This window comes from Molossus molossus, unplaced genomic scaffold, assembly GCF_014108415.1.
Source record: "Molossus molossus isolate mMolMol1 unplaced genomic scaffold, mMolMol1.p scaffold_m16_p_21, whole genome shotgun sequence".
Taxonomy (NCBI): Eukaryota; Metazoa; Chordata; class Mammalia; order Chiroptera; family Molossidae; genus Molossus; species Molossus molossus.
This window is the reverse complement of record NW_023425357.1, coordinates 9271831-9405646: the sequence shown is the minus strand read 5'-3', so window position 1 is coordinate 9405646 and position 133816 is coordinate 9271831. Positions and strand designations below refer to the sequence as shown.

The 133816-nt window shown below is 50.7% G+C and overlaps 5 protein-coding genes and 1 pseudogene across 15 annotated transcripts; 2 read left to right on the top strand and 4 right to left on the bottom strand.

The window, feature by feature from the left end:
• The first annotated feature begins 1964 nt into the window (after positions 1–1964).
• LOC118638390 (vasodilator stimulated phosphoprotein) lies at positions 1965–15757 on the top strand. Of its 8 annotated transcripts, XM_036274156.1 has the most exons (14): positions 5871–5920; positions 6039–8130; positions 9221–9392; positions 9476–9641; positions 11235–11340; positions 11823–11866; positions 11991–12232; positions 12386–12486; positions 13032–13083; positions 13246–13282; positions 13497–13542; positions 13690–13780; positions 14731–14788; positions 14908–15757. In XM_036274156.1, exons 3-14 carry the CDS (start codon positions 9255–9257, stop codon positions 14943–14945), a joined length of 1119 nt encoding a protein of 372 aa, XP_036130049.1. In that variant the 5' UTR covers positions 5871–5920; positions 6039–8130; positions 9221–9254; the 3' UTR covers positions 14946–15757. The 8 variants fall into 8 exon arrangements, with proteins under 8 accessions (XP_036130048.1, XP_036130046.1, XP_036130047.1 ...); XM_036274155.1 differs by lacking the exons at positions 5871–5920; positions 6039–8130 and adding an exon at positions 1965–2371 and having other exon boundaries at positions 11238–11340; positions 12389–12486; positions 13249–13282; XM_036274153.1 differs by lacking the exons at positions 5871–5920; positions 6039–8130 and adding an exon at positions 1968–2371 and having other exon boundaries at positions 11238–11340; positions 12389–12486.
• Positions 15758–17201: 1444 nt separating this feature from the next.
• Positions 17202–17591, bottom strand: LOC118638887 (optic atrophy 3 protein homolog). The gene has a single exon (XM_036275017.1). It carries the CDS (start codon positions 17589–17591, stop codon positions 17202–17204), a length of 390 nt encoding a protein of 129 aa, XP_036130910.1.
• Positions 17592–53612: 36021 nt separating this feature from the next.
• OPA3 (outer mitochondrial membrane lipid metabolism regulator OPA3) lies at positions 53613–94467 on the bottom strand. The gene is made up of 2 exons (XM_036274157.1): positions 94298–94467; positions 53613–55695 (listed from the first exon to the last, which is right to left on the bottom strand). Exons 1-2 carry the CDS (start codon positions 94437–94439, stop codon positions 55271–55273), a joined length of 567 nt encoding a protein of 188 aa, XP_036130050.1. The 5' UTR covers positions 94440–94467; the 3' UTR covers positions 53613–55270.
• LOC118638393 lies at positions 57688–57950 on the top strand (annotated as a pseudogene).
• A 4183-nt stretch (positions 94468–98650) lies between the features above and the next one.
• GPR4 (G protein-coupled receptor 4) lies at positions 98651–99985 on the bottom strand. Its single transcript, XM_036275568.1, has one exon. It carries the CDS (start codon positions 99800–99802, stop codon positions 98711–98713), a length of 1092 nt encoding a protein of 363 aa, XP_036131461.1. The 5' UTR covers positions 99803–99985; the 3' UTR covers positions 98651–98710.
• Positions 99986–112118: 12133 nt separating this feature from the next.
• On the bottom strand, positions 112119–133471 carry EML2 (EMAP like 2). Of its 4 annotated transcripts, XM_036275589.1 has the most exons (21): positions 133266–133471; positions 133046–133169; positions 132768–132872; positions 130581–130609; positions 130251–130380; positions 126963–127112; positions 126389–126458; positions 126193–126303; positions 124037–124132; positions 123037–123171; positions 122067–122166; positions 120511–120665; positions 120266–120391; positions 119298–119429; positions 116672–116739; positions 116316–116404; positions 115986–116083; positions 115390–115477; positions 114855–114950; positions 113807–113937; positions 112120–112515 (listed from the first exon to the last, which is right to left on the bottom strand). In XM_036275589.1, the coding sequence occupies exons 1-21, from the start codon at positions 133456–133458 to the stop codon at positions 112390–112392; spliced, it is 2352 nt and encodes a 783-aa protein (XP_036131482.1). In that variant the 5' UTR covers positions 133459–133471; the 3' UTR covers positions 112120–112389. The 4 variants fall into 4 exon arrangements, with proteins under 4 accessions (XP_036131486.1, XP_036131482.1, XP_036131484.1 ...); XM_036275591.1 differs by lacking the exons at positions 132768–132872; positions 133046–133169; positions 133266–133471 and adding an exon at positions 131121–131176; XM_036275592.1 differs by lacking the exons at positions 112120–112515; positions 113807–113937; positions 115986–116083 and having other exon boundaries at positions 114854–114950; positions 133266–133470.
• Positions 133472–133816: the final 345 nt, after the last annotated feature.

Sequence of the window (133816 nt, the reverse complement as noted above, 5' to 3'; positions counted from 1 at the left end):
ATTTATCATCAGATAGAGTGGGAGGGAGGGAGAGACAGAGAGAGACAGAGACAGAGACAGAGACAGAGAGGGATAGAGAGGAACATTGATGTGATAGAGCCACATCAACTGCTTGCCTCCAGCACCACCAGACTGGAGCTGGGGACGAACCACAATCGAAATACATGCCCTTGACCGGAATCAAACCCGCAACTCATTGGTCGGCAGGCTGACGTTCTAACTGCTGAGCCAAACCAGCCAGGGCTTCTTTATTGGTTTTAGAGAGAGAGGAAGAGAGAGAGAGGGAAAGAGACAGAAACATCGATGAGAGAACATCGACTGTCCGCCTCCTGCATGCTCCCCACTGGGGTTTCAGACCACAACCTGGGCATGTGCCCTGACCAGGAATGGAACTGGTGACCTCTTGGTGCATGGGTTGATGCTCAACCAGTGTCACACTGGCCAGGTGGTTTTTACATTTTAAAGGGCTGTAAAAGAAATATGTGAAAGAGACTATGCCTAAAGTATTTACTAATTGGACCTTTTTAGACAAAGTAGAGCAGGTGGCACAGAGAAGCGCCACTCTTCCCACTTCACAGATGGGAAAGCTGAGCCTCAGGAAGGAGAAAGGACTTGCCCAAGGTCACACAGAACTGGGGTTCTCATTCAGTTGAATACGTGTGTTGAGATGCTGTTCTGAGCCTGGCTGGGTTAGTGAGGCACAGAAATAGATCAAGTCTACACCTGCTCCCAAAGATCTCACAGCCTGAGGAGACACACAGAGAAACAATTATAACCCAGGTGGGTCAGGGTTCAAGTCTCCCAGAGTGAGGTGGAGTAGGGGAGAAGATTACTCAATTTTGCAGAGAAGAATTAGTGTCAGAACATATCCTAAAAGTATGGGCGAGAACAGGACAGCATCCAGGAAAAGGATTCGGCTGGACAAAGGCTGGGAAGGTTGACTTGCTCACCTAGTCAACTGGACCCTGAGAATTGTTTGGTTTACACTCATACCTTGCACCAAAAGCCACTGGAGTTCTGGGGGGTTCAAGCAAGAGGGCTTATAGCCCAGATTGATTCCCTGCCTCTAGGCCTCAGTTTACCCATTTGTAACCGTCAAACTGATTGATTTCCCAGGCTTCGGTCCCTGACTAGGGCACCTTACCCAGCCCAGGTGGCGCTGTACAGGGGAGGCGGAACCACTTGAGTGACGTCTCGTAAGGCGGAGCCGGCGGGACAGGCTGCGGAAGCTTCGGAGGGTGTCGGGGCTCTGACTGCAGCCTGCGCGTGGGGGAAGGGGTTCGCCCGAGCGGGTACTAGGAAGGGTCTCCCGCCTCCGTGCCCTCAGATTGCGGGATGATCCCGCCATTCGCTGCAGGAGAAACTGAGTAACGGCAGGATGTACGTGGGGAGGGAGCCAAGGGCTTTATCCACCCCGGATCCCGGTGTCTCATCCCCACCTAGGTCCAGCGCCGCACCCCCACCCCCTGCGGCTGTGAGTCAGCGGCGGGCCGCGCCCCCTCGGCCCACTTCCTCCTCACCTTCTCCGGCCGGGCGGGGGGCAGTGACAAGGGTGGGGCCCTTCCAGCCATCTCCCTCCTGCGAGGGGAGAGGGTTCCCCTTTATTAACATCTTATAAATTGACAGAGAAGAGAAACGTTGGGGCGTCAGAAGGGAGGATTTAAGGGAGAAAATTGGAGAGAATCCATGCTTAACCAGAGGGTCCTCCTCGCCCCCTCCCCAAATTGAGCAGAATGCAAAGTAATGAAGAAGTCGATGGGGAGGAGGAGAACAAATTGTGCTCCCATTTAGATCTCCCTAAGAATTCCCATTGTGGGGGAGCACTAGGTATCAAGGAAGGATCTCTTTCCCTCCACCAGGCTTTCCCTCTAATGTGAAAGTGCCCCTCGGCTTGCATCCCCACTCAGTAACGTTGGGGAAGAGGGAAATAGCGGGTCTAGTGTGTCGCGTTGCCCTTTTAAGCGTCCTCCACCCCACCCCCCCGCCTTGATTTGTTGGCGGCCCCTTTAAGGCGCAGGGAATTGTGGGTACGGGGAGTGGAATTTTGGAACGAAATGTAGCGAAGAGAAGTACAGTAGTAAGAGTAACATTGTAGCAGCCGCTGGCCAAGGGGGCGCGCCGTGAGGGGACGCCGCACCCCATTTCTGCCGCAGGGACCCCGATCTAACAAACCCCCAGAGGGAGGAGGTGCCTGAGGACCCGCCCCGACCCCGTCCACGTTTTCCCCAGGAAGCCGGACTCTATGGGGCGGGACCCTTGGGGAGACTGAGCAGAACCTGGAGCCAGTCCCGAACCCCTGAACCTCGAGCCAGGGGCGCCCCGGGAGCACCCGCTCTGTGGGTGCGCCGCCCGCCCGCGGATCAGCCATGAGGTGAGCCTCCAATGCCTCCAGACCCTTCCCCGCCCGGCGCGGCTCCCCGCCCCGCCTTTGTCCCCTCCCCCCGACTCGCTCCGGGCTGGAATTTGGGGACCGGGCACTGGGAGCCTCGGATTTGAGACCGAACCCCCTTGGATGAGCTCCAAATATTGACCACTTCCCCATGACTCTCAAGGTTCGGGGTGGTGCCGATGAAGTTCTCCTGGGAGCCCTCAGATTTGGGGGCGTTCCGAGGACTCCCGAATTTTTAAGACTTTTTCAGAGGACCTCCAAGTTGGCAGATGCTCCCCGCGAGGAGGCCAGGATTTATGCAGGGTTTAGACGTCCCCTAAATCTCAACTCGGGCTCCGAGAGGGACTTGGGGGCCAGTTTGGGGGTCCCTGGCACCTGGAAGAGAGATTAAAACTTAGACCTTGGTTTGCGGGGTTCCCCTTTACGTGAAGCTGGAAAGCCTTCCCAGGTGGGACCTTGCTCCTTACTTCGAGGATACTTAAGCCCCTAAATTTGGAGGGGCTCTCATCTTTTGGAGGAGGTTGGTGCGGATGGACCCAGACGCAGCCTCGAGGGTCTGATTGGGACTCCCATCCCCCGCGCTCCATACCCACCATCTGCTTAAGACGCCGTGCCTAGGACCGATGGCGCGCTGGGTGCCTAGGGCGGCTCCCCGGCCCCGGGCCAGAAGGGCGGCACCTCTCCCCCACCTGTGCGGCACAGAGAGGGAGGGGGCGCGGCAGCTGGGGGAATGGGGGCCTTTGTCTTCCTGACTCACCTGTCGAGACAGCTGGTGTGTGTGTGGGGGGGGGGCAGGATCGCTGTGGGCCGGCTGCTTTTCCCACCAGGGCGCCTCCCCCTTCTCTCACCACCCTCGCCCTCCAGCCATCGGAACTGTGGGGTTGGAGGAGGGGGCCTGCTGGAAAGCTTCAAGGTCACAGCACTCTCCCCCAGTGACCTAGGCTTCCCAGATTGTTCGAGCTACCTACTCAGGAATTTAATCCTGGGTTGGGGGGCCCAAGGGACTCAGGGGTTTTGTTTTACCCCCTCAAAACTCCTGGGCTCACCTGAGGGCGGGGCCAGTGTGGGCTGGAGGACCCTACTGGATCCCCCCCATTCTCACCTCCCCTTGATTCCCCATAATCTCTCCCTAGTGGCCTGAGGCTGACAATACTATCTCCCTTCCTCCACTCTCTCAGGGACTTCCTGCCCCAAAGACCCCGGCTTGAGGGGGAGGCCTCTGGGGACAGCTGGGGATTAACCCCGCGGTGCCCACATCCTTCCACTTCCCCCACATTCTCCATACTCCTGCTATCTGACATCAGGGTGTCATTCCTTTTTCTGACCATTAAAGAGCCCACCTCCCGCATTTGTTCTTCTGTGTGAAAGGGATGGTTGGAAAATTTGGAACAAGGGGGCACCCGCAGACAGCCTCAAGACTTCCTGCCTACCCTTTCCTCCATTACAGCAACATCCCTTCATGGTCTGCCCCGGAGAGAGGGCAGTTTTGGGGAGCTAGGCTCTCTTCCTTCACCCTCTTCCCCGGGAGAGTCTCCTCTCCCACTGGCCCCAGCCCAGCCCCTTGCCCTTGCTGCCCCCCACCCCCACCCCACCGCGTTTCCGGTCCCAGGCACTGTGCAAGGCGGATGGCGGATGTCCGAGTTAGTGCTGCCTCACTCACTGAGACCGTAAAAGGGCAGGAGCAGTGTCTGGCCGCCCTCCCACCCCCACCCCCACTCCCAAGCTCGGCCCAGAGGCCCCGGTCCTCCCACAGGCCCCCTACTAATGGTTGAGGCCAAACTTCCCACCTTCTGGGGAGGTGGGCAGAAGTTGAGCTGAGGGTGTCCCACCAGGGGTTACTTCCACTTCCTGGGGGGGGGGGGGGTCTTCCCTGTCAATGGCCACACCAGACTTTCTAGGCTGTGCCCCTTCCCCAAAGGAGCTAGAATTCAAATCGACCCATACCCCTTTGTATCCAGCTGGGGAAACTGAGGCTCAGAGAGAGACAAGCCTGGCACAAGATCCATCAGAAATTCCTAAGCAATGTTGAGGGAGAGGAGACTGGGATCCTCTGACTTCTGGCTGGTTTGAATGGGGACAGTCTTGGGGGCAGTTGAAAGAGAGGATGTTAAGATGGAAAATTACAAGATAATAGTTCTTTTTCTCCCAGTTTGACAAATATTTGTTGAGTGTCTAATGTATCTTGGACTCTGAGCTGGGATTCTGGGGAAGCCGGGCAGCTAGACAGAGGTCTGACAATCTCAGGGCAGACAGGACTCTGAATAAGAATTTGGGTCCATTTTTTTCCTCTTCCAATAGTAGTTATTACTGCTATTATTTTTATTTTAAAAATTAATGAGACCATTTGATCACGAATCTAGTTTGTGCAGGCACTATACTAGGTGCCTGATTCCATTTAATCCTTACATCAGTTCTAAGAGAGATATTACTGTGACTGCAGCCGCCCTCCAGTTTACAGGCGGGGAAACTGAGGCACGGGCAAATGAAGCAAATTGCCTAAGAGTTTGGAAGTAGGCCTGAATTTGAACTCAGGACTGACTGTCTCTAGAGTATTATTCTATTAAAGAAAAAGGGAAATAAAACCTTTAGTGACCTTTTCAAAAAATGTAGGTAACATACTTTCGTTGTAGGAACAGTTAAGTTAATGAAGATATGAAAAGAGAAACCCAAGTGGGAATCTTTGCCTTCTTGTTCATTTATGGGAAACAGACTGGTCAGGGAGGAGGGACTAGGGTGAGCCTATGAAATCCACACAGACCCTAGATCTGGTTCCCTGTACAGGTTGTTTCAAAAGATGTGTAGTTTGGAAAGGTTTGTGTGTGTGTGTGTGGGGGGGTGTGGATCATAGGTTTTATGGTTTAAGGAAGCTATAGGGTAAGTCTTGGGTGGGAGTGAGGGTTAAAGGGACCGGCAAGACTCTAACCTGGAAGGTTTGAGTAAATCAGAGCAACTATGCTTGATTGCCTTCATCGATGAGAAGCTTTCTCCCTTATTTTTGCCTCTCAGCTTCCTTGTATGGAGACTGCCAAATTCCAGGTTGTGAGCTTTAGGGCTTTTCTTATCTCTTTGAATCGTTACAACAAACCAGTGAGTTATGGTTTCCGGGGCTGGAAACAGAGGCTCAGAGAGGTGAAGCCACACAGCAAGGGGTTGACTTGAACCCTCTCTCATCCACCACATGCTAGAGTTTTCCAAATGAGGGGACCTATGGAGAGGGCTGGGTCCTGGGTTGGCTGGGGATTAAGGCTCTCTCATGAGAGACGTTAAGGGACCACTGGAATGGGGCAGACCCTGTTTGAACCTCAGTCCCCGCTTCCTGGCTGTGGGACTTTTCCATTACAGGTTTTGCCTGGTTTATAGTTTTATTTTTTGAATTTAAGAAATGAATGATTTTTTTATAGGTAATACCAGCCCACAGTGGAAAAAAAAAAAAAGGAAAAAGAATCAAGCAAGTTATAAAGAGTAAACAGTGTGACATGTCCACTTCCTCCCTCCTCATGTCCCCAGTGCCTGTCCTCGGAGGCAGTCACCGTAAGTCTCCTGAGAAGCAACCTCTGCAAAAATCACCACTGTGTGTGGATGTATTTATAGCCTCCTCACCTTTTTTTAAAACCTCTGATACACACACTTTAGCCCATGGCTTTTTCAGATTTCAGCTTAGCTGTTCCCTCACCTTTAAATGAAGTTAAGAACTTGGGTGGACTTGGTTTCAAATGCGAGCCCCTCTGCCGCCTTGTTGTGTGACCCGGGACAAGTGTCTTCACCTCTCTGGGTCCATGGTTCCTCGTCTGTAATAAGGGTAAGGACCAGAGTCCCTCTCACGAGGTCATTGCAAGGTTCTTTGTGGAAAATGGAGCGCAGTACCTAGAACAGTGTCTGGGACACAGGCTAACCAGTAACTCAGCTGCCGTTGCTAAGTTTTTCTTTATCGATGGCAGATTTAACAACTGATGAGCGCCTATGTGCTGGGCACCATTCTGGGTTCTGGGGACACAGCAGTGAACAGTAAGGACACAAATCCCTGCCCTCATGGTCCCGACGTTTTGGTAGGGGAGACGGATTTGCCAGTAGGGGCCGATGCTAGGCCGTGGAGCATGCCATGAGAGAGACGGGAACTTTCCTGGTGGTCAGAGGAAGAGGTGCTGTCTAAGCGGAGGCCTGAGGATCCAGGCTGAGGAAGAACTAGTGCTTTAGGCTGGAGGCAGGAATGTACCTGGCCTGTAGAAGGAGCAGCTTGGAGGCCAGAGGGGCTGAAAGCGAGCTGGGGGGAGGGAAGGGATGAGATCAGAGATCACACAGATCACGAAAGCCACAGAAAGATCTTGGCTTTTTGTTTTTCTGCCCAAGCCAGGGGAGCTTCTGAGAAGAGGAGGGACTCAATCTGATTGGTGTTTTAACAGGATCCTTCTGCTGTAATGGGGGCACTGCAGCCTGGAGAGGGTAGGACCAGCCTGGGTCACTCAGCAGGCGCCCTCAGGCCAGGCCAGAGCCTCAGCAGGGCAGGGCGGGGCAGCTGGGGAGAGCAAAGTGCAGCCAGGGTGGGGTAGCATAGACAACCCCGGGCTCCTGGCCAGAGTCTGCCCTGGTGGTGGGTGGCAGGTGTGGGCGAGACCTTAACCCTGCCCTGCCAGGGGCACTGGGAGCCAGAAACGGCCCCTGAGGCTGAGCTTGTCTGGAAGCAGCACCTGGTGTTTGGGTAGGGCCCACACAGTCCCTGGTGGTTAAGACTGTGGACTCGGGAGGCAGGTGGCCTGGGTTCAAATCCTCATTCTGCTCACTAGACTGGCAGCAAGTCACTCATCCTTTCCGGGCCTCCATTTGCGCTCCCCGCTTGCAAACTGAGGGTGGGACAGTGCCCGTCCCGAAGGAGCAGTGACAATAGAATGGGTGACAAGGAGAGGGCTTAGGGTGCCTGGTCAGCAAAAGTGCCTGTAAGGAGATGCCACAATTATGTACACTTGGGGCTGTCCGGGGCTCAGCCCAGGCCTAGGAACCCAGAGCTGGGTCTGCTGAGGGACTTTCCCTGTCCTGTCTTCACAGCCTGAGTGTCTGCCACACCCCATCCCCCAGCCCTGGTTAAGACAGAGCCATTGCTGGGTATAATTTATCTCCCCGGAAACTGTGGGGTATTATTTCTCTCCCCAGAAACCTCTGACCACCAACTTCTTCTTTTCAGGAAAAATTTTGGTGGGGGTGGGGTGAGGTGGGGACTAGCACTTCCTCTCGTCTATGTGTGACCTTGGGCAAGTCACTTCCTGTCTGGGAACCTGGGTTTCCTCACTGGGGGGAGGGAAGGTTGAACGCCCCGAGAAGGATTGTGGGGGTGTCCTGGGATGATCGGGTACCTGTGAAAGGGGTGCTGACAGTTACTAAGTGCTCAGTACATGCCAGGCACTGTGCCAAGTGCTTCCTTTATGTGCCCAGACTCATTTACTCCTCCCACTGCCCTGGGAGGGGGGGACTGTCATCCCCAGTTTGCAGTTCTCAAGGGGGAGAGTTGCTTGCCTAAGTCACACGGAGTAGGTGGCTCAGCGGGGATTTGAACCTAGGTCTCTGGATATCAGATCCTGAACTCTGAACCAGTTTTGTTTTTTTTATCCCTCCTACCAAGGCTGAGTCAGGTGTCACATGATCCAGAAGTCTTCTGTGATTCCCAGACTGGGGAAGGTGCTCCTGGTCACCCTGGGCTTGGCCCTAGGTTGTCACCAGCCTGGAGACTGGACTGTCTCCTGCATTTGAGGGTAGGGCTAGGGCTGTCTGGGTCACTGCCCAAGATATGGGCCTGTCGGAGTAGGGAGTGTATGCTGAGGGCCCTGGGGAGGCACATGGGGGTGATTTGGGGTAGATGGGTGGGTGGCAGCAGGAAAAAGAAGAGGCTAGGGTGTAGCATTGGTCCCCAACTTGCTGTAGGCCTCACCCTTCCCCTCCCTGGGCCTCAGCTTCCTCCTCTGACTGCAGCAAGGAGTGGGGGTTGGAGGTCCCGGCACCCTGGCAGAGGTAGGGAAACTGAAGCTCCAGAGTGCCAGGCAGGGGCTCGTTCTCAGTGCCCATCCCCACTGCCCTCCTCCTGGGTCCCCTCCAGCTCTCGCTCCACACTTCCCTGCATGTCCCTCTCTGACTGTCCATAGCGCTGTCCTTCTGTCCTTCTCCAGCCATCGCGCTCGCCGCCCTCACCGCTCCTGGTCTGTCTGTGTGTCTCCCCGTTGTCAATTGGACCCTCCCTCTCACCTCCCTGTCTGTGTCAGTCTGTATGTTTGTCCCTTCCGGTCTGCCTGTCTGTCTTCTCCCTGTCTCTTTCTCCCTGCCTGTCTGTCCCTCTCTTTCCTCATCTGTCTCACACCCCCAGTTTGTGTCTTTGCCTCTCCCCAGCGCGTCTTGCTCTGTCCCGCCTGTTTTTCTTTTCTTTTTTTATCCTCACCCGAGGACATTTTTCCTTTTTTTTTTTGGTTCAGATAGAGTGGGAGGGGGAGAGAGAAACATCCACGTGAAAGGGACACATCGAGTGGCTGCCACCCACACGACCCAACCAGGGCCGGGGACAAACTGCAACCGAGGAACCAGCCCTTAGCGGGAACCGAACCCGGGTCTCTCTGGACCACAGGCCGACGCTCTAACCGCTGAGCCAAACCAGCCAGGGCCCGCCTGTTTTTTTCCCTTCCCAGTCACTGTCTGGGTCTCCTCAGGGCCTCTCCATGTGTTTCTCTTCCTCTCACACTGTCTCTGAATCTCCGAGGGGGACCCAGGAGGAGAAGAAGGTGACCGGCCCCAGGGGAAGGGTGCCCGCTGCCCCCGCTAACTGGCCTCGCACCCTTCCCCCCGATTTCCTGGCAGCGAGACGGTCATCTGCTCCAGCCGGGCCACTGTGATGCTTTATGATGACGGCAACAAACGGTGGCTGCCTGCAGGCACGGGCCCCCAGGTCTTCAGCCGAGTCCAGATCTACCACAACCCCACGGCCAATTCCTTCCGCGTGGTCGGCCGGAAAATGCAGCCCGACCAGCAGGTGACGCCCCGGCCGCGCCCCCCTCCCCGGGCTTCGCCCCGACCCCGGCGCCCCCACCTCACCCACCTTTCCGCTCCTGCCAGGTGGTCATCAACTGTGCCATCATTCGGGGTCTCAAGTATAACCAGGCCACCCCCAACTTCCACCAGTGGCGTGACGCCCGCCAGGTCTGGGGCCTCAACTTCGGCAGCAAGGAGGACGCGGCACAGTTCGCCTCAGGCATGGCCAGTGCCCTAGAGGCCTTGGAAGGTTAGAAACCGGGCGGGCGGACCCCGAGCCCTGCCGGGGCCTGGGGCCACCACGTTAGCACTCCGGTCTCAGTTTGCTCATCTGAAAATGGGGCTGATTCATTGCTACCACGGACAGTTATGTGGAGGACTTTGTGTGGGCTCCTGTGTGCCCCTTGTACACCGGTTCCTAAGGGTGCAGGACACTCCTGTGTGACTGCCTCCCGGGTCAGAATGTAGCTATTTCCCGCTCTTGCCGGGCTCCTTCTGTGCCCTCTGTCCTGGCTCATGTCATCATCAATTAGTTCTCAGACATCTATATTAAAAACATCTCCAGGGGTAGTTTTTTTGTTTTTGTTTTTGTTTTTTTATCCTCATCCTCACTCGAGGACATTTTTGCATTTCAGATAGAGCAGGAAGGAGAGAGAGAGGAAGAGAGAGAGGAGCATCGACGTGAGAGCGACACATGGACTGGTTGCCACCCACACAACCCCCAACCGGGCCGGGGACAAACTGCAACCGAGGTACGTACCCTTAGCAGGAACCGAACCTGAGTCTCTCTGGTCCGTGGGCTGACGCTCTAACCGCTGAGCCAAACTGGCCAGGGCTCCAAGAGTAGTTTGTAAAAAAAAAAAAAAAATTTTTTTTTTAAACTTATTTTAGAGAGATTTGTTGTTCTACTCATTCATGCATTCATTGGTTGATTCCTGTATGCACCCTGACCTAGGATCGAACCCACAACCTTAGCGTATCAGGTCGACACTCTTAACTGAGCTACTGGCCAGGGCCAAGGTGGCACTTCTTAACTTGAACGTACCCACAAATCATCTGGACACCTGGGTGAAACGCAGGTTCCACTTCAGTTGGGCTGAGGTAGGGCCTGAGCCTCTGCATTTCTTTCTTTCTTTTTTTTTGTGGTATGTGCCCCTAGCGGGAACCGAACCTGGGACTCTCTGGTCCGCAGGCCGACGCTCAACCACTGAGCCAAACTGGCCAGGGCCTGAGCCTCTGCATTTCTAATGAGCCGCTCAGTGACCGCCGTGCACCCAGGGTCTGGGAATGTTGCTGGAGAACTTCAGGTCACCAGCTGGCAGAGGTGCTTGCTTTCTGGAGCAGCTTCAGTGCCAGTGGGAAGGGCTTGCTTGTCTGGGGGCACAGAAAAAAATAGAGTGGGTGGTTCGGGCCCATGGGAGCCGGAAGCCTGGGTGGGTAAGGAACAGGCTGTCAGCCTTTCTAGGGTTCTTGGGCTTGGGGGTGTCTGAGCGGCTGAGACACTGATTAAGGGTAGATGTTGGAGTCAGCCTGAATCCGTCTTGTTCCTCCAAATTCTGGCCTGCAAGTGACTGCCCCCTTTGGGCCTTCATTGTCCCCTATCTGTCACGTGGGCATTGTGGCAGCACTCACCACATAGCTCAGTTAATTTGATGCTGAGCCTTCGCCCAGAAGTTTGCCCAGGTGCCCACACCCCAGCCCGGAGTGTCAGGGTTCCTGAGGAAGAAGGAAGCCAGCACCTCTGGCGGGATTCCTGAGAGGCCTGGGAGAGCTGAGGGAAATTGCCAAGAGGCAGGGCAGGGCTCCAGGGATGAGTCATCACCTTTTCTACTCTCCTTTCCAGTAGGTGGACCTCCAGCGCCGCTGCCACCGCCGCAACCGCAGGCAGCACCTTCCACCTGGTCTGTCCAGAACGGTCCCTCCCCAGAGGAGGTGGAACATCAGAAAAGGTGGGGCCAGTCCCTGTGTGGGGAAGCTTACCATTGCCAGAGTTCTAGGATGTTCCACGCCCCCGACTCCTAGAATTCAGAACTCTCCAACTTTCAGTTTCCAAAAATGTTCCAGCTCCCCTGGGACTAGAAATTGACAGCTTTCAGGGAGTCCTGCCTCCTGGGGTTTGAGAAACTCCTGACACCCAGAGTTGCAGAACCGTCTGACCCTTCAAATCCTGGCCCCCCCAGATTCTCAGAGTCCAAAGTTGATGGTTTAAAGGATCTTGGGCATTTTGTAATTCAATTGTTTTTGATATTCTGACGACTAGAATGCTTGCATCTGGGTCTCACCCTGTCCCTGCCGCCCCCCTTTTCCTGGCCCCTGGGAAAGGCAGCCGGTGGGGGTTAGGAGCCAGTCTCACTGGAGACCTCAGAGAGGCCAGGGGTTGCTGACCATCCTCAGGGCCCTGAGTGATGGCGGCTCCCTCCTCCCTCCTCAGGCAGCCAGAGCACGTGGAGCGGGAGCGTCGGGTCTCCAATGCAGGTGACTGCTCACCTGGTCTTGGGAGGGAGTGTTTGGGGGTCCCCAGAGGAGGAGGTGGGCCAGCTGGATAACAGAGAATGAGGCTTCTCTCTCATCGCTGCTCCCTTTTTTGTGTTTGTTTCAGGAGCCCCACCTGCTCCCCCAGCTGGGGGACCACCCCCGCCTCCAGGACCTCCCCCTCCTCCAGGTCCCCCCCCACCCCCTGGTCTGCCCCCCTCAGGGGTCTCAGCTGGAGGGCATGGAGCTGGGGGAGGCCCACCCCCTCCACCCCCTCTCCCCACAGCAGCAGGCCCCAGTGGTGGAGGGACAGGGGCCCCTGGCCTGGCTGCAGCCATTGCTGGAGCCAAACTCAGGAAAGTCAGCAAGGTGAGGGGGCCAGACGTGGCAGGGTGTGGGGAGATTGGGGCCCTGGGGGAATAATGAGGGATGAGGCCAGAGTTGCCTGGGGACATCTTAGGAGGGGCTGTGAGGCCAGGAGGCCTGCCCTAAAGCTCCCCCTCTTCTTTGTAATTTCTCCAGCAGGAGGAGGCCTCAGGGGGGCCCCCAGCCCCCAAAGCTGAGAGCAGTCGAAGCACAGGCGGGGGCCTCATGGAAGAGATGAACGCCATGCTGGCCCGGAGGTGAGCCTGAGCCTGGGGCCCTCCAAGCCCCTGGAAAGCTCTGGGAGCAAACCCCTCAGACCAGCCGTACTCCCGTGGGCCAGTAGGGCCCGGTGGGGGGGGGGGAGGCTGAGGTTCCCACGTTTTTTGTTTGTTTCTTTGGATGAAAATTTCCCCTTTGATAGTGAGGTTTGGGATATAATGCTGGCGATTGCATTCTCCTGAGATGGAGAAGGTTTGCAACCACCTGGTAGCTTCTAGAATGTTCTGAATTCTAGGACCTTAGAAATTCCTGCCTCAGAACCTAGAAACTCGGGTTAGAATCCCAGTATCTAAGGTAGAGCCCTCCACCTCTAGAATTTTGTGATTCCCAAATGTGAGAAGCATAAAACCCCCACCCACTATGATATAGGACTCTCTGTAACTTCTAAAATGAAGTTTTCTTAGCCTTCGCAAATTTCATAACTCTGTACCCTCGAATCCACCTTTCTGAACTCCGGGAAGGGGACTTGTCGAGTGGCAGAAGGAGGGCTGAAGCCATCTGTTTTTGCCTTTCCCTCCTGCAGAAGGAAAGCCACACTAGTTGGGGAGAAACCCCCCAAGGATGAATCTGCCAATGTGAGTTAGGGGCTCTTCCTGCCACATACACCTTAGGCTGTACCATTCGGGTAGGGATATTGGGGAGGTGGTGTGACAGGGATGGGCCGGATTGAACCTGGAAGAGGAAAATGAACAGAGGTGTGGCAGGCACTGGCTCATGACAGTTTTATTTCCCACCAGCAGGAGGAGCCAGAAGCCAGAGTCCCAGCCCACAGTGGTGAGTGGGAGCCCAGTCTAGCCATGGGAACTACAAGTCCCAGGATGCCTTGTCCTCACAGAGAATGCACTCTTGAGAGAGTCTGTGCAGACAGTGCTGGGGATTGTAGTCTGCTGAGATGATCCTTTGAAGAGGGGCTGAGGAGGCTGTGGGAGAAAGATTGAGGTGGGGCAGTCCTGGTCCCTATCTTTCTGATGTGTTGCCTGTCCCCCAGAATCTGTGCGGAGACCCTGGGAGAAGAACAGCACAACCTTGCCAAGGTGGGTCATCAGTACCGGGCCCCGCCTACCCAAAGCAGTTGGGTTTGCCGAATTTGTAGGAGGAACATAATGTTCCTGGAGTGGGAGGCAGGGGAGACAGGCCCTCTCTCACCTCATTTCTGTCCCAAACCCTGCCATCTCTCCCAGGATGAAGTCGTCGTCTTCAGTGACTATTTCCGAGGCCCACCCCTCTACACCCAGCTCTGGTGATGAGTCAGACCTGGAGAGGGTGAAACAGGTAGCTTGGGGAGAAGGCTGAGGGTGAGGTTTGGGAGCTAGAATGGGGCCACAGGAAAAAAAAAGAGGTCTGGGTCTAAACTCTGCAACGGACCTGCCATGTGATTCTAGAAAAGACCTAGAAACGCTGTTGTCTAGTCTGAGAAGTGGAGAGGTTTGATCAGGTCCGGGGTGACATGTCCGTGCCCTTGACGGACCTTACGGATCTATCACTGCACACATTCCTGATGAGTACCCAGAGTCCTTTTCAGCACACTAGCCCCAGATATCCATTACCAAGTGGAGTTGGCAGGAGAATAGAATGTATTTACCGTCCCTGGCACTGAATGTTCTCCAGTACTCTTCTTATGGCTCAAAGGATCCAGAATTCTCCAGTCCCTCTGTGGCCTTGTCAGTGAGGTCATAGTGTATGTGTGTATAGCCCTCAGTCATTATGAAAGGAGAGATTAGTCTGGCCGGTGTGGCTCAGTGGTTGAGTGTCGACCCATGCACCAGGAGGTTGCCAGTTCGATTCCTGGTCAGGGCCCAGGCCCAGGTTGTGGGCCCGATCCCCAGAGGGGGACATGCAGGAGGCGGCCAATTGATGTTCTCTCCCATCATGTTTCTATCTCTTTCTCCCTCTCCTTTCTTCTCTCTCTAAAATCAATAAAGGAAAAAATAGAAAGGAGAGATTAGCCCAGCTGGTGTGGCTCAGTGGATTGAGCATCGTTCCATAGACTGAGGCCCTGGTTTGATTCTGGGTCAGGGCACATGCCCGGACTGGGAGCATGCAGGAGGCAGATGATTGATGTTTCTCTCTCACATTGATGTTTCTATCTCTCCCTTCCTCTCTCTCTAAAAAAAAAAATCAATACAAACATAATTTTTAAAAAACACTTAAAAGAGAAAGAAGAGATTAGTACCTGCAAGTTCAGGCACCTTTCCTGATTGGTTGCACCCCGTTATTTTCAGGAGCTTCTGGAAGAGGTGAGGAAGGAATTGCAGAAAGTGAAAGAGGAAATAATTGAAGGTGAGCTTGTTTCTTAAATATTTATTTTGGAGGTATCCTGTCCCTTGGAAAGAGCCTTGTTTTGGAAGGGAAGGGGGAAGAGGCTCTGCCCTTGACCTCTACCCTTTGTTTCCTTCCAGCCTTTGTCCAGGAGTTGAGGAAGAGGGGTTCCCCCTGACCACAGGGCCCCAGAAGATCCCGTTTCTCCTTTCCACACACCCCGCCTGTCACCCTGCTTTCCCTGCCTCTACTTGACTGGGAATTGGCTGAAGGAATGCGTCTTCCCTACTCCCTATCCCACTTGGAAAATTCCAAGCAGGTGTGGCTTCTGCCATGCCCACGCCCATACTGGCTGCTGATTGGCTGGGGGAGCCCCCACCCTTTGCTCCCTTTGGTCCTTCCCCTCTGCCATCCCCTTGGGGCGGGTTCCTCTGCTGGGATGCACCAATTAACCCCACAGTAAGGGGGAAGGAAGGAGGGAATTTCACATTCCCTTGTTCTAGATTTCACTTTAACGCTTAATGCCTTCGAATTTTTGTTTTTTTAAGGAGAAAAAATATATATATATATATTTAGGTTTTTGGGGGGAAGGGAATTTTTTTTCCTCTTTGATTTTGATAAAATGGGGTGTGGGAGTTTTTAAATATAGCTCCAGGCTTGTCCCATTCCGGGCAGCTTTTTAAGGGGGGGATGTCCCACCAGGCTGGGGGCACCTCCCCTCACCCCAAGGGACATCCCTTCCCTCTGGCTCCTTCCCCTTTTCTATGAGGAATTAAGATGCTGTAACTTTTTAGAACCTCAGTTTTTTGATTTTTTTATTTGGGTAGGTTTGGGGTCCAGGCCATTTTTACCCCCTTAGGGAAAATAAGATGAGGGAGAAAGGAAAGGGGGAGGAAAGCTCCCCTCTCCCTTCACCTTTAGCTTCTTGAAAGTGGGCCCCTGCAGAATAAATCTGCCAGTTTTTATAAATGCTAAGATTTCTGGAGTGATTTGAAGGGCTGCTCTGATGAGGATGGGGTATGTCATCCCCGCTCCAGCAATCGGCCTGCCCCTCATCTTTCTTCCCACCCTGCACCTGTTCTAGTTCCCTGAGGCTCCTTCAGGCAGAGTGGGCTCTGCCCCTTTGGGCCTGTCAACAGACCTCCCTCTCCCCCTCCCCCTCCATGCCCCTTGCGGAGGCAGCTTCCCCACTCCTTTCTTCCCCTCCTCCCCAGTGCCAACCAATCCACCATCCTAGAGAAAGCCAGGGGCTACCCCTCACAGACTGTGTGGCCTGGGGCAAATGCCTTTGCTTCCCCATCTGGAAAGGGCTCATAGGATGACTTTGCCCCCTTCCCATCAGAACCCTCTCAGCTTCTCTCCTAGTTTTAATGACACTTGTACCCATTTTACCGACATACACCATGGTTCTCAGACACATTAAGATGACTCCTTTACCTCAGAACTCTTTTAATTAGAAAACATTTACAGTCTTAAAAAAATAGAATTCAGAAGTCGCAGGGCTCATACACACCCCCAGCAGTGGTTCATTGGGTTGGCAGGGGGTAGGTTAGGTAGGTAACACTACCTGGTGGAATGTTCCCTTTGGATGGGGGTGGGAACTTAAGACTGAGGAGCCAGTGGTCCCATGGAGGAAGCTTTTGCATGGAGAAGGTTGAGGGAGGACAGGGGGACCCAGTCCAAAGGCAAGAAGGATGGGAGAATCCCTGAGTACCCTGAAGAACAGGTTTGGATGGAAGATGGGGGTTATGACAGTTACCCACGTTGCAGGAGAACAGGTGGATCCCTATGAAAGGCCAGAACTACTGGTAAATGGGGCTTTGATGAAAACAATTATTCAGCCCCGGGCAGCACCGATTTTTTTCAGTCCAAAGGGCCATGTCCTGCTGGAACAGATCCCAGAAGGGGGGGATCTGGGAGGACCTTGCACAGCCTTTCCAGTGGGTTGTGCCACAGGTAAGGGTGGTGGTAGTGGTTCTGTTGGAACGATCCACTTAAGGAGGGGAGGACCCCAGTAGAGGTACCAATGGTGGGCTAAAGTCAGGTGCCACAGGGTGACTTATTGGCGCTAAAGCTTTCCAAGATCTATCCTTATATTTCTCACCACCACCATTCAACCCCCACCCCCCACCAAAAGGTGAGGTAGAAGTTGCTGCATTTTCATTACAATGGTCAAAAAAGGGAGTGAAGAGTGTTTCTGTGTAATGGGAAAGGACTACGCCTTAGGTACATGGAGGTGTGACGGTTAGCTAGGTCTCTATATGCTGCTGGCCCATCTAGTGTGGGGAAAAAGCCTAGTTGGATTAGCCCCAGTCTAGGATCCATTCTGCCCCTAAAGGGACCGGGTGGTGTTAGCTAGACCAGTTTAGGAAGGGACAGGGCGGACAGAAGGCCATGTCTGAGGTGTCATGTCCACGACCAGGGCCCTGCGGCCTCAGTCCTCGGACCCGGGCCCTGTGGGGGGCGCGGCCGGCCGGTCCCCGTCCGGGATGCAGAGCTGGGCACGCACCTCTTGTATCTGGGCCTGCAGCTCCTCTAGGGCGCTCAGCTGCGGCATCGCCCGCATCCGCGTCGTCAGCGCCTCCAGCTCCAGCGCCAGGCGGTCCACGTCCTCCCGCATCGCTTCCCAGGCGACCTGCCGCGCTCTCTTCTTGCGGCGCTGCTGCGTCTTCTGGCGCCAGTACTCCAGCACCAGGCAGGTGCCGGCTGCCAGGAAGATGGTGGCCTCGCCCAGCAGCTCGGCGCCCAGCTCGGCGGCCGCCTCCTCGTTCAGCGGCTTGACGGCTTCGGCGTCGAAGCCCAGGAGGCTCATCTTGGCCCGCATCTCCGCCCAGTGGTACACTGTGGGGGAAGAAAGGAGGCAGGGAGCTGGGCTGGGGAGCCCCCTTCCAGTCCCGCCCCTCGACCCTGCTAGTGATTTGGGCTGGGGTGGCCCGGAGGGCATCTTTTGAAAAAACCCATCCTGAAGGTTAGGGCGGGCAACTGAGAATGAGAAATGCGCTGGAGGGGAAGTTCTGAGTAGGTGGTCACAGCCCAGAGCAGGGGCACATTTTGCTTCCTTTCACTTGTGTGTGTACACACACACACACACACACACACACACACATGTGCCCTGCCCCTCAGGGTCAGACAAGGTCCTCATAGCCTCCCCAGATGGTGGAGCTGATGGCCGGCTCTTGAAGTGTGTTCGCTGTGTGGTCTGGGGCATTGGAAGGGGCTTTGGAAGGAGCTCTGGGCTTGATCGGTGCTGCTCTAACCACAACTTCTTTACCTAATCACTCATTCACATGAATGAGGATTATAAGTATTGTCATCTTTTATAAATGTTACATAAACATAGAGTTGATGACTCACTCCAGGAATAATTAATATCCATCCATTCATACATGAACTGCTGCGGAAAATAATAAGCCTCTGGTCTCATTAAGAGATGAGTTCCTGCCCTGGCTGGTTTGGCTCAGCGGTTAGAGCGTTGGCCCGCGGACCAGAGAGACCTGGGTTTGGTTCCCGCTAAGGGCGTGTACCTCCGCTAAGGGCGTGTACCTTGGTTGCAGTTTGTCCGGGCCCGGGTTGGGGTTGTATGGGTGGCAGCCAGTGGATGTGTCTCTCTCATATCGATGTTTCTCTCTTCCTTCCTCCCTTCCTCCCTCCTGCTCTATCTGAAGATGAATGCAAAAATGTCCTCGGGTGAGGATTTAAAAAAATTTTTTTAAAGAGATGAATTCCTGAAAACATTTTATACTTCTCCCTTCCAACTGTCCTCTGCAGCAGCCAGGGTGACCTAATTACCTTTTCTTCCTTTTAGTTAGAAGAATGGCATGCTCTTGGGGAGATTACTTAGACTACATCGAAAGGGGCATATTGAAAACAGAAGTCCGTCTTCCCACCTCTAGTTTTAGTCCTACTCCTCAAAGGTTGACCACTTTTGACCTTTTCTGCATTTATTTCTTCCACATTAACCTAATGATGCCAAATACAAGCGTATACCTCTAATCCTTGGTTAGTAAATTGAATTTTAAAAAATATTATGATTTGACTTTCTACTGCCACCCCCACTTTGTGTGAATTTAACACATATTTTTTTAAAAAATTGATTGATTTTGAGAGAGAGAGAGGGGAAGGGAAAAGAGAGAGAGAGAAACATGTATTTGTTGTTCCACTTATTTGTGCATTCATTGGTTGATTCTTGTAGGTGCCCTGATCAGGATTGGACCCAAAACCTTGGCATATCAGGACGATGCTCTAACCAACTGAGCTACCTGGCTAAGGCCTAACACATTCTATATCCTTTACTTCCTTTCCCAAGTTTTGCAAGCGATTTTTATTTGATTTGTTACTATTTATTGGTAACCTTTGTAATTCTAAAGAATACGCCTATTGCCTCCACTTCCTGACATTCAAGCCTGTAGGTATATTAGCTGCTCCACCCTGCTCTCTATTCCCCCCTGCCCCCTACCTCCTATGGTCTGTCTGCTGTACTGTTATTTTTACATTATCAAGATGTCTTTTTGAGGTTGTAAGTGTTGACTGTTCTTTGTCCACTTTCACACTAGATGAGATAGTTTCTAGGCCCAGAATTACAGGTTCAAAATTCCTCAGCAGTTTGGAGGCCTGGTTCCATTACTTGTCATGGCAGAGGGACTTTCTGTCACCTCTATGGCACTGACATTGCACCAGGATGGGTTTATGAAGAGATTCTCTTGTTTCCACTATTTTATATTTTTCTATCTGAACCTTACTTCTCTCTTTAGCCCTGGGAGCTTTTCTTGTCTGTGCAGTGAAGGATGGACCTTACCCTGTAAATAGGGGTCTGGCCTTTGCCCTTAGGAGAGGAAGTCTTTAAGTCCTTGGAATGTCCTGCCCGATAAGAATGTCTTTGTTTACTTGGGGCCTTGGACCCTGCCAGATAATGTATACTAGCACTATGATTTATGGTGAGGGCTTTGGGCCACGTGGTATCAGCTCAGCCTCTGGAAGGGCTAGAAATTAAGGTCAGCCACATGGTTCATAAACCTAGTCCATGTGGCTCATCCCTGTTAAAAATATTGGAGAACATGGCTTGGGTGAGCTTCCCTGGTTGGTACTATCTCATGCATTTGTCACTCAGTTTTGCTGGGAGAAGTCAGTGCTGTCCCCCAGTTCCGCTGGGACAACTGGAACTCTCCAGGATTCTGCCCCGTGCATCTCTTCCCAGGGCTGATTTCTTTATATGTTTTTAGTGATTTATTATTTTTTTTTAGAGAGAGGGAGAGACAGATAGAAACATCGATGTGAAAGAGAAACATCAATCGGCTGCCTCCCGCACGCTCCCTACTGGGGATCCAGTCCGAAACCTGGACTGGAACCAGACAGGCAACCCCCGGGTGCACAGGAGGGTGCCCAACCAATTGGGCCACACCGGCCAGGGCACGGGTGAGTTTGTTTTCCCCACACCAAGCAACTCTCTCCAATACCAGCTTGGTGTCCTACAATTTAACTGATTCTGACACTAACTGCCATTCGTGAGAACCCCTGAAGTTGAGGGCTCACTTCCACAGGATTGCCCCCCACTTCAGACTCTAACTACAGACAGTAGGTCCCCAGGCCACCCACAACTTCTGTCTGACTTGGCTCCAAACTAGAGGTTCCCATGACATTCTCCTTGGATTCGATCATTTACTAGAACAGCTCACAGATCTCAAGAAAACACTGGGGTTGACCAGTTCACGATATAATGAAGGATATGATCAATATCAGAAAAGGGCAAGGTCTGTGAGGTCTGGGCACAGGCGCTTCTGTCCTGCTGGAGTTGGGTGCACGACCTTCCCGGCACATGGATGTCTCCACCAAGTTCTCTGAACTCGAGACTTACGAAGGCAAAGCTGATTATGAACTCCATGTCCAGACCCTCTCCCCTTTCTGGAAGGTGGGGTGGGCTGAAAGTTTCAAACTTCTCATCAGGGCTTGACCTTTCTGGTGACCAGCACCCATCCTGAAGCCAGCCATAAACCCCACCCAAAGTCACCTGACTTTTGAAACTAAAGACATTCCTATGGCCCAGGAAATTCCAAAGCATTTAGGAGCTCCGTGTGAAAGACCAACTATTACAAGAGGCTCCTAGTGCCCTATCACTTAGACCGTGAGGGTTTCCAGAGCTGTGGCAGATTAGACAGATAGATATGTTTCTATTATTTCACAACCTGCCTGACAGAGGTCTTTGGAAAGTCACTACTTCCCTGTACCAGGAAGCACGAGCAGTGATATTCATTAGACCACCTTCTTCCACAACACACAAGAATAAATGCAAAATGGATTGAAGACTTGAATGTCAGACTCAAAACCATAGCAATCCTAGAAGAAAACATGAGCAGTAAAATCTTGGACATTTCTCAAAGCAATATATTTTTTTTCTGATATATTTCCTTGGGCCAGGAAAACAAAAAATAAACAAATGGGACCACATCAAACGAAAGAGTTTTTGCACAGCAAAAGAAACCATCATTCATTGAAAAGACAACCCGATGATGAGAGAACATATTCACCAATAATACATCTATCCTCACCTGAGAACTTTTTTCCTTTTTTCATTCAGATAGAGTGGGAGAGAAAGAGAAACGTCGATGTGAAAGGGACACATTGAGTGGCTGCCAACCGCATGACCCAACCAGGGCCAGGGACAAACTGCAACCGAGGTACGTGCCCCTAGCGGGAACCGAACCCGGGTCTCTCTGGACCACAGGCTGATGCTCTAACTGCTGAGCCAAACCGGCCAGGGCAATAATACATCTAATAAGGAGTTAATATCCAAAATGTATAGAGAACTTATGAAACAACACCAAATAAACAAACAATCCAATTAAAAAATGGGTAAAGGACCTAAATAGACACTTCTCCACAGAGGACACACAGATGGCCAATAGGCACATGAAAAGATGCTCAATGTCACTAATTATCAGGCAAATGCAAATGAAAACCACCGTGAGATATCACCTCCCAGCTGTCAGAATGGCTAGCATCAAGAAATCAGCAAACAAGTGTTGGCGAAGGTGTGGAGAGAAGGGAGCCCTCGTTCACTGTTGGTGGGAATGCAGACTGGGGCAGCCACTGTGGAGTAACATCAAAAAATTAAAAATGGGCCCTGGCCGGTTTGGCTCAGCATTTAGAGCGTCGGCCCACGGACCAAAGAGTCACAGGTTCAGTTCCGGTCAAGGGCACAAATCTCAGTTTCGATTTGATCCCTAGCCCTGGTTGCGTCGTGTGGGAGACAACCGATAAATGTGTCTCCCTCACATCGATGTTTCTCTCTTTCTCTCTCTCTTCCCTCCCTCCTTGCACTCTCTCTAAAGATCAGTGGGCAAAAAATATCCTTGGGAGAAAATTATCAAAAAAATTATAATAGTAAAATAAAAATAAAAAAGACAGTGTTATGAAGCTGGATAAACCTCTTCCCCTTCCCTCATCTGTCATCATAATTTATTTATCATTATTTATTAGTTCATGGCCATTCTGTTTCCCCTCTCCTCATGTGCACTAGTGGGCTATTTTACTTATAAACCCAACATCACACCAAAAGATGCATAACCTATTCTAGATGCATTTTTCAAACGTAAGGGCTCTCTCACAATACCAATAACTATGAAGTGCTGCGTGAAAAGTGTCAATGAGGTGTGTGAATTCATTTTAGCCTCTGGTGGGAGGGGCCCTCCTGGCAGCTCTGGGAGGGCAGGGTCAAGGTGAAGCCATGGGAACTGGTTTTGTAAGGTTCAACCAATGCTAATATTAAACAGCAGGCAGGGTGTCTTCTTTGACTGTGGCCCGGAGACAAGTCAGACATAGATCCATGTGAATTGGTAATCTGTTAATCCACGCACACAGACAGATACACACACCGCCTTCGAGATTATAATTAGGATTACAGTCGGCCCTCGTTTATCGCCGTTAATCAGTTCCAGACTCTACCTGGATAAATGAATTTCCGTGAAGTAGGATTCTTTATTTATAAATCGAATATTGTCGCAGTCAGAGCATAGAAAATCTGTTTACGACCTTCTAAACACGTTTTTTAACATTATTAGAGCCCTCTAGCCCTGGCCGGTTTGGCTCAGCGGTTAGAGCATCAGCCTGCGGTCCCGAGAGACCCAGGTTCGGTTTCCGCTAAGGGCATGTACCTTGGTTGCAGTTTGTCCCTGGCCCTGGTCGGTCGTGCGGGTGGCAGCCACTCGATGTGTCCCTTTCACATCGATGTTTCTCTCTCTCTCTCTCTCCCTCCCACTGTATCTGAATAAAAAATGTCCTCGGGTGAGGATAAAAACAAAACAAAACAAAACAAAAAACATTATTAGAGCCCTCTAGACATGAGATAACACCCTTTAATCATCATTACACTCGTATCACCCAATATATTAGACAAAATAAGAGAAAATAAGCCATATTAGATGTTATAAATATCATATTGTTATTATTGTGCATTTAATTACACACACACACAGTTCTTACACACAACCACTAACCTATGAAATTAGTGCGACTCGTTCGATGATGAAGCGAGGAAGATGAAGAGATGTCCTGCACAGCAAAGCAGAGCAAGCCTCAGTAGGCTTGCTGAGACGCGGCCGCAGCAGGAGCGTCTTCAGGCGGTGCAGTGTCTTCAGCAGGTGCAGGTGCGTTGTTGTCTTCTGCTGAAGGAGCAGTAGGAGGCGGCAGTGGGTGTCTGGGTGTGGCAGTTGCTGGCGCTGTCTTTTCATATGCTGAGGAGGCTTTTGTAGGGTTCTATGGCCCCATCAAGTGCATTCTGGAACCGCAATGCATGCATCATTGTGGGTCCCATTCGCCAATCATGTCCTGTACTGATGGTTCTCACGACTTGCAAGAGACGCTCAAGTGTAAGGCCAACTTCCTCCTCCTGGCCCCCAGGAACCTCTGGCTGCTCTTCCTCCTCCTCACTCGCAGACTTAGTCATCTCCTCCAGATCCTTGTCAGTTAAGGGATCCGAATGTGTCTCCAACGGCTCATCCACGTCATCGCGGGTCATATTCGTGACACCTTCTCCTCCCAGCATCCGGGCTAGCCTGACTGCCTTATCCACTGCCGAGTTGCTTATATCCTCTGGGGTCGTGGACAGTTTCAGGCCACAACATCTTCCAGCTGGCCTTCACACTCTCTGTCTTTATGTCTTTCAACATGGCCTGGATGTTCTTCAGACAGGTCGTGACAGTATACCCAAGAGAAATAACATACGTCCACACACGTGCACAACTGTCCACAGTGGCATTATTCACCATAACCGAAAGGTGGAAGCTACTGAAATGTCCATCAGTTGGTGAACATATAAACAATCGGTGTATTTATACAGTGGAGTCCTATTAATGCATAACAAGGAGTGAAGCACTGACGTACCACAACATGGATGCATCTTGGAAACATCATGTTAAGTGGTAGAAGCTGGACTCCAAAGGTCTCATGGTGTATGATTCCTTTTTTGTTTGTTTGTTTGTTTTTATCTTTATTAGAGAGGGAGGAAGAGCGAGCGAGAGAGAAACATCGATGTGATAGAGACACATCGAGTAGCTGCCACCCACATGACCCCAACCGGGGCCAGGGACAAACTGCAACCGAGGTACGTGCCCTTAGCAGGAACCGAACCCAGGACTCTGTGGTCTGCAGGTCGATGCTCCAACTGCTGAGCCAAACTGGCCAGGGCTATTTTATTTTTCTTTATTGATATTAGAGACAGAGAAAGAGAGAGAGAGAAACATCAATGAGAGAGAACACTGATTGGGTACCTCCTGCATGCCTTCACTGGGGATCAGGCCCACAACCTGGGCATGTGCTCAGACCAGGAATCGAAACTGCAACCTTTTGGTGTACAAGACACTGTTCCAACCAACCGAGTCACCCAGCCAGGATTCTTTTAGAGTGATGGAAATGTTCTTTTTTTTTTTTTTTGGTCTGTCTTATAACAGATTGTTAGATCCTAGAGATCGGAGACTCCATGCTGTGAAGTATTGGCCAAAATACTGATTTCATTTTCCACCCTTCAGTGAGGCGTGGTCAGGGCACTGAGTACTGGCAAGGCGAGTTGAGCTGAAGTGAATTGGCCACTGCTTTCGGCCCTGATCTGTAGGAACCTGTGCTATGTTCCTTCATGCTCCTGCCCTGCCTCTGGCTGGAGTGGACATGACCCCTGGGTGACCTTGAAGTGCATAAGCTGATGGTGGGGGCTGCACCAGGCTGGGTTCCTGAGCGACTGATCGGTGGTGGGCAGCCCTGCCAAACTGTTCCCCTGCTGGTGCTGAATACCAGCAAGGAGCCAACTCCCATTTCCAGGCACTATTACACATTTTGGGTCTTTTGGTGACATCACTGGTCCTGAACAGCAGACCTGCAAGATTCCTGCTAATTCTCTTGGCCTTGGCCTCCGGTGAGCCATCTGACATCATTCCTATGCCGTATTTCTGTTTCAGGTGGCCCAGGATGGTTTATGTTTCTGTGGCTTCTGTTTGTTTACCCATGATGACGAACAATATTTTGCAACCATTTACATTGCACAAGGACACCTTCCTAGGTGTTTTGAATGCTTCCTAGACTATTGTTTATATTGCTGTCATAACAATCGCACAAAGAAAGTTCTATTATCAGGCACAAAGATTCTAATGGTTCCTCCCAGATCAACCGGCTCACCCAGCTCACCAGGCCCTAGAAAACTCCAGCAAACCCAAGCAGCCTGAGGTGGGTCTAGGCTTGAGGACAGGATTTTGGAGCCCGCTGCCCTCCAGACAGGCGCTCTAAGCTTCGCAAGGACTTCCAAGTGCACGTCTGTTTGCACAGCACTACTCACAAGCGCCAAAGGTGGGAACAAACCCAGATGTCCATCAACTGATGACTGGACAAACTATGTGTACAGTGAAATATTATTCAGTCAGAAAAAGGAATGAAAACGGATCCACTGCACAACATGCATGAACCTTGGAAACACTACGTTGAGTAAAAGAAGCCAGACACGAAGGCCACATATTGTAGGGTTCCATTCATATGAAATGTCCGGAATAGGCAAATCCACAGAGCAGACATCAGATTGGCATTTGCCAGGGGCTAGAGAGGGAGGGTATGAGGAGTGACCACTTAATGGCATTATTAATGGGTACCAAGTTTTATTTTGGGAGTGATAAAAATGCTTTGGTAGAGATAATGATTGGACAATGTTGTGAATACTAAATGCCACTTAATTGTTCACTATAAAATGGTCAATTTGGTGTTATGCAAATTTCACATCAAATAAAAACACACACACAAAAAAAACCTGCAGAGCCACACACAAGACTGCAAGATGGCCTCACATGGGACAGGGGGTTAAGGGTAGGGGCTCTGGAGCCAGGGCAGGGCCAGCCCCTTCCCTGTCCCATGCCTGTCCTGGCTGGCAGGGCACCCTCAGCTGAGGGTTCTCCCCCCACTCCCTGAGCTACACTCACTGCAAGAGACCAAAGAGAAAAGAAGTGTAGAGGAACGAGCCAGCTTCTTCCATGGACCCTGCAACCTGGCACCTGAGAGAGAGCCCCAGGGGTTGCTTGGGGGAGGGGGGAGTGGGGAGGGGCTCAAGGAACTGGGAGAAGGAGGTGTGTCCACTGTCTTCAGTGTGGTGGAAGTGTCATGGGTGCACACAGGTGGCAAAGCACCAGATTATACACTTTCCACACCTACATTGTACTATGTCACTTATACCTCAAGAAAGCGGCTTTGGAGAAAACTGGAGATGAGCATCTTCTTAGAAACAGAGAAAGAGGACTGAAAGTCTGTGACAGGATGAAAACTGCTCCTTTTTGTTTTCAATCCTCACCCGAGGATATCTTCCCATTGATTTTTAGAGAGAGTGGAAGGGAGGGAGGGGGAAGAGAGAAAGAGAAACTCGCCTCCTCCCACAACCACATCAAAATAACAATTAAACTACACAACAAACATCCTTCAGAGCCGCCTGACATTGAGCTGAATGGAAGTCCTACAGCTATGAAATTAAAGAAGAAACCACATGGAGACTGGTCGGAAGGGCAGAGGCGCGGACAGGCTGGTCCCACACGGGGTGGATAAAAGTCAGGAGGGAAGGTCCTCCCTGAGGTGTGAGGGGTCCCCGTCCCACACGAGGCCTCCTCCAGCTCAGGGTTCCAGTGCCAGGAAGAGAATCCCCATCACTTCTGGCTGTAAAACCAGTGGGAACTGAGGCTCAGGGAGGCTGAGGCGGCTGGAGCCCCGGGCAGCTCCTCTTAAAGGGCCCGCGCACGGACTTACTCGGACTGGCTCCCTCTGAGCTCCAGCACGGTGAGGAGGCAGCTCGAAAGGCACCAGAAGCACACGGGGAAGAACTGAGTTGTTTGGCATTGGGGTGAGGGCTGGAGAGGCAGCTCTCTCCAGACAGACGTGCAGGCAGAGGCCGTTGTTCCTTAGGTGAGCCCTTCCCTGGGGCGCCAGACAGTCGTCATATCTAGGATTCCATCAACCTGGCTCACACTGTCTGCCCCGCCCTGCTGACTCCTTGAGGCCCCGCCTCACCCAATTTTTGGGTTCACGCAAGCTGTTCCAGTGGCTTTACCATAGGATTGGCCTGTTTTGGCTCCTGATTCAGATTTTCCTAAACTCTCTCAAACAAGCAGCGCCTGGCCTCAGTGAGCCCCATACCTCTCGCTAAGTGGCCCCAGGCCCAGCACTAGGAGCAACCAGCCTCGGGTCACAGTTGGGCTTTGCCTGGGCACCTCCAAGCCCAGCACAAGAAGCAGCCATCTGCAGATGACTTTGTACCTTATGCCTGGCGGCCCCGGGTAGAACACAGGCAGTGGCTGACCTTGCCCCAGAGCCAGCACACCCAGTGGACAGCTTCAGACCACAATGAAGCACCACCACCCAACCACCTCCACGAGTGACACACTCAAGGAGTGGACTCAGTGGGTACCAGAGCCCTGCTGAAGTAAGTCTTGCTCTGTGTGGTGGCCCCTGCACAGCTGATCATCCAGGGTAGTCAGAGGTCAGCGGGTCAGTGGGCACAGCCAGTCCTTGCAGCTGATCAGCCTGAGTAAATCCCTCCCATTGATGTGCCAACAGCAATCAAGACTCAATTCCAACAGAAGGGTATAAAGTCCACACGAAGGGTGCACCTCGAGGGCCCAGCTGGGAGGGAGGCTGTACCACTGGACCCTACAGGAGACCTACAACAATAAGCCACCCTACGAAGCCTAGGAGACATAGCAACTCTACCTAATACATAGTAACAAACACAGGGAGGCAGACAAAATGAGGAGACAAAGAAACATGTCCCAAATGAAAGAACAGAACAAAACTCCAGGAAAAGAACTAAATGAAATGGAGATAAGCAACCTAACAGAAGCAGAGTTCAAAATACTGCTTATAAGGATGCTCAATGAACTGAGTGAGAACTTCAACACCATAAAAAAAAGACCAGTCAGTCAAACAACAGGTACTGGCAAGGGTGTGGAGAAAAGGGGACTCTAGTGCACTGCTGCTGGGAATGCAGACTGGTGCAGCCACTATGGAAAACAATATGGTGTTACCTCAAAAAATTAAAAATTTAACTTCCATTTGACCCAGTGATCCCACTTCTAGGAATATACCCTAAGAAGCCTGAAACACCAATCAGAAAGAATATATGTACCCCCATGTTCATAGCAGCACTATTTACAATAGCTAAGATCTGGAAACAGCCCAAGTGTCCATCAGTAGACAAATGGATAAAAAAGCTGTGGTACATATACACAATGGAGTACTATGCAGCGGTAAGAAAGAAAGATCTCTTATCCTTTAAGATGACATGGAGGGACCTGGAAAGTATTATCCTAAGTGAAATAAGCCAAGCAGAAAAAGACAAATACTACATGATATCACTTATTTGTGGAATATAATGAACATAACAGTCTGAGGAATAGGGTAGACCCAGAAACATGGAAGTAGGGTACAGTCTCAGAAGAGGGGGTGGTGGGGGAGGGAAGAGATAAACCACAGAACTTATATGCATGTATGCATAACCAATGGACATGGACAACAAAGCTGGGGACGGGGCGGGGGGTGGGGTGGGGAGGAGGGTGTCAATGGGGTAAAAAAACAGAAATATCTGTAACAAAAATTAAAAAAAAAAAAAAGGACCAGTCAGAAATGAAGGATGCACTAACTGAAATAAAGAATAATTTACAGGGAATCAGTAGTAGAGTAGGTGAAGCCAAGAAGCAAACAATCAATTTGGAATATAAGGAAGCAAAAAACACCCAATCAGAACAGCAAAAAGAAGAAAGAACAACAACAAAAAATGAGGACAGTGTAAGGAGCCTCTGGGACAACTTCAAGCGTACCAACATTTGCATCATAGGAGTGCCAGAAGGTGAAGAGAGAGAGCAAGAAATTGAAAACCTATTTGAAAAAATAATGGCCCTGGCCAGTTTGCTCAATGGTTAGAGCGTCAACCGGTGGACCAGAGAGTCCCGGGTTCAGTTCTCGCTAAGGGCACGTACCTCGGTTGCAGTTTGTCCCCGGCCCCAGTTGGGGTCGTGTGGGTGACAAACTACTCCATGTGTCTCTTTCACATTGATGTTTCTCTCCCTCTCTCTCTCTCTTCCTCCCTCTCCATCTGAAGATAAACGCAAAAATGTAAGGAAAAAAAAAATGACAGAAAACTTCCCTAATTTGGTGAAGGAAATAGACACATAAGTCCAGGAAGCACAGAGTCCCAAACAAGATGAACCCAAAGAGGCCCACACCAAGACACATCATCATCAAAATGCAAAAGGTTAAATACAAAGAGAGACTCTTAAAAGCAGCAAAAGAAAGGCTGTTAGCTGATTTCTCAAAAGAAACTTTGCAGGCCAGAAGGGAGCTGCAAGAAATATTTAAAGTGATGAAAAGCAAGGACCTACAACCAAGATTACTCTATCCTGCAAAGCTATCTTTAGAATAGATGGCCATAGACAGTTTCCCAGACAAGAAAAAACAAACCAGTATTATATGAAATGTTGACGGGTCTTCTTGAAGAAGATAAAAAAAGAACAATAAAATGGCAATACATATCTATCAACAATCAAATCTAAAAACAAAATGAGCAAGCAAAACAGAGACAGACTCATAGATACAGAGAACTTTTTGTTGTTGCCAGATGGGAGGGGGCTGGAGGGATGGGTGAAAAAGATGAAGGGATTAGAAGAACAGATTGGTTGTTAAGACTGAAGAACCTCAAAGGGAAGCGGGGAGGTGGGGCAGGAAGAGAGAAACGAAAGAACTTATATACATATATGCATAACCCATAGACACAGACAATAGTGTGGGGAAGGGGGGAGGAAAGGGGCCAAGGGGGAAAAAAGGGGGGCACATCTGTAATACATTCAACAATAAAGATAAGTTTAAAAAGGAAAAAAAAAGCCCTGGCCGGTTTGGCTCAGCGGTTGGAGTGTCAGCCTGCGGTCCAGAGAGACCCGGGTTCGGTCCCCGCTGGAGGCACGTGCCTCGGTTGTGGTTTGCCCCCGGCAACCACTCGATGTGTCCCTTTCTCTCTCTCTCTCTTCCTCTCTCTCCCTCCCACTCTACCTGAACAAAAAGTGGAAAAATGTCCTCGGGTAAGGATTAAAAAAAAAAGAGAGAGAGAGAGATTGATTGGCTGCCTCCCACACGTATCAGACCAGGGTCAGGGATCAAACCTGCAACCCTGGTACATGCCTTTGACCGGGAATCAAACCCAAGACCCTTCAATTTGAGGGCTGATGCACTAACTGCTCAGCTACAGCCAGGACAAGGGAAATAGTACTACTTTTTATTATAAACCTTGTAGAATGGTTTCAATTTTTATTTTTATTATGGTTTTATTTTTATTATGATTATTTTTTCTTTATTCATTTTAGAGAGAAAAGAAGGGAGAGGGAGAGATAGAAACATTGATGAGAGAGAACACCAACTGGCTGCCTTCTGCAAGCCCCCCACTAGGGACCAAGCCCACAACCTGGGCATGTGCCCTGATTGGGAACTGAACCTGTGACCTCTTGGTGCATGGGTCATTGCCCAACCACTGAGCCACACTGGCCATGCTGGTTTCTTCTTTTTTTTTAATCCTCACCCGAGGACATTTTTCCATTTATCCTCAGACAGAGCAGGAGGGAGAGAGGGAGGAAGAGAGAGAGAGAAACATTGATGTGAGAGAGACACATCGACTGGCTGCCACCCCGGGCCGGGGACAAACTGCAACCGAGGTACATGCCCTTAGCGGGAACTGAACCCAGGACTCTCCAGTCCGCGGGCCAATGCTCTAATCGCTGAGCCAAACCGGCCAGGGCTGGTTTCATTTTTTAAACTGAGAATAAAAACACAGTTAACATACTTACACAATATGGTCCTGGAGAGTTTGGCTCAGCGGTAGAGCGCCAATCTGCGGACCAATGAGTCAGGCCAAGAGCATGTACCTTGGTTGCAGTTTGTCCCCAGCCCTGGTCAGGGTCGTGCAGGAGGCAACCAGTCGATGTATCCCTCTCAGGTTGATATTTCTTTCTCTCTCTCCCACTGTATCTGAAGATAAAAAGAAAAATATCCTTGGGTGAGGATTAGAAATAATAATAATAATAATAATTACACAATATGTGTGGAAACTGGGCAGCACCTGGATCCTTGCCTCCTCATCTAATTAGTTACCAGATCTGTAATTGTAATTTTACTGTAATGTCATTACAGTTTAATTACAGGAGATACAGAGAGATCACATGGCTTGAAGAATAACCACAAGAAGATGAAATCTGATTAAGAACAAAAGTACCATTGTCTTCAGAGTAGCTGAAATACACTGTTTATAACATCTATCCATCACAATGTGATAAGTCACAAATTCAAAACATGTCAACCACGCTCTGTTCATTTTTTGGTTTCTGGGCTGGAACTCCGCTGAAAAGGAACAGTAAGCTTTAGGTAGAGGCTAACTGCAGGTAGTTGTTAGGTGATGGCCCTCTATTTTCTGGCGTCGACCCATGCACCAAGAGGTCGCCGGTGGCTGCTAACCACGTGGAGCACCCGTAACACCAAGGGTATCGAGGGAAGGGCTCTTCTCTCAATACTCAGCAGAGAACAAGAACTTCAAGGGTCGGGGAAGGTTGTGTGTTCTGGGGGTCGTCTGTAGAGAGGGCACCCGAGCTGACGGGTTGCAGGGCTCTGGTTGGGAGGCCAGGGGTCTGGGTTTCGGTCCCTCACGTGAAGTCGTTTTGAATCTCTCTGCATTTTGCTGACATTCTGTTCACTAGTTAAAATATAACTAGTGTGGCTCAGTGGTTGAGCGTCGACCCATGCACCAAGAGGTCGCCGGTTGGATGGATTCCCGGTCAGGTTGTGGGTCCGATCCCCAGCAGGGGGCATGCAGGAGGCAGCCAATCGATGTTCTCTCCTCCATGTTCCCACCTCTCTCTCCCTCTCATTTCCTCTCTCTCTCAAATCAATAAAGGGAAAAAAAATTTAAAAACCACACACACAACTTGCTTACAGTTGATGCAAAGTATCAGCCACTTTACCCTACCTTCTCTCCTTTCAGATGAGTTCTTCCTGACTTTTTGGAGTCTTGTGTAATTTGAGCCCCATATTCACTCTTCTCCTCAAAACCAGATCTGGGTGAGGTTTCCCCACTATTGAGAACACCTATGTTTTTGCATCTTGGCTCAAAGACTAATCCCGTTTCCACAAGAAGGTTAATGGGTGGTGGGAGCAGGGCGGGAGGAAGAGTGTGTTTACAACGTTCAGCTCAGGCGCACGGATTTTAGCTTTACTTAGGGCTGAGCTTGAAAGCACTTTGAAAGCACATAGTTAATAGCCACTGGGTTTCTTTCTCTTTTTTTTTTTGGTACTTACCCCTAGTGTGAACCGAACCCAGGACTCTGGTCCGTGGGCTGATGCTCTAACCACTGAGCAAACCGGCCAGGGCGTGGGTTTATTTCTTGACCTCAGTCCATCGATCCCACTGACCAGGTGACATTTAGAGGTGAAATAGGCAAATGAAATGAACACCTCTGCTGTGAATGTTTTAGGGGAAGAAATGAGAAAAATGTGTAACTAAAAGCAAACTGCAATGTTGAATATGGGTTTCAGCTTTATTCTACATTTTTGATTCTTAACATTACTCAGTCAACTTCCACATTAACGAAGGCTGACCATAGTTATTCCTGAATGATAAGAAACCATCTCTGAAAAAGAAGAGAGATGTCTGGCTGGTGTGGCTCAGTGGTTGAACGTCAACCCACGCACCAAGAGGTCACCAGTTCGATTCCTGGTCAGGGCACATTCCCAGGTGTGGGCCCGATCCCCAAGGTGGGGCATGCAGGAGGCGGCCAATCGATGTTATCTCATCAGCGATATTTCTATCTCTCTCTCCCTCTCACTTCCTCTCTCTCTCTAATCAATAAAGGAAAAAAAAATTTTAAAAGAAGAGAGAGAGCCCTGACCGGTTTGGCTCAGCGGTTAGAGCGTCGGTCTGCGGTCCAGAGAGACCCAGGTTCAGTTCCCACTAAGGGCACGTCCCTCAGTTGCAGTTTGTCCCCGGCCCTGGTTGGTCGTGCGGGTGGCAGCCACTCGATGTGTCCCTTTCATGTCGGTGTTTCTCTCTCTCTCTCTCACTCTATCTGAACAAAAAATGGAAAAATGTCCTTGGGTGAGGATAAAAAAAAAAGAAGAGAGAGAGAGAGGGTGAGGCCTAGGAGGGAGCAGAGAGCATCCACTCTTTCCCAGGAAATCAGGGCTGTTTTCTGAGGAAGCAGCCAGAGGGACCTCATCTGCACCTCTGCCCCGAGGGCGGGACGGTGTTGCTCCTACTGACCAAAAGTTCACGTGTGACTGTGATCCCCGACTGTAGCCAGAACCACCATCCAAAATGACCCCTTTTGAAATGTCATGAAATTCAAATGCCTGAAATTTGGTGAAATAGAGAGAAGTCTTTCTTGAAGCCAGAGTTTTACAATATTTCCCTTTTAAAAGTCACAAAAGTCAACTTTTTCTCTAACTGCTTTAAACAGAATATCACGATCCCCACCCCACTCCAAAACCCATTAATAGACTTTTTTTATCCTCACCGGAGGATATGTTTTTCATTAATTCTAGAGAGAGGAAGGGAGAGGGAGACACACACACACACACACACACACACTTATATGAGAGGAACATTGATCAGTTGCCTCGTGTATGTGCGCACTCCAACCCGTGATGCACCTGAAACCTGGGCATGTGTCCTGACTGGAAATCAAACCCGAGACCCTTTGGTGCACAGGGCAATGCTCTAACCAACAGGGCCACCCTGGCCAGGGCAATAGACGTGTTTTCCATTCATTAGTTTTCTCATTTCCCATCTAAGGCTAATACCCAGAGTAGATTGTAGGTTGTAGGTTGTAGTCTATCTGCTTTATTCTCAACTATCCACTAAGTAAAAATACCACATATTAACCGTAGTCAGGTGGCTCAGTTGCTTGGAGTGCTGTCCCATACACCAAAAGTTCGCAGGTTCGATCCCCAGTCGGGGTGTGTATGGGAGGTAAGTGATCGATGAACAAACGCAAGAAATGAACATGGATGCATTATTTTTATTTTTTCTTTATTGATTTTAGAGAGAGAGGAAAGAAGAGGGAGAGAGAGATAGAAACATCAATGAGAGAGAACATCGATTGGCTGCCTCCTGCATGCCCCCCCACTGGGGATTTGGCCCACAACCTGGGCATGTGTCCTGACTGTGAATTGAACCGGTGACCTCTTGGTGCCTAGGTCGATGCTCACCCACTGAGCCACACCGACTAAATGATCATGAACATTCTTACAGCTCATGTAAAATAGAAACAAATGCTCACTGCACAGCCCCCTCGTTTGAAATATTTGATTTGACAATGTTCTCTCTCATCAAGGTTTCTATCTCTCTCTCCCTCTCCTCTCCTCTCTCTCTAAGATCAATTAAAAACATTTTTTTTTAACATTTGATTTGGATCAATTCTACCACCTACGGCTGTAATACCAAACACACCCACCCCACTTTATATTCTGAAAGTTCAAATGTGCCTGCCAATGCATGAGTGACTCAGTTTGTCAAGTACGCACGCAGTGATGACATAAATCATTAGCGGTGTGACTGAACTACATCTCCAGAGCCCGTCCCCTCCCAGTCAGTCAGGGAGTCTGGTGACAGGGTACTAACACCGTCTTCCCGGCTGCCCAGGTCTCCATAACATGGGCGAACCAGGAGCCGCCAGAGGCAGGCCCGGGCCCAGGACCAGTGCCGGTGGGGAGTTCAGACTCCTTCCCTGCTCAGGTATGGGCCTCCCATCACACACCTCCTCCAGCTGGGACCCCAGCCCTAACACCTGTCTCCTAACACCTGTCTCCCTGCAGTTCTCTTCCTCCTGCTGCTGCCCTTGGTGTTCGGAAATGGAAGTCTCCATCCCCCCAGAGGTGAGCATGGGGGGGGGACGGGAGCCTGGCCCCTCTGGGTGGCTGTACAGCAGTGAGGGGCGCAACTCCCACCTCTGTGCTCCTGCTCGGCTGAAAGGCCAGCCTCAGGGAGGACTTCTGACCATCTCCCAGCTGGGTCCTGGGGGGCTTTCCCCTGTGAGCAGCCCCACCCCCCCTGCCATCTCCTTGTGCTGAATGTGGGGGTGAGGTGGAGGGAGCGCCTGAGGAGGAAGTAGATGTGGGGTATCTGCTGGGCCTCCGAGAAGGGGAATGATCTGCTGAGTCAAGAGCCAAAGTCAAGGGCCTCTTTCCACTCAGCCCAGCTGGGGAGCAATTCAATTAAAACTCCCCTCTTTCTTTTTTTTTTATCCTCACCCCAGGACATTTTTCCATTTTTTGTTCAGATAGAGTGGGAGGGAGAGAGAGAGAGAGAAACATCGACGTGAAAGGGACACATCGAGTGGCTGCCACCCCACGACCAACCAGGGCCGGGGAAAAACTGCAACCAAAGTACACACCCTTAGCGGGAACCGAACCCAAGACTCTCTGGACCGCAGGCCGATGCTCTAACCACTGAGCAAAACTGGCCACGGCCCTTGCTTCTTTTTTTTAAACTTTTTTTTCCTTTATTGATTTTAGAGAGAGAGGGAGTGAGAAGGAGAGATAGAAACATCAATGAGAGAAAACACGGATTGGCCGCCTCCTGCATGGCCCCCGCTGGGGATCGGGCCCACAACCTGGGCGTGTGCCCTGACCGGGATCAAACTGGCGACTTCTTGGTGCATGAGTCTATGCTCCACCACTGAGCCACATCGGCCGGACACAAACTCCCTTCTTTCAACCCCACTGGCACCCACCACCTGAGAGCCACCCTCAGTCTGTATGACACTCCCATGAAGCAGAAGAGACCCTTTTAGGGGTGGGAAAAGTGTGGCTCAGAGGAGTATAGTTCATTGCCTGAGGCCACACAGCAGGTGAGGATAGGAAGGGGCCTGATCCCTGAACTGGGGATGAAAGGAATGTGGGAATGAGCCAGGAGTGACTCAGCTCCTGACAGTGTGAGACAAGAACAGAGGGGCAGGGGCCTCTGGCTCCGAGTCCTGAAACTCATGCTGCCACAGTGATTGGCTTTGCTGACCTTGCCCTGGCTCAGCTGGTTGAGTGCTGTCCTGTCCACCAAAAGGTGGTGGGTTCCATTCCCGATCAAGGCACATACCCAAGTTGCAAGGTTCCATCCCTGGTCAGGGTGTGGATGAGAGGCAACAATGTTTCTCTCACATCTATGTTTTTCCCTCTTTCCCTGTCCCCCTTCCTCTCTCTAAAATCAGTTTAAAAAACAAATAAAAGGAAACAAGAATGACAAATCTTTAAAAAAAAAAAAGATGCTGACCTCCTGCCTGCCCCCCCCAACCTGCTCTCCCTCGAGTCCCCAGGCCCAGCATCCACCTGATCACGTTGGCTGGGCTCCCGGGTGGACAGGGCTGTCTCACTGCCCCACTGTCACCTGCTCCTCTGAGGGAGGCTGAGCATCACTCTGTAGGACCACGGGCTGTAGGCACTTCTTTGGCTGTGACCCGGGTCACACCCAGGGTCAGGTCAGCAGCCCACGGGGGGCCTGAGAACGCAGTGCAGATCCCACCCGTGGGCTGGAAAGAAGGCAGATGGGAAAAGAGGTGGCGAGAGGAACAGGGCGGGGCTGCTCGGGCACAGAGGCAAACTGGACGTGGGACACAGGTGCTGGGTGACGGATGAACGGGAGCAAGAGAGACGAGGTGCAGAAGGGCGGGCGGGCGGGGCCCTGCTGAGCTGTCTGGTCCCCAGGAGAGGTGCTGGTGTTCAGGACGGAGCAATGGCGACTCTGTGGCAGCGTGGCCCTGGACCCCGAGGACTCCAAGTGGAGCTGCTGCAGAGACGTGTACCCCTTCTACCGCCCCACACAGCGGTGCTGTCAAACCTTGGGGATATTCGTCATCCCCAAGGACTGCAAAAAGTCAGAGGCTGAGGACTGCGGGACATACACCCAGGAGACCCTAGGTAGGTCCTGCCTTCTGGTCTTCCCGTGCTCGGGAGCCAGAGACCCTTTCTTCTCTCCCCTTCCTGGGCGCTCTGCCTTCCAAGGAGGGGCCTGGTCGCTACTGCACAGGGAGTCTGTGCCATTAACTTGGCTGCGTCCCAACTTCCCACGTGTGACCTTGGACAAGTGTCCTGCCCTCTCTAGGCCCAGTCCATCTGTCCCCAGGTGAGGGGTGAGGATGAGGTTGCGCAAGAAGTTCGCATCCAAAGAGGGAGGCTGGGGCTTTCATGGTCCCTTCCCATGGCTCCCAGTGACACACTGTGGGGGGGTTCTCTCCCTTTGAAAGTCAGGAGGGCAGCCCCTCTGTGTTTTGCCTTCTGCTGAGCCCCTTCCCCCTCCCAGGCCCCAGCCCCCTGTGTGATGGGAAGTCCCCTGGTGTCCCACAGGAACATATGCAGGGGAGGGGAGGGGACAAAGGAAAGAGGCTCATCTCCTGGTTGGAAGTCACATGCGGGTCACCATACTGCAGTGGCACCTGCTGTCCCCTTCAAGGTCTCACAAGGGCACGTTCAAGGTCAGGGGAACTTGGGTGTGTGGTTTTCTCTTCTCAGTATGGTACAGAATAAGATGAAAAGGATTATTAGATTCTCATGCAAAGATGTCCAGGAAGAAATTATTGTGATACTGAAGGGCACACATTATGGTCTGGCTCTGATGAAAAGTAAATTGAACTATTATTAGTCTAGTAATTTTGGTCTTTCCCCTCCCCCTCTTCTTCCCTGACAGGCATGCATCTCCTGACCTCCAAGGAGCCCCGGGAGACTTGCAACCAGGAGAGCAATGGGCAGCAGCAGCTCGACCAGGCCTAACCCCCTGGACCTGTCCGCAAGGCCCCTTTTCTCACATTGCCAGTGAGCTCGAGCAGCCTCGACTTGGGTTCTCCTGTTATTTTTTCTGTGCTTACACCAATAAATATATTGTGAAAATCACCTGGACTCGTACTGTGAAATCTTTTACAGAAAATAAAGAACCCACACGCTACGGGCTGGCCCTAGGCAGACCTGCCTGTCCTGTAACACTACTGGCTCAACACATTTTATTTGTATTATTTTAAAAATATTTAGAGAGAGAGGAAGGGAGAGGGAGCGAGAGAGAAACATCGATGTAAGAGCTAAACATCCACTGGCTGCACATGCACAACCCAGGCACGTGCCCTGACCCGGAATCCAACTCGCAACCTTTTGGTACAGGGGACCACACTCAACCAACTGAGCCACGTCGGCCAGGGCCTGATCACATTTTAAATAAGCAGGCATTATAGAAGCAGAAAAGAACAAGAGCGATCTACTTTCAGAGAAGCAGAACCTCCTTGGTCAAAAAGCAAACCTGATCCCAGCCAGTCTGGCTCAGCGGTTAGAGCATTGGCCCGTGGAGAGAAGGGTCCTGGGTTCGATTCCAGTCAAGGGCCTGTACCTGGGTTTTGGGTTTGGTCCCTAGTAGGGGTGTGTGAGGCAACTGATGGATTTTCTCCCTCCCCTAATCCGTTCTCTCTCTAAGCTTGTCCTCGGGTGAGGATTAAAAAAAAAAACAAAAACCAAAAAACCCACCAGCACAGTGGTGATGGGGGATGTTCTGTTGAGGACCCGACTGCTTAGGTGAGCGGTTGGTGTTGGGGGTTCTGCTTTCATGCTCCCTTGGAAAGTTGGGGAACCTGGGGCTGCGACACCCCTCTCTGCCCCCTGCCCCACTCTCCACCCTGGCCCGTTTTTCTGTGCCCTGGAGGCTGAGCGCTGGGAATGACATCACGGCTGCCTGGCCCTCAGCATTCTGGTGGAAGGACTGCGGAGGGCAGAGGGGGGCTCGTCTCCCCTGCCCCCGCTCGGCTGGGCCACAGTGCTGTGCCCTTGACCTAAGGCCACACCTTTGCACCTGCCCATCTGGGACCTGCTCCTGGGGCCCTCCTGAGATCTGAGGTTGGGATCAGCCCCCTGTGTCCAGTCCCCAGGGGACTCAGCACCCCTCCCTAGGCCCCTCACCCTTCCTACGCTGCCATCCTGCACTGAAGCCTGTCTATAGACGGAACAGAGCGAATACCCAGAAAAGCCTCCACAGCTCCCCAGGCTCTGCAGGGCCGTAGCCTGGAGAGCCTGCGCACAGCTGCCCCACCTGCTCCACTCGCTGCTCCTGTTCTGCTCCTGCCACTCCGGCCACTCCCGGGGGCACGCAGGGCTGCGTACGCGCTGTGCCCTTTGGCAGGGCACCTCCGGAACTGCCGCTCCGCTGAAGTTCCTCTGCAGAGCAGCTCACAAGTCCATCCTCACCTGGCCAGGGGCACCCTCTCCTCCGAGACCCTTAGTGACCGCTTAAAGGACGGATACAGGACGCTTACCGGATGATTCCTGCTTTGTACATATGTGTGTCTCTACCAACACATATACAGTGAGTAACTTTCTCTCTGTACACACACGTTTAGGACAGGCAACACAGCTAACAGGTAACAGACCATGTGTGGGTGTCAAGATGACAGATGCCTTTTTCCTTCCACTTTATGTTTTGTAGTGTTTGCTGAGTTTTCCAGAGTGAGCCTCCTATTCCTTCAAATGTGCAGAAGACAGTGATGGGAAAACCAGGAACTGACTAGAATGGAGTTCTGCTCTGTACTGACTTCTCTAACCCCAGGAGCCAAGCCCTCCCTTCTGTGGCCTCAGGTCTTGAGTGATCTGGAAAACGCGCAAATTCTGAACACTTTGGCTCCTGTTCTGGCCACCGGCTCACGCTCTCCACACCTGGCTCACGCTCTCCACACCCGGCTCACGCTCTCCACACCCGGCTCACGCTCTCTACACCCGGCTCACGCTCTCCACACCCGGCTCACGCTCTCCACACCTGGCTCACGCTCTCCACACCCAGCTCACGCTCTCCACACCCAGCTCACGCTCTCCACACCCGGCTCACACTCTCCACACCCGGCTCACGCTCTCCACACCTGGCTCACGCTCTCCACACCCGGCTCACGCTCTCCACACCCGGCTCACGCTCTCTACACCCGGCTCACGCTCTCTACACCCGGCTCACGCTCTCCACACCCGGCTCACGCTCTCCACACCCGGCTCACGTAACATATACTCGAAGCTCCAGGACTGGGATGTTAAGTTTTTCTCATGCCCAGACCCTTCTCTCTCATCTCTGGGCCTTTGCACATGCTGTTCCTGCTGCACCTGGTCTCTCCTGGGCTTTGCTCCACAGGCCTTTGTCCTTTGTTGAATTTAATCTGTATCCTTTCACTGTCATAAACTGTAACCATCTGTGTACCAGCTTTCTCTTCTTTTAAAAAAATTTTTTTTTCCTTTATTGATTTTAGAGAAAGAGGAAGTGAGAGGGAGAAAGAGATAGAAACATCGATGAGAGAGAACATCGATTGGCCGCCTCTTGCATGTCCCCCACTGGGGGTCGGGCCCACAACCTCGGCCCGTGCCCTGACCAGGAATTGAACCGGTGACCTCTTGGTGCATGAGTCGATGCTCAACTAGTGAGCCACACTAGCCGGATTGTGTACAACTTTCTAAGTCCTGTGAGTCCTTCTAGTAAATCGTCGCGCCTGAGGGTGGTTTTGGGGACCCCCAACATGAGGAAATTCAAGGATCCAAGATATAACTTCCACAAAATCCTCACACAGTGCCTGGAACCTGAGAAATGTGAAATGGAAGAGATTCATTTCCTGCGTCCTTCAGTGTCCTCCTCTGCAAAAGCGGATCATAAACACCCTGCACTCCTGGGGTGGGGGTGCTTGTAAGTTGGGGTGAAGAAGCTCTTCCCAAACAAGGGAAGAAGAGGAAGAGCCATAAAGGAAAAGATGGGGAAATCTGGTTTATTAAAACCAGAAAAACTTATGTAGGACAGAAGACACCACAAAGGAGCATTAAGGACAGGTACAGCAGTCATTACTGACAGGAATGCCAACGTCCGATCAACAGCTTGGAATGTGCAGAGCCCACTGTGATCATCAGGGAAACACAGACCACACCCCGCACGCACGGCAATCTTCTCACCCCAAGGCTCCAGGGAGTGGTTTCCCAGGAAGTATCCCCACCTCAAACAAAGGGGGTGGTCTGCAGATTCAGCAAAGACCACCTGCAAGTCACTGGGAGAAAGACGAAAGCCTAAAAATAATGGATTTGGTACATTACATAGTGGTCCCCAAATATGTCCACATCCCAACCCACACACCGGTGACTCTCTTTTTTTTTTTTTTAAACTTTTTTTTTTATCCTCACCCGAGGATATTTTTCCATTTTTTGTACAGATAGAGTGGGAGGGAGAGAGAGGAAGAGAGAGAGAGAGAGAGAGAAACATCGACGTGAAGGGACACATCGAGTGGCTGCCACCCGCACGACCAACCAGGGCCGGGGACAAACTGCAACCGAGGTACATGCCCTTAGCGGGAACCGAACCCGGGTCTCTCCAGACCGCAGGCGGATGCTCTAACTGCTGAGCCAAACTGGCCAGGGCCACACCGGTGACTCTTACTTTACACGGCCAAAGGACTTTGCAGACGGGCTGAAGTTAGATTCTGACATGGGGAAATGATCCTGGGTTAGCGGGTGGGCCCTAAACACCACCCACAGTGTTCTCACTCCGGGGAGGCAGGGAGAGATATGATCCCTGTAGTAGGTGGAAAGGTGCTGAAGAAACGGCCACACCCAAATCCCTGGAATGTGTGTGTTTGCTTAATTTGGCCAAACATTTGCAGAGGTCATCAATTTAAGGAACTCAAGATGAGACCATCCTGGCCCTGGCCAGAAAAAAATCGATGTCTCTTTCTCTGTCTCTCTCAATTAAAAAAAAAAAAAGATCAGATCATCCTGAATTACTCAGGTGAGCCCTAAACCCAGAGGAGGAGGCATGTGAAGACGAGACTGGAGCGATGCAGTAATGCCTGGAGCCCCCACAAGCTGGAATAGTCAGGAAGGACCCTCCCTGGGTCCCTTGGAGGGAGGCCCAGGGTGCCAACATCTTGATGTTCAGCCCAGTGATACTGACTTCAGTTTTCTGGCCTCCAGAACTGTACGTGAATATCTGTATTGTTTCAGCCACCAAGGCTGATGTAATTTGTTAACCGCAGACACGGGAACTAATACAATGGATAAAATTCTTGAACAGATATAATTATTATCTTTCTGAAAGAAGACAGTAAGAATAGCCAATAAGCAATCGAAGATGCTCGACATCATTATTCATCAGAGAAAGACAAGCCCGCAAAAAGATACCACTACCAAAGATACCACTTACCAAAAGAAAAGAAACAGGAAAACAAAGGACTGTCGCTGTGGAGCACTGTCTGTGACATGGAGCTACCAGAGCTTTAGTGCAGGGGGTGCGATGTGGGGAGGGAGCGGGAGGAGGATGTCTTGAAACACTCACTTTAAAAAGCAGTGAGGAGCCCTGGCCAGTTTGGCTCAGAGGTAGAGCATTGGCCCTCAGACCAATGAGTCACAGGTTCGATCCTGGCCAAGGGCTTGTACCTCGGTTGCGGTTCATTCCCGGCCCGGTTGGTGTCGTGCGGGAAGCAGCCAGTCAATGTGTCCCTCTCACATCGATGTTTCTCTCTCTCTCTCTTTCGCTCCCTCTTACCCCCTCCTACTCTGTCTGAAGATAAATAGAAAAGTATCCTCAGGTGATGATTAAAAAAAAAAAGGTAGTGCCCTGGCCAGTTTGGCTCAGCGGTTAGAGCGTTGGCCTGCGGTCCAGAGAGACCCGGGTTCGGTTCCCGCTAAGGGCATGAACCTTGGTTGCAGTTTGTCCCCGGCCCTGGTTGGTCGTGCGGGTGGCAGCCACTCGATGTGTCCCTTTCACATCGATGTTTCTCTCTCTCTCTCTCTCTCTTCCTCTCTCTCTCTCACTCTATCTGTACAAAAAATGGAAAAATGTCCTCGGGTGAGGATAAAAAAAAAAAAAAAGGTAGTGACAGCAATGTCTCCTAAGGGTAAGGGTCCGCTTGTCCTATCACCTAGCAATGCCACACCTAGATATTCCCAAGGGAAACAAATGTCAACTGATAGGTACAATTTCTGGGAGTATCGGCTTGTTAATGTATTCATTTATAATTACGTGAGGATAATCACCTCAGTAATCCCGCAGTAATGATGACATAGTCCATGTTGTAAATGCTGACACTGTCCGATGGCCTGGGAACTGGCACCAGGCAAACTGTTCAGCCAATACCTCGCTTACCCAACCTAGACTCCCTCCCTGTTTCAGGAACTGTTTGCCCCGAACTCATAGATCAACTCCTGTCCCATTCTCCTGTCCTAGTCCAGGAACTGTTTGCTCCGGGACAACAGACTCCCATTCCAGGGGCCCCCATGCGTAGCCCCTCGGGACCTAACCTAACAACAAGTTCCCGCTGCCACAGGCGCGGATATAAAAATCACAAACCCCAGCATCGGGCGCGGCTTCTCGGACTCGACCCCCCGAGTCTGTGAACCCGCCCGGAGTGTACCCAATAAAGCCCGATTTCTGCTTATTCGGCTGTTTGGCTCTTCGGTTTCTTCCCACCTCCCACAGGCGGCGCCTGGCTACCTTACATCTGGTGCGGAAACCCAGGAGAGGGGTTTTGCGACCGCCTCGGTCCCTGCAGGCTGAGGTGAGAGGCCCCCCCGCCCCTCTCCCTGCCCCGTGCCGCCCTCCACCGCTTTGATTTCCACCGCTTTGAATTCGGAGCTCCCTGCAGATAGGGCTTGCAACCGTAAGTAATTCGATCCCTTTCCCTGCACAGGACCCCTGTGTCCCCGCCACCCCACCAGGGTCTCTCCTCCGAGAGCCCTCCCCTCACGACTCCTGGAGTCTATATAGGGGGACTGATTGAAAGGGACGCCTTTCACTCACCCCTCTATCTGTCCGGAGACGGGTATCCGGAAGGGACGCCTCCCTCATACCCTTTCTCCTCCGACACTTAGGGGTCCGGAAGGCCACTAAATTATGGGGAACTCCGAATCCAAAATAGACCCTAAGAGTCCTTTGGGATGTCTTCTTTTTTTTTTAAATCCTCACCCGAGGACATTTTTCCATTTTTTGTACAGATAGAGTAGGAGGAAGAGAGAGGAAGAGAGAGAGAGAGAAACATCGACGTGAAAGGGACACATCGAGTGGTTGCCACCCACACGACCAACCAGGGCCGGGGACAAACTGCAACCGAAGTACTTGCCCTTAGTGGGAACCGAACCCGGGTCTCTCCGGACCGCAGGCCGACGCTCTAACTGCTGAGCCAAACCGGCCAGGGCTGGGATGTCTTCTTATAAATTTCTCCAAATTGGGATACTCCCAGACCCTCCACAAGCCCAGGTCGCTTGGCCTACAATTTTTGCCGGCAGACCGGAAAGGACTCTGAGATCCCATACATTCAGGCTTTTGGGGACCTGCGCTCCTGCCCTGACCTTTGCTCACACTGCTCCACTCTCCAGATTCTCCTAGCCCAGACTTCCCCTTCTCCAAAGGCACCTCCTATAGACCCCCCTCCTTACTCTCTGCCCGATGACCTCCCTGATCACCTATCGCCTCCCCCAAACCTCCTCAGAGAAGACCCCCGGGACCCGGCTCCCGCTGCCCCACCTCCTGCTGACCCCCTGGGCTCTCCCATAGCAGCCCATACCCGATCTCGCACTCCCCAATCCCCGCCTGCTGTCCTGGCCCCTCTCCGCGAGGTGGCTGGGGCAGAAGGACTGGTGCGGGTGCATGTCCCCTTCTCCCTCCAGGACCTCTCTCAGATTGAAAAGCGGTTAGGATCCTTCTCAGCTGACCCCTCAACCTACATCAGAGAGTTCCGATACCTGTCCCAGACTTATGACCTGACATGGCACGACATCAAAGTAATCTGCACCTCCACTCTCACCCCTGAGGAACACGAGCGTATCCTCTCTGCCGCCAGGCAGCAGGCAGATAGAGACCACCTGGTAGACAATACTGTCCCCTCGGCCATGAAGCAGTTCCCCAGGACGATCCTGGGGAACTATCAGGCCGGCCCTGGATCTGATATTCCGCGCCGGAACCTCATGCTCCGATACCTCCTTCAGGGTATGGACGCAGTCTCCAATAAAGTAGTAACTATGACAAATTGAGAGAAATTACCCAGCTCCCCGAAGAGAACCCGGCCCTTTTTCTCAACTGCCTGCAGGAGGCCCTGGTTCGCTACACCCGCCTAGACCCGGGGTCCCGCAACGGGGCCACAATCCTAGCATCTCACTTTATCTCTCAGTCCGCCCCAGATATCAGGAAAAAACTAAAAAAGGCTGAAGAGGGCCCTGAGACTCCCATCCAAGACCTGGCAAAAATGGCTTTTAAAGTTTTTAACGCCCGGCAGGCGCGGCTGCAGCAGAAAGTTAGCCTCTGACCCAAGCCTTGGTGGCAGCCCTCCGGCCGGCAGGAGAACCAGCAAAAAGACTGACCTCCAAAGGAGGACAGCGCACGCCCCTGGGCGCCTGTTTCAAATGCGGAAAGGAAGCCCTGGCCGGTTTGGCTCAGCGGTTAGAGCGTCAGCCTGCGGTCCGGAGAGACCCGGGTTCGGTTCCCGCTAAGGGCACGTACCTCAGTTGCAGTTTGTCCCCGGCCCTGGTTGGTCGTGCAGGTGGCAGCCACTCGATGTGTCCCTTTCACGTCGATGTTTCTCTCTCTCTCTCTTCCTCTCTCTCCCTCCCACTCTATCTGTGCAAAAAATGGAAAAATGTCCTCTGGTGAGGATGAAAAAATAAAATAAAATAAAAAAAACAAATGCGGAAAGGAAGGCCACTGGGCGAAGGCCTGTCCGCAGCCCAGGCCCCCCACCAAGCCTTGCCCTCGATGCAAACAAATGGGCCAGTGGAAGTCGGACTGCCCGACCCTGGCTCAGCCCTCGGCACCTCAATGCAGGGGGACTGAGAACCAGACGTTCCTGGCCCTAGAACTGCTGGGGCTAATGGACGACTGAGGGGGCCCTGGCTCTTCGACTCCGGTTACCCTCGCCGAGCCCAGGGTCACGCTCCAGGTAGCGGGTAAGTCTGTCTCCTTTTTGGTAGACACGGGGGCCACCTACTCTGTCCTTCCCTCTCATTCGGGCCTTACAGTTTCTTCCCAGGTCTTGGTCATGGGAACTGATGGATCACCCTCGACCCCACGGCGGACGACCCTCCTTAACTGCCTATTTGAGGGTCACCCGTTCTCCCACTCCTTCCTAGTCATGCCCTCATGTCCAGTCCCCCTCCTAGGGAGAGACATTCTGTCCAAACTCCAGGCAAGCATCTCATTCTCCCCGAAACAGACCTTCTTGCTGGCACTGGTGCCAGGCCCCGACCTTGAGCCTGACCCAGACCCCAACGTCCAGCTCCTACCTGGAGTCCACCCCGAGGTCTGGGACACGGATACCCCCACCATTGCTTCCCACCACACTCCTGTTTTAATTAAACTCAAAGACTCATCTTCTTTTCCTAACCGCCCGCAATTCCCCATCTCGCACGCTCATAGGATGGGACTCCTGCCCATGATCACCAGGCTTAGCACACAAGGCCTCCTGATCCCCACCAATTCACCTTGTAATACTCCCATTCTCCCCGTTAAAAAGGCCTCAGGACAGTACCCCTTGTTCAGGACCTCCGCATCATCAACGCGGCGGTCGTCCCCATTTCCCCAATAGTCCCTAATCCCTACACCCTTCTCTCTCACATTCCCCCTACCACCACCCATTTTTCGGTCCTTGACCGCAAGGATGCCTTCTTCACTATATCCCCCCACCCGGATTCCCACTTCCTATTTGCCTTTACCTGGGAGGACCCTGTTTCCAATACCGCTCAACAACTGACCTGGACGGTCCTCCCCCAAGGATTCCGGGACAGTTCTCACCTATTTGGACAAGCATTAGCTGCAGACCTACTTGCTTGCAATTTAACTCCCTCCACCCTTTTACAATATGTAGACGATCTTCTGATCTGCTCACCAACCAAGGCCGATTGCCTCACGGCCACCACCCTCCTACTGAATTTCCTTTGCAGCAAGGGATATCGGGTATCCGCCAAGAAGGCACAAATAGCCACCTCGTCTGTCACTTACCTTGGCCTCCTAGTCACCCCGACCTATCGAGCCATTACCACCGACAGGCTACAGGCTCTTCGGGGCCTGCAGCCCCCTAACTCGGCGGCTGAAATCCAGTCATTTCTGGGACTGGTAGGCTTCTTTCACCACTGGGTCCCAGGCTTTGCCCTTCTAGCCAAACCCCTCTATCTGGCGGCCAAAGAAACGCCCGAGGGGCCCTTGACATCCCCCGAAGGCGTTCGCCAGGCCTTCTCGGCCCTCCTGAAGGCCCTCTGCTCAGCCTCGGCCCTGGCCTTACCTCATCCCTCACGACCCTTCGTCCTATATACTGAGGAGAGACACCACTTAGCTCTCGGAGTCTTAGCCCAACCGACGGGTCCAACTCTGGTCCCGGTAGCCTATCTCTCCAGACAGCTGGACCCTACGGTTCGCGGATGGCAACCCTGTCTCCGAGCTCTTGCAGCTGCAGCCGATCTCACCACCGAGGCTCTGAAAATCAACCTCCAACAACCATTACAGGTCTTCTCCCCCCATCGCCTTACAGACCTTCTCTCACACCAGGCTCTGGCCCATCTTGGGCCCTCCCGACTCCAGCTGTACCACCTCCTCTTTATAGAAAACCCCTCTATCACCCCCTCCAACTGTAGCCCTCTCAATCCAGCTACCCTCCTTCCCGTCTCTGACCTGCCCGTCTCTACACACTCCTGCCTCGAAATCTTAGAGCAATCTAAACCTCCCCCTTTTCATGGCTCTCTCTCCTCCAGGAGGGTCTAATACTAGCCAATCTCACTGGGGCAGGCAACCTCTCATCTTGTTTAGTGTGTGCAGCCTTAGGAAAACCTCCTGTGCCTGCGGTCCCTTATCCCGCTGCTCTCAACTGCTCCGGGATGTCCACCGCACCAAAACTCATGACTCCTCTTGCTGATGTAGCCCTATATATGCCTCCTGATCTCTCTCAAATTCCCTTTTGTTACAGTAACAGTTCATCCAACCTTTGCAATGTCACACAATCTCCCACTTTCAACTTGACTGCCCCTAAAGGCTATTTCTTCTGGTGTAATCATACCTTATCGAAAACCCTCTCGACCCCCTTGGATCCCACTCTTCTCTGCCTGCCTGTCACCCTAACCCCCCAACTCATGGTCTATACACCTGCTGAATTCCAACAAAAATACATATATTACAACCCGAAACAAAAGCGGGCAATCTTTTTACCCCTTTTAGTGGGACTCTCCCTCTCAGCCTCGGCTGTCGCCGCTGGACTGGGAGGGGGTGCCCTGGCACACTCCTTAGTCACCTCAGGACGCTTAGAATCTCAATTTCAGATTGCTATTGACAGCTCGGCTGAGTCCCTAGCTTCTCTCCAGAGGCAGATCACCTCCCTGGCCCAGCTGTCGATGCAGAATCGAAGGGCCCTGGACCTCCTCACAGCGGAACACGGAGGAACCTGTCTCTTTCTTGGGGAAGAATGTTGCTATTATATCAACGAATCAGGTTTGGTAGAAACCCGCATTGAAACCCTCCACCAGCTAAGTTCAGAACTAAAAAAACAAAAGTTCTCTGTAGACGCCTCCTCCTGGTGGAATTCCTCCATGTCCTCCTTACCCCTCCCCCTCCTCGGCCCAACCATCATCATAATAATTATACTGCTAATTGCCCCGTTTTCTCCGCTTCATCCAGGACCGACTCGCACAGCTCACAGGGACAATAGAGGTCCACCAAATGATGCTACAACATTACCAGCCTTTGACCAGTCCCCCGGACTCGGACCACCCCCCCTCTGACGCCGCCCCCGTCCAGCAGGAAGGAGTCAGAAAGATGACCTGGCCCCTGTTCCTATATCACAGAGTCGGGAATGTCCGAGAGCCTGGGAACTGGAGCCAGGCAAACTGCTCAGCCGTTACCTCGCTTACCCAACCTAAACTCCCACCCTGTTTCAGGAACTGTTTGCCCCGAACGCATAGATCAACTCCTGTCCCATTCTCCTGTCCTAGTCCAGGAACTGTTTGCTCTGGGACAATAGACTCACATTCCAGGGGCCCCCACGCGTAGCCCCTCAGGACCTAACCTAACAACAAGTTCCTGCTGCCACAGGCGCGGATATAAAAATCACAAACCCCAGCATCGGGCGTGGCTTCTCGGACTCGACCCCCGGAGTCTGTGAGCCCGCCCGGAGTGCACCCAATAAAGCCCGATTTCTGCTTATTCGGCTGTTTGGCTTTTCGGTTTCTTCCCACCTCCCACCGGCGGCACCTGGCTACCTTACAGACACGTACTAACAGGAAGTGCTGGTTACAAAGCACAGTAAACTGCTTTCCATTTCTTCTTTTTTCTTTATTGATTTTAGAGAAAGAGGAAGGGAGAGGGAGCAAGAGATGGAAACATCGATGAGAGAGAACATTGACTGGCCGCCTCCTGCATGCCCCCCACTGGGGATCAGGCCCACAACCTGGGCGTGTGTGCTGACTGGGTATCGAACTGGTGACCTCTCAGTCCATGGGTCGACGCTCAACCACTGAGCTGCACTGGCTGGGCGGCCGCACACCAATGAGTCACGGGTTCCATTCCTTCCCTTCTTTTTTTTTTTTAATCCTCACCCGAGGACATTTTTTTCCATTTTTTGTTCAGATAGAGTGGGAGGGAGAGAGAGGAAGAGAGAGAAAAAGAAACATTGACGTGAAAGGGACACATCGAGTGGCTGCCACCCGCACGACCAACCAGGGCCAGGGACAAACTGCAACCGAGGTACGCGCCCCTAGCGGGAACCGAACCCGGGTCTCTCTGGACTGCCGGCCGACGCTCTAGCCACTGTGCCAAACTGGCCAGGGCCGGCCTATCCCTTCTTTAATGGAGAGGTCAGAGCTCCTCAGATGGGGCAGCAGAGAGATGGCCAGAGCGCACCAGTTTCCTGTGGCTGCTGCAACATGTCACTGTGAGCTTGATGGATTGAAGTAACAGAAATGTATCCTCAGGCGAGGATTAAGAAAACAAAACAAAAGTCAGCTCACATCCTTCCTCTGCTCACCCAGAGTGAAAGCCAATCTTCACCACGGCCCAAGGCAGCCTACTTCATGCAGGATGTGTAATAACACATGTGCGCAGGCTTCTATGACATAGAAGAAAAGAGAATAGAAAGTGACAGTACACTGCACAGGGTAAGGGCAAGTATTGTTAAGCAAAACTTTTGTTCTACCAAGATACTAATATATAATGTATGATATTAAAATATAACCCATGTTATATAATACATACAATAGAGTTCATGTGTTGGTAATACATATTAGGTATATATCCACATAGGTATCTGTACTTCTCTTTATGAAATGGAATGCAATAGGAAACAGACGGCACATATTAGGGGAATTATTTAGTGAAACTGCCACTCCAATGATATATATATATAAACACACGCAACATGTAATGTACAATGCTACATTACATATTACATAAAATATATTTTTATATATCATTGTATTCTATGCCACAATGTATTCATGCTGCAATATTTATAACGCACGTCTACAGGGTGAACTGAATTACTGTGGAAATGCTGCACGTGCGTGGTGGATTACAGAACTGTATGCCACAGAGCGAGATGGAGGCTGAGACCATGCAGCAGGGTCACTGCGGAGCCTTGGGAACAGCTCCTGTGGGTGGGGAGTGAGGGAAGTAGGGCTGGGAAGGAAGAAGCTAAATGACCGCAGTCCCAACAGTCCACCTGAAGGGCGTCTGGAGCTGGTGGGACCCTCCAGTCCTGCCAACTGAGGCAAGGGGACAGGCCTTTGTTCTCCTGACCCCCTCCCGCTCCCATTACTTCCTCTATTCCAGGGGTCAGTGAACTCTTTATGTAAAGGGCTGGATACTAAATACGTTCGTCGTTGATGGCCATATGATAGCAACCGGGCATGTGCCCTGCCTGACCAGGAATGGAACCCGGACCTCTTAGTCCGTGGGATGACGCTCAGTCCACTGAGCCACGCAGGCCTGGTAGTAAACCTACTTTTGCCCAGCCCTGTCTATAAATGGATGAGTGTGACTGTGATCACTGGATTTGGTTTCAGAGCCTTAGTCCACCAACCCCTGCTCTATTCCTGTAACAGAGCCTTTTGCTGTTCCAGGAATAGGTCGATCCCATTCCTGCCTCAGGGCCTTTGTATATACTAATAGCTCTTTCTCATTCCCAAGCAGTGCCTTCAAGGCTCATCTCAAATGTTGCTTCCTCCATGACCCTGACCAAAACCAGCCTTCCCCATTACTCCTGAACTCAGACACCAGGTCAGTTCTGTTTTTTTAAACTCATCTTTATTGTTGAATGTATTACAATTGTTCACTTCTTTACTGTCCCTCTCCCACACCAGTATTAGCTCCACAATGGCAGGGACTTTGTCTGTTCCCTGCTGATTCAGCTACTAGAATGGGGCCAGGCTCTTGGTGTGGGTAGATGATACCCACTCAATTCTCCTTTGGGCGTGTTCCTCCCCTCCCTCTGTCCTTGGGGCTGGGGGACCCAGCCTAGCCACTCAGCGCGACAGTGGCTCATACGGGGATGGGCCAAGGATCAGGCAGGGGCTCTGTGAAGTCCATTTTCTCCTGGGGTGGCTCTCACCAGGCAAGGGCCCGCCAGGCAGGGACAGCAACATGGGGGCCAACGGGGCCTGCAGGAGACGGGAGGGAGAGTTCTTGAACACAGTTTGAGGCTCTCGTGAGCCAGTGTGCAAGGGTTTCTGTTCTTTATTCGCAAAAGCCCCGAGTACTTCAGGAGGGAGGAGTCTGGAATCAGCCTGGCCCCTAATTCCCAAATAACCAGAGGCGCAGTAGCGCTGGGAAATAATGTCTGTGCACCTGTCTCCCCACTGGCCTGCGAGTCCTGTGAGGGAGGGCTGAGGCTGTCTCAGTCACTGCCGGGACTCCACGCGGCACAGAACAGGGCAGGGCACAGTGGGCACCTGGGTGACAGTTTTTTAGATGAAAGAATAAATGAAGGACATTTTTGCAAAGGTTAACAGGGATTTTTCAAATATGAAAAAAGAAACGGCACAGCAACTTGAAGTCAACCAACCTGAATTACAAATTTATTCTAACCCCTCTCCTCAAGTCGCAAATCCATACAAAATTTTTGCTAGTAGTAAGTCAGAGCAATGAACTGCCCATCCTCTGGCCTCGTGCATTTTGAGAGGGGGCTCCTTCCGCTTCCACACACCCCGACCCCCTTCCCTGGCGGGGGAAGCTGCTGCGTCCCACCGGTCTGGCCACACGTCAGGACACATAGGGGCTGTTTTCCTCCTCACGCGCGTGAGTGCTACATCAGGGTGGGGACAGGGGTTTGGCCCATACTGCCCGTCTTCATGTCCCACCTCTGCCTCTTCCCTGCCTGTGTAGCCCTTGGGCAGGTGACTTTCCCTTTCTGTGCCTGTTTCTTCATGAAGGAAATGAAGAAAATGTTGCCGGGATCATGGAAAGCACTTAGAAGAGTGCCCGGCACCCGACCAGAGCTCAGTGAATTCCATCTGACGGTGGCAGGGCCAGTGAACCCCTCAGGGGTAACCATGGAAACCAGGCACTGAGCCTGCTCACCTGGCTCCTCCATCCACCACCCTCTCAGGCAGTGGTATCTCTTGCCTTCTTCCCTCGTCATTCAACTCGCTCAGGTCACTCCTGCTTTCACTCCCCCAGCCCCCACCCAGGACCCATCTCCCCTTCTCCTACAAAGAACTGTTTCAGAATTCCAGTTTACTGGTTTTCTACCAGGTCGTGTGTCCAGGTCATTATTAACTGCCCAGGGAAATGACAGAAAACCTCTCCCATCGCTTGAAAAGGGCCCAGATGAAATGAATCTAACCCCATTCACCAACTGCCAAGACCTTCGGTGTGGTCCAGGGCTGCTCTGATAAGGATGGGGGGCCACCCGCTCCCAGTGCTGCTTCTGGGATCCCTGTAGATTCCCGCCCTTCCCCCAATAATCTGCCTCCCTCATCTTCCTCCTTGCCACACACCTGTACCCTCAAACACCCTGCACCCAGGACACTCTGGGCTCCTGTGTTTCCCGGTGGCGCTGACTCCCGTCCCTCGTGGGCTTCGTGGCTGTGGGCATGTACTTTGCTCCTTCAGAGCTTCATTTTCCCCATCTGGGAGAGTTCATAGGATGACTCAACTCACTCATCCCTGTGAAATCTCTCTTGGCTTCTCTCCTAATTTTTTTTCCTTTCTTGATTTTAGAGAGAGGAAGGGAGAGAGACAGAAACATCGATGAGAGAGAACATCAACTGGCTGCCTCCTGCCTGCCCCTCACTGGGGATCAGGCCCACAACGTGGGCATGTGCCCTGACCGGGAATCGAACCGGCGACCTCTTGGTGTATGGGTCAACGCTCAACCACTGAGCCACACCGGGCCGGGCTTCTCTCCTAATTTTAATAAGCTTTGTACCCATTTTGGAGATCCATAAAATGGTTCTCAGACACACCCTTGAGATGACTTCCTCATCCCAGGGCTCCTTTAATTAAGAAACATCTACAGTCTGAAAAATAGAACCCAGACTGGTGAGTCTGGAAGAGAAGCCAAGTGGTGAAGGGTGGTTCCTGGATCGTTCCTCCACGCGGGGAAAGCCCAGTGTCCCACGGGGTGGGCAGCACTTGGGGTGGGGAGGTGTAGTGGGTGGAATGGTGATACCCCCCCCCCAAAAGATTTGTCTACATCCTTACCCATGGAGCTTGTGAAATGAGCTTCTTTGGAAAAGGGGTCTTTCGTAGACTTAGGGCGGGCCTAAATCCAATGGCCAGGTGTCTTTATGAGAGACAGAAGAAGGCCACGTGAAGACAGAGGCAGAGAATGGAGATAGGCAGCCACAAGCCCAGGAGCACCTGGAGACACCAGAAGCTGGAGGAGACAGGAAGGGTCTTTCACTCAAGCCGTTGGAGGGAGCGCGGCCCTACTGACACTCGATTTTGGACCTGTGGCCTCTAGAACTGTGAGAGAATAAATTCTGGTTGCTTTAAGCCACCAAGTTGTGGTCATTTGCTCTGGCAGCTCTAGGAAACTACCGAAGAAGGTAAGACCAGCCAGTGAGAGGGAGGTGGCACGCGGGGCTGGGGAGGCAGGCGGTCCCAGTGCATGAAGAGGGACTGCTGGACCAGTCCACGGCCCCAGGGGAGGGGGGCAAGAGCCCACAGAGCAACGGATTTAAATGCAACATGGGGGAAGTGGTCGCCTGACCCATGGCCAGCAGTTGCCTGAGGAAGGCCTCTGAAGACAGTGGGGGATGGTAGGAAAGGCCCAGGGACTCTGAGGACAGGTAAACGGGGAAAGACAGGTTGGATGAACCCTGGGCAAATCAATGCTTCCACCATGTAAGGGAGTTGGGAGGGCACTGCCTGAGACCAGCACATTCCAGTGGGCTGTGCCAGAGACTGAAGGATGAGGGGCTCTGTTGGAATATTCCACTTAGGGACTGAGAAGGTAGCACAGATCAGCTTAAGGAAAGGTATTCTGTGGATCAATTCAAAGTCAGGATCCTTTCTTTCCCCCTCGAAAGCGTGGTGATGCTCGGCTACAGCCCACCTCAGAAAGTGAGGAGGACGAAGTCCATGGAGAGAGGCTGCATTCCTGACAGTGGTCTGTACCAACTGAAGAAGGGGGTGTTCAGTGTAATGGATGAGTGTCCCAGGGAAAGGTAACACTGATCAGGTAAATGGGGAGGTTGACAGGTTGATTCAGCTCAAGTCCAGGTTCCAATTTTTTTTTCCTTCTGCCAGAAGAGTGGGCATGATGTCCAGCTGGCTGGGGCCTTGCAGGTCCGTGAGGTTGGGCATGAGGGGTGGAGAGCCGAGCACTGTGGACTGTACCAATAAGGTACAGGTTGGAGGGGGCTATGCTGGAACACTTCACAGTCCCAGTGGAAGGTACCATTGGCCAGTAGGGGGTGACCAAAGACCAAGTTCATCAAGATTTCAGTGGTTTCCTGGGCCAGCACGGGCAGGGGTAATGCGGGAAGGTCACACCAGGGCACACATGGCCACATCCAAGTTCAGGCTTCAGCAGCTTCCGACTTCTCAGACGCGGACACTGTCTTGGGCGTGGACCGCGCGTTCCCCTCCCGGGCGCGCAGCTGGGCGCGCACCTCCTGCATCTGCGCCTGCAGCTCCGCCAGGGCGCCTGGCGCCGGCGCCGCCTGCACCTGTGTCTGCAACGCCTCGAGCGCCAGCGCCAGGCGGCCCACCTCGGCCTGCATGGAGACCCAGGCCGTGCGCTGCTCCTCCTCCTTGTGGCGCTGCTGCGCCTGGTGGCGCCAGTACTCCAGCACTACGCAGCCGCCGCCCACGATGAAGATGATGGCCTCGCCCAGGAGTTCGGCGCCCAGCTCGGCAGCCGCCTCCTCGTTCAGTGGCTTGATGGTTGTGCCCCGGAAGCCCATGATGCGCATCTTGGTCCGCATCTCCACCCAGTGGTACACTGCAGGGGAAGAGAGGGGTCAGCCCGTGCTCTGCGAGCCCCCTGCCAGCCCCGCCCCAACACGCCTCGGGGTCCAGGTGGAAGTGATAGTGACCCTGGCAAACAGAATCGCCGGGGGGCTCTTTAAACAAGACCCGCACCGGCCTCGCCCACAGAATGTCCACTCACCAGACCTGGGGTGTGACCCTGAGGGCTTTTTAAATATCCCAGGAAGATTCTGGCAAGCAGTCAGGAATGAGAAACCCTGCCCCGGAGGGGAGGTCCTCAGACTGGGAGCTGAGCCCTTGGAGGGTCACAAGGGTCTCCCCAGCAGGGTCCCCAGAAGCTGTAAAGGCTTAACTGCCAGACGCTTAGCTCCCTCTGCTCCTCCCTCCAGCCACCCCGGGCCAGCCCCTATCCCCCTCCCTGGTACTTTCGCCCCATCCACTTCCCAGGAGAAAGGACGACCCCCTTTCTTTCCGGTTATTCCCAAAACGCCGTGTTAGGGCTGCGGCAGAGGGGGACCTCCTGGATCCAAAGAAAGGGCAGATGAAATGTGAGAATTGAGGTTAAGTGACTGTCAACGCAGGGAAACCAATCCTCTTTGTAGGGCTGGTGGCTCCTAAATTGTCCATCAGCCCGGAAGAGGGCGCTAAGAGTTGTGAGCTCTTCACTGTGGTTTGGAAACATACCTTGGAAGTAGCTCAAGAGTTGACAGGTGCTGCTGGAACAGGAACTGCCTTGCTTAGCTGCTTTGTGAAGGAAAATTCTCGGCACTTGAGCATTAAAAACCAAGGCAGGACTGATGCCGAACCCTGACTCCTGTAATAATGAATCTTCATCTAAGGACACATGAAATTAATGGGATTGCCCTGTCGAGCTTATTTGGAGATTCATTTTCAACACATTTTAATTTTAATGTTTAATAATTATTCATGAAAAAATATATAATACATGAAATGCTTTATATTAATTTGCACTAATAATCATTTTAAAGGTAACTCAATCCAGAAGAAGATATTTTTAACATTTAGAAACTTATGGTCACAGGAAATTAAATAAAATTAAAATTTTAGTTTCTGTACATATTTTGGTTGATGATACATAATTCATGAGGCAAAATTCTGTACAGAAGGGAGCTGTAAGTTAAGTTCAAGGACAAGGAGGAAGAATGTAAAATTTCCGACAGTAAGAGAAGAGTTTGTTCTTTTTTTTCTTTTTTTTTCTTTTCTTTTTTATGGCTGGCACCAGATCACCAGAGGAGGTGGACTGCATTAGACATTAGACACTTCAAAGGAAGGGCGCACCAGCTGTTTGAAAATGACAATACTCACAACACACTACAGATTATATCCTTGGTAACTACTTGAACTTTCAAAGAGAAGTTTTAACTGTCAATTTGAAATTGCAGTAAAGGGTATATAATTTGTCAATTTAAAAAAATATATGTTTTTATTGATTTTTTTAGAGAGAAAGGGAGAGAAACATTGATCGGCTGCCTCCTGCACACCCCACACCAGGGATCAAGCCCGCAACCAGGGCATGTGCCCTGACCAGGAATCAAACCAGCAACCTCGTGCTTGGGACAATGCTCAATCCACTGAACCACACCAGCTAGGCAAATCTGTCAAAAAAAAGTTTTTTTTTAATCCTCACCTGAGGACATTTTTCCATTTTTTGTTCAGATAGAGAGGGAGGGAGAGGGAGAGGGAGAGAGAGAGAAACATCGAAGTGAAAGGGACACATCGAGTGGCTGCCACCTGCACGACCCAACCAGGGCTGGGGTCAAATTGCAACTGAGGTACATGCCCTTAGTGGGAACTGAACCTGGGTCTCTCGGGACTGCAGGCCGATGCTCCGGCTGCTGAGCCAAGCCAGCCAGGGCAAATCTGTCAATTTTTAAAGGGGCAGCGTAGTGCTCTGCTACTGCCGCCTCCTTCTGCGGTGTGCTCGGTGGGTGCAGACCTGCTACCTGTTGGTGAAGCAGAAGTTGAGGAGACTCCGGTGCTCACCATGGCCAAGGGAAAGCCCAAGGAAGGAGTCAAGACTGAGGACAACAATCATATTAATTTGAAGGCAGTGGGTAGGATGGTTCTGCAGCGCAGTTTAAGACTAAGAGGCATACACTTCTTAGTCAGCTAATGAAAGCCTATTGTGAACGACAGGGTTTGTCAATGAGGCAGCGGATCAATGAAACAGACCCCCCTGCACAGCTGGAAATGGAGGAAGAAGACATAACTGCTGTGTTCCAGCAGCAGATAGGAAGCATCTACTAAAAAGGGAACCTGCTACTCCAGACCAAGAAGACATTCTTACTTGGAAAACCGCAATCCGGTTCAACCCCATCCTGATGGCCACAGCACGGGCTGTGAGCCCCATGAGGACAGGGCCCAGAGCTGTCACAGTCACTGCTGTGTCCCAGCACCATCCAGTACCAGGCCAGGCACATAGATGATGCTCAGCAAGTATATCTTGTTGAGTGTCAGTGGGTCCCCTACCTCCTCTCCACCCCCCAGCCCAGCCTCAGCCCCTGCAACTGTCTTCCATGCAGCAGTCAGGATCTGGTTAAGAAACAACCAAAACCAAAAAAACTACCATTGCCCTCACTAGCACAGTGTATGAAAAGAAAATACATTATAAAATTAAAAGTCAAAGCCAGACCTGGCCAGGTGGCTCAATTGGTTAGAGCATTATTGTCTGGTACACCAAAAAAGTGTTTCTGGTTCGATTCCCGGTCAGGGCACATACCTAGCTTGCAGGTTTGATCCCCAGTCAGGGAGCATACGGGAGGCAACTGATCAATGTTTCTCTCTCTCTCCCCGCCTTTCCCCCCCAACTCTCGAATCAATAAACATATCCTCGGGTGAGGATTAAAAAAAATAGTTAAAACCACCCGCACCTGGCCCTGATCCTTAGACCCACCTCAAACATACCCTCAAATCTTGCCCTAATCAGCCTTCTCCACCTGTATCATCTCGCCAACATCTGATCATAAGCGTACATCACTCATCTCTATTTCTGAGCTTTTCTTTTTTTAAAAATATTTTTCCTTTATTGATTTTAGAGAGATAGGAAGGGAGAGGGAGAGACAGAAACACTGATGAGAGAGAACTTCGACTGGCCACCTCCTGCATGACCCCACTGGGATTGGGCCCACAACCTGGGCAAGTTCCCTGACCAGGAATCAAACCAGTGACCTCTTGGTGCATGGGTGAATGCTCAACCACCGAGCCACACCAGCCGGGCTATTTCTGAGCTTTTCAAGGGGAAATCTGCTTGCAGTTACACAACAACCCCCTCCCAGCCCCACCGTGACAGATGAGCAGTTTGTCCCATGCAGTCTGTGCTCCCCTCCCGTGCTTCCCCATTCGCAGGTCACCGCATACACTTCTTATGCTCCTATTACACTCTTTTCACTGTTCCCCTCAGCTCCAAAGTGGCCAGGGAAGAAACTAGCGCCCCTACTCCCCCATCCCCAGGCCAGACCTCCTTTCACATTATGGGGGTTTCACACACAGGCTGTTTGGTGCCTGTAACAAGGCCCCTTGCACTCTGTGCAGCAGTCAAGGCAGAACAAGAAAACTAAACAGCACAGACAAGGCAATGCTCCTGGAAACTGTTCAGTGTGATGTGACTAAGCTGGGGGAGCCCCTCTGCAGTGTCATGTCATGAAGGGGGACACGTGGAGGACATTCTCTAGATCAAGGTCAGATGGCTTCTCTGTTCTTACATGCCATCGAGCCACTTCGAATGCCACCCTATGCTGGTTTGCTCTCAGCTGGGCAATGACTTTCTAGAATGACTTGGTCTCCGCTCACATGGCATTTCTAAAATGGCAGGGTTTTTGGTTCTTTTGCTGGCTGTTTGTCGTTTATTTTCCACTTGGTACACGGCACCCGTGTCAGAAGGCAGTGGCTTGTGTGGTAAAAAGCAGGGCTCTCAACTTCCTTTTTGGTGCTCTGCCCTTTTGATATAAAAGAACCAATGACTTCTGTTTGCTGCAGCCTGCTAGTCTGTGGGGGTGGAGAGGAGGAAGAGGGTAGAGGAGGAAGGGTGGAGGGGTAGGGCCTGGTGGTGGCCACTCAGGATGGGGGACCAGCATTAGCTCTGCCAGGCTGCTTCCTTGTGGCTTCCCCAGCCAGGCCACAGGTGACCATGCCGCTGGAGGCCTGGGGAGATTCCAAGTGCTCTGGAGACTCCAACACTGTGGCCATGAATGACAGTGGACTTCCTGAAAAAGAAGCTCGCCCACCAGTGACTGGCATTGGCCTTGGGGAGACCAGTGTGGTGGGGGATGGCTTGCCCAGGGTACTTGGTGCTTCCACAGGAACTTAAAACTGCAGACTTCGTCGCGTTAGTGGATAATGAAATCAATTTAGTTGCCCAAACCAGCATTAAAAACGTGATCAAGAAACAACAGAAAATATCAAAGTCAATCTGAAGTAATCAGGGTAAGTACTGCTTCGCAAAACTTTTGTTCTTGTTGTGTGTGTGTGAGTGAGTGTGTGTGTAATTGGAACACAGTTAAAAGGTTGAAAGCCATTGTCCTAGATTTTGGTTGGAATCCATTGAATCTACAGATTATTTTCAGAACACTGACATCTTCCCAACATTGTCCTTCAATCCATGAATGTGGCATCTCTCCATGCAGTCTCTCATTTTCTCTGCATGTCTTGTACTTCTTTCATTATATTAATTCCTGGGTATTGATATGTTTGACATTATTATTTATAGTATTTTGCATTCCATTTTTAATTTTCTTGAGGCTGCTATATAGAAATACAACTGAGCCCTGGCCGGTTTGGCTCAGCGGTTAAAGCATCGGCCTGCAGTCCTGAGAGACCCGGGTTCGGTTCCCGCTAAGGGCACGTACCTCGGTTGCAGTTTGTCCCCGGCCCTGGTAGGTCGTGCGGGTGGCAGCCACTCGATGTGTCCCTTTCACATCGATGTTTCTCTCTCTCTCTCTGTTCCTCTCTCTCCCTCCCATTCTATCTGAACAAAAAATGAAAAAAAAAAAAAAAAAAAAGAAATACAACTGAGTCCTGGCCGGTTTGGCTCAGCGGTTAGAGCATCAGCCTGCGGTCCAGAGAGACCCGGGTTTGGTTCCCGCTAGGGGCATGTACCTCGGTTGCAGTTTGTCCCCGGCCCTAGTTGGGTCATGCGGGTGGCAACCACTTGCTGTGTCCCTTTCACATCAATGTTTCTCTCTCTCTCTTTCCCTCCCACTCTATCTGAACAAAAAACAAAAAAACAAAATGTCCTCAGGTGAGGATAAAAAAAATAAAAATAGAAAAAGAACTGAGTTATGTAAATAATTTCCTATCCAGTGACCTCACCAAATTCATCCTTTTTAATCTTTTTGATAAAATATAATTTCATAAAGTACACATTAAGTGCAGAGCTGGATAATTCTGTAATATGTAATCATCACCTAGTTCAAGATCTAGAACATTCTAACACTCCAAATGACTCCTGCTCTCAAGCTCTCTTCCAGTCTGTACCCCCCTAAACCACTACCCTGACCTCTCACAATAACAGGTAAGTCCTCTTTAAGTCTTATTCTGACTCCTTCGTGAAAGGCCCTTCGTGCTTGTTTGTCTTCTTTTGTTCAACATTATGTCTGAGACAGCTTTGTGTCACCCTGTCTCAGGAGGCCATTCCATTATTTGGATAAACCACTTAGTCCCTCCATACCCTGGTGATGGGCCTTTATTTGGGACGCCTCGGGTAGAAAGGTCTTCCAGGAGTGGAACTGCTGAGACCTAAGGCGAGGCACCATCCACGGGAAAGTCGGGGCTCCTCCAACATCAGCTGAGTCACGGGAACAGCCTGGGAACACAGCCTGGATCAGAGCTGTGGTCCTTCGCAGTGGACTTCTTTGTGCTGCCTCCCAGGTTCCCAGGTAAGTTCTAGAAAACTCGTGGGGTTGCTTTAGTGAGGTGTGCGTGTGTGTGTGTAACTTGTCAAACGCTCCGATTTTCGGTTCAGCTCCGTGACTCTTTACCTTAGTATATGCCAGCGGTTGTCAGCTAAGGATAATTTTGCTCCCAGACAGTAGCACCTTCCAAGTTTTGACAACCAAGATGTCTTCAGACACTGCCACTGTCCCCAGGTGGCAGGAGTGTGGGGCTTTTTTCCATAAGGACATACAGTTGCACCACTGACTGCAATGACCGTCCTTTTCCCACGGAGGGGAGGCAGTACCTTTGCTGGAAACCACCACAGGGCTGGGCAAACGTAGGCTTACAGTATGGAAAAAGCCCTGCAGGCGCTGGTTTTTACAACAGCTCTACTAACTCAAAAGCATACATTGTTTCGCATACTCACAGCTGTAAACCCACTTCTGCCCAACCCTACACTACTTACTAATTGCACACGCAGTTCCTCACGTAGCCCAGAATGAAACTGGTAATGGGGTCATGGAGCTACTGGGAGGAGAGTGTTGTAACCGCTTTCTACGGGAGGAGAACAAAAGCACCAAATCCTTATCTTCCATATTAAGACGTTAACAGGAAATAAAACAATGGGGGCAATTTTATTTATTTATTTATTTTTTTTTTTATCCTCACCTGAGGATATTTTTCCATTTTTTGTACAGATAGAGTGGGAGGGAGAGAGAGGAAGGAGAGAGAGAGAGAGAAACATCGACGTGAAAGGACACATCGAGTGGCTGCCACCCGCACGACCAACCAGGGCCGGGGACAAACTGCAACCGAGGCACGTGCCCTTAGCGGGAACCGAATCCGGGTCTCTCCAGACCGCAGGCCGACGCTCTAACCGCTGAGCCAAACTGGCCGGGGCAATGGGGGCAATTTTAATATAAGTGCCTTAGCCCTGGCCAGTTTGGCTCAGCGGTTAGAGCCTCGGCCTGAGGTCCAGAGAGAACCGGGTTCGGTTCCCGCTAAGGGCACGTACCTCTATATATGCCTTATTTAGAAATAATGTGGCAAATGTCCTCAAACATCTACAAGAGTTGAAGTGGTTACCGGTGGGGAGCAGTAATTGAGGTGCAAAGGGAGATGGCTAGGTTTTCTTCCCTTTATCATAAATCATAGACATATTTCATTCTTTAAGTACTTGTACTCCATGACAAAACTTATAATTAACGTAATTCATATATGTATGTGTGTATATATATATATTTTTAATATGTTTTTTTTTTAATTTTTTTTATCCTTACCTGAGGACATTTTTTGATATTTTGTTCAGATAGAGTGGGAGGGGGAGAAAGAGAGAGAGAGAGAAAAACATCGACATGAAAGGGACACATCGAGTGGTTGCCACCCACACGACCCAACCAGGGTCAGGGACAAACTGCAACCGAGGTACGTGCCCTTAGCAGGAACCGAACCCAGGTCTCTCCAGATCACAGGCTGACGCTCTAACCGCTGACCCAACCAGCCAGGGCTTTTAATATGTTTTTACTGACTCTTTAGAGAGAAAGAAAGGGAGAGAGAAATAGAAGCATCAATGAGAGAGAACATCGATTGGCTGCCGCCTGCACGCCCCCCACTGGGGATCAAGCCCAAAACATGTGCCCTGACTGGGAATCAAACCAGGACCTCTCAGTCCATGGAACGATGTTCAATCCACTGAGCCACACCAGCTGGGCATTGTAATTTTTAAAACACAAAAACACATTAACAATATTGTGATAACTGTGTACAGTGCCAGGTGGGTACTGGAAATACTAGAGGAAACACTTTGTAAAGTATATGACTGTCTCACTGCTATGATGTACACCTGAAACCAATACAAAACAATGTTGAATGCAAACTGTAATTGAAAAAAAAAAAACACATAGTTACATTTTAAAAACTTGTCCAAGCCAGGAGCATAAGTACTGCCTTTAGGTTCCTAGGCCTCTGCCTTGATCTCTGGCCCGGGTCTCTCCCCAACCCCGTCCCTGCCCTTCCATAAGTGAAGTGACTATATTAAAATAAACATCAGATCAATGTACTCCCTTCAAGGGTTCGTACTGACTCTAGGACCAAGTTCAGATTCCTTAAAATGACCTAAAGGTCCCATACGATCAGCGTATCTTTTACCGCTAGTCCCCCACACACGAGGAATTACTTTTGGTGTTCAAAATATTTTGTACTTTCCTTACACGTGCACTCTCTTGGCCCAGGGCTCAGCTCAGTGTCCCTCCTCTAGGAAGCCCTCCCAGATCCTAGGCCAGGCCAGGTGATCCCTGTGTGCTCCCCCAGCCTCCCGGTCCCCAGCCTGGCCCTGCCCACTTGGGGCCATCACTGTCTGGGGACACCAGACTCTGAGGACAGAGCTGGACTCAGAGTGGGGCACTCAGGGAGGGAGAATGAAAAAAATAAATGAAAGGAACACACCAATAATTAGCTTTTGGTTATTACTAAGCACTGGGATACATGTGCTCTCTCTATATATTTTATCTGTATTTTAAAATTTTTCTACACTATATATGGATTGCTCCTTTATTTTAAAGAATAAGAAAAAAATGCTAATTGCTTTATCTTGAAAGCATAGTTCTGAGTCTAGGAATTTATCGCTTTCTCCAAGAAAGGACATACGGATTTACAGAAAGAGTCGCCTAGCAGAGGAATGCCCTGTCCTCCACGTGACCAGTCCATTTAAGGGGAGCATCTTTCCATCTCCAGGCCAGGGACCTGCTCTGCACTCAGTCATCTGGGGGTTCACCTGAGCACTAACCACCCGGATGGGGGACTCACAAGGAGAGGTGTTTACGGGTGACTTCTAGGGCGAGAGGTGACCCAAATGTTTTTGGCCATGTGACAAGGGCACTGTGAAACTCCTTAGGGGGTTTCTTGGGAAGTTAACCAGGAAGTCCCTCAGCCGGGATCTCAGGAGCCTTTGGATCTTCCCCAGGAAGCATCACTGCTGCAGAGTGGATGTGCCAATCCGGAGCGCCGCGGGCAGCAGGTCCTGCCACTGCCAGTGTAATGGGGCCGGGAGCCTGCTCTGCTCGGAGGACCTGGCTCCTCACCTTCTCAGGTACTGGGACCCAGGCCCCCCTACCCCCAGCCCCTCACCCAGGCCCCCCTGCACCCAGCCCCTCACCCAGAGCCCTCTGCACCCAGCCTCTCACCCAGAGCCCCCTGCATCCAGCCCCTCACCCAGAGCCCCCTGAACCTGTCCCTCACCCAGAGCCCCCTGCATCCAGCCCCTCACCCAGAGCCCCCTGCACCTGTCCCTCACCCAGAGCCCCCTGCACCTGTCCCTCACCCACGGCCCCCTGCACCTGTCCCTCACCCAGAGCCCCCTGCATCTGTCCCTCACCCAGAGCCCCCTGCACCTGTCCCTCACCCACGGCCCCCTGCACCTGTCCCTCACCCAGAGCCCCCTGCACCTGTCCCTCACCCACGGCCCCCTGCATCTGTCCCTCACCCAGAGCCCCCTGCACCTGTCCCTCACCCACGGCCCCCTGCACCTGTCCCTCACCCACGGCCCCCTGCACCCAACCTTCACTCTCTTCTCTCCCTCTAAGCCTTCTGCCTCCTGCTGTGGCCATTTGCTAATGGAATGCCTGTGCCTACCTCGCCCTCCTGGAGCCAAGAACTGAGGGGTGAGTGTAGGGGTGAGGATCTTCCCAGGGGAGGCAAACAAGTGAGGTGGGTGGGTGGTAACACAGCTTTCCAAGTGGGAGTTTTTAAACTTCAGGTCTACGATCTTAAGTGGCCAAATCAACTTGGTATGTCGTGACCAGTATTTCTTTAAAGAAAAAAAAAGTTAAATACATACTGTGGAATTCCATGTATATAAAATTCTGGAAAATGCAGATCAGTGGTTGCCTGGGGATGGGGAATAGGGGTGCTGAGATTACAAGAAGCATGAAGATCCTTTTGAGGTGATGGATATGTTCATTCCACAGACTATGGGGGTGGTTTCATGGGTGGCCATGTTTATTAAAAGCTGTCAGATTGTACACTTTAAATAGAACCAGACAGATTAAGTCATGCAGGAAGGAAGGGGAACGAATGAGTGTTAGCCAGGGAAGTGACAAACACCACAGGAATTGAGGGGCAGTCCCCAGAAGGGAGATAAGAGCTGCCTAGAATGAGGAGGGTCCCAAGACGCCCCCAGGCTGGGACCCTACCCCCAGCTCTGCCTAGGCCCAGGCTGAGCTGTTTCTGGCCCCCAGGCAAGGTGCTGGTCGTCCAAATGGAAGCTTGGAGACGCTGTGGCAATGTGGCCCTGGACCCCAAGGACAGCATGTGGAGCTGCTGTGGACTCCACTACCCCTTCCATCGGGGCTCCCAGAGGTGCTGCTCAACCCACATGAAGGAGTTCCGGGTCATTCCCAAGGACAACAGCAAGTCAGAATATCACGACTGCAGGAAGTACAACAGGAAGGACCTCTAGTCTCCAGGAAGGCAGCGTTCCCGACCCCGACTCCCCCGCCGCCCACCCTTTCCTCCCAACCTTCACTTCGGGGCCTTGGGTTTACCCAGCGGCCCCCTTCTTTCCAAGAACCTAGGTTATGGGCCACAAGTTCCCACAGTGTGACATTAAGTAAGTCACCTCATATTTCTGGGCCTTGGGCTCCTTATCTACAAAACAGACCAAATCAGAGAAGCTTCCAGCTCTGGTTGTGAGAAAGGATGATGGCCCAATGGCCAGAGAAGACGAGGCCTGCAGGTCTGGGACCCCTTCCCCAGAATTCTCCTGTGGCTGGGCAGACTGCGTTCTGTTAGCAAGTAACCAGGCTGAGCGGAAGGCCCAGGTGGCTGAGCTTCCCCGAGTGGCGCAGGAACCTCTCCGTGTGCCTTCCCCTCCCTAGCAATTCTCCTGCACTGCAGGCCTCTTCCGGGGCACCCTCCCAGCACCTGAGCGGCAACAGGTCCAAGGGGGAAAGATGAGCATTCCAGGACGCTCACCGCCATGAGGCTGCGAGTGGTGAGAAGCGAGTGGTGAGAAGCGGGAAAGCACCCACCTGCCAGAACTGGATTCCCAGCTAGTTCCCGTGACAGTTCCCGTGACAGTCCCTGTGCCTGGGCCTTCCTGCTCCACGAGGCTGCGAGGCTCTCCCCGACTGCCCTGCCACGCAGACCCGGGATGTGAGCCAGAGTTGGCCAATGAGGAGCAAGACAGGGCCCCCAACTGCAGCTTTGGCTCTGCAGGCGCGGGTGGACCGAGGGATGCTGGGGTTTTCCAAGGTGAACTTCCAGGGTCTCATCACCAACTTCATGGGTGTCAAGGCTTCTTGCCCCTGGATGGCATTAGTCGCCGTGTTTTTCAACACACCATTTGAGTGGCAGCCTCAAAGGCAGTAGCTCCCCTGCGTCAGTTCTGTGGGTCATTCCCAGCCCCAGCCAAGGGCTGCTTTACCCAGGCCTTCCAACGGCCGTGCGAGCCTCAGTCTCTGGATTAAACGCTGCCCCCCTAATTTACTTTGAAATGCAAAACAAATGAGACGGAAAGATGGATGGACAGAGGGTGGACCAATGGATGGATGAAAGTGTGACCAAGCAAGTACGGTGAAATGTCAGGGGGAGTATCTTCGTGTGGGTATATGGGTGTGTTTCAATGTAAAATTCTCTCAATGTCGCTGTATGTTTGAAAATGTTGCCCTGGCCCTGGCCAGTTTGGCTCAGGGGTTAGAGCGTCGGCCTGCGGTCCAGAGAGACCCGGGTTCGGTTCCCGCTAAGGGCACGTACTTCGGTTGCAGTTTGTCCCCGGCCCTGGTTGGTCGTGCGGGTGGCAGCCACTCGATGTGCCCCTTTCACATCGATGTTTCTCTCTCTCTCTCCCTCCCACTCTATCTGTACAAAAAATGGAAAAATATCCTCGGGTGAGGATTAAAAAAAAAAAAAAAGAAAATGTTGCCCTGGCTGGTTTGGCTCAGCGGTTAGAGCGTCAGCCTGTGGTCCCGAGAGACCCGGGTTCGGTTCCCGCTAAGGGCATGTACCTTGGTTGCAGTTTGTCCCCGGCCCTGGTCGGTCGTGCGGGTGGCAGCCACTCGATGTGTCCCTTTCACATCGATGTTTCTCTCTCTCTCTCTCTTCCTCTCTCTCCCTCCCACTCTACCTGAACAAAAAATGTCCTCGGGTGAGGATAAAAAAAAAGAAAATGTTCATAATAAAACATGAAGGGAAAATTCCTTTCTTCTTCTTTTTTTAAAATCCTCACCCGAGGATATGTTCATTGATTTTAGAGAGAGGGGAAGGAAGACAGCGAGAAACATCAATTGGTTGCCTTCCATACGTGCCCCAACCAGGGATCAAACCCACAACCTAGATATGTGCCCTGACTGGGAATTGAACTTGCAGCCTTTCAGCACACGGGGAACACTCCAACCAACTGGGCCACACTGGCCCGGGCAAATTCCTTTCTTCTTCAAAGAGCTGGAGTGTTTCCTCTTTCCTATAGGTGAACTGTGGTGATGCAGTGACCTTAGAAATGATGAGAGCAAGCCGCTCTGAACACACGTGGACTGAGCAGCTGTCTTGGCCTTGGCCAGGTGCCTAGCACAGTGGAGAAATCTCTTCCCAGAAACGGAGGCAGAATTGTGTGCAATGCTAAGAAAAGGCTCCGAGAACAGAGTCCTCCAGGGTCACTGGGTCTCTGACTCCGCTGTGGCCTGAGATGAAAGTGGGAAGTACCTCCTCGGGCCCCCTCAGCAGGAGGACCTGCTGGTTAAGAGTCAGCGCTGGGATTCAGGTGTTTCCAGGCTGGGGTCCCAACAACGTACCCTCTCAGGGCCTCAGCGTCCTCCTCTATCACATGGTTGTATGAGATCCAACAAGACTGCGCCTGGCTCAACGCGAGGGTTTCGGTAAAGAGCAGCGTTGCTGCTGTTATAAATTAGGCCCAGGACAGGGCCGCTGAACCTCAAACCTGCGAGCTTTCACCCTCTGCCCAGGAGGAGGACACAGAGTAGCTGGGGTGTGTTCCTAGAGGCCTGGGAAACGAGGTCCCTGTCAGCATTCCCAAGGTTCCTCTGTCCTGTGACTGCCAAGACCACGGTCAGGACGGGGGCCTACACTCAGACCCAACCTCCACTTCCTTCATGAACCCCGTTTCCCTCCCAGTACAATGACTGGAAAAAGAGCCCCCAAGGAGGGACAGCTCTTCTTACAGCAGACTTCCAATCAACACATGGAGAAGGGCAGAGGGAAACCGGAAATCACATCCGGCAAACACCACGTCAGTGCTGCAGGCTAGAGACAATGACAGACACCAGAATGAGAGGGCGAAAGTCTGAGGAGACGCCAGGGTAAATGCGTAGTCTTAAGGTCCCTTCCCCCAGGTATTTATTAACTACAAAGGGTAAAATAGCAAACCTAGCACACATCACCCTAAACAAGTGACCCAGGTCAACATGACCAGGGATAAGACGTGATGAAGTCACGAACCCCAGATAGGCATGGAGAAGGGTACAACATCATTTCTGTGGTATTTTTGCCAAAAGGCAGAACCTCTTTCCAACCATGAGAAAGCATCAGACAAACCCAAATCGAAGGACAGTCTACAAAATAGCTCATCAGTATTCTTCAGTAGGGTCAAGGTCACAAAAGACAAAGGAAGACTGAGAAACTATCACAGACTAAAGGGGACTAAAGTTACATGACAACTAACTGTGACATGGGATACTGGGCAAGACCCTGGGACAGAAAAGGATATCAGTGGGAAAACTGGTAACAGGTGAATGATGTTTGCAGTCGCATTAACAGTACTGTATCTGCCTGGCCGGCGTGGCTCAGTGGTTGAGCGTCAACCCATGCACCAAGAGGTCACCAGTTCAATTCCCGGTCAGGGCTCATGCCTAGGTTGTGGGCCAGATCCCCAGTGGGGGGCATGCAGGAGGTGGCCAATCAGTGTTCTCTTTCATTGATGTTTCTATCTCTCTCTCCCTCTCCCTTCCTCCCTCTCTAAAATCAATAAAGAAAAAAATAAAAATAAAAATAGTATTGCATCCCTGTTCATTTCCTGCGTTTGCACTGTACTATTTAAGATGGTACCATGGGGGAAGCTGAGTAAAAGGAACTCTCTGCACTGTTTTTACCAGTCTCTCTGTTGTTGTTATTCTTCACCCGATGATACCTTTTCATTATTTTTAGATAGAATAGAAGGGAGGGAGGGCAGGAGGGAGAGAGATAGAGCGACAGATGTGACAGAGACACATTGATTGGTTGCCTCCCACAAGACCCCGACCAGACTGGGGATTGAACCTCCAACCCAGACATGTGCCCTTGACTGGGAATTGAACCTGTGAACCTTCAGTCTGAGGGCTGACGCTCTAACTGTTGAGCCAAACCAGCCAGGGCTGTAAATCTACTCTTAGTTCAAAGAAAGAAGATTAAAAAACAAATCGCCTTCAGATGGCCAGACTGTGAAGAAATGGACCCTCCCAAACACTGCAGCTGCCCCTGAGTCAATAATTCTGTATCAGGAAACTGATGCTGGATTTACCCCCACAGTGTGAAAAGCTTGCTTGCCTGGCCTGTTAATCCTGCAGCATTGTTCATAATAACAATAAAAAAGCCAAGAAAGACCCTCCAAGACTATCCATAGCCTTGTAAGTTGCAGTCAATCTGGCAGCAGCGGGAATAGAGTTGGGGAGGTTTTATGTGCCTGTAGAGCCTTCTCTCTGGGAGAACATGTCAGTGAAAAGCAATGAGGACTCGCACAGTGTAAACTGTCTGCTATGTTCACAGAAAAAAAGGGGGAAATGGGGGGTGGGATGCATATTGGCATTTGCTTGGAAATGCAGCTTTTTAAAAGAGATTCCCCGTAGCCCTGGCAGTTTGGCTCAGCAGTTGAGCGTCGGCCTGTGGACCAGAGAGTCCCGGGTTTGGTTCCCACTAGGGGCACGTACCACAAAAAAATAATAATAATAAGATATTCCCCCTAGAAAATATACAAGATGACTGTGAGTATAAAAGGGGCGACACACATGTCAGGTCAGACAAGCTCAGTGACCAAAGTAACCGCACAGGGCAGTCTGATCATAAATTCTTGACTGGGAAAGTCACGGTGGGAAGTCACATCCCAGGCCTCTAGCTTCCTTAGCAAAGGTCAGTTAAATGAGCCCTGCCCATTGCCCTTATGCACCTCAGGTAACACACCTTTGAAATGCCAGAGTAATTTTCTTTCCCAGACTCCTCGGAGGCAGAGGCTTAACCACCCTCACAAGAGCACATGCGCTGAAACTCCTCCTCGATACCCGGTTGCCTGCATCCCATCTCCAGTTAATATAACGTTAAATGTTAACCGTCTTGTACCCACCAATGTGAAAGAAGTGTGGGTCTCCCCATTTCGTTTTGTATCCAATCTCAGAGATTTCCCCACTTTGCTTTCTTCACCTCCTCAATCTACCACCAATGCATTTCATGAAACCTTCTACATTTTCTCCTTTGATTCTTTTTTTTTTTTTTTAATCCTCACCCAAGGACATTTTTGCATTGATCTTCAGATAGAGCGAGAGGGAGAAAGAGAGAGAGAAACATCGATATGAGAGAGACACATCGAGTGGTTGCCACCCACATGACCCCAACTGGGGACAAACTGCAACTGAGGTACGTGCCCTTAGTGGGAACCGAACCAGGGACTCTCTGGTCTGCGGGCTGAAGCTCTAACCACTAGCCAAATCAGCCAGCGTTGATTCTTTTTTTTTTTTTTTAATATTTTTAAATAGTTCATTGATTTTTAGAGAGGAGGGAAAGAGAGAGAAACATGGATCAGCTGCCTCTAGCACACCCCCTACTGGGGATTGAGCCTACAACCCAGGCACGTGTCCTTGACCAAGAATCAAACTGGCCACCTCCTGGTGCCTGGGACGCCCAACCTACTGAGCCACACTAGCCAGGGCTTTTCTCCCTTGATTCTAATTATACAACATGAACTGCCAAACTGACACTGTCTGCAGAATCTTCTCAATCTATTAAGATCTTGCTTCCAGCCCTGGCCAGTTTGGCTCAGTGGTTGGACATGAGAAAGAAAATATGATGGATCCCTACCTCACACTTAACACCCAAAAGAAATTCCAAATGCATCAAAGACTTGAACCCATATACAAACATAAGGTTGTAAAATTACTACAAGAAAACATGAGAGAAATCACTTACAATCTAGAAATAGTATTTCTAAAGATGCCACAAGACCTAAAAGTTATATAAGAAAAGATGAATACATTTGACTAAGTTGTAAAAAAAAGGTTTCACATGGTAAAAAACAAAAACAAAAACAAAAAAACCAACACTCTTAACTAAACAGAATCAAATGACAATGTTGGAAAAAAGATGTACTAATTTCTCTAAAGTGCTCCTATAAATTAGATAAAGACCAACAACTTGCTAGAAAAATGGATCAGCGCTACAAAGACTAAATTGCTTCAACAGTCAAATGGCTCTTAAACGGATAAGAAGACATACAACTTTGTTAACTAGGAAATGCAAATTAAAACTAAACTGAGAAATTGCTCTCACCTCTCAGATTCGCAAAAATTATTAAGAGTCCCAGCCCAGTGCATGCGCAGAGGGAGGAGACCTCACTGCTGGGAGCAAGGAGGTGACCCAGATCCATGAAGAAAGATGTACACCTTTGCATGGGCGTCAAATCTGCATCCCTCCCATGTTGTTGCTACTGAATACTCTCAACACATTTTGAAAAAAAAACTAGGCATCCTCTATATACTCTGAAGCTTTCATATCCATTTTTCCATCCTAAGTTTCATCGCAAAGAGCATAACTTCTGGCATATGACAGATAGTAACATTTTAAAATAAATCTGCTGTGTCAGTCTTTTTAAGCATATGCAAAGAACTAAAGAGCCCGTAGAGTCCTGGCCGATTTGGCTCAGCAGTTAGAGCATTGGCCTGTGGTCCCGAGAGACCCAGGTTCGGTTCCCGCTAAGGGCATGTACTTCGGTTGCAGTTTGTCCCCAGCCCTGGTTGGGTCATGTGGGTGGCAGCCACTTGATGTGTCCCATTCACATCGATGTTTCTCTCTCTGTTCCTCTCTTTCCCTCCCACTCTATCTGAACAAAAAATGGAAAAATGTCCTCGGGTGAGGATAAAAAAAAAATTTTTTTTTTAAAAAGAGCCCATAGAAATTTAATACCTCCCATCCTTCATTTTATTTTATTTATTTATTTATTTAGGGAGAGAGGAAAGAAGAGAAAGAGAGATATAGAAACATCGATGAGAGAAAACATCGACTGGCCACCTCCTGCATGCCCCACACTGGGGTTAGGGCCCATAACCTGGGCATGTGCCCTGACCGGGAATCGAACTGGTGACCTCTTGGTGAATGGGTCGACGCTCAACCACTGAGCCACACTGACCAGGCCCATCCTTCATTTTAAAGATACATCAACCAGCTCTTCTGTAACAGAGTTTGCATCATTCCTTGTTCTCCCTGAAGTTCAAACTATATTTTACTCTCTCTACAAAATTTTTTCCTAACAGAATATATTTTTATGCTCAAATGTTCTATTATATTTCTCTGAAACAAAAAATGTGCCTACAAATCAAAGTCAAAATTTTCATTTCCTGCCCTGGCTGGTTTGGCTCTATGGTTAGAGCGTCGGCCTGTGGTCTTGAGAGACCCAGGTTCGGTTCCCACTAAGGGCACGTACCTCGGTTGCAGTTTGTCCTCGGCCCTGGTTGTGTTGTACGGGTGGCAACCACTCGATGTGTCTCTTTCACATCAATGTTTTCTCTCTCTCTCTCTCTCTCCCTCCCTCCCACTCTATCTGAACAAAAAATGGAAAAATGTCGAGTGAAGATAAAAAAAAATTTTTTTTCATTTCCTGTGACCTTAGTTAAAAATGTTCTCAGAGCCCTGGCCAGTTTGGCTCAGCGAGCGGTTAGAGCGTTGGCCTGCGGTCCAGAGAGACCCGGGTTCGGTTCCCGCTAAGGTCACGTACCTCGGTTGCAGTTTGTCCCCGGCCCTGGTTGGTTGGTTGTGCGGGTGGCAGCCACTCGATGTGTCCCTTTCACGTCGATGTTTCTCTCTCTCTCTCTCTCTCTCTCTCTTCCTCTTCTCCCTCCTACTCTATCTGAACAAAAAATGGAAAAATGTCCTCGAGTGAGGATAAAAAAAAATGTTCTCAGATAGCCCTGGCCAGTTTGGCTCAGCGGTTACAGTGTCAGCCTGTGGTCCTGAGAGTCCGGGTTCAGTTCCTGTGAAGGGCACATACCTCTGTTGCAGTTTTTCCCTGGCCCCAATGGGGGTCATGTGGGTGGCAGCCAGTTGGTGTGTCTCTCTCACATTGAGGTTTCTCTCTCTCTCGTCCTCCCTCTCTCCCTCCCCCTTCACCTGAAGATAAAGGCAGAAATGTCCACAGGTGAGGATAAAAACAAACAAAAAAAACATTCTCAGATTGAGTTACCATTACAGTTACTATTAGTACATCGCTGATCAGAACAGCATATACATATTACACAATTTGATACATATTTATTAAACATAAAAGCAAAATTCTGACCAAGATGCACACCTTAATAAGGTGGGCTGGGGGAAACATTCTTGCTGTCAATATTGCAACTTGTTCCTTTGTGACCTTGGAGATTTTTTTTTTTTTTCCATTTATCTACAGATAGAGCAGGAGGGAGGTGGGGGCAGACAGAGAAACATAGATGTGAGAGAGACACACTAACTGGTTGCCACCCACATGACCCCGACCAGGGCCGGGGACAAACTGCAACCGAGGTACGTGCCCTTAGCAGGAACCGAACCTGGGACTCTCTGGTCCACAGGCCGACGCTCTAACTGCTGAGCCAAACCGGCCAGGTCTGACCCCAGAGATTTTTACAGCTGGAGCATCATCGTATGACCAAGAAGGGGGTACAGACTTGTCTTTTTTAAAAATACTTCTCTCAGAATTTCTTTTCCTGGGAGCAGAGCCAGGAAAAGACCCAGCAGATTCCTCAGGCAAGTCAGGTGAAGCTGGAGAACGTGCAGGTGAGGGGTGGAGGTGGGGCACAGCATTAAGGCTGCCTGCCACGTGCCACGTAGACTGGAATACTGGTGGCAGCATTCTCTGGGAGTGAAGAACCTAGAATAACCTCAACAGGAGCCTGGTCCATGCACACTATGTACTGACTGCTATGAACAAGAATGTGGGAGCTCTAGCCCAGCCAGTGTGGCTCAGTGGTTGAGCATCGACCCATGCACCAAGAGGTTGCCGGTTTGATTCCCGGTCAGGTCACATGCCCAGGTTGTGGGCCTGATCCCCAATGAGGGGCATGCAGGAGGCGGCCAGTCGGTGTTCTCTCTCATCGATGTTTCTCTTTCTCTCTCTCCCTCTAAAAGCACTAAAGAAAAAGAAAAGAATGTGGGAGCTCTAAATATATGTACAAATGGATTTCCATCATATGCTAAGAGGTGAAAAACTGGGCACAAAACAGAGTGACTAGTATACCACCATGTATGTGATTAAATGTACACATAAGTAGAATATGCTTGATTATGTACACATTTCTGGGAGGTGGCTGGGGTGACTTTGGTGGCTCCCCCTCTGACCTCCGACCTACGTCCCCACTCACCCCTGCCCTAGCCGCAGAGGCGAGGCCGCCTCACCATTCCTGGAACCCAGTGGGCATTTTCTAGCCTCGGGCCTTTGCACTCACCCTGCCTCAGGCCTAAAGCTCTTTCTGCAAGTGTCCACACTTCCTCACTTTACTCAAATCTCTCATCAAATATTAATCTCCTCAGAGAGGCCTTCCTAAACCCAACCTAATACAGCACGTGCCTTCCCATGACATCTACCCCTCTTCCTTGCTTCGTTTTCCCGTTAGTACTTATCACTACCCAACACAAAATAGATTTTGCTTTCTTGTCTTGTTTATTATGTCTCCCATCAGAAAAAACTCAACTTCATAAGGGAAGCAGACATGGGTCTCTTTTTAAACAGTTGCATTCACAGTGTCTGGCAAGTAGCAGACAGTCAGTAAATATTTTTAAGGAACAAAGAAAAGAAGGAAGACAGGCAGGCAGACGGGGATGGGAAACAATGTACTCTTCACCATATTCGCTTTTATACCATCTGAATTTTTCTGCCATGCGCGTTATTACTGACAAAAATGGGATTAAATTGAAAATTAATAATAGCCTGGTCAGTGTGGCTCAGTGGTTGAGCATCAGCCCATGCACCAAGAGGTCACTGGTTCAATTCCCGGTCAGGGCACATGTCCAGGTTGTGGCCAAATCCCCAGTGGGGGGCATGTAGGAGGCAGCTAATCGATGTTTTCTCTCATCAATGTTACTCTCTTTCTCTCCCTCTCCCTTCCTCTCTCTCTCAAATCAATAAAGAAAATTTTAAAAAAAAATCAATAATAATGAGGAATCTAAAAAGGCCCCAATATTTGGAAATGAGACAACACACTTCTAAGTACTATACTTAGAGACCACAAGCGAGACCAGAAAATATACAGAACTGAATGAAATGAAGAGATAGCGTGCTGTCTAAAAGGAAAGTTATATTTCAATGCTTATAAAAAAAAGATTTAAAAGCAATAATCTGAGATTCTACCTTTTTTTTACAAAGGATAACATTAAACTCAAAGTAAACAGACAGAAGGAAATAATAAGGACAAGAGCAAAAACCGCCCTGGCCAGTTTGGCTCAGCAGTTAGAGCATCAACCTGTGGATCGACGGGTCTCAGGTCTGATTCCTGGTCAAGGGCAGGTACTTGGGTTGCCGGTTTGATCCCCGGCCCCAGTCAGGTTTGTGTGGGAGACAATCAATCGATGTGTCTGTCTCTCTCTCTCCCCTCTCTCCCTTCACTCTCTCGAAAAATCAATAGAAAAATATCCTCGAGTGAGAATTAACAATAAATAAAGAAAGAAAGTAAAAAGAATAAGGAAAATCTAGAGATGAAAAAGAAGATATCACTACACATCCTACAAATATTAAAAAGATGCCAAAGGAATATTATAAACAACTTTATACCAATAAATTCAGCAACTTACATGAAATGACATGTACCTTGAAATACATAATACATAAAAACTGACACAAAAGGAAATAGAAAATCTGAACAGTCCTATAATTACTAAGGAAACTGAATCTGTTATTGAAAACTACAGCCAAACAGACATTTATGTCAAATATTTAAGGAAAAACTAATTTCAATTTTATATAAAATCTTACAGAAAGTAGAGGATGAGGGAACACTTTCCCAACGGTTTTATGAGGTCAGCAAAACCATGATATTAAAACCTGGCAAAATGTGCCTGAGTTGGCTCCGTGGTTGAACATTGACCCATACACCAAGAGGTCATCAGTTTGATTCTTGGTCAGGGCACATGCCCAGGCTATAGGCCAAATACCCAGTGGGGGGCATGCAGGAAGCGGCCAACCAATGTTCTCTCTCATTGATGTTTCTCTCTCTCTCTCCCTCTCCCTTCCTTTCTCTCTAAAATCAATAAAGAAAAAACATTTAAAAAAAAAAAACTGGCAAAGACGCTACAAGAAAATAACTATAGAATATGTCACTTGTGACCACTGCAAAAATCTTTAGGAAAATATTAGCAAATCAAAGCAGGGGTTATCTAGAAATACAAGATTGGTTTAATATTCTTTTTTTAAAAAATCAATCATTTTAATTCATAGTAGTAATAGAATTGTAGCAAGCCAGCCTCCGAGATGGCCCCCACCAATCTGTCTCCTGGTATTTACACCATGGTATTACCATTGGTCTGTATGACCAATAGAATACTGCATAAATTATGATACTGTAAAGACACTCTCCAAATAATGTTGTTATAAAGGCACTGCCTGTCTTCAGTCTTGGTCACTTTCATTCTTGGATCACTCTCTTCGGGGAAGCCAGCTGCCAGGACATGAGTAGCCCTAAGGAGAGGTCCACGTGGAGAACAACTAAGCCCTCTCTCCAGCCACAGCCAGCAGAGAACTGAGACCTACCTATAACCATGCAGGTGAGTCACCTCGAAAGTGGATCCTCCAGGGCCCAACTCTGAGTCACAGCCACTCAACAAAGCTACTCCTGAACTCCTGATTCTCAGGGACTGTGTTTACAATAGATGTTATCATAATTAGTTCTCACAACAAGTGTTTGTTTATTATCGCATGAAAAAGTGCTCAACGTCACCATTCTCAGAGAAAACCAATGAACTGCCATTTTATGCCCACCTGGAATGGCTAAACTTCAACTATGAAAATGTGAAGTACTGGCACGGATGTGGGGCTCCTGGAACCACGCTGGAAAACTCTCCAGTACTTTCTTATAAAATTAAACATACCTTGACCATATAACCCCGAACTTTTACACCCAGCATAAACAACAAGTTACTGGGCAGTCTGGGAGGGACCCAGCTGGACCAGCTCAAATGTGGTCATCAGGAATTTCTCAACTCAGCAACTGTAACCTTGACATTTAACTTTTCATTGGTACTTAACATACAAGAGAGAAATGCACTCATCATAAATGTATAGTCTGCTGAATTCACAAACCCATCCACGCAGCCAGCTCCCGGAAGGAGAAACATCCCCAGTGCCCCACCGTCCCCAGTCTGATTTCCTTGGGCCACAGTGATCAGCTCAGGGATGGGGATGTGACCCAAGCTGGACCACTGAGATCCAGCCTGGAAATTTGGGTGAAACTACTGGGAAGAGAGACCTCTCTGTGCCCTGGAGTCCCTAGGCAGGTAACTAATACCCTTACGTGTGAGCTCCATGAGAACAGTGAGTTTCATCTGTTTTGTTGGACTACTGAGTTAGTCATACTTCCTAGAACACTTCCTGACACACAACAGGCACTAAATAAAGATTTGTTGAATGAATGAATTATACAGCCCCTTAATGGATTGAAGCATGTCCTTGTCTCAGAAAAGAATCCCCACCCAGACCTAGAGAGACCAATTCAATTTAATACAGATGGTATCTAGGTATTTAAGAGACACAGAGAAGCAGCTAACAGAGACTAAGAGCTTAGTGTGCTCTGGAGTAGGGTAGTCCTGGGTTCAAGTCCTGGCTCTGCTACTTATTTGCTATATGGCCTTGGGCAAGCTTCTCTACCTTTCTGCATCTCTATTTCCTGTTTTTCAAAACAGAATCATAAACCCTGGCTTGTAGGGATGTTGGCACATTCAAGGCTTGTGCATAAACTGATGACGAGTGGGAGACTCAGTTTGGCTGCCTGCAGAAACCAGGAATGGGGTTGAAACTGTGGGTGCAGCCTGGCCAGTGTGGCTCACTGGTTGAGGGTCGACTCATGCACCAAGAGGTTAGGGCACATGCCCAGGTTGTGAGCCCAATCCCCAGTGGGGAACATGCAGGAGGCGGCCAATCAATGTTTTCTCTCTTTTTTTTTTATCCTCACCCAAGGACATTTTTTTTCATTTTTTATTCAGATAGAGTGGGAGGGAGAGAGAGGAGGAGGGAGAGAAAGAGAGAGAGAGAGAGATAGAAACATCAATGTGAAAGGTACACACTGAGTGGCTGCCACCTGCACGACCCAACCAGGGCCGGGGACAAACTGCAACCGAGGTACATGCCCTTAGCGGAAACCGAACCCGGGTCTCTCCGGACTGCAGGCCGACCCTCTAACCGCTGAGCCAAACTGGCCAGGGCAAATGTTCTCTCACTGATGTTTCTATCTCTCTCCTTTCCCCTCTCTCTCTAAACTCAATTTAAAAAAGAAATTGTGGATGCAAACTGGAACTAGACAATGTGATTCTAGCTCTTATCATTTAGCACTTGTGTGCCAACAGGCAGGTTACTTAACAGCTCCACTCAGTTTCATCATTCATTAAGGCAGTGTTAATGATGGCAATCTGTCAATCTCATGGGATATGGTAAGAACCAATTAGTATATGTAAAGACTATGCAGCGTTAGTGCTTATGACTATTTTTTTCTTTTTTATTAATTTATTTTTGTTACAGATGTTTCTCCTTTTTCTTTATTGACACCCTCCTCCCGATTCCCCCTCCGCCCCAGCATTGTTGTCTATGGCCACTGGTTATGCATACATGCATGTAAATTCTTTGGTTTATCTCTCTTCCCCCATTCCTGTCTTCTGAGGTTGTCATAATCTGTACCCTACTACTATGTCTCTGGGTCTATTTTGTTCATCAGCTTATTTTGTTCATTATATTCCACAAACAAGTGAGATTATGTGATATTTGTCTTCCTCTGATTGGCTTAGTTCGTTTACCATAATACAGTGATACCTCGGTTCTTGAACGCCTCGGTTTTCGACCAAATCGGTATTCGACCAGGAGATTCGAGAAACTTTTGTCTCGGAATCCGAACAAATATTTGGAACTCGAACTTCCGAGATGAGCCGAGTTGAGCCGAATGGCGTTCATTCGGCCCAGCGCGCCTTGCTCGCGTCATCAGTGTGAGTGCAGAGAGAGAGTCACGCTTTGTGGAGTCACGCTATCCTATTGGGTTTCATTGCTTCGGTTCTCGAACAATTCGGTTCTCGACCGTCCTCCTGGAACAAATTATGTTCGAGAACCGAGGTATCACTGTATTCTCCAGGTCCCTCCACGTCATCTCAAAAAGTACGAGATCTTTCTTTCTTACAGCTGCATAGAATTACATTGTGTATATGTACCACAGCTTTTTATCCACTCGTCTACTAATGAACACTTGGGCTGTTTCCAGATTTTAGCAATTGTAAACAGTGCTGCTATGAACATAGGGGTACCTATATTCGTTCTGACTGATGTTTCAGGCTTCTTAGGACATATTCCTAGAAGTGGGATCACTGGGTATGACTATTAACACTACTTTATATTATTTTTTACTGTCTTATTTACTCCCCTGTCACTAGACTCCAGAATGATATTCACCACCCTGACCCATACAGCAAGGGAAGTATGTGACTCGATTTTCACCAAACAGCAGTGAGAGGAATCTCCTGGGGGCTTCCAGGAAAGAACTTTTCTCCTTCTCTCTCATTTCCTGCCCCCCCCCCCCATGCCACACACACACACATTCTCCCTTTGGAAACTGGTATAAAGGCATGATGCCTGGAGCTCCAGCAGCCCTTATGAGGCCCTGACGAAAGTTATGGACTGATTACAAAGATAGTAGAGACAGACAGAGTCCTCAGGTCCCTAATGACATCACCAAGCCACCAAACCAGTCACAGAGCCACCTCTCTCCACCAACAATAAACATCCTTTAAGGTTCGATTAAGATTTACTGGCTAGGTTTTCAATTAATCACAGATGAGCACAAACTGGTTTGTGGCTTGTTCTTTTTTTCACAATATGCATATATTTTTGTAAATTTAGTAAGTCCCTAAATTTACCCCTTTTTTTTTTTTTTAATCCTCACCCGAGGATATTTTTCCATTTTTTGTACAGATAGAGTGGGAGGGAAAGAGAGGAAGGAGAGAGAGAGAAACATCAACGTGAAGGGACACATCGAGTGGCCGCCACCCGCACGACCAACCAGGGCCAGGGACAAACTGCAACCGAAGTACGTGCCCTTAGCGGGAACCGAACCCGGGTCTCTCCGGACCGCAGGCCAATGCTCTAACAGCTGAGCCAAACTGGCCAGGGCTAAATTTACCCCATTTAGGGACAGAGGCACTGGGGTAGGCCTGGGGGTGGTCCAAGACATTGGGGTGGGCCCCTAAGAAACTGACCACGAAGTCTCAAAGAGGGGAGGACAAGGTATTTCTTTGGGGCATAGGAAAAAAAAAACAGAACTTCTGGTTATGTTTATATTTTGAAGAAGGAGGGGAGGGAAGGGAAAGAAAAAGAAAGAAAGAAGAGGAAAAGGAGAAGAAATTAAGCTTTACTGGCCATATATAGCTATATTGAGATCGTCTACAGAGATGGCCTCTAGCACCTCCCAGCTGGCAGGTGCCACCATCCCAAGGTGCTGGACCAAGGCTGAAAGGGGACACGGGCGCCCTCTCCTGTTTGCTTAACGTAATGCAGCCAGGGCAAACAGATTTCTAAGATTTCTAAGGGGATAGTCTAAGGTTGCAAAGCAACCAGCCCTCACACAGGGCTTCTCACAAAGAGTCCTGCTCAGAAACTTCCACTGAAGATTTCACAATGTGAGCAGGAGTAAATTCCAACAAACGTCTCCACATAGGAAGGGGTGGGATTGAAACATGAACAGTGGGGTGAACACAGTGGATGGCACACTGCTCTCATCTGGATCTCTGTGCCCTGATTAGTTAGGTCTTTGCCAGCTGTGACAGCCATACACAAAGAATGTCAAAACTAGGCTCTCACAGAGAGTTGCACCAAGAGTTTCCAAATGCATTTAACAATGTCTGTGCAAGAAAAAATTTTTAGTGAGGGCAAAAATATTTGGGGGGCCATGAATACACAAAATAAAATTTTTATGGTTTAAATTTATTTTAGAGCGAGAGGAAGCAGGGAGAGAGAGACAGAGAGAAAGAGAAAGAGAGAAACATCGATCGGCTGCTTCCTGCATACTCCCTACCGGGGATTGAGCCTGCAACATGGGCACGTGCCCTGACCAGGAATCAAACCAGTGACCTTTCGGTGCATGGGACAAAGTTCAACCAAGCCACACTAGCCAGGGAAATTTTTATTTTTAAAATATTAATTTTTTAATGTTCAAGGTAGTTTTAATTAATGAATTTATTTATTTTATCCTCACCCAAGGACATTCCTTCCATTTTTTGTTCACATAGAGTGGGAAGGAGAGAGAGGAAGAGAGAGAAACATCGATGTGTCCCTTTCACATCGAGTGGCTGCCACCCGCACGACCCAACCAGGGCCGGGGATAAACTGCAACCGAGGTTCACGCCCTTAGTGGGAACCGAACCTCGGTCTCTCTGGACTGCAGGCCGATGCTCTAACCGCTGAGCCAAACCGGCCAGGGTGGTAGTTTTATTTCTAAAACAGGGTAACATTAAGCTTCTGGTCTGTTCTGCCAATGTACAAGCTACAGATGCATGCTCAGCCACTGAGGGGCGCTCTGTAGGAGCATGTTTGAAAAGTGAATAAAAATCCATATAAAACAAATATTCAAATAGTTTCCATAGGAACACAGGTGAGTATGACTCCATCGCCTATCATTCTATATCGGTCCATCTGTGCCAACCCTACTTACAAAGACATTTCAAAACTAGCAATAAATAAGTTACACGGTCCTCCCAAATCCCACAGAGGTCAAGCTGCACTCGTAAAATAGCTCCAAGAAGGGCATCTACACATTAATAGGAGCCGAAGCACAGGCCGCTGGGTGGCGCTTCATCTCACGCCTCCCAGGCGCAGGACATGGGCAGAACGCTCATACCCTGTAAACTATTAATTTCAGCCCTTCTAATTTTTGTGTACGTTTTTATTTTATATTTGTTTATTTATTTTTGTTCATCCTCACCTGAGGATAGTTTTTCTTTTTTTTTTTTTTTTTTTTTGGTACGTGCCCTTAGCGGAACCGAACCCGGGATTCTCTGGTCCGCAGGCCGACACTTCAACCGCTGAGCCAAACCGGCCAGGGCTGAGGATAGTTTTTCCATTGATTTTTGGAGAGAGTGGAACGGAGCGGGGAGGGGGAAGAGAGAGAGAGAGACACATCTATGAGAGAGAACCATCAACCGGCTGCCTTCTACACGCCCCTACTAGAGATAGAGCCTGAAACCCAGGAATGTGCTCAGTCTGGGAATTGAACCGGCAACCCTCTGGTGCATAGGAGGACACCCAACCAACTGAGCCACACCAGCCAGGGCAAATTTTTGTGTTATGTTTTTAAATACACATAGTATATTTACAGTATTATATACATGACCACTAAATAACTATACACGCACATACACACACATGTGTACACAAGCATGCACACACACATACTCAAAAATGTTTCCTTAACAGGGGAGCATAATAAAAATTGTTTGGAGGTCACTGGCAGCAGCCTGTCATGTAACAGAACTGGTGTGGTGCTCTGGAAATTATAAATAGACTCCTGGGCAGTGATTTTCAAACACTCATGCACACAAGAATCCTCTCTGGAGAATGTTAAAAATAAAAACGTTCCGCCTTCCCCGGTTAGGTCCAATCAGGGCCTGCAGGTGGCACTCCTGGGCAGCTAAAGGGAGCACCCACAAAGCTCGCTTTAGCTTTTGTCCCTCCAGATGGGCTATCTTTCAGCTCACCAATCTTCTAAGCAGCTGCATTTAATCTGGTATTTGTTTAGGCCTTCTACAAAGCTCTGAAAGTCAATTGCTGTACTTGTTATTTCTCAAAGTTCTATTTGGTTCTTTTTCTAACATCCTGGTAATTTTTATTGCACTTATGTTTTACAGTCCTATTTTATCCTTTCACATACAGACATAGGTATTTGATCTCCACATCTGATCATTCCAATGTCTGCAGGTCTTGACCTGCCATGTTTTGTGTCTGTGACTCTTGCTCATGGTGCCCACTTCTCTGTACAGCATGTAGTTTCTCATCATGAGCTCCTATGTGCCAGAACGCTACCTGAAGGAATTCACCAAGCCCAGACCCAGATGGCGCTTCTACACACAGGGTTTGCTTGTCCTTGCCAGGAGTTTAGGGGCACACAATCCCAGATTCATTCTCAGCCTGCTGTTTCCAGGACCTTTCAAAGAGAATAATTCAGGCCCAAACCCACATAAGGGACAGTCAGTGGCCACACATTATCAGAGGATGTTTTTAGTCTCCAACAAGATCTAAGGCTGTGTGCCTTTGCAAGGTGGGTTTTCCCCAGCTCACCCTTCCTCTGAGGGGTACCTTTCCCAGGACCTGACAAAGCAGCCCCCCTGCCCAGCTCTCCCACAGCATAGGCCCTGTCCTCAAGGACATGTGACTCGGAATGTCCCTGGAGCATCAAGCGGCTTCAATGCTCAGTTCCCTCCTCAGCTCTTTGCTCCTGCTTTCTCTTTGCTCTGGGAAGACTCCCTTTTCTTCCTTGCAGGTACAACCGTTTATTTCAAAGGATGCTTTAAATATTTTATGAAGCATTAGGTAGTAGGAGGCTCTCTACTCAGCCACACTGCCCTCTCTCTGGTTGACTTTGTTCTTTTTCTTTATTCGGAAATATAACGCCAATCTCAGAACCTGATCAGGCAGACACAATAATTGCCCCGTGCTGGTTAGCCCGGCCCCTCTGCCTGTGGTCGCCTGTGGGTGCTGCCTGAGGAAGAGGAACACCACCATCTAGAGGCTTTACTGACTGCTCAGCTGTGACAGGCAACTCAGGACACACTGAGAAGGATCGCTCTAGGTTTAGCATTAAGATGATGACGATGATGATAAAAATAATAACAGTGCCTGACAGTCAACAAACATTTACGCAGCACTTAAGGGCCAGGCCCTGTTTAATGTTTTATGGATAATGACTTGCGGAATCAACATTAACAATCCAGTTTACAGACAACAAAGCTGAGGCCTAGAGAAGTTAAATGACTTGCCTGGGGTCACGCCGAAGGTGGCAGAACTCGAAGGTGGCAGAACTCATTCACAGGCAGGCAGCCGGCTCGAGGCTGAGGCCGGGTTCTTGGCCACTCAGCCACACGGCTGTTTACTGAACTCAGTATGTGCCAGGCCTGTGCTAAGAGCGTTAGTGCACGTAATAGATCCAACCCTCAGACCTATGAGGTAAGCGCTGTACTGTACAGAGGAGAAAACTGAGGTACAGGAAGGCACAGTGAAGTGCCCAGGACACACACCAAGTAAATGACAGGGCAGGGATCTGTGTGCTGAAAGCCTTTATCTGGAAGCAGAGATTTTAGCATCTGGGCAGTAATGCCTGCATATGATAGAAACAAATTCTCTCTGTTCTCATAACAGTATTAACCACCGGATGTGCGCGCTCTGGGCCAGGCCTTGACTTCCACTGTCACCTGCATCCTCACAAAAGTTCCAGCGATGAGTTCTATTATTGCCTTTACTTGATAAATATGGAGCCCTGGCCAGATTGGCTCAGCGGTTAGAGTGTCCGCCTGCGGTCCGGAGAGACCTGGGTTCGGTTCCCGCTAAGGGCATGTACCTCGGTTGCAGTTTGCTCCTGGCCCTGGTTGGTCGTGCAGGTGAGAGCCACTCGATGTGTCCCTTCACGTCGATGTTTCTCTCTCTCTCTCTTCCTCTCTCTCCCTCCCACTCTGTCTGTACAAAAAATGGAAAAATGTCCTCGGATGAGGATAAAAAATAAATAAAAAAATAAAATAAAAAAAAGATAAATATGGAAACGGAAGCTCAGAGAGATCCAGCTACTTGCCCAAAGTCACACAGCTAATAAGTGGTGTCAAGATTCCAATCCAGGAGTGGCCACTCTGTAGTAGATGGCCTTTGGTGGCCCTCCATATCACACGCTGTGTAGTCCCCTCCCACACTCTCTGGTCGGTGCCAGAGCTGCTCTGACCAACAGTGTGGTGGGAATGGCACTGTGCAGCTCCAGGCCCTGCCTTACATGGCCTGCAGCTTCTGTTTCTTCCCTCCTGGAAATCTGGCTTTTGGGAGCCCTGAGTGACCATGTGAGAAATGCAGCTACCCTGCTGGAGAGACCACGTGGAGAAGAGAGGTCCGGAGACAACTCTGGGAGGGGGAGAGGGAACCGGTCATTTCAACATCCCAGTCGAGCCTCCTGATGACTCCAGTCCCAGCCGCCCTCTGACCACAACCCCATGAGAGACCACCCAGCAAGACCAGCAGAACTGCCCAGCCGAGCCCAATCAGGCCACAGAACTCAAGAGAGACAATAAAAGTGTCACTGTTTTAGGGCACTAATCTTTGGTCATATTGCTATGTAGCAATGGAAAAACTGAAGCCAACTCCAAGGCCTACACTCATAAGAATGACCACACAGCCCTGGCCGGGTGGCTCAGTTGGTTGGAACATCGTCCTGATACGTCAGGGTTGTGGGTTTGATTCCAATTCAGGGCACATGCAAGAATCAACCAATGAATGCATAAATAAGTAGAACAACAAATCAATGTCTGTCTCCTTCCCTCCCTCTTTCTCTCTCAAAAAACAAACAAAATAGAATGACAACACAAAATTAAGCACTTCCAAAAGAAAACCAGTGCAGCCACCTGAATGAATGATCATGCTGAATATTAGTTTCCTATTGTTTCTGTAACATATGACCATAAACATGGCGGCTTAAAACCACACAAATGTGTTATCTGTGGTTCCAGAGATAAGTTCAAAATGTGTCTCACAGGGCTGGACTCAAGGTGTCAGCAGAGGAAAGTTCCCTTCTGGAGGCTCCGGGGGAGAATCCGTGTCCTGGTCTTTTCCAGCTTCTAGAGGCCGCCTGCATTGCCTGGCTTGTGGCCCCTCCTCCATCTTCAAGGCCAGCAGTGTAGCACCTTCAAATCAGTCCCCTTCCTGTCTCCCTCTTTCATTTCTAAGGACACTTGCGATTACAGTGGGCCCATGTGGATAATCCAGGATAATCTCCCTATCCTCAATCCTTGTTTCGTCACATCTGTGAAGTCCACTTTGTCATGGATGGTGAACACGTTCAGCAGGTTAGGGATCGCAATGTGGCCATCTTTGGGGGTGGGGCAACTGCTCTGCCTACTGTGAGTGGTAAACTAGAGAAATGAACAGTATACTCCAAAGGAATAAGCAGAAACAAACTGGAATCTCCCCTCTGCCCAGAGACATCCCAAGGCTCCCCTGGAGGCATCAGTGGTGCACTTTGCAAGAGTGGCCTTAACATGCCTGACACCAACCTCTTTTATTTTATATTTTTTCCCCCAGAAATCTTTGTTTAAAAATATCCACGCTGCCCTGGCTGGCGTTGCTCAGTGGTTAGAGTGCCAGCCCACATACCATTGGGTCCTGGGTTCAATTCCCAGTCCAGGGCACGTACCTCGGTTGCAGTTCAGTCCCGGCCCTGGTTAGGATTGTGTGGGAGGCAACCAATTGATGTATCTCTCTCATATCGATGTTTCTCCCTCTCTCCCTCCCTCCTACTCTATCTTAAGATACATGGAAAAGTATCCTCACGTGAAGATTTAAAAAAAAAAAAAAGATTAAAGTCAGTGCAGTCCACTCTCTAAAAGCATCTCCAACTAAACCTGTCCCAGACTCTGCAACCTGCCCCTCCTCCAGTTTGCCGTTACTCACAATCCACAGGAAATCCTGCCGGCTCTACCTTCCAAACAACTCCACTGGTTATTCATTACCAAGGGAAAAGGAAAGGTTCTTGTAGTGGCCACCACCTTAACCAAGGGATCCCAGTTACCATCACAAATGACGGAAGCAACAGACATCAGTAGCCCCCTGAGGTGATGTCCTTAGGACACAGCATCACGTCAGTGGTATTCCTGCCAAAGATGCTCAACATAAATCAAATCAGAGGAAATGATCAGAAAACTCCAGGTTGTGGGACACTCTATGGGGCACCTGGCTTGGACTCTTCCAAATGTCAATGTTATGAAAAACAAGAAAGGACAGGGATGCTGTTATAAAGCAGGGTCAGCAAACATTTTCCATAAAGGGTCACAGAGTAAATATTTTAGATTTGTGGACCATACAAACCCAACTTTGTAGCCACAGAAATATGCAAACAAATGTGTGTGGCACTGCTCTTATTCAACATAGTACTGAAGGTATTAGCCACAGCAATTAGAAAAGAAGAAAAAATAAAAGAAATCCAAATCGGAAAGAAGGAAGTGAAACTTTCATTATTCGCTGACATGATAATGTACATAGAAAACCCTAAAGACTCCATCAAAAATCTACTAGATTTAATAAATGAATATGGCAAAGTAGCAGGATACAAAATTAACATCCAGAAATCAATGGTATTCTTATACATCAATAATGAACACTCAGAAAGGAGAACAAACAAACAAATAAAAACAATCCCATTTACTATTGCAACAACAACAACAAAAATACCTAGGACTAAACTTAACCAAAGAGGTAAAAGACCTGTTCTCAGAAAACTACAAGACATTGAAAAAAGAAATAGAGGAAAATATAACAAAGTGGAAACATAGCCCTGGCCAGTTTGGCTCAGTGGGTGGAACATCAGCCTGCAGACAAAAGAGTCCCGGGTTCGGTTCCCGCTAGGAGCACATACCAAAAAAAAAAAAAAAAGTGGAAACATATACCATGTTCATGGATCAGAAAAATCAAATCAAAACATTAAAATGTCCATACTAGCCCTAGCCGGTTTGGCTTAGCAGTTAGAGCGTCGGCCTGCAGTCCGGAGAGACTTAGGTTCGGTTTCCGCTAAGGGCATGTACCTCGGTTGCAGTTTGTCCCCGGCCCTGGTTGGGTCGTGTGGGTGGCAGCCACTCGATGTGTCCCTTTCATGTCGATGTTTCTCTCTCTCTCTCCCTCCCGCTCTATCTGAACAAAAAAATAAAAAATAAAAAAAATAGCCCTGGCCAGTTTGGCTCAGCGGTTAGAGCGTCAGCCTGCGGTCTGGAGAGACCCGGGTTCGGTTCCCGCTAAGGGCACGTACTTCGGTTGCAGTTTGTCCCCGGACCTGGTTGGTCGTGCGGGTGGCAGCCACTCGATGTGTCCCTTCACGTCGATGTTTCTCGCTCTCTCTCCCTTCCTCTCTCTCCCTCCCACTCTATCTGTACAAAAAATGGAAAAATGTCCTCGGTTGAGGATAAAAAAATAAATAAAAAATAAAAATAAAAAAATAAAATGTCCATACTACCCAAAGCAATCTACAGATTCAATGCAATCCCTATTAAAGTACCAACAGCATATTTCACAGATCTAGAATACTCCAAAAGTTTATATGAAACCATAAAAGACCCCAAACAGCCACAGCAATTTTGAAAAAGAAGAATAAAGTGGGAGGGATCACAATACCAGATATCAAGTTATACTACAAAGCCATCATAATTGAAACAGCCTGGTACTGGCACAAGAACAGACACATCGATCAATGGAACGAAACAGCGAATCCAGATATTGACCTAAGACAGTATGCATAATTAATATTCAACAAAGGAAGCAAGAGCATACAATGGAGAAAAGACCATCTCTTCAATAAATGGTGCTGGGAAAACTCGACAGCTATATGCAAAAAAATGAAACTAGACCACCAACTTACACCATACACAAGAATAAACTCAAAATGAATAAAAGACTTAAATGTAACCCATGAAACCATAAAAATCCTAGAAGAAAATGTAGACAGAAAAATCTCAGACAACATATGCAGTGGAATTTTCACTGATACATCACCTAGGGCAAGAGAAACAAAGGAAAAAATTAATAAATGGGACTATATCAAACTTAAAAGCTTCTGCATGACAAAAGAAACCAGCATCAAGATGAAAAGGGAACCCACTCTCTGGAAGAACATATTTGCCAACGATACACTGGATAAGGGGTTAATATCCAAAATATACAGAGTACTCATACAACTCAACTAAAGGAAGACAAACAATCCAATTAAAAAATGGGCAGAGGACCTAAATAGACACTTCTCCAAATAGGACATACAAATGGCCAGGAGACACAAAAAGGTGCTCAACATCTCTAATCATCAGAGAGATGCAAATTAAAACAACTATGAGATACCACCTCACACCTGCCAAAACGGTGGCCATCAACAAATCCTCAAATAACAAATGCTGGAGAGGATGTGGAGAAAAGGGTACTCAGCACACTGCTGGTGGGAATGCAGACTGGTGCAGCCACTGTGGAAAACAATATGGTAGTTCCTCAAAAAATTAACAATGGAACTACCATTTGACCCAGTGATCCCACTTCTTGGAATATATAAACCTGAAACACCAATCAAGAAGAATATATGTACCCCTATGTTCACAGCAGCACTATTTACAATCACTAAGATCTGGAAACAACCCAAGTGCCCATCAGTAGACAAGAGTGGATACAAAGGCTGTGGTACATTTACACAATGGAATACTATGCAGCTGTAAAGAGAGATCTCTTACCCTTTGAGATGGCACGGAGGGAACTAGAGAGTATTATGCTAGGTGAGATAAGCCAGTCGGAGAAAGGCAAGTACCCCATGATCTCATTTAGTTGTGGAACATAATGAAGAAAATAAGCAGCTGACCAAAAGAGATCCAGAATCATGGAAATAGGGAACAGACTGACAAACCTCAGAGAGATGGAGGGGTGGGGGGAGAGAGGAGTGGGAACAGATAAACCAAAGAACTTGTATGCATATATGTACAACCATTCTACACGGACACTAGACTGCAGAAGACAGGAGGGGGGTGGGAGTGGGAAGGAGGGGATCAATGAGGAGAAAAGGGGTACATCTGTAATACTTGCAACAATTAAAAAAAAAAAAAGAAGAAGAATTTTTTTTTAAATGTGTGTGGCTGTGTTCCAATAAAACTTCATTTATGCCCTGGCTGGTTTGGCTGAGTGGTTAGAGCGTCGGCCTGCGGTCCAGAGAGACCCGGGTTCGGTTCCTGCTAAGGGCATGTACCTCGGTTGCAGTTTGTCCCCAGCCCTGGTTGGTCGTGCAGGTAGCAGCCACTCAATGTGTCCCTTTCACGTCAATGTTTCTCTCTGTCTGTCTCTCTCTCTCTCCCCCTCCCTCCCTCCCTTCCTCCCTATCTGAACAAAATACTGAAAAATGTCCTCGGGTGAGGATTAAAAAAAAAAAAAAAAAAAAACCCTTTATTTACAAAGATAGGCAGAGGGCCAGATTGCAGAGCCCTGTTGTAGATTAAAGGACATAACGAGACATGATAATCAAATGCAGTGCATGATCCTTAAGCAGACCCTAGAATAAAAATAATAATAAACAGTAAAAAAGGGTATTTCCAAGGCAATTGGAGAAGTCAGAATATGAACTATATATTAATATTGTTATCAATAATGTTATCAGTATTAAAATTCTTAGGTATGGCACTGTGTTTGTAGAATGTCTTTGTTCTTAGGAGATATAGGCTGAAATATTTAAGTGAATAATCATGGCCACAACTCATTTTCAAAATTGTTCAGGGAAAAAAGTTGTATATACATACATACACACATACATATGAGAGCAAAGATATACATATATGTATACATATGAGAGTAAAGACATAGCAACTTTGCTGAAGGCTAACAATGGATGAAATAAGTGGTAAAGAGTATGTAATTGATGATTCTACCATTCTTTCTTTCAACCTTTCTGTGGGTTTGAAACTTTAAAAAGAAGAGTTGGGGGGTGGAATGTCTCCAGAATCTGACTTCTCCTCCCCACTCGTCTCCCACCTGGACTACTGTGTTGCCTCCTCCCTGCATCCACAGTCACCCTATGCTTGCCAAATGGATCCTATTAAAATATAATACAGATCCTGTCCTTCCTCTGCTCAGACTCTCCAGTGAGTCCCATCCACTCAGAGTAAAGCCAAAGCATTTGCAGCAGCCCACAGGCCCTGCACAGTTTGCCCGCTTCTCCCACACTACCAGTTTCCTCTCTGCCCTCAGTCTCCACTTCATCTGTCTGCTCAGCCGCACTTGCTTCACTGTTCATCCAACATGCCAGGCACACTCTCACCTCAGGACCTTTGCATGTGCAGAACCACTGGGCTAGAATGTTCTACCCCCAAACACCTATACTGTTCGTTCCCTCCTCTTCTTGTATTTTCAGTGAGGTCTCCATAATAATCCTATATAAGCTTACAACCTGCCCCCAAATACTCCTTCTGCATCCCTGATGTTTTCTCCAGAATGGTTATTGCTATCTAATATACTTCATATTTTAACTATTGATTTTGTTTATTGTCTGGCTTCCCCCCCAGAATGTAAGGTCCCCGAGGACAAGATTTTTGGTCTTTTCTTTTCTGCTGTATCCACAACATCTATACAACAGCCACAACTCAGTGTGAACCACTGACTTAACATTGTATATCCACTTACCCTTCACAACAACGTATTATTCATAGCATAAATGCTTATATAATACACAAAATGGGAATAATAATAATATATACATCTCATAATAATTTGTGAAGATTTAATGTTAGAAAGCTTGTGAAGTGCTTAGCACACTGCCTGGCAAAGATGAGTGCCCATTAAATGTTGTAATTATAAAATACCCACTATACAGAAGAAGAGACTGAAGCCCAGAGTGGTTTAGAAGCTACTTTCTAAATTACAATGCTAAAACACATCACAGTGTTTGAGAAAAAGGCAGTGGCAGGAAACAGACACCAGCTCTGGGAATCCCATGCAGAATTTAAGACCTGCCTTTGGCACAAACTCATGTGCAACCTCAGCAATTAATTTCTGTTCTCGAGGCCTCCGTTTTCTCTTCTATAAACTGGGAGAAGTAATTTCCCATCCCTGACATAGGGATAAAATAGTGTGAGAGTCAAATGAGATAGCTGATATGCAAGCACCTGGTAATTGCAATCCAATGTTTTTCTAGTCTAAGATCTGCAGCTCTGGCAGAAGGCCCACCAAACAAACGTGAATGGACTAAGAACTGTAGGCCCTGGAAAGCAAACATTAAGAACCCAAACTCAGATGGATAAAAGGTGTGTTCCTCTTAACCATTCGGTTTTTGCTCATACTCCTCCCTCTCCTTCAACATCAGCCCTACCCCCATATTGTCTGGTGAGTTTCTCCTCACCCTGAAGCCGGCCCTGAACCCCAAGCCAAGTCAGGCGTTCAGTGGGCAATCCCATCACAGCTCTGTTCACTCTGGTCATCACTTGCAGAATAAGTCAGTCTCTACTTGAGGGCACAGACTAGGCTGACTTGGTCCCTGAAGTTTCACCAACACTACCCAGTACAAGGCCAGGCACAGAGTTGATGCTCAGAAAAATACTAGCTAAATTTGTAATGGATAGATGGATGAATGGTGGTTCCCTGAGCCAAAAATTACATTACTTTCCTAATTCCGTGCTCCCACAGGCCAATAGCAGCATACAGTTCATCTTTTTAAAGTAGCTCATATTTTGAGTGTTTACTATGCCCTTTAGATCTCAGCCCTGGCTGCCCTCCTCTAGACAGCCTTCCTGGCACCATGTCCCTGAATCAGGTGTTCTTTCTGGGCTCGAGTTTCCAACACCCTGACCATTCTGGGTTGACAATGATAGGTCATGAGTGTCTCTTCCAGTACCCTGCAAAAGCCAGCACAGTCTGTCTCCTGAATGAATGGACCGGCAAATACGGTGTTATCAGTGGACTAATGAGTAGATGGATGAGTGTTCACTCTGCTTAAAATTACCCTTGTGCCAGATTCCCAGACCATCTTCCTAGACCCCAACTTAACTTCTCCCCTAGACACGCTTCTAACCCAGTCCTACTTCCAGTAGTATTAACTCGGGCAAACCAATGTCCTAAACGGATGATATACAAGCACCTTTCACCTCTCAGGACAGGAGGAAAACTGAGGCACGGGATGTAGTTTTAGAAGTTAAGATGCCTAAGGAGAGCGTGGCAAATGACTCCACCTACCCTCCTCGGCTTGTCCCTAGCTTCTTTCAGCCCAGGAATGCCCCGCCCAAATGACTCTTGTCCCACATTATTGGCTCGCCTAGACGTCAGTCTCCACGCGCTCTCTTCCTCTATTGGCTGGTATTATCAACTCGGAGCTAGCGCCCTGACCCGCCCCCCAACCCACGCCCGTCCTTACAATTGGACTAACCGCACACCCTTATCGCACAGGTCCTCCCCTATTGGTTGCAAGATTCTGCCGGTTCGGGCTGTGATTGGTCGTGAACAGAAGTCCATCCCCCGAGAAACCACCTGAGAGGGGTTGGAGAATGGAAAGGTTGGAGGGACATGGGGTCAGACTCACGCTGAGCCGGCGGGAGGCAGATATAAGTCTTGAAGAACTCGCTTCGGCGGGCGCCCTCCTTAATGCGGTTGGCAAGCGGCTTGCTGATCTGCCGGATGCCCAAGTATAGCAGCTTCGCCATAGGGAACGCACCCACCACCATCTTGGCGGTCTCACGAGGGACGCGCAACCCTGCTGACTGGGCGGGGCGCCTCCAATCTCTCCCTCCTCCCCCGCCCGTTTTGTCGCTGTGCGTGCGTACGTACGTGCGTACGCCCGGGGGGGGCACTGCAGGGGCGCTTCCTGACGTCACCTCGTCGCGCTGACGCCCCGACGTCGGTTCGCTGAATATGCAAATATACGGCGGAAGTGAAGCGGTCCGAGGGCAGTGCCGTTAAACGGCTGCTAGGAGAACGAGAATGGGTTCCCGCGTCGGCGTCGGCGGGTGTCACGGAGCTCGTTCGTGATATTACATATCTAGGTGGCTTCTGTGCCCAAATGAGGCTCGGAATTAGTCCTAATTTGGGCTAGTGAACCCCAAATACACCTTCGCTTGCAGGTTAGAGCCTCACTGGGATTAAGGGAAAACTGGCTGTGTCGTCGTCATACAGATCTGGTTTGAGAGCCCAGTGCCGTCATTCACTTGCTGTGTGATACTGCGCGAGTGACTTGACCTCTCTGGGCTTCAGGAGTCTCTACAAAACGTGCATCATGGTAGCACTTATCGCCTTGGGTTGTTGGGAGGTTTGTCTGCGCATCTTTAAAGACATAGCTATGCGAAGTGCTTAGGACGGTGCCAGTCACACAGTAAGCACTCAATAAAGAGCCTTTATTACTCTACAGGTTTTAGCATCCTTATCTCATCTCCAGAAGCAGCTAATCAACCCTTCCCAAGGAACTGACAGAGGGGCGGGGGCCTGGCACAAGGTCCCTCAGTCAGCAGAGGTTGATAGTCCAGACTTTTGGCTCATAAAACCATACCCGGGGGAAAAATAATCCATACCCGGTCTCAAGCAGCCCCACTGCCTCCATGGGAGGGAGAGGGTCCCCAGGGAGCTGGCTCAGGGAGGAGTTTAAGGACATGTCCCAGACTGTCCTCCCTTACCCAGCAGGGAGCAAAAGCATAAAAACAAGGTCAGGAAGGGGTTGAGAGAAATTCCTGGATGGTGGCGTGCTGATGGGTTATTGAGAGATTCTAGGAGAGGCAGAGCGAGACAGAGAGAGGAGCAGAGAAGTGGTGTGTAAGAGGAAACAGACGTCCAGAAGCATTCGGGAGACCCTGGGCTTTCCTTGGTATCCCTGAGCATCCTTGTCAAGTTCCAGGCACCGATGGACCTCCGCTTCTTCATCTGCAACAATGATGGCACTGGCATGTGTGAGCCCAGATATTCTAAATCATGTACTAAGAATGACAAGACCATAAAGACAACCCTTCCGGACTAAAAGTGTTAGGGCCTATTCACGGTCCATATCCACTTGGGACCAACCCCCTCCCCATTTTACAGACTGGCCAACTAAAGCCGGAGAATGAAAAGGATTTATCCAATGGTCCAAGGGTCATCAGGATGGAGCTGAGGCTGGGATTTCTTTTTTGTTAATGCAATTTTATTTTTTTAATCCTCACCCGAGGATATTCCCCCACTTATTTTCAGACAGAGTGGGAGTAAGCTTGAGAGAGAGAGAAACATTGATGTGGGAGAGACACATCGACTGGTCACCTCCGCATGATGCTGACGAGGGCCGAGCCCAAACCAAAACCAAGTTAATGCCATTCACTGGAATCGAACCTGTGACTCATTGGTCCGAGGGCCGACACTCTAACCGCTGAGCCAAACCAGCTAGGGCTATTATTATTATTTTTTTAATATGTTTTTATTGATTTGAGAGAAACATGATCTGCTACTTCCAGCACATACCCTAACCAGGGATTGAGCCAGAAACCTGGGCATGTGCCCTGACCAGGATTGAACAAGTAACCTTTCTCTGCATAGGACTATGTCCAACCAACTGAGCCACACTGACCAGGGTGAGGCTGGGATTTTTTGAGTCGCAGCCCAGAGTCTTCTCCTGATTCCTAGGGGTGTTAGCCTGAGGCCCAAGGACCTACTGGAAGGACTAAGGACCCCCATAAAGGGTTTAGGAAACTTCCGAACATGTGCATGATGTTTTTCTGTATAATTCACTGCTGTTTCCTCAGTGCTTAGAACAATGTCTGGCACATAGTAGGTGCTCAAGAAATATTTATTGAATGGGAATGAACACTTGATGGAGGGGTAATGTGCAGGCTTTCATCTTATTCTCTGAGGGGACTCTGTTCAAAATATCTGTCTCCTCTACATCCCCATCCCAATAGTTTTATGGCAGTGAGACAGGATGGGAAAATTACTGGGGCCCCCAGATCCTAGGCCCCCTCCTTTCTCTCCCTTCAACACCAAAGCCCCAACTTCCTGCAAAACCATTTTCTTCATTAAATTCTTTTTTTTTTTTTCTCATTCCCCTCCTCCCTCCTCTTCCTTTCTCTGAGAAGGGATTCCAGTAACCTCTTCTGGGAACTGCTGGGGCAGGGGCATCTCATCAGGAACTTGAAACCTGTTGCCCAAGAAAAATGACTTACCAGAAGGGGTGAGGCCTGTCCAGAGCTGGGAGCTTCCTCCTGTTCTCCAGCCTGGTTATAAACAGAGGACCATTCCTGGTGACCTCTGAGGGATAGGGGAGGAAGGGAGACACCAGCCAGAGCAGGCAATCATGGCCATTCTGGGGCGTGGGAACAGAGGCAGAGATAGGGAGGGGAGAGGGAGCCTAGGATGGCCCCAGGCTGACTCACCGGCTGTGCAACCCTGGGCAAGTCTCTTGGCCTCTCCAGTGACCGCCCTGGAATAGGGCCTGGGATCATTCCCAGAGGTCCTTCCAGCTCAGGGTCTCAGTCACTGTTTTCCTAGGATGGGCAAGAGGCTCATGTTACACAATCCCATAAGCCCTTGTGCTTCTTCCATCATTGTATTCCTTCAAAGCAAATCCCAAAGCTCTGTTCCTTGCTCACCAACCACCTGGGACCAGCTGCCAGCATCTCCCACCTGGACTACCACACGGCTTCACTGGGCTCCCGGCTTCTGCCCTAACTTCCCCTGTTCTGTTCCCCACTCAGCAACCAGCGGGATCGTGTTAACATTTAAGTCAAATCACATCCCTTCTCTTGTGGCTCCCATTTATCTCAGAGTAAAAAGCAAAGTCCTCACCAGGACTGTGAAAACCCCGACAGGTGGGCCTCTGGCCCCTCGCCAGTCTCACCCCCATTCCTGTCACCCTCCATCTGCTCTAGTCACACCACTATATTTTCTGTGCCTCAAAATTCGGGCACTCTCTTACTCCAGAACTTTACACCTGCTGTTCCCTCTGCCTGCAATGCTCTTCCCCTGACAGCCACAGGGCTGACCCCCTCACCTCCTTCAGGTCTTTGCTCAAATGCCACCTTCTCAGTGAACCCTCCCTTGACCTCATCTAGATCAGACTCCATGTCACTCTGTCTCTTCATTCGGCTTTATCTCTACCCAATATACTTATCGATTCCAACCATTATATTTATTTTAATTTACTCATTTACTGTGAGCCCCATGATGGTGGCATCTGGGCTATCTTGGTCACCGTTGTGTCCCTAACCGCAGCCCACACAAGGTAGATTGTAAGTATAATAAATCTATTGACTGAATGCCTCCTCCAGCCAGTCTGCCTTGGTTGCCCTTCACTTGGGTTTGGACATTCTCCCTCTTCGTCCTCAGTCCTGATGCGGAGAATGCTGTGTATCTAAAATCGCAGAATTGCTCTGTCCTGCTCACTCTCCCTTCTAAGACAGGGGCTTCCCAAGAGCAAAAGTGATCACTCCACACTCAGTGAATTTCTCCTTCCACCTTCCCCTTGAGTCGCCATTTTTGACCCTCTTGTAAATAATAGCTTTTCTCTTTTTGTATTTACTGTCCTACTGTGGGACCCTGTGGTCTTTTTCTCTTAATTTACTGATGCCCTCCCCCAGGAAGCCCCCTTGTCCCCCACACTGGGCCAGATGCTCTACTGGGTTGTCTCGACCCCGGTCTCTCCTGTCTGAGCCCTGCCCACTCTGGGTCATTACTGTCCAGGGACAGATCTGTCTCCCTCATTGGAGTGGGAGTCGGTGAGGGCAGGGCCAGGTCTGTCATTTGTCACCACTGTTTCACTAACCTGCCCAGTATAAGGCTAAGCACAGTTGAACTGGATTGTTAAGTGGTCATGGTGGAGTATGACAATTGACCAGTGACACACCAACCTTGCTGTTTTCCTATTTTCTTATATTCTTATGAATAGTAATACAGCCTTATTTACATACAATTTGCATATACCAGACCAAGTGGGTAGGGAGTGTGGAAGGAGATTTTAGGCAGGGGGTCTCGCAAGATCTGAGGTTCATTGTGCCAGTGGAGGCAGCATCTTCAGCTGCACCTGGTCCTCCTGGGAGGACGGAGCTGCCACCCAGCCGGCTGCCATGGCCTTGGTCATGTTGTTCCTCTTCAAAGTGAGTGGGGTCTCCAGGGTGATGGAGGCGTTGGCCATCTCCTGGGGCTTGTCACTGGCCAGGAAGTGGAGCAGGTTGTGCAGGGCCTTGGCCACGTCACTGCGAGTGCCCTCGTTGACCAGGCAGTAGAGGATGGGGTCAGCCACACAGTTGAGGCTGGTGAAGGCCAGCGAGCTGTGGTATGCCGGGAAGACTCGCTCCTCGAAGCCACAGTCCCAGGGGCGGCCCAGGTAGACAGCGCTGCGGGAAAGCAGGAGCACGTGGTAGGGGGCAAAGCAGACCAGCACGATGGCAATGAGGCTGAGGGCCAGCCGCTTGATCTTGGTCTTCTCCTGGCGCTCCGTGGACACACTACCCCGCACGGCCCGCAGGATCCCACGGTAGGACAGCAGCATGAGGGCCCATGGAAACAGGAAGCCCACGAAGACCCGGTAGAGGTTCATCCAGGCCACCCAGCCCTCCATGGGGAACTTCTCGAAGCAGAAGGTATGGTTGTAGCGATCGCGGAAGAGCTCATCATGGAACAGGGGCGCCGAGTTGGCCCCCAGCTCCGTGGCCCAGACCACGGAGCTCACAGCCACGGCCGTCTTGACCCGGCGCAGGCGCGCAAAGCGCAGTGGGTGGGCCACGGCCAGGTAGCGGTCCACAGAGATGCAGCACAGGAAGGCGATGCTGATGTAGATGTTGGTGTAGAAGATGAACCCAAAGAGCTTGCAGGAGCCAGGGCCGTGGATCCAGTTGTCGTGGTGCAGGAAGTAGTCGACCCACAGCGGTAGCGTGCAGATGTACAGCAGGTCGGCGATGCTGAGGTTCATCAGGTACACGCCCAGCTCGTTGCGTTGGCGCACCTGGCGGTAGGCGGCCCACAGAGCCAGGCAGTTGGTGGGCAGCCCCACCGCGATGACGATGATGTAGAGGGAAGGCGGGAAGAGGTGGTCCATGCGTGAGTCCACGTGACAGCCCTCCCATGTGCGGTTGCCCATTCTCGGCACTGGGGCGTTCAAGTGCTTCCCATGGCCCACGGGGGCTGTGGGGCCACGGAGGGCGGGAGGCCATCGGGCTCCCTGAGCCCCCTCCTTGGAGGCTCAGGGGAGCATGGTGGGAGGCAGTCCACGGGGAAGAGATGAGGTTGACCGGGAATCCTAGGCCAGGCTGGACAGGAAAGGGTGGAGCTTGAGAGGGAAAAGTTGGAGGAAGGACAGAATTACCACAGGAGGGAGGTTTGGGGGATGGTGGGATGAACAAAGAGCTTTGTCAAGGAGGTGTTTATAGACCCACCGAGCGTAAATGAAGGAGGAATGGGGTAACACAAAAACTGGCGAGGGGCATGTTTCTGGAGGAGATGAAGGCCCGGTGAGCAGTGGTGAGAGGCGGGTCGCTACAGGATGAAGGGAATAGGTGTCTGTGCTGAAGTACAGGAAACAGACAGGAAGGTGTTGAGACGGGACAGGCTGCAATTAGGGAGTGTGGAAAAGCCCAGGCAACGTGGGTGTGGGTGCTTGCATTTCCTAGGACCCCCGATAAGGAAGAGGAAACAAGTACCGAAGCCACTGAAGAGATGATGGAAAAGAAGATGTTTGGGGGGTAGGGGGTGGACAGAAAGGAAGGGCTCAGTCTGGGGAATATGGGAAGGGTTTTTGAGAAACAGGAAGGAGGTGAGTAAGGGCTAGACTAGAGGATCATGATGGAAGGGGCAATTTGAAGGGGGCAGGGAAGGGCTCTGGCTTGGTCCTGCGGGGGCTGAGCAGTGGAGACGAGGGGGCCCCACCTCACAGTTCCGAGCTGACTGCAGTACCTGAGGGGAGAGAGGACTGCAGTGATGGGGCCAGGGCCTGAGCCCTTCTCTCACACGCCTGCCATGACTCCCACAGGCTGCAGAGGGTGGACACCCAGAGAATGCCTAATCGAGGCCCATTCTAGACAACACATAGCTGAAAACACAGATTTGAGGCGCCAGTTATATTTTTTCCCTAATAGATGTTAAAACAATGACCCTACTTAGATTTTAGAATTTTCTTCCAGAAACCACACAAAATTGGCACGGGAATCCTGTCATGCTTTGGAAATGCTGGATGAAGTTAACGCTGTCGTTTGGCAGGCAGGGGGGAGGGGCCCAGACAGGCTGGGCCACTCCCCTCAAGGACCGCATAGCAAGGTAGTGATGGCACCAGAATCAGAGCCAGAACCAGGACCAGCCTCCCACTCCTAACCCAGGGTACCCCATTCTTTTTTATTTTTTATTCCTCACCCTAGGATATTTTTCCATTTATTATCAGATAGAGTGGAGGGAGGGAGGAGGGAGGGAGGGAGGGAGAGGGAGAGAGAAACATCTATATGAGAGAGCCACATCGACTAGTTGCCTCCTGCACAACCTGAGCAGGGCTGGGGACAAACTGCAACTGAGGTAGGTGCCCTTGATTGGAGTTGAACCCGTGACTCATTGGTCTGCAGGCCGACACTCTAACTACTGAGCCAAACTGGCCAGGGCCCCCATTCTTGATAATGATGATGACAATGGTGATAATAACAGCTAAAGTTTGTGAACCCTACTACATAGCAAACCCTGCTCTACACACTTTTATTTATTTAAATTTCTCTTTATTGATTTTAGAGTGAGAGGAAGGGAGAGGGAGAGAGAGAGATAGAAACATCGATGAGAGCCCTGGCTGGTTTGGCTCAGCAGTTAGAGCGTCGGCCTGCAGACCAGAGAGACCCAGGTTCGGTTCCTGCTAAGGGCACATACCTCAGTTGCAGTTTGTCCCCGGCCCCAGTTGGATTTGTGTGGGTGGCAACTGGTCAATGTGTCTCTCTCGCATCGATGGTTCTCTCTCTCTTCCTCCCTCTCTCTCTCCTGCTCTATCTGAAGATAAATGCAAAAACGTCCTCAGGTGAGGTTAAAAAAAAAAAGAAACATTGATGACAGAGAACATGGATTGGCCGCCTCCTGCATGCCCCCCAGCTGGGGATGTGCCCTGGTCATGTGCCCTGACCAGGAATCGAACCGTGACCTCTTGGTACATGAGTCAACGCTCAACCACTGAGCCACACCGGCCGGGCCTCTATGCACTTTTATTGGTATGAATTCATTAACATGTCAAGAACCCCGTGAGGAAAGTGCTGTTTATTCCTGCTATTTGACAAACTGAGGCACAGAGTGGTTCAGAGACCTGTCCAAGGTACTGATGACGGGAGAGGGGAAATCCTGGCTCTCACTCCCTTTGCTCCAGCCTGTGCTTCAGGTTCCACTAAAAAATAACTGGGCAGATAGAGGCCCTGGGCTGACAGCAGGGGCTGACAACCCAGACTGCAGGGGGCTGGGGTGATGGGATGGGAGCAGAGGCCAGCATCTCCAGTCCCCTCCCTCAGGGACCAAGCCCTTCCACTGTCTCCCTTCTGACTTTCCCTGGGTGAGAACCTTGGGCCCATCACCTCATTGGTCCTGGGAACACCTGCAAGCACAGGGCAGAGGCGTGTCATGGACCAAGCCCGTCGCTGAGCATGGTCAGCCCAAGAGAAGGGGAGCAAAGCCCGAATCAGAGGCATCCTCAGAGGCCACTACCTCCAGGGGTTTGTGCAGGTTTCATTTTATGGGCTTAAAAAAAAAAATCTTACTGGAAACCCCACTTAAGACTGTGCTCTAGATGGAATAGATTGAGCCAACTGGACAGATGACAAAACTGAGGCCCAGGGAGGGGAAGGGTTGAGCCCAAAGTCCCACAGCAGGTCGTTGGAAACCTCCCCATGCCTGAGCATCCTTCCATGGGAAACTCCTCCGGCTCCACCTACCCCACAGTCAGTCCTGAATCCGTGCAGGTCTCCAGACCCCTGCCACTGCCTGCCCTGGCCACCGTCACAGCTGAGCACACTGGCCAGGGCTCGGCTCCTTCTGACGTCCTTCACCACACCTTCCACACTACAGCCAGAAAGCTCTCTCCAACGTAGAAACCAGCTCTGGTCACTTCTCTGCGTGTAACCCTCCATGGTTTCCCAACTCCTTGCCCCAGGTGACAAGGCGCTGCCTGACTTTCTTGCCCACCGCCCCTTCCACATCCCAGTGGGGTCAAGGCCAGTGACCTTCTCTCCAGCCTCAAAACTTGTGCCCTTACTGTACCTCCGCCTGGACCTCTAGCTTTTCCTTCCGATCTTGTTAGAACTAGCTTCCTCCTCTCCTTCAATTCCTCAGGGGGCCCCTCCTCCCCAGAGTCCCGCCCACCCCCCCCCCAGGGCTCCCTCCTCACATCACCTTGTATCTTCTTTTTTAAAAAAATTTTTTTCTGCCCTGGCTGGTTTGGCTCAGCGGTTAGAGTGTCATCCCACGGACCAGAGAGTCTCGGGTTCGGTTCCCGCTAAGGGCATGTATCTTGGTTGTGCTTCGTCCCCGGCCCTGGTTCGGGTCCCCGGCCCTGGTTGGGTCATGTGGGTGGCAACCACTCGATGTTCTCTCATGTCGATGTTCCTCTCTCATCCTCCGTCTCTCCCTCCTGCTCTATCTGAAGATCAATGCAAAAGTGTCCTCGGGTGAGGATAAAAAAAAAAAAATTTTTTTTTCTTATTGATTTTTAGAGAGAGAAGAGACAGGGAGAGAGAAATATTGATGAGAGAGAACATCGAATGGCCGCCTCCTGTATGCCTCGTACTGGGGATCGGGCCCACAACCTGGGCATGTGCCTGACTGGGAATCTAACCAGTGGCCTCTTGGTGCATGGGTTGATGCTCAACCACTGAGCCACACTGGCTGGGCACCTTGTATCTTGTTTTTGTCTGTCTGTCTAGAGTGGAAGTTCCAGGAGAGCAGGGACCTTGTGTGGACTGCTGTATCCCCAGCATACAGTAGGTGCTCAATAAATTACTGTAGATGAAAGGAACAGGCATTGGTCAGCCCATCCCCCTCTCCTCTGGTGGCACCCCCCACACTTCAGGCTCAAGTCCCTGAGGGGTCCCAGAGAAAGACATTTGGGTGTGTGTGAAAGGGCAGGATATATCCCCTACAGAACTGACTTTGAAAGGTCTGGACTGAGTCCTGCTGGGTAAGTTCCACCCCCCGTGGGGTCCTCAGCCACAGAGCGCCTGCCCCAACCTGACTGACAGACCGAGGCTCCGCTCCCAGATCGTGTGGAGCAGGGACGGAGGGGCTTGCTCCTGGCTGTAACAATACAATCCAGTCCCTCCCTTCAAATCAGAAGCCCCCATCCACACCAAGTCACTCAAAACACCTCTCAGCTGGCTCTCTGACCCTCGGTCTCCTCCTCTCTCTCTCTGCCATCTGTCCCTCCTTCCTTTTGTAACACTGAGTGAATCACTTCTTTCTCAGGAGCTTCAGCGTCTCTTATAAGGAGGGGCACAACTTTTATACCAGTCACATCACAGATGCGCAAATCCGTGTTGATATCATCTATAAATTATTGAACAATAATTGTAACCCACAGGCACTGGAGAGCTGAGACCAGTTTGTAGAGGGAGGAGGCTGGGATTTCCCTTTGCCCCACCCTCCGGAGACCACCTGGGTTCAGCTGAGGCTGAAGCGACACACAGGCAGGAGACATTCCTGGCGGCCGGAGGAAATACACTTCCCATTGCTAATCTCCTCAAAGGAGAACCAGTTGGATGCTCACCCCTCCCTCCTCCCATCCCTCCTCCTCAGCCCACCTGCTTCTGAGGAGTGCTGGCCGTGGGGCAGGAGCACTCCACAACCCTCTTTTCTCCCAGATCTGCCCACCGTGAAACCCCCAAAACACAGCACAGGACGTGGGACTCAGAATCCCGCAGGGCAGCAGGCCTGTATGTCGCATGGGGGTGCAAGGCTATTTTGACCCCGGCCTGGTACAGGTGTGGAAACTGAGGCCCAGAGGGGCCAGGCAGTTCTCTAAGTCACAGGATGTGCCAAGACTGGGCAGACTTGTATTTTTGTTGTTAATCTTCACCCGAGGATATTGATTTTTTAGAGAGAGTGGAAGAGGGGGAAGGAAGGAGGGAGGGAGGGAGAGAAAGAGAGAGAGAGAGAAACATCTATGTGAGAGAGAGAAATCGATCTGCAGCCTCTGCACCCGCAGCTCTAACTGCTGAGCCAAACCAACCGGCCAGGGCAGATTTGTCATTCTTCACTGGAGAGCTTCCCGCCCTGAATGTTCTCTCTCCACACACCCTGCTCTCCTGTAATTTTCCTCCAGTCTTTCTGGGGTTCTCAGACCCTCTTGAGAATCTGCTAAAAGATGCTCGAACGTTCTCACATTCTCACCCAAAGAAAGCAAGTGACTTGTAGTGTCTTGGGGGTCCCTCCATCACCTGACTCCCTGGCCCAGCACCCACCCCTCACCCCCAGTGTCAAGACCCTCTTCAGTTAGGATCTAAGTTGCCTCTCTGACTCAGACTTTGTCAGGGGCTCAACCCCAAGTCTCACAGACCACACAAGAAGCTCCCACTGTCCCACAGCCCCCCCCATTTTGGTCCTTGCTGACCCCTCCCCAGTGGGGCAAGGAAGAGAGATGAGTCCAAGTGTGGAGTGATAGTGGGGGGACAAGATGGAGTGGTTACACCCAAGCCCCCACTTTATGCCTCAGCTGCTCGGGCCAGGTCTGCCAGCCACCCTGAAATCCAACAAGGATAAAGGACTGGGATGGCGTCTAGGGGACAGAGAGGGGATGCAGCCCCCACATCCCCACCACCCTGGGCTCAGCTCATCCTATAAGCCACCAGGCCACCTCTCCCCCCTTCGCTCCTCTATGGGCCCTGGCTCCCCCCTCCCCTGGCTCCCTGTTCCCCTGGCAGCCCCAGGGGACTGGCCAGCTCCGGTCTGCTCATTAGGGGACGAAATGTGATCACGGTGCCTCGCTTCCCACCTGGTGTCCCGGTGGCAGGCGGAAACCAGGGGACAGTCAGGCCACAGTGACCGCCCTGCTGGGCCTCAGTTTCCCCTTTTCTACCAAATGGGTCCTCATCTCCCCCAAGTCCCATGCCACCAGAAAGGGACACCAGGGTCCTCGGACGCTATCCCTCTGATGTTCTAAATTCCAGCATTCTCAGATCCTCAGGTTCTATTGTTAGTCCAGCTCATGGGTTAGCCTTCTGTTATTGTAACATTTCAGAGCATTACCGTTTTCCCTTTCTGTTATTATTATCACCGTGGACGCTCTCCATGCCCTTACCCGATATTCCAGGAGACTCACATTCCAAGATCTGAAAGTTCTATTGTTAGAACGCTCTATGATTTTTTTTTTTTAACATTCTACGACTTTCATAATCTATTATTAAACTCTCAGTGATTATTATCTTTGCCAAGCAAAAACATGAATGCGTATTTCCCTTTTCTTACAGAAATGGGAACATACTCTATGTACGGTGAACCCCACTTCCTTTCCCCCTTATCTATTCTGGTTTCTAACATTCCAGCAGCCTGCAGTTCTAAGATACTGAAGAATGACAGGGGCGGGAGGGTAAGTCACCACCTCCACCTAGTCCCTAAATTCTCGCCATGGGGGGGGGGGCAGGCACTGGGAGCCCAGGCTGCCTCCCTACCCCTTGCCCAGAGGGCCTGGCCTCATCCCTCCCGCCCGGCTCACACCAGCTGAGTTATTATTTGTCTAGACACAAACCAAATTATAGGCCCTGTCCCAGGGGAGCAGTGGGCTTCATGGGGAGGGTCAGAAGACAGAACCAGGCCGGAGTTATTCCCTGCCCCCCACTTTGCCTCCTCTCTCCCCTCCTTCCCTGAAACGCCTCATCGTCCTCCCAAACCAACTCTTGTCCCCTCTCCCTTGCCACCATCATGACTTTAGAAATATTTTCTCTCCTCGGCTTCTCAAATGCTCTCTGCGGGTTCCAGCCATTCATACTCACCCTGGCATATTCTTCCCTCCTCCCTGTGAAGACCTCCTGCTCCCAATTAATCCCACTGAGTGGCAGCAGAAGAAGTCAGATCCCTGGATTTGGGCTTCCATGGAACTGGAGTCCCAAGCCCTGGACTGGCACTGACACACGGTGGGGACCTCTGCTCTTGGGCCTTAGTTTCCCCATCTGTGAAGTGGGCCCTTGGCCTAGCTGGCTCTGAAAGCCCGAGCCCACAGCTGCGAAGGCTGAAAACTGCCAAGATTCCAGCAGGAATCTTTTTGGATTGAAGGACTCAAATATTTTGAGGACCTTTGACTTGAAGGTTGGAGCATGCCCAGTTCTCTGGTCGGATCACTCCCACATTCTGGGTCCTTCCATTCAAAGACTCACATTCAAGGCCCCCATCGGGCTCTATCATTTCTTCCTAATGGGACCCCCCGAGAAAGGAAAGCCAGTTCTTACCCCAAATCTGAATTTGAGTTCAATCAGAGACAGAGTTGGCAGGGGGGGTGGCTCTCAGTGGGTTCAGGAGAAATGAAGCTGGTGGTGGGCTCCGGGGGGGGGCGTTGGAGGGTGTGGCCCCCATCATCTCCATCTGTGCCCCCAAGCAAAACCCCCAGCGCACACCCTGCCTGAGTACACACACATCCCCAAGCCAAACCAGAGCTGCCCCTCAGCCTGGTTTGGAGGTGGGGGAGTGTCTAGTTCAAGGCAGGGGGATGAGGTCAGGCAGGAAGGAGTTAACAGTGACCCAGCCAAATCCTGGAAGGGAGGAAATGTGAAAGGAAGTCCACCCCCCAGCCAGGAATTCCTGAAATTGGAGGGTGGGGTGGGTGGGAACTCAGGAGCAGTGGGGTGACTGTGTGAAAAGGGCGCTGGGGTCACAGCATCACTAGGAGTCCACCTGCCCCAGGTAGCAACCCTACTGCCCCCCACCCCACTCCCAAGCAGCTCCTCAGCCCAGGAGAAAGCTCCGGGGTGGGCTAGGATTTGGAATGAGATGAGGATGGGTCTAAAATACAGAGAAATGGGGAGAGAGACAGAGACGGGAAAGGGCGAAGAGATACACCGAGACAGAATGATGTGGGTTTGGAAGCAAAGAAATGCAGAGATGGAGAGTTCGTCAAGAGACTAGGGGCTAGAGGCAGAGACAGAGGGAGAGAAGGGATATCGAGACCCAGAGAGACAGAAATGGACAGAGCTAGTCAGAGATAAATAGACCGCAGAGACACCCAGAGATGTAGAGGGAGAGGTACACCCGCAGGGGGCCGGCCCGCGGATACCGAGAGACAGCAGAGATGGGCGGAGAGGTGGAGACAGACCAGAGACAAAGTCAACCTCGGAGATGTCGGGAGAGCCAGCACCGGAGAGGGGCGGGGACCAGACGGCTCCCGAGGCAGCAGACCTAGGCGCAAAGCCCCCAGGGGTGTGGGGAACAGCGCCCCGCGGCGGTCGGACAACGGGCGCGGACCAGGGAGAGATCTGCACCTACCTGCGCGCAGCGGCTGAACGCGGCGGCGGCGGAGGCGCTCCGGCTGCTAAGGGGTCTGGGCTCGACGGTGGCCCGGGGACCCAGCAGCGACTCCTCCCGGCCGAGGCCCCGCCCCGGTCAGGCCCGCCCCCATTAACCCCTCCTTTGTCGTTCCCCCTTAACCCCTTTAAGCCTTCACCCCTCTAAAGTCTTGCAGCGCTGGGGACATCTCACCTGCTGCTGGGACACCCTCCCCCCACAATCCGTGCTCAGGGTCCCCAGCCTGGATGCCCCCATCTCATCAACCCCTTTGCTGGCTCTCCCTCCGACACCACACCTCCGATTTGATCAAGCCCACGGCTGCAGGGGTCACCGCCCCATTGACTCCTTGAGCTGGGCCATTTCCGCCCTTCTGAGAGCCCAGCTAAGTCATGAACTTTCTGGTCATTGCAGGCCACGCAGGCACAGAACACAGGCTTCTGTTAAGTCCCCACTCCCAAGGTCAGGGCCACCCCAGAAAGAGTTCTGGGGCTTGCGGTCCAGCCCTGCCTCTTGACCAGACCTTAGGTCGGTGACCTCTCTGTGGCTCGGTTTCCCCTTCTGTTATTACGGTCACAGGATAGTCCCTTTGTCATGGGGATGTCATTTTGAGGTGTCAATACTATCAAGTTTGTAAAACATGCCCCCCACGCTCCCATTCCTCCTCATTTTTACTTTTCCCCACAGAACTTGTCACCATCTAGTGTTCTATGTATTTCACTTCGTTTCTAATTATCTGTCTCCCCACTAGGAGGAGCGTCGTTTGTCATTTTTGTGGCTGGCTTGTGTCCTGTTGCATCTGTCGCCTAGAAGACCCTCCTCGTACACGTGGATAGGTGTGCAATGCACATTGTTTTCAGAGAGCAAATACACGGATGGTGAGAGTTCCAAATATATTTGCTTATTTTTATTCTTATCATCATCACTGATTGGTCATGAGAATTCATTCTAGGTCAAAGCGCTCCTTACAGACCTGGCATGGAGCACTAAAAACGGCAGCTAGTAGGTTTGCAAATTCTTTTTTGCTTATTTATTTTTTTAATAAAAAGAATGCCCGGATCTTAAGTACAATGAGTGGTGACAAACAGATACACCCATGTGAGTAAGCATCCAAATCAAGACAGAGAACATTTCCGTCACCCAGAACGTGCTTCTTCGCCCCTTTCTAGGCAATGCTCACACTCTGCTTCACCCCCAAAGGCAACTAAGTCTGTGCTTTCTTTTCTCAGGGGAAATTAATGTTGCCTATTCTAGAACTTCATACATGAAGTGATGCAGTTGTTGTTGTTGTTTAAGGTAGTTTTTATGGTAACCCCCTGTGTGACCTTGGACAAGTGACTACACCTCTCTGAACCATATTACTGCCTTCTTCTCAGGGTTCTTGAGGGAAACAGAAAGTGAGTTAACCGAGGACCCAAATGACCTGCAAAGCATGGAGGAATAAAGGCTTTTCCTTTCTACCTCCCTCAAGGGGACAGTCAGGGACAGATCCAAGGAAGGTGTCATGAAGGCTTTAGCCCCTCTCCACAAATAATCTCATGCACATCCCATCAACTTCAGGACAAGCCCCACAGAGCCCTCCTGTCACCGCCTCGGCCATCTCAAGCTCTTCTTAAAGAGAAGGCTGGGGGGCGAGGGTTCCTTTCTCTCCTGGGCTCACCCTAAGTTCATGCTTATGCTGTGATTCAGTCACAGTCCTGGCAGGAAACAGGTGGCCACCCAAAGAGTTTAAGTGGCAGCACTTATTGTTTATTAGTATTGTTTTGAGAGAGAGACACACACAGGGAGAGAAATATCGATTTTGTTGTTCCATTTGTTTATGCATTCACTGGTTGAGTCATGCATGTGCCCTGACTGGGGATCGAACCCCCAACCAACTAAGCTACCCGGCCAGGGCTAAGTGACAGCACTTACGAAGGGATGTTTTAGAGGGATGGGCAGGGTAAAGGACCTCACAAAGTATGAGGTGGCACCAGGGGACCAGCTCAGCAGAGAGCTCGTGTTTGGAGGGGAGCCCCCAGGAGCTGTAGCCCCAGGCACAGGAACTGCCACTGCCAGAAGGGCAGGGGTGCAGCCAGGGGCCAGAGTGTCCGGAAAAGAAACACTCCCACCTCTCACAGGCTACCCTAGGATTTCCTGTCAGTGCCTCTGATTGGCAGAACCCAACCAGAAAAGGGGAGGGCAAGGGACATCCCACACACACACCCCCACACCCCCCCCCCCCGCCCCGTGGGTGAAGTCTGCACAGGAGTCTCCCAGGGCCTTGGGGGAGGAGGGCACGTGGAGAATTACCAGCACTATTCCCATAGAACTTTCTAGGCACATTTTTTCCATGCAGGTTTGAGGCTGGGCACAAGGGGGCGACAGAGCGCTAAGAGACCCAGTGAAAGGGATGCTTCAAAAGCACCTGCAACTTCCCGGGAACTTGGACTACTAGCAGGGAGGTGTGCGGGTTTCTCCTGCAGCCTCCCTCCCTGACGAAGAGATGGCTTGGTGAGTTGTCAGTGTGAAACCGCAAGGCTCTAAGCTTTCCATCCCCAGTTATCGTCGGCAGAGGGCACAAAATTCTTCTGTACTGTTCTGTCCAGGAAAACCCTGTTTGCTACCTTATCCCTTTGCCATTAGAGCAGCGGTTCTCAAAGTGTGGATCCTGATGGGGAGTTGGGGGAGCTGCAGTGTCACCATAACAAGGCCTGCAGGTGATTCTAATGCTTCTTCAAGTTTGAGAACTTCTCAATTAGTGAACAGAAAAAAGTCTGCCTCTACATCAGTGAATTTTTTATATTGAAAGGTTAAGCCAAAACAATAAAAGAAAAAAGTCGGTCTCAAACTAACCAAAAAAAATGATGTAATTAGATAGCATCCTATAAATTATCTTGGCTACAAGATGAGTAAATCAGAATAACTCAGTCCCATACACACACACACACACACACACACACACACACATATAATTCCCTATGATGTGATAAGTTAGGGTAGTGGTTATTGTGCGGGGGGCAATGACTGGGGGGGTTTGTATGGGGCTGGGGATGTTTCTCCATCTGGGAGCTGCCTGCATGGATAGGTTGTTTGTGAATTCAGCAGACTGTACATTTATGATGAGTGCATTTCTCTGTTGTATGTTAAACACCAATAAAAAGTTAAATATTTACTCAAGGTTATAGATACTAAGTCGAGAAATTCCTGATAATCACATTTGAACTGGTCTAGCAGGGTCCTTCCCAGACTGCCTAGTCCCAGGCCCTGGCAACTTTTTATAGTTTATGCTGGGTGGAGTTTAGTCTCTGTCTCTTGCAATCCAGAGTCCTCATACCCTAACTCACAGGCATCTATTGTGTCATAGTCCCGCTTCTCTGAAAACATTTCTTGCCCTATTTCAATATTGTGGGATATAAGCGGGGGCTTCCATGTTTTCATACAACCCCACCACCCTGGTCACAATCATTGGTCCAGGATTGGTACTTCACCCAAGTGCAGCCAATCACAGCAGACCAACCAGCAAGTCAAATCTGAGTGATCTGCAAATGGGCCAATCGCAATCTTTCCCTGGGATTTTTGGCCTTGGGACCCAGGCTGATTGATGTGAGCTTTGCAGCTGCTGGATACAATGTGTCTGTGGTGTGGAGAATGCTGATCCCAGAGAAAAATGCTGACTCACAGGTAAGAGAAGGTATAATGGGAGTGTCCTGGTGGCCCTCAAATTCTTGGTTCAATGGCCCTGAGGCCCAGAGGCACTTACTTGTTTGATTTGAGCACCAACTGAGTTATCTTTTGGTGTAAGTTAGAGCAGGCCTGTTTTCTGTCACTTGTATCCAACAAAAACTTAAGTAAGAATGGTCCCTCATCAAATACTGTAATCCACGCACACACATCCCCCATTCACACAGGCCTATAGACACACGCAAGCTGTGACACACATATGCAGATCCTGACACTCCACCTCAGTGCACGTGTCTTTATTTCTAGATGATATAAAAGAATAAACTTAAAAAACACCCCAAACCAAGTATACTAATGGTTCCCCCAAAACAATGTGACCCCTCTTCCCACCCTGATAAATAGAGACTTGTGTCTGTCGGTCCACCTTCCCACCCCCATAACCCTCTCTGCTATAGACATACTCTGGGTATATATTACTCTACTCGGCAATAGACATCTCCCGAAAATAGAATTCCAGCCCTGCCACCTGACTCAACCCTGGCCCCATGTCTCTGGGGTCCCTCCACCCCCACCTCAGACCACCCGCCACTGCAGTATGCTAGTGTCCTTGCCCCCTGTGGTCAGGGCCATGCTGTCATCCCACAAGAAGGCCACATTCGTCACGTGGCTGCTGTGTCCACCGTATTTGTGGCTGAGGGCCTGTGACAGGGAAAAAAAGGAAGTGAAAGGTCAGAGGGGGCAATGCCACCCCAAGTCTTCCCAAGCTGACCTTCTCTTCTGCTTAATAAACCCCTCCTTTAAGAACCAGGGCGACTGATCTGATTTCTTCAACAAGCCAATGGCACACACAAAAATGAGCGTGCACGTTGGGGAGGCTGATCTGTGTGACAAAGAATGAGACATAAGCAAATGCAATGTCTGGACCTTGGATCACACAAACCAAGTGTAGAAGGCCCTTTGGGGGGACAATCAGAGAAATCTGAATACAGACTAGGTATCAGATCATATTAAAAACTAATATTAATTAGTGGGTATGAGCATGGATTTGTGGATATGTAAGAATCACCTTTATTTTTGAGATATAAATGCTCATTTGAGGGGCTAGAAGGTCATATATGGTTTTTCTTTGAAGTACAGGGAAAAAAGCAGAAAAGTATGCAAATCTGGTAATAGCTGAAAATGGGTGATAGGTACAGGAGCGATCACTGCACTTTCATCTGCTTTTATGTCTGCAAATTTCATAATAAAATGCTAAAACAGATTTCACCTGTTAGAAGCCGGGATTGGTCAAATTAACGCCAGTTTTACGGTAGACACAGGTTATCTGCTGGTGGTCTGCGGACCAGCTGAATATACCCACAGTGTTTTCAGAAATAGTTGCAGACATTTACAAATCGAGGGAATTCACATTACAACTTTGATTTCCAGCCTTCTCTCAAAAACTTGCCACTCAGGCTGCACAGAACGAGCATCCCACTGGAAGTGGGGTGTAATGGGGTATAAGGAGCAGCTGCCCCCCAGCCTCATTCAATTATTCTCACTGCCTGTCTGACCCTGGGCCTTGGGGTTTGTGTCCCTTGTTCTAGAACGGCAGGAAAATCACAGATGCTGCAGATCCAAAAACCTTAGACCTGTAGCTACTTCAAACCATCACGCCACTTAGAATGTCAGCTCAGTGACCTCATCCAACTTTTTTACTGCTGTAATTATCTCATTCCCAGGCACATAACAGGTGCTCAGTAAATATCTGTTGAGTTAATAAGGATAAAAGAATAAAGATCTCAGAATTGCAGATGCTCTCAGATTTAGCACTTCAGACTGAAATTCTTCAACCTTCGGATTAAGGTCCTTGGGATCAAGCCCACTACACTTCTTATACAGATGGGGAAACTGAGGCTGAGAGAGGGCTGGAGGTGGACCAGGGCTGTCTCAATCTTGTCCCCATTGCAGCTTATTACCTCCACCCTGCCAACCCCCCAGGGGGACTCACTCGAGGCTGACAACAGGGGTAGCTAAACAGGTGGACTTTGCCAAAGTCATCAGCTGAAGCCAGCAACTTCCCATCATGGGAACGAGCCACGGCGTTGATGTCAGTACCATCTGCTCCCTCGGACCAGATCCCTGTGGGCAAGATAGGAGGGAGGTGGTGGTAAGATGTCAGCAGCAACCAGGGATCCCCCAAAGAGGAACAGGCCATGGCCCCAGCCTCCCCACCTTCCTCTCATCCAGCCTGTCTCTAGCCAGGGATGGGAGTCAGAATGATCTTTTGGAAATGTGTATCTTACCCTGTTCCCCCAGTGCTCCAAACCCTTCATGGCTCCCTGGTGGCCTCAGGAGAAAGCTCAGGCTTCTCACTGTGATCCCCCAAGCCCTGACTGGCCTAGTCCCCCCACTGCTCCAGCCTTGTCCTCACCAGTGCTCCCCTGGAACTCTGCAATGATTTAACTTCTTACCTTTCTCCAAATGCCAAGCTCTATGTCACCTCTGGGCTTCTGTGCATGCTATTACTTCCTTTGCCTAGAGACTTCTTCATCCTTCATCTTGGATGCCCCTGCCTCCAGGAAGCCTTCCCTGACCCCCTCACAGGCTGAGGCCAGATGCCACCTCTGGGCTTCCTTGTCCCTGCCCAGGTCTACCTCCCCCACCGGACTATAAGTGCCATGATACCAAGGCTGGGGCCACCAGAGTCACCAATGTATCCCAGCACTGACCAGCCCAGGGATGGGCACAGAAGTGCTCAGGAAGTATGTGTTAACAGCAATAATGACTGATTAAAGGAGCAGCTGGGGCATGGGCAGTATAATTCTCTCTGGACCAGATGCCACCACCCATCTGGTCTCATTACACTACAGGTCCAAGGATATCTCAGCAGTCACCTCACCCTACCCTTCCCTTGCACACAAATACTGCCCACAGGTGTAAAAGAGTGAGTTTCCTGTCCTGGAGGTAACCAACAGAAAAAGCTGTGAAAACCACCAGACAGGAATGTTTCTTTGAACTTCTGTGTTCAGTGATACCGTCCCCATTCCAGAACTTACCGAACACCCCAAATCCCAGGACACAAGTAGCTGTGGCCCATTCCCTGTTCCTCACATAATCTGCATTGATGATCTGCTTACAGGTGTCTGGGTACCCTGGGGCAGAAAATGGGGGGGAAGGATTCAGAACTGAAAGAACTACTGACTTAACCCATCCATTTCACAGATGGGCACTGAGGTCTAAGACAGGAGGCGAGGGTCCCAGGGCCTATTCCACCTCTTTGGACTGGCCAAGGGGGTTGGTTTCTGAGTCCTGACACCCTAAGACCTGAGCAGGGGCATCTGTTTAGAAACCTGTACCCCACCCATTCAACTAGAAAGGGGAGGACTTTGTGGAAAGTGCGGTCTACCAGGGAGGAAAATCAGAAGCCAGGAAACCAACCAATCAGAACAGCCCCTAAATACAACAGTCCGAGGAGAGACCTGAAGCGGCCCAAGCCTCTCTCCCCTCCTGGAACTCAGGGAAGGCTATGCAGATCACACAACGCAAGTGAGAGGCTGAAGGAGGAATGCCTTGGGGTCTGGGAGAACTCACAGTACAGAATCTCATAGTCCCCGGAGTTGGTGACAAAGCAGCTGCTGTCCTGGGCCCAATCCAGGTGGGTGATAAAGCTGGAATGGCCCTGCGGGGAGGGAAGGAGTGGAGTTAGAGCTGGAGGGGGCGGGATCAGAACAGGAAGGATGGCTGGCAAAATAGAGGTACAGTGAGAACACAAAGGGGCCAAAGGAAGGATACACAGGGCTGTGGAGCGTGGGGCGGGGCCAGACTACCATGGGCGGGGCTAGACAAGAAGGGCTTAAAACACAAGGGGAGTTTGGAACATGTGGGCAGAGCTAGACACAGAGGAACGGGCTTTGGATGCAAGGGGCTGCTGGGCTACACGGAGGGAGCTCAGAACGTGAGGGGCGGGGCTACACGGGGTGGGCTTCGAATGCAGGGGGCGGGGCTACACAGAGGGGCGGGCTTAGAACACAGGATGGGGGGACGTGTGGGCGGGGCTCAGACTCCTTGAGGCGGTCAGGGCAGAGTCAGTTGAATGTTGAAGCTGTGATCCCTAGAGGTAGAAAACTGGTTAATTCTGCATCCCCTAGATGGGGTGGCGGCACGGGCTGGGGCCACTGCCCACTCACCGAGCACTTGCCCCGGCGGCTGACCTTGCGGCCGCCTTGGTCCACCGTGTACACGTACACCAAGTTGTCGTGGGAGCCCACCGCCAGGTACGCCCCGTCTGGGGGAGGGGAGGGGGGCTATGAGGAGGCACTCAGGCTCTGCCCCCTCCTGTCTCAGATTCAGACCCCCCGCTGTCCCGGACTCCTCAGCTGTCCCAAGCTCCATCCCCACTGCAGTCCTAGACCTGCAGCCAAACCTGGTCACACAGGCTCCCCGCTTCCCCCTGACAGTAACTCTGAGGCTCCGTCCCCAGGCCCTGCCTCTCCAAGGTCCCAGGCCCTGCCCCTTACCTGGGGAGAAGCTGACCACTGAGATCTGTTCATTGCCATCTGTGTGGATAGCCACCAGGTCATGGGTCTCCGTGTCCAGCAACAGCCACCTTTAAGGAGAAGGCATGGGAGTGGAGGAGGGGTGAGCTGACCTAGCAGGAGGGGCAATCTGTAGGGCCTGCGGGAGGGGCTCCAGAAGAGATTTGGGAGACTGACTCCAGGGGAATGTCGGGAGGTCAAGTCTTAGTAAACATTTGGTACCTAACTAATGTTCTCTGTGGGATCTGGGGCCTTAGGAATGGGGGAGGGGGCAAAGAGACAGTTCTGGGGGAGAAGAGAGCAGAGAAGTCCTTCCCAAATGCCCAATTCAGCTTTACCTGCCAGTCACTGTGCCCACAGCCAGGACAGAGCCACTGGGGTGGAAGCCAGCAGAGCGAGCGGGGTCCTGGGGAGGGAGAGAAGAGGCAGGGCTCAGAGCTGGGCCCCCAGCCATCTGGCCATTGCCCTGCCCCAGAGCCCACTCCCAGCCAGGCTCCGGAGTCTCTCACCCGCCCCCGCTGCCCTCCGTCATGCTGGAAATCATCCCCCTGTCCTTCAACAGGCCAGAAAACACCCCTCCGGTCACTGTGCCCTCGGATCCTTCCTCTGTCCTGTTCTAGATTCCCACAGCTTCATTCATCCAACATAATTTACTTAGGTCATTTTCTAGAGCAAGACTATTGGGACAAAAGGTATCTATGTTTTGTCTGTTTGTTTTTTGTTTTTTTTATTTTTTATCCTCACCCGAGGATTTTTCCCTTTTTTTTTTTTTTCAGATAGAGTGGGAGGGAGAGAGAGAGAAAGAGAGAAACATTGACGTGAAAGGGACACATCGAGTGGCTGACACCCGCATGACCAACCAGGGTTGGGGACAAACTGCAACCGAGGTACATGCCCTTAGCGGGAACTGAACTCTGGTCTCTCTGGACCGCAGGTTGACACTCTAACCGCTGAGCCAAACCGGCCAGGGTTTGCTTGTTTTTTGTTTTGTTTTTTAATCTTCAATCGAGGATATTTTTCTGTTTATCTTCAGATAGAGTGGGAGGGAGGGAGAGAATGAGAGAAACATCTTTGTGAGGGAGACACATCAACTGGTTGCCTCCTGCACAACCCCCATCAGGGCTGGGGATGAACTGCAATGGAAGTACATGCCTTTGAGTGGAATCAAACCCGCAACTCATTGGTCCGTGGGCCAACGCTCTAACCACTTAGCCAAATTGGACAGAGCTGTTTTTTTTAATGTTTTATTGATTTTTTTTAGAGAAAGAGGAAGGGAGAGGGAAATAGAAGTATCGATTGGCGCCCTGGCCGGTTTGGCTCAGCAGTTAGAGCATCGACCTGCGGTACAGAGAGACCCGGGTTCAGTTCCTGATAAGGGCGGTATCTCGGTTGCAGTTTGGACCCGGTCCTGGTTGGTCGTGCGGGTGGCAGCCACTCGATGTGTCCCTTTCACATCGATGTTTCTCTCTCTCTCTCTTCTTCTCTCTCCCTCCCACTCTATCTGTACTAAAAATAGAAAAATGTCCTCAGGTGAGGATAAATAAATAAATAAATAAATAAAATTAACTAAACAAACTATACTGCTCAGAATCCCTTGCAGCTATGGCTCCACTGTGATTTGGGTCTGATGATAAGTTGCACTTTTGTGGGTTATGGTAGGCAGAAGGTAGAAGCCCCGCTTTTGCCACTTCCACTGACCAGTTGGGTCGTGAAAGCAATGACATTTGCTATGCTAGTGAGTAGTCACTAGCGTTGAAAGCAAGGGCAGAGAGCATCCGTTTTTGGCCAATGCAAATATAGCCACTGTTGGGTCACTCGAGCAACAATCCAACAGAACCTTCTGCAATGATGGAGATGTTCTCTATCTGCACTTTCCAATATGGTAACTTCTAGCCACATGTTTGAAATGTAGCTAGTGCAACCAAGAACTGAATTGTTGTTGTTAACCCTCACCAGAGGATACCTTTTCCAATGATTTTTAGAGAGAGTGGAAGAGAGAAAGAGAAACATTGATGTGAGAGAGACACATTGATTGGTTGCCTCCTGCACGTGCCCCAACCAGGGCCAGGTACCGAACCTGCAACCCAGGTACATGCCCCTGACTGGGAATCAAACCTGCTACCCTTCGGTGAGCAGGCCGACGCTCTAACCAGTGAGCCACGCCAGCCAGGGCAAGAACTGAATTTTTAATACTATTTACATTTTAAAGTTAATTTAAGTGTGACTAGCCACATGTGTCGACAGTGTAGCTCTAAAGCCAAACCTTGCAGCGACCACAGCTTCCTGGTTCCTGGACTACAGCTAAAGTGACCGCAGCTTCTTGGCCTCAGTGGTTCGACTCCCCACCCTCCTGACTGCCACAGGGCAGCAGCTCCCCTGGAGGGTCGGTTCTATGGTGCTGTTCTGGGCATCCTTCCAGGTGAAGACCCTCTCCTCCAGCCTTCCCAAGTGCCTTTTTTATTTATTTATTTTTTATTAATTTATTTTTGTTACAGATGTTTTTCCTTTTTTCCCCATTGACACCCTCCTCCCCATCCCCCTCCCACCCCCAAGTGACTGATTTATTTATCTATCTATCTATCTATCTCTCTATCTTCACCCGAGGACATTTTTGCATTTATCTTCGGATAGAGCGGGAGGGAGAGAGGGAGGAAGAGACAGAAACATTGACGTGAGAGAGACACATGGAGTGGCTGCCACCCACATGAGCCCAACCAGGGCCGGGGATAAACTGCAATCGAGGTACGTGCCCTTAGCGGGAACCGAACCCGGGATTCTCTGGTCCGTGGGCCGATGCTCTAACCGCTGAGCCAAACTGACCAGGGCCCAAGTGACTGTTTTAAAGGTTTGAGTTTATAAGGGAGTATTAAACCCTCTCTGCTTAAAAAGACCGAGCGTGGCTTCTGTCTGACGCACTGAGCCCTGACCCACTAGGACAGCGTGCTAAGTGCCCTGTGCCCTTACCTCGATGGTCCTGCTCCACAGGGGCTGGTGGGACTCCACGCTCCACAGATGCACCTGTTTATCCTGCCCGCATGTCACAAACTGTTCCCGGCTGGGGTGTGTGGCCAGGCCCCATACCTCTTCCGTGTGGCCCTGGCGGAAATGGAGATGGCAGGTTGGAGACCACAAATCCTGGCCCTTTCCCCCCATGCCTGATGCTAGAAAGAGCTGGACCAGCCCAGCAATACGCCTGCCCACAGGTGACCCACGGAAGGCCCTTTCCCTGGTGTGTCTGAAGGAGGCAGACCCCTGCCAGTGTGTGCCTCGAGGCAAGTGCCTGCCCCCCCCCTGCTTTCCAGTTGGCACAGTGGGAGACGAGAGCATGATGGATAGGAGCTTGACTCTGGGAGGCTACTCACTTGCCTCATGTCACACAGCTAATGAACGACAGGGCTGTGATTAGATCCCAGGCAATCACTCCAGAATTCACATTCCTAACAAACACACTATACCACCTGACGGGAGTAGGGCTGTTCACTGGGTGGGGGTAGGGTTTGGCACACCAGGAGGGAAGTGTGGGCATTTGAGCTGCAAGAAGAAAAACAGGCAGACTCTAGAGGGCCTTTCCAGATCCCTGGACCTGGAGACCTGGAAGGTATGTGGCCTGAGGTATGTGCAGCCTGTGTGACAACCTGCCCTGGCACATACCACCAGAAAAGGACACTACCCTGATCAGAAGAGCTGGGCAGCACAGCCGGAGTGGGGTCCTAGGGACCCTCTGCTGTGCTAGCGGCTCACCTGTTGGTTGCGGGATCACGGGGAGTGTTGGGAGGGGTCGTAGGTCAGGGGTGGGGTTATGGAGCAGGAGCAGGTAAAGGAAAGGCAAGTGGTGTTTGCCAGGCCAGGGAAATAGGGAGAAGGAAAAACTATAAAGGGAAGAGAAGGGAGATGGTGGGCAGGGAGGCAGGCAGGTGCAGAAGAGAGCTCACCTGGATGAGTAGTGAGAAGCCCGTGTGGATGGAGCCTTGCAAGATGCAGTTGCGGGTGGTCCCCACATATATCGTGTCTCCCCGGCCCTCTGCCACGGTGCGCACAGGACCAAAGTCCTCCGGAACCTGGGCGGGCAAAAGCAGAGAAGGTGGGCAGAGTAGTGTAGGGCACCCACGGACGGGGGTGCCTGGGAGTGACATGGGGAGAGAAGGGTCTAGCATTAGGAGCCTCCCCCCTTCCTCACCTCCACCTCCTGCAGCTTGCTGTAGTCAGAACCCCAGAGGACCACCCGCCGATCACGGCCGCCTCCGGACACCAGCGTCCCGTCCCGCAGGGCGCAGAGCCCAAACACACCGCCATCGTGGGCGCCGGGCACCTCCTGTGTGATGCGGTTTCCACCTTCGGGACAGCCAGGGGCAAGGGTCAGCATGGGGAAGTTTCCCCTGTACTGACCCCTGAAAGCACCTCAAACTCTCAATCCCACACCTAGCCACTCATCCACCTTTCCTTCTATTCACCCTTCCACCCACCCACTCATCTGTTCAAATACCCTGTGATCCACCCATTAAACCATCTGCACTAACATCTCCTCATCCACCCATCCACCCTTTGATCCACCCACCCTCTCACCATCCATTCGTCCACTCACCTATTTACTGGTCTGTCCATCCATCTATCCATTCCTCAGCCATTCACCCACCCATCATCTATTCATCCAGCCATCCACCCTTCCTTCCTTCCTTCCTTCCTGCCACCCACCCATCCATCCATCAATCCACCTCTCATCCATTCATTCACCCTCTGTTTCATCCAAGTACCAATTCACTGATCAATCCATCCTGCTAGCCAAACATCCACCCATGTCCACCTACCCATTTCATTCATCTGTCCACTCCTCTGTCAGTCTAACCATCCATTTATTCATTCATTAACCCATTCAATCAATAATTATTTAACTAATATTACTTTGGGCCCAACTCATTTATTCACTCAGTAATCAATCTGCTTCCTAGAACAATTTTTTGGGGGGGTTAATCCTCACTGAAGGATATTTTTTTCCATTGATTTTTAGAGAGAGTGGGAGGGAGGAAGAGAGTGGGGAGAGGGAGAAAGACAGAAACATCGATGTGAGAGAGACACACTGATTGGGTGCCTCCTGCTCATGCCCGATCATGGCCGGGATCAAACCTGCAACTCAGGTACGTGCCCTTCCTTGACTGGGAATCAAACCCATGACCCTTCAGTGCTTGGGTTGACGCTATGACCACTGAACAACACTGACCAGGGCACAATCCATTCTTCATAACACATTAATCTGAGATAACCATTCATTCATTGCTTTGTAGATCCACTGCCTGGGAAAAGACCTAGTCTTTTAGCTGTCTATGCACCTAATCATCCATTATTAAGGAGGTCAAGGTCAGCACACTCACTTCCTCATTCTTTCATTCATTGACCAGAACAACCCCTTCATTCCCTCAATCCCTTATTCATTCTTTCATTGGTCTGGGACAAACCACCTCTCCATCTATCTATCCATCCACCCACAACTGGGTTAACCCATTCATTTATAGTTCAAACTTGACCCCTAATATGGGATTTATAGAGGACAAGGGTGTAAATAAGTAAAGATTTCATGAAGGTGAGATATTGGAGCTGCGCCTTGATGGGGGTGTTAGAATTGAACAAGTGAGTGTTTTATCATACACTCCACAAAAGCAGAGTCAGAGGAAGGGAGACAGAGTCAAAGGGGGTCAGGGAGGACTGGGTTGGGGACCAAACAGGTGGGAAGACACTGACCTTTGCCCCAGACATAGAGGTTTCCCCCAGAGTCCCCGGTGACCACATCGCCACCCTCCAAAAAGGTCACACACAGCACGTACTTCGGTTTCTCGTGTTTCTAAGATGGGGGAGAAGGGGAAGGTGTCAGAAGGTTGCTGAAGCTGGGTGGCTTCCCAGAGCTTACCCACTCACCAAGAATATGGTCCAGGGGACCCCCTCCATGCTTTTGGGTAAGGCCCTGCATGGAGCATCCCCACCTCCCACCCACCTCAATGGAGTGCTCACGTCACCCAGTTTCTGACCACACTGTCTTTCTTTCCCATCCCTGGACTTACTTCCTGCCTAGTCTCTCTTCCATGACTTCTGTTCCTCTTCCTGTCCTCAGTTTCCCCTGTTTTCTCTCCTTGCCCCTAACCCTCACTTCTCCCCTCTCCCTTCCTCCCTCCCTCCTCATCTCGGTCCCTGGGTCCCTCTTCTAGCTCCATCCCACCCTCTTCTCAGTCTCTCTGGCTCATCTCCATCTGTGCCTGGTGTTCCCTAGGCCTCTCTTTTGGGGGTGAAGCCCAACTCCTACTAAAGGCAGGGGCGCCCCCTCAGAGGTGCCCCTGGATCTTCTCTCCCAGGCCCTCTGCTTCCCACTCAGTTTCTCCATCTCCATGCACGTTTCTCTCCGCCACTCGACCTCTGACCTCTGTTTAGCCACAATATCGACAATGGCAGCACCCATTTATTGAGCATATACTATCTGCTAGGAGCTGCTAAACTCTGCATCCCACTGAATCCTCACAATTTCAGAGTTAAGGAGGATCATCAGATCGTTGGCTGCATCCCCACGGTAGGGATAAGGAAACCGAGGCCCCGGCACGCAACATCTCAGCATCTGCGTAATCTCCAGCCTCCGGGACCCTCCGGAGTAGCCCGTTGTCTGCCTAGGTGTCCCTGCCTGCCTCTCTCAGGCCCAGCCTGTCCTCCCACCCATGACACTCACCTCAAAGAGGCCCTGCCGCTTGCTCAGGCTGCTCCCCTCCAGGCTCCAGAAGTAGATGTGGGATTTCCCACAGGTGATGAGCACGGTGGGGTCTGTGGGGTGGAAGGTGGCCACCAGCACAGCCTCGTTGGAGCACTTTGGGGAGGGGGGAGATCTGAATGAGGTCCTCAAAGCCACCAGGCCACCACGCCCACATAGGAGCGCCCTATACAGCTGTGTGTGCTGTGCACTGCACACCGACATCTGTATCTTTCCTCTCCGCAAACTGAAGAGCAGGAGGCAGAGCCAACCAGCGAAGCATTATTGCGTCTTCATTAACATAACAGCAAGGCGCTCGGACAGCCCTGCTCTGCATCAAGCACTGCGCTAAGCACTTTGCATTTAGCCCCACAGCACCCTGTGAGGTAAGGCTCATTAGTGCCTCCCTATTACACATAAAGAAGTGAGGCTCAGAGAGGGGAAGTCACTTGCCTAAGGCCACACAGCCAGGTAAGCATCGTGTTCAGCATCAACTCACACAGGTCTGACTCCAGAGCCCAGCCTCTCAATCATTTCTCCTTCCCCAAATCGTGGGCCCCAATGAGAACCCAGGTCTCGGCCCCCAGCCGAGAAGGGCGTGTGACCTTGGGCAAGGAGTTCTCCCCTCCACCATGCCTGAGGTGCCTCATCTGTAAAACAGGGATGCTAGTCAAGGTCTGTCTCGGACATCACAGGGCTGTAGAGTCAGCAGCCACCTCATACCACCCCTTCTGTTGGGCCTGGTCCACCCACCCCAGAGCCCAGCATCAAAGCCAAGGCCCTACAAGGAAGGTGCTACCATTATCCTCACTTCACAGGTGAGGCAGCCGAAGCTCAGAGAGGGCAAGCCCGAAGGCACACAGCCAGCAAACAGCCAAACCAGAAATTAAACATGATTCTATTGATACAAGACCCCTAACCACTGAGTCCAGCCAGTCCCACAGGGGCATCCGAGGAGAAGGGATGAGGATGGTCACCCCACCTTGCTATCCACCACCTTGGCCTCCTTGGTCCAGTCCCACACGGAAAGCACGTGATCATTGGATTCATCCACCGCGCAGAGCAGGTTGCCCCCATTCTAGGAGAGAGGAGCAAGGTGGGTCAGGATCCACCCTCTGCCCCCGATCCTTCCCTCGCTGGGGTATTTGCCAGTCACACCTGTTTTAAGAGTTTCAAAGGCTCTGGCCTACTCCATGTGAAGCACATTAAAATACACTCCCCATCGCCCGGCCGGTGTGGCTCAGTGGATTGAGCGTCATCCCATGGACTGAGAGGTCCCAGTTCAATTCCCGGTCAGGGCACGTGCCCAGGTTGCGGGTTCGATCCCTGGTAGGGGACGTGCAGGAGGCAGCCAATCGATGCTTCCCTCTCACATCAATGTTTCTATTTCTCTCTCTAAAAAAATCAATAAAAATATATTTTAAAATACACTCCCCATCTAGCAGCCGTACACACGTTGAAAAGGTTTTTATAATTTCCCTCTTGAAAGGACTTGTCCCTGCGAAGTCTGTCTAATTGACTCCCAGCTATAATTTCTCTGCAGTCATGACGCAGCCAGGAATCCTCACTGAGACCATCCAGTCTCCATTTTCCTATGGAGTAACTTTATGTATATGAAATTAAACAATCAATAAAGTTCGTAAGATGTTTTTTCATACCTTTAGTTAAACATAGGTTAATTTTCTTTCTTTTTTTTAATGTTCACCTGAGGATATTTTCCACTGATTTTTAGATAGAGTGGGAGGGGAGAAGGAAGAGGGGGCTGGAGAGAGAGAAACATTGATGTGAGAGAGACACATTGATTGGTTGCCTCCCACACGACCCCAACCGGGGCCAGGGATTGAACCTGCAACCAAGGTACATGCTCTTTTTTTTTTTTTTTTTTTTTTATCCTCACCCAAGGACACCTTTCCATTTTTTGTTCAGATAGAGTGGGAGGAAGAGAGAGAGAGAGAGAGAGAAACATTGACGTGAAAGGGACACATCGAGTGGCTGCCACCCGCACGACCAACCAGGGCCGGGGACAAACTGCAACCGAGGTACATGCCCTTAGCGGGAACCGAACCCGGGTCTCTCTGGACCGCAGGCCGACGCTCTGACCACTAAGCCAAAATGGCCAGGGCTGGTACATGCTCTTCACTGGAATCAAACCCTCAACTCTTAGATCCCTAGGCTGACGTTCTGACTGCTGAGCCAAACCGGCCAGAACAACATAGACTAATTTTAATTTTGCAGGGTTTCTCTCTCTCTCACACACACACACACACACACACTTTGGCAATAAAATAGCCTTTTTCCTCCCAAGGCTCTCAAATGTCTCCTTAAGGTTTAGAAAACCTGTGAAGCTCTAATCTAGGGCTTCTTAAGTATCTGTGGGAGGACTGGTTGTTTTTTATTCCCCAATTCACTGCAGACCAACACTTGGGTAAAATAATGAGAAATATGTAAAATATGGTTTAAAAAAACACACACACACACCACCATACTTGGATGTGTGGGAATGTCAAACTGCCCTGCAAATTCCTGAAGGCTTACTCTCAGTTCCTGTACTTATCCTGCCCAGACCTGCCAACACCCATCTAGGTACCACCGGCCCCACCACCCTGCACACTGGGCTGAAAATGCCTAAAGGAAAAGGGCCCTTGGAGAATGGAAGGTGGTGTGAAAAATAATGCAACAGCCCTGGCCGGTTTGGCTCCGCGGTTAAAGCGTCGACCCGCGGACCAAAGAGTCGAGGTCATGGGTTTGATTCCGGTCAAGGGCACGAACCTCAGCTGTGGTTCGATCCCCAGCCCTGGTCGGGGTCGTGCAGGAGGCAACCAGTTGATGTGTCTCTCTCACATCGATATTTCTCTCTCTCTCCCTCCCTCCCACTGTATGTGGAGATAAATAGAAAAACATCCTCGGGTAAGGATTTAAAAAAACACACACACAACAGCGTTAACTGATCTACAAGGGATCACTGAGGAGTTTGGGGCAATCAGGACCTATGGGTCCCCCTCATTAGGGCTAACGGAGCAGGCCTGTGAAGTCCCAGAGATGGGCGCCCAGTCTGGGGACCCTGGATAATTCCGCCAGGGGCATGGCTGGCTCCGGATTGTGGAGGTGAGGGGAGTTGAGGGCGGGTGTAGGACTTACCGATTTGGAAAAGCCCACACAGCACACAGCTCTGTCAAACACCCCCAGGCCCAGCACGTGCAAGGTGGAGAGGGAAACTGAGTCCCAGATGCGCACGTGAGGTGGCAGTGGCTGCAGGAAAGAGACAGGCCTGTTACCTGGGGGGCCCAGCTGCCTGCCCCCACTCGTCTCCTGGCCCTGCCCTCTGCACCGTTACCTTCCCTTCCTTAGTGGTGCCTGCCACCTGCCCAGTGGCAATGGTGACCATATCAGGGTGGACAGCCAGACTGCAGAGAGAGAGGACAGATGGACAGGTCTCAGTGGGAGCAAGGGGGACCCAGGATCCCTCCCACGGATGCCAGTCAGGACGCCGGCTTACTCATTCCACAAGTTGGTTGACTGAGTCACTTAGTCAATAAACATGCATTCAGTCTTTCCGTAGCAATGAAGAGGTACCTTCTGGGTACCCCAGCTCAGAAGCAAGACTGGGCCCTGGGATCTGGAATTCCAAGTGCCGACAGGGCTAAGGCCTATACCACAAGAGGGCACCCACTTAAAGGGGCGCCACCAAATGGGTCCAACAGACTGCCGGATTGTCTGGGGTGCCAGCTAGAAGTTTTCAAAGGTGAAAAATCCAGGCATTTGAGTGAATTCACCAACATTTGAAATATAATCAATCCACACTTTTTCCCCCTGAATTGAGCCTGCAGGTCAGCGAAGGCCAGGCCCTGCCCCACTGCCCCTAACACTGCCCAGCGCAGGGTCTCTCTCCGGGCCCTCCCTGTCCTCACCACTTGATGTCATCGTTGTGCCCCAGGTAGTGCCGCTGCCTCTGTTCCTCCACGCTGTAGAGCACGGCCACGGAGGCCACGAAGTACACTATCTCCCCCGTGGGCAGCAGATAGAGGTTGGCACGGCAGTCTCGGCCTCGGTAGCCATAGCTGGAAACGCCCGTTGGTTAAGGAGCCTGTTTGGCACGGCCAGCACCGACTGACCACGCAACTCAACCAGGTAACTGGAGGTGGGTTTTCTATTTTTTTATAATCCTCACCCGAGGACATTTTTCCATTTTTTTGTTCTGATAGAGTAGGAGGGAGAGAGAGGAAGAGAGAGAGAGAAAAACATCGTCGTGAAAGGGACACATCGAGTGGCTGCCACCCGCACAACCAGCCAGGACCAGGGACAAACTGCAACCGAGGTACACGCCCTTAGTGGGAACTGAACCCGGGTCTCTCTGAACCACAGGCCAACGCTCTAACCGCTGAGCCAAACTGGCCAGGCCAGGAGGTGGGTTTTCTTGCTTCCACACTAACCCCCATGGGGGCTCAAATGATGGTACACCCTCAAAATTATGTCCGCCAAAATATTAAGCCCTAGAACCTGTGAGTGTGCACTTTTTTTTTTAAAATTGATTTTAGAGAGAGGACGGGAGAGGGGGAGAGAGATAGAAACATCAATGAGAGAGAACATCAATTGGCCGCCTCCTGCATGCCCCCCACTGGGGATCGGGCCCACAACCTGTGCATGTGCCCTGATTGGAACTGAACCAGCTACCTCTTGGTGCATGGGTCGATGCTCAACCACTGAGCCACACCGGCCAGGCTGTGAGTGTGACCTTACTGAAGTCTTTGCAGGTGTACTTGAGGACCTTAAGATGACATCATCTGGGTTATCTGGGTGAGCCCTAAATTCAACGGCAAGTGTCCTTACAACACACAAAGAGAAGACACAGACCCAGGGGTGGCAAAGGCCATGTGAAGAGATTGGAGTGATGCAGCTACAAGCCAAAGAACTCTCAGGGTTGTCAAACAGTTACCAAGAGCTAGAAGACAGACATAATCAAATTCTCCCCAGAGCCTGGGGGGGAAAGGTGGCCCTGCTGACACCTTGGTTTGGGATTTCTGGCCTCCAGAACTGTGAGAGACCTTCCTGTTGTTGTTTTTTTGTGTGTGTGGTAATTTATTACAGCAGCCATGGGAAACTAATATAACCTCCAGCCCACACTTCCCCCAGAGGGATGCAGTTAAACCCATTCACACTAAGTCAGCTTATATCCGTCCTCTTCTCAAAACCTTCCGTCTCACTCAGAGTCCAAGTCCAAGTCCATAGAAAGCCCACGCACAAGGCCTGGCCTGCCGTGGGCCCTGATTCCTCATCCCCCTCCTACCTGCTCAGCTCTCGTCACGCGCCTCCTCCCTGTCCTCACCTCAGGGACTTGGCACTTGCTGTTCCCTCCACTGGAGTACTCGCCTTCATCTCTCCCTGGCTTCCTCATTTCCTTCTGCTCTCTGCTCAACTGTCAGCTCCTCGGGGAGGCCTTCCTGCCTGTGCTCTTTGAAACTGTAAACTCGCCCTGGCTGGTTTGGCTCAGCAGTTAGAGTATCAGCTTGCAGTCCAGAGAGACCTGGGTTCGGTTCCCACTAAGGGCACGTACCTCGGTTGCAGTTTGTCCCCGGCCCTTGTTGGGTTGTGCGGGTGGCAGCCACTCGATGTGTCCCTTTCACGTCGATGTTTCTCTCTCTCTCGCTCCCTCCTGCTCTGTCTGAACAAAAAATGGAAAAATGTCCTCGGGTGAGGATAAAAAAAAAAGAAACAGTAAACTCATGCGCCCTCACTGCCGCCACCCTCATAGTCCTGCGGTGTACTCATCAGCATCTCCCATGCTCTGTGCTTAACTCCTCTGTCTCCTCAACGAGTGTCTGCTCCAGGAGGGCGGGGATGTCTGTCCGTTTTGTCCACTGCTGTTATCCCCCATTCCCAGATCACAGCCTGATACACAGAGGACATATGGGGCGGCAAAAGTAGGTTAATAAGCCCGGCCGGTGTGGCTCAGTGGTTGAGCATCGACCCATGCACTGAGAGGTCACCAGTTCGATTTCTGGTCTGGGCATATGCCCAGGTTGTGGGCCAAATCCCCAGTGGGGGACATGCAGGAGGCGGCCAACTGATGTTCTCTCTTATTGATGTTTCTATCTCTCTCTCCCTCACCCTCTCTCTCTTTAAAATCAATAAAGAAAAAAAATGATTAGTTTTTATCTTATAATCCCTGTTTATGGGGCACATATTGGTTGCTCAACATCTCTACACATTGTTTCATAGCCCTATGAATCTGAGATCATGAAACGTGTTTTTCGCCCTGGTCGGTTTGGCTCAGCGGTTAGAGCATTGGCCTGCGGTCTGGAAAGACCTGGGTTCGGTTCCCGCTAAGGGCACATACCTCGGTTGCAGTTTGTCCCCGGCCCTGGTTGGTCGTGCGGGTGGCAGCCACTCGATGTGGTGTTCCTTTCACGTCGGTGTTTCTCTCTCTCTCTGTTCCTCTCTCTCCCTCCCACTCTACCTGAACAAAAAATGGAAAAATGTCCTCAGGTGAGGATAAAAAAAGAAAAAAGAAAAAGAAATGTGTTTTTCAGAAGCAACTCCGAGGCAAGGTGACTTATCCAGGGTCACACAGCTAGCGCTAGGCTAGGATTTCAACCCATTTCTGCCAGGCTCCAAAGACAGGGTTCTTAACCATTATCAACTTCTGTTTCTTAAACACACCAAGCTCACATTAGCCACAGAGCTCCTATATCTGCTGAGGCTTCTGTTTGGGATATTTTAGTTCTTCCTATGCTGGCTCCTAATCATTCAGTTCACAGCTCAAATGCCCCCCTCCTCCGAGAAACCCAGTTATTCCCCTCACATGAGCTTAGGATACTATATTCCCAGCATTTATTACTCACTGAAATTATCTTGTTTATTCAATCACTGGCTTGTGTGTTATCATCTGTGTCCCCACCAGTTTTAAAAGGTCGGATCCATGAACCAGCATGCAAATAGAATTTGACATATGGAAGACACCCAGCAAACATTAGCTGCTTTAATGAATCATAAAAGGTCATTTCAGTTAACCTGCCTTCCTCTGCTCCCTCCTGACTCCAGGGTCATCCTGACCCCTTAAGCTACAGAGGCCTAGGAAGTCCCATCTTCAGTATAAAGACACTTCCAGGTACTGAAGTCCCACACCAGAAGGATTTTTGTCCCCTGACTGGGGGATGGGATGTGGGGGCGGGGAGGTAGGGATTAAAGCAAAAGGATACACCCAGTCCAGCTTGAGTCTGCAGGAAGGCAGTTCTGATCGAGTGTCCAGGCTGTAGGTGGGCACCAGCTCATCAGGGATCAGCATGGGCACAGGACGGCCCCTCAGGAACATTTTCACGGAGCCATCCTCTGCCAGGACACCGCCAGAGGTCAGGCTCTGACACCAACCCCATCCCTATTTCCAATCCCCTTCAGTCTTAAAAAAAAAAGGGAGGGGGGAAACTGAGGCCAGAGAGGCAAAAGCCTAGTAGCCAGGGCCCCTGACCTCCAGCTCCTGGTCTCTCACCCGGCAAGCCCCCACCCAAGCCCCTCACCCTCTTCCCACTTACCCACGCTAAAGATAGCTTCTTTGGTTTTGCTGTTAAGACAGAACAAGAAAAAAACAGAAGTACCCTAATTAGCAGGGAGGTCAGAAAAGAAGAGACTCCCTCCTTCACCCCACCGCTCCGGGAGGTCTCTGATGAATACACAATGGGGCCGCGAAAGGAGCGGAGCGCTGCCTCTCTGCAGGCCGTGTGCTTTGCTCGGTTGATCTTGCAGAGCCTAAGACACAGGCCCAGAGAGGCAGTGATCGCCAAAGATCACACAGCACGAAGTGGCAGGGACGCGATCCTGGAAGAGGGGAGTCACCAAGGACCCCTCCTTCCTAAACTGCACGGCTCTCCCAACGCTCCCCACCCCCACTCCCACGGCGCCCCCAACTTCAAGCAGCAAGAAAAGCAGTGAACGTTGAAGGGAAGGGGTGTGTCTCCATGTTCCCCCGGTCGGCGGAAAGGGGTGATACTAGCGGACCTGGGTCCCTGGCGAGGGGGAGACCTGGAACTCAGGCCCCAGGAGCGCGGACTGGAGGGGGTCTGCGAGGGTCTCACCTAGCTCCAAAGCTACTCATGGCGGCGGCTGGCGGAGCTTCGGGATCGGGGGTGGAGCCGGGACCGGCCCCTCCGCTTCCGGCCCTGGGAGGCGCCCGCGCCGCCGCACCCTGCCCCGCCCTCTGCGGCTGACCCCGGGAGCCGGCTGGCCACACCGGGTCTCAAGTCCCGGGCTGCGGGGTCCTGATACCCGGCTCTTGGGGGGGGGGGGCAGGAGCAGGGCGGGTGGAGAGTGGTGTTTGAGAACATGGACTCGGGGGCGTGTCTGCCTGAGTTTAAACCCCAGCCCTGCCACTTCCTAGCAGTGTGGACAAGTTGCCCAACCTCTGCCTCGGTTTCTTCGTTTTCATATTTTTATTTTTATTTATTTTATTTTTTTGTTCATCTTCACCTGAGGATATTTTTTCCCACTGATTTTTAGAGAGAGTGGAAGGGAGGGAGGGAGGGGAGAGAGAGAGAAAAACATCGATGTGAGTGAGACACATCGATTGGTTGGTTGCCTCTGGCAGGTGCCCCAGTGGGTTGAATCTGCAACCCAGGTACGTGCCCTTGACTGGGAATTGAACTTGCAACCCCTTGGTGTGCGGGCCAATGCTCTAACCATGGAGCAACACTGGCTAGGGCTGTTTCTTTGTTTTTAAATGAGGATAATAAGAGTACCTACTTCCCGGGATGGTTGCGAGGATTGAATTCATGTAAAGTGCCTGTACAAGTCTATGTACGTGTTTGCTATGGGGTTTGAATGGGGTTGAAATGTGTGTGGGTTTTAACCCTGGTCCTGCCTTGACGCCTAGACCCTGACCACGCCCACGACATAACAACTTCGCCCAGCTGTTCGGTATGGCCCCGCCTCCAGGAGTTGGCCACGCCCAACATTCCGATCACACCCACTTTAGTGGTCCTGCCCCTGAGCTGACAGTCTCTTGATAGTTGACCGCTCCCGGGGCCCTCCTCCCGGCCTCTGGTCCAGCTAGGCATTCAGACTACGATCACTTTCACGTGATACAATCCCTGTCTTGAGTCCCTCTGCCCTGAGATTTGACCACGCCTACCTACGACCACTCCCATTTCGTCCTGGCTGTGACCCAGACTCCGCTCCACCCGGCTTCCAGTGTCTGACACGCCGCCACCTGGTCGCAGCCCCAGAGACCCCCACCCTAGATTCAGATTCTGCCTAGGCTAACATTCTGGCCATGCCCTCAAATTCCAATTCATGCCCCTCCCTCTGAATCTTCCATTCCTGCAGAAACTCCCCGGAGGCTTCTGCCCTTGGTCCCACCACTGAGACTCAATGGGAACTCTCCTTTACATTAATTAGCTATGCCCACAAACCTAGCTCCTCACTGACCTCTGCTCTGGCTCACCCTGGAGACCCAGACTATCCACGCCTCCTGTGTTCTAATCCAGTCCCTTAAGGTTTTGACCTCAATGTAGGCTCCGCCTTTCCAGGCCTTCCGCACCAACCGTATTTCCTCAGATTGGTTCCCCCAAGCTTCCGGCACTGTTTCCCCATTCTGAACTAGATGACCTCGCTCTAGATTACCATCTCGTGGCCTGGAACATCACCCCAAATCCCCCATACTTTTGGATGCCTATCTGAGGCCCTGGCCCCGCCGGCAGTGACATGGCCCCGCCTCCCACGCTTACCCTTCCTTTTTGGCGCTGCAATTGCTGCTAGAGGATGTGGTGCGACTGCGAGGGTCTTCGCGGCGCACCGAGGCGAGGCGCTCTGGTGACAAGTAGCGGCGGGCACTGCGAAGAGAGAGCACACGGTTAGGGGCGGAACCTAGGAGACCAGCAGGAGAATGAGGGAGGTCGGCGAGAACCTCTTGGCTCCTTTCACTGCTGGAGTTCACATCCCTCTCCATGTAAACCGCTTCCCACGGTCTTAGAGGAGACTGGGGATTCCAGCGTCTTTGCCTCACCTGCGCCCGGAGGTCGCCTCCTTCTTGGGCGAGGATGGGGACGTGGCATAACCGCCCACACGCCGCGGGGGTCCTGAGCCATTGAGGGGCGTCCTGGTCGGAAGGCCTTTCAAGAGCTGACACACTAGAGAGATGGGGTTAGGGGACAGAAACAGGTGAGTGCGAAGTCCGAGCCCCGGCCCCTCCCTATCTCCCCCCACCCTCAGTCTAGCGAACGTACCCGAGGCTGTTGTGCCCAGGCGCGGAGGCGCCCGGCCCTTGGGGGTGCTTCGCGTGCGCAGGGCCGCGCTCTGCTCTTCGCATGCCCGTAGGCGACGCAGCGCGTCAGCCAGCGCTGCCTTCAGGACCGCCAGCTCGTCTTCCTGCAGCTGCAGCCGCTGCTCCAGCGCCGACACGCGGTCGTCCACCTCCATGCCGCTCGTGCCGGACAAATTGTCATCTGGAAGGCAGGAAGCGCTGGCTGCGTGGGCCACCCAGGAACTCCAACACCCGAGGTGTCCCACCTGCCTTCACGGGTCTAAGCGGGGGGCCAGCCACGCCCCTTTCCTCTCCAGCAACCTGAGGCTGGGACACCTGGACACCAGCCAGGAAGAGGGCTCCGAGCCGGAAGGAAATCCCCACGGCTCTCACGCCCCTTGCCTCCACACTCTTCTCTGCTCAGCACCCTGGAGGTGGGACCTTAGGGAAGTCCCTTCCTCTCTTCTAAGAGTCTACGAATCAAGAGACTTTCAACTCTGCTTTTAAGATTCTATGACTAAGATGCTAAATATT

Excerpts from the sequence above, each read along its gene's own strand:
- LOC118638390 (XM_036274149.1), top strand. Across the intron at positions 11,341-11,822 it reads GAGGTGGAACATCAGAAAAG|GCAGCCAGAGCACGTGGAGC; the intron begins GTGGGGCCAGTC and ends CTCCCTCCTCAG. Across the intron at positions 13,543-13,689 it reads AACAGCACAACCTTGCCAAG|GATGAAGTCGTCGTCTTCAG; the intron begins GTGGGTCATCAG and ends CATCTCTCCCAG.
- LOC118638887 (XM_036275017.1), bottom strand. The coding sequence starts at position 17,591 with ATGCGGGCCAAGATGAGCCTCCTGGGCTTCGACGCCGAAGCCGTCAAG.
- OPA3 (XM_036274157.1), bottom strand. The coding sequence starts at position 94,439 with ATGGTGGTGGGTGCGTTCCCTATGGCGAAGCTGCTATACTTGGGCATC. Across the intron at positions 55,696-94,297 it reads CTGCCTCCCGCCGGCTCAGC|TGTACCACTGGGTGGAGATG; the intron begins GTGAGTCTGACC and ends CTTCCCCTGCAG.
- GPR4 (XM_036275568.1), bottom strand. The coding sequence starts at position 99,802 with ATGGGCAACCGCACATGGGAGGGCTGTCACGTGGACTCACGCATGGAC.
- EML2 (XM_036275589.1), bottom strand. The coding sequence starts at position 133,458 with ATGGAGGTGGACGACCGCGTGTCGGCGCTGGAGCAGCGGCTGCAGCTG. Across the intron at positions 130,381-130,580 it reads AGAAGCTATCTTTAGCGTGG|AGGATGGCTCCGTGAAAATG; the intron begins GTAAGTGGGAAG and ends GTGTCCTGGCAG. Across the intron at positions 126,459-126,962 it reads CACAACGATGACATCAAGTG|TCTGGCTGTCCACCCTGATA; the intron begins GTGAGGACAGGG and ends CTCTCTCTGCAG.